The following is a 144,179-nucleotide window of genomic DNA, read 5'->3' on the forward strand; positions in this document are numbered from 1 at the left end:
GGGAAGAAGGTAGTAAGGGCCTGGGAATGCAGCAGGGGCAGGGAATCAGGCACGGTTTTTGTTTGGAGAATGGGGAGGGAATATATGGGGATGAGGGGGTTACATATATAAATATATATAAGGGGGGTAAATAAGATATGATATGATATGGTGATAAGGTGGGGGGAAGCACTTGGGACATTGGTTGCGCCTTACTTGTGTGGAATAGGCTATCTTTGGCGCCTTACTTGGGCCAAGTAGCAAGGCCTTGCGCCTTGCTTGGGGAGAGGGAGATACGTGTGTCTTACTTGGGCGAAGGAGTAAGAATTGCGCCTTACTTTGTGCACTCCTCCCTAGCCTGCGCCTTACTTTGTCTAAATAACAAGGCTTGCGCCTTACTTTGTTTAAATAACAAGGCCTGCGCCTTACTTGGTTTAAATAACAAGGCTTGCGCTTTACTTTGTTTAAACAACAAGGCCTGCGCCTTACTTGACCCATCCCAAGAGTACAAGCTTCCATGGTGCCTTACTTGGTTTCCTTTGCGCCTAACTCGCCATATCTCGCGCCTAACTTGAAGATTCTCAAATTAGGCACAGACCCTCCTGAGAGTAATGGTTCTTGATGCGCATCACGGCGCCTAACTTCAAAAATTCTCAAGTTAGGCGCAGGCCTTCTCGAGGCAAATACATCTCTGCGCGTTCTGTATTCTGTTTTAAAAACATGTTCTGTTTCAAAAATCCTGCATAATCCAAACATACATAAAACAAAAAAAAATAGTGAAATTCAATAGAAATCAAACAAATAATAAAAACCACTACTACGAAAAATAACTAAGGATATGAAGTTATCAGGTTGCCTCCCGACAAGCGCTTCTTTAACGTCACTAGCTTGACGGTCAGTTTTGCTAATTCAGCAGAAGAGCGGACCTCTGGCGATCGATCTCGCCTCCAAGATAGTGCTTCAACCTCTGGCCATTTACTATAAATTTTTTGTCAGAATTCTCTTCATGTATTTCCACATGACCATATAGTGAAGCTCTGGTAACCACAAACGGTCCTGATCACTGGGATTTCAGCTTCCCGGGAAAGAGTTTGAGCCTTGAATTATACAGAAGCACTCTCTGTCCTGGCTCAAAGACTCTGATGGCAATCTTCTTGTCGTGCAAAAACTTAGTTCTCTCCTTATAGAGCTTGGCATTCTCATAGGCTGAATATCTGAATTCATCAAGCTCATTCAACTGAAGCATTGACAAACGGATTCTTGTGTGGTCTAGAATTTCACAAATAAGCTCTCATTGCAAGTATAGCTTCTAAACCAACAAAGAATCCTTTCGTACAAAAATTTGGTTGTCACAAGTAACAAACTCTAATAAAATTGATAACCGAAGTATTTAAACCTCGGGTCGTCTTTCAAGGAATTGCAGGGAAGTGTGCTTATAATTGGTTATGGAAAAGTATGTTTTGGGGTTTTAGATAAGAGAATAAGAAAAGGTAAATGGCAAAAGAAATAAACTAACAACTAATAAAGGCTTTTGGCAAGGTATGAGAACTGGAAATCCTATCCTTGTTATCCTTATCAATTGTGATGAGAATTATCCGTTGCTCCCACTTAGTTAACCTCTAACTATGGAGGAAAGTCAAGTGGACTAATCAATTTGATTCCTCAAGTCCTAGTCAACTCCTAAGGAAAGACTAGCTTTAGAAGGATCCAAATCAATCATCAACTTTCGATTACCAATCAACAAAGGAGTTTGATAACTCAAGTGTCACCAATTACTCAACCAAGGCCAAAAGGATAAAAATCTACTCTATGATCCAACCAAGCATTTTATCAATCACTTGGAAGGTACAATATAAAAACATAGAAAACTAGAAAGGAATATTAAATCCAAACAACCAATTACAAACATCAATCAATAACAAATAATAGAAGAAGCAATAAGTCTGAAATACCTCAAATTGTATTAAAAGGAAAATCAAATCTAACATGAGAGTAGAAGAGAAACTAAATTGAAAGAACATTGAACCCGAAATTGGGAAGAAATAAACCTATAATTAAGAGAAATCTTAAATCCTAAAACCTAGAGAGAGGAGAGAGCCTAGAAAACTATATCTAAAACCTAAAATTATGTGTATGAGTAGTGTCTGATGAATGAATCTGATTCCCCCACACTGCAGCTTCTATTCTGTGTTTTCTAGGCTGAAAACTGGGTCAAAAACAGTCCAGAAATCACCCCCAGCAATTTCTGATACATCCAGCACGTGTCTCTGTCACACATACGCATCGTCCACGCATACGCGTGGATTGAACTTTTGCCAGGTCATGTGTACGCGTGATTCATGCGTGCGCATTGCCTAACAGCATGGAAACTATAGAAAATTATATATCATTGTAAAGCTCCGGATGTTAGCTTTCCAACGCAGCTAAAACCTCCTCATTTGGACCTCTGTAGCTCAAGTTATGATCGATTGAGTGCGAAGAGGTCAGGGCTGACAGCTTTACAGTTCCTTCAGCTTCTTGTATTCCTTCCACTTTTGCATGCTTCCTTTCCATCCTCTAAGCCATTCCTGCCCTGTAATCTCTAAAAACACTTAACACACATATCAAGGCATCAAATGGTAATGAGAGAGGATTAAAATTAGCTAAATTAAGACCAAAGAAACATGTTTTCAATCATAGCACAAAATCTGGAAGGAAAATGTAAAACATGCGATTTTTATGAATAAGTGTGAGAATAGTGGATAAAATCCACTCAATTAAGCACAAGATGTACCATGAAATAGTGGTGCATCAAGAATACACTTAATTCCTGTAGCTTCTGAATCAAGATTCAGATACCTGATTGCCCAATAAGCTTTATGCTCCAGCTCGACTGATAAGTGACAGGCTTTGCCATAGACCAACTGATAAGGGGACATGCCAATAGGAGTCTTATAAGCTGTCCGGTATGCCCAGAGTGCATCATCAAGCTTCCCAGACCAGTCCCTTCTTGAAACACTGACGGTCTTATCTAGAATCCTCTTGAGTTTCCTGTTGGAAACTTCTACCTGTCCACTTGTCTGAGGGTGATAAGGGGTTGCCACTTTATGACGGACTCCATATCTCTGCAGGAGAGAGTCCAGCTGTCTGTTACAGAAGTGGCTTCCTCCGTCACTAATGAGTGTCCTTGGAACACCAAACCGGCTAAAGATATGTCTCTGAAGAAAGCTCATTTCCACCTTGGCGTCATTGGTGGGTAGAGCCATAGCTTCCACCCACTTGGACACATAGTCGACTGCCACTAGAATATAGTTGTTTGAATGTGAAGGTGGGAAAGGTCCCATGAAATCAATACCCCACACATCAAACAACTCAACCTCAAGAATCCCCTGCTGTGGCATTTCATGGTTGGCAGGGAGATTCGTGGCTTTTTTACATCTGTCACAGTGCTTCACAAATGCTCTTGAGTCCCTGAAGAGAGTCGGCCAATAAAACCCGCTCTGAAGGACCTTTGTAGTTGTCTTTTCACCACCAAAGTGGCCTCCATAATCAAAACCATGACAGTGCCAAAGAATTTGTTGTGTTTCTTCATCTGGGACACATCTCCGGATGATACCATCTAAACACCTTTTAAAAAGGTATGGTTCCTCCCAAATGTAGTACTTTGCATCAGTCAATAGCTTGTTCACTTGTTGCCTACTGTACTCTCTTGGAATATAATTCATGGCATTATAATTTGCAATGTTTGCAAACCATGGAGCCTGTTGAATGAGGAATAATTGCTCATCAGGAAATATTTCAGTCACAGCTGTGGGTGGTTGTACTCCTACATCAGGCTCAATTCTGGAGAGATGGTCAGCTACTTGATTTTCTGACCCTTTCCTGTCTTTTATCTCAATATCAAACTCCTGAAGGAGCAACACCCATCTGATTAATCTTGGTTTAGAATCCTGTTTGGTTAGAAGGTACTTCAAAGCAGCATGATCAGTATAAATAATAACCTTAGAACCAATTAAATAGGACCTAAACTTATCAACATCATACACAATAGCTAATAATTCTTTTTCTGTAGTTGTGTAATTCTTTTGGGCATTATTTAACACACGACTGACATAATAAATGACATGTATAAGCTTACCATGTCTCTGTCCTAAAATAGCTGCTATAGCAAAGTCACTAGCATCAAACATCAACTCAAATGGTAGATTCCAGTCAGGGGGAGCTATAATGGAAACAGATGTAAGGTTTGCTTTCAGAGTTTCAAAAGCATGCAGGCAATCAGAATCAAAGACAAAAGGAACATCAACAACCAACAGGTTGCTCAATGGTTTATAGAAAAGTCCTTTATAAATCTCCTATAAAATCCTGAATAACCCAAGAAACTCCTGACTGCCTTAACATTAGCTGGTGGTGGTAATTTTTCAATTACCTCCACCTTTGCTCTATCAACCTCAATCCCCTTACTTGAAATCCAGTGTCCAAGAACAATACCTTCTATAACCATAAAATGACATTTTTCTCAATTTAAAACAAGGTTTGATTCTTGACACCGTTTCAAGACAAGAGATAAATGCTTAAGGCAAGATTCAAAAGAATGACCAAAAACAGAAAAATCATCCATAAATACCTCAATAAAATTTTCAACTATATCAGAAAAAATTGAAAGCATACACCTCTAAAAAGTTGCTGGAGCATTACAAAGTCCAAACGGCATTCTCTTATAGACAAATACTCCAAAGGGGCATGTGAATGCTGTCTTCTCTTGATCTTGAGGGTCCACTACATTTGATTATATCCAGAGTATCCATCTAGAAAATAATAAAAAGCATGACCAGCTAACCTCTCAAGCATCTGATCAATGAAAGGCAGGGGAAAATGATCCTTCCTTGTGGCAGTGTTGAGCCTTCTGTAGTCTATACACATTCTCCAGCCTGTGACTGTCCTTGTAGGAATAAGCTCATTCTTTTCATTCTTGATCACTGTCATCCCTCCTTTATTGGGAACTACCTGCACAGGACTTACCCAAGGACTGTCAGAAATAGGGTAAATAATACCTGCTTCCCATAATTTCATTACCTCTTTTTGGACCACCTCTTTCATAGTTGGATTGAGTCTCCTTTGTGGTTGTACAACTGGTTTAGCATCATCTTCAAGGAGGATTTTGTACATACACTTGGTTGGACTAATCCCTTTCAAGTCACTAATGGTCCATCCAAGAGTTGTTTTATGGCTCCTGAGCACTGAAATAAGTGCCTCTTCCTCTTCAGGCTTTAGGGAGGAGCTAATAATCATCGGATATGAATTATTTTCACCCAAGAACACATATTTCAGAGAAGGAGGTAAAGGTTTGAGCTCAAACTTGGGGGCTTCCTCCTCTGCTTTAGGCATGTGAACCATAGCCTTCTGGGGTGGTGAATCATCAACTTCCACTAATTTATACTCAGAAATTGGATCCAGAATGTCATCAAGTACCTTAGCTTTCAGTATCTCTTGAACAAGTGGTTCAATAACATCTATTTTCATACACCCTTCAGTATCATTAGGGTGCGTGAGAGCTTAAAAAACATTGAGAACCACCTATTCTTCATTGACCCTTAGGGTTAATTCACCCTTTTGTACATCAATCAAAGCTCTACCTGTAGCTAAAAAGGGTCTACCAAGAATAATAGTGGATTTTACCTCCTCTTCCATGTCTAATATAACAAAATCAATAGGAAATATAAATGGTCCTACTTTAACAAGTAAATCCTCAATAACACTCACAGATAATTTAATAGAAAGATCAGCAAGTTGAAAAGAAATACGAGTGGATTTTACCTCCTCAATTTGAAGCTTTTTCATCACTGAAAGTGGCATTAGATTGATGCTAGCTCCAAGATCACATAAAGCTCTCTGAATAGTGACATCTCCAATGGTGCAAGGAATTACAAAGCTCCCTGGATCTGGCATCTTCTCAAGAAGGTTGTGTTGAATAATGGCACTGGATTCCTTGGTTAACACCACTATTTCTTGTTCCTTCCAATTCCTCTTGTGGGTCAACAATTCTTTCATAAATTTAGCATAGAGAGGCATTTGCTCAAGAGCCTCTGCAAAAAGAATGTTGATCTGTAGCTTCTTGAAGACATCTAAAAATTTAGAGAACTGCTTTTCTTTGGAAGCCTTCTGAAGCCTCTTAGGATATGGCATTTTTGGCTTGTATTCAGGAGCCTTTGGCAAGGTAGGATAAGTGTCAAGAGAATCAGGGAATGGATTGTCTACACGCTTAGGAGGGGCGCACTCTACTTCTTCCTTCTTCTCCTCTGGAGTTTTTTTTCAACTAACTCTTCATTGACCTTGGTCTCAGAGCCAGCTACTTTATCACTTCTCAATTGAATAACCTTGTAGTCTTCTCTTGGGTTCACCACTGTATCACCTGGAAATGTACTTGCAGATCTCTCAGGTATTTACTTGCTCAGTTGGCCCATTTGCACTTCCAAGTTTCTAATGGAGGCTCTAGTTTCCTGTATAAAACTCCTCATCGTCTCCCAGTTAGAATCTTCTTGGGATTTAGAGTTTGCCTACTGAGGTGATTGTTGTGATTGAAATTGGCTGTTATTGTGATTATTCTGTTGGAAACCGCCCTGAGAATTATTGTTAAAATTCTGAGGTCTCTGAGGTTGGTCTCTCCACCCAAAATTTGGGTGATTTCTCCACCCCCTGATTGTATGTCTTAGAATATGGATCATTATTGGGATTTCTAGGACCACTCTCCATGTAATTGATCTGTTCAGAAGAGGATTGAACGTAATCATAATTATCATTTTGCACAAAATTACCTGTCATGTCATAAGAGACCTCTTGAGGTGGATTATGGGTGTTGATAGCTGAGACTTGCATGCCATATATCTGTTGAGTAAGTAGACTTATTTGCTGAGACATAAGCTTGTTCTGAGTAAGAATAGCATTAAGAGCTTCTACTTCCATAACACCCTTCTTCTGAAGAGCCTCAGAGTTCACAGGATTCCTGTTAAATGAGAATAAATATTGGTTGCTAGCAACCAACTCAATAAGCTCAATAGTTTCCTCCGGTGTCTTCTTCTTGTGCAGTGAACCACCAGCAGAATTATCTAAGCACATCTTGGACATTTCACCTAAACCTTTATAAAAGATATCTAGTTGGGTCCATTTGGAGAACATGTCCGGAGGACATTGCCTAGTCAGTAGCTTGTATCTCTCCCAAGCTTCATAAAGAGTTTTGCCATCCTTCTTCCTGAAGGTCTGAACCTCCACCCTAAGCTTAGTCAGCTTTTTTGGTGGGAAAAATTTAGTAAGAAACTCAGTAACAACCTTGTTCCAAGTATCCAAACTCTCCTTGAGTTGGGAGTCGAGCCATAGCTTTGCTCTATCCCTCAGAGCAAACAGGAAGAGCATGAGTTTGTACACCTCAGGGTTCACTCCATTTGTCTTCACAGTATATAAATCTGCAAAAAATTAGAAATAAATTGATTTGGGTCTTCGTGTGAAAGATCGTGATATTGGCAGTTTTGTTGCACCAGGGTGACCAATTGTGGCTTCAACTCAAAGTTGTTCGCAGCTATAGGAGGCACCACAATGATTTTTCCATAAAGATCTGCAGTAGGAGTAGAGTAAGAGCCAAGTACTCTCCTTTGTTGCTCATTCCCATTCAGATTTACCACATTGGCATTAGCAGTATTATTAGGATCCATAGTGGATTCTGCAGCCTTGTAAAGTCTTGCTTGTTGCAAACGTCACCTAAAAGTCCTTTCAGGTTCATGATCAAAGTCTAAGAGATGTTCTTTGTCTCTGTTCCTGCGCATAAACAAACAGAAGACAAGAAAAGATGGAACTCTCAATGTCAGAGTGCAGAGAATTCCCAATGAGGTAACCTGAGTAAAGAGATAAAAATATTGAATAAAACAAACAAACACTAAATTCGAAAATTACTAGAAAAATCAAGACTAAAAATTTTTGAAACTATTAGGCAAATTAAATAAGAAAAATTAAAATAAAACTAACTAGGAGACACTAAACTTAATTTCAGAAATTAAGAAAAATATTAGTGATAAATTTTATTTATTTATTTATTATTTTATTTTTCTTTTTTTGTTTTTGAAAATAATAAAGTAACAGTTAAATAAAAATTAAAACTATAAAAATTAAAGGCTAAAACAAAATAAAATAAAAAAAGAAGACAGGGGAAAGGGGGGTCTGAGCGAGAAATAAGAAAAAATTAAGAAAAAAACAAATGAAAAATAAAAATTAATAATACTAAAATAAAACTGATCAAAAGAAAAATTATCTAATCTAAGCAATCAAACAACGAATAATTGTCAATCACAATCAATCCCCGGCAACGGCACCAAAAATTTAGTGCAGAATTTCTAACCACAAACTAACCGGCAAGTGCATCAGGTCGTACCAAGTAATACCTCAGGTGAGTGAGGGTCGATCCCACGAGGATTGATGGATCAAGGAACAATAATTGAGTGATTAGCTTAGTCAGACAAACAGAAAATGGTTTTGAAGATTCAAAAGCATTAACAATAAATTCAGAATATTAGAAAGACAGGCAAGTAAATAAGTTGGAAGAACAATACGAAGAAGGCAGTTAAGGTTTCAGAGTTATCTATTTTTCGAATTGACTTTTCTTATTAATTTATTTTAATCATTGATGACAAGTCATCTTAGCCTAGTTTCACTAGTCTTTTTCTTTTGTTTTCACTTGAATTATGCACTTTCTTGAGCTCTAAGCAAGCCAATTTGGGTAGATTTTCATGCTTCCTTTGATTGAATCGACCATAGATGAATTAATGCAATTTCATGAGGTTTTATGCTATATTTGTTACATATTATGAAAGAATGAATATCTCATGATTTTGAGCATAGCGTTGATGTGTTTGGTTGATTAATGATAGGTGAAGAAAGCTTGGAGAAAGGTTGAAGCAAGAAGGAATGGCTAGGAGGAAGAGAGGACAAAAAGTTTGAGCAAAAGTTTGCCTCAAACTTTAGCTCAAACTTTTGGAATAAGTGAAAATGAACCAGGAAGCAAAAAGCTGGACCAAAAGTTAGCCTCAAACTTTTGCACAAACTTTTGGGTGAAAAGTTTGCCCCAACGTTAGCCCCTAACTTTTGGGCTAACGTTGGCACATGAAAATACTCCCTGGGGCACCAAAAGTTTGCGCCAACGTTAGCCTCTAACTTTTAGGCTAACGTTGGCGCATGAGAATTTCTCCCTGGGCACCAAAAGTTTGCGCCAATGTTAGCCTCTAACTTTTAGGCTAACGTTGGCGCATGAAAAACATATAGGGAGGAGCAAAAGTTTGCGCCAACGTTAGCCTCTAACTTTTGGGCTAACGTTGGCGCCATGAGTGCAATTGAAGAGGCCAACGTTGGAGCAAAAGTTAGACCCCTAACTTTTGCACCAACGTTGGTATCAGCAAAATGGGGAAGCTGATATGAAAAGTTGGAGTAAAAGTTAGCCTCAAACTTTTACTCAAACTTATGCAAAACTCCAACCCGGTTCAATTGGTTCACTTTGATTCCTCTCCAAACTCCAAGAGCAATCAACCAAGGCCTCTCTCAACCCAAGTCCACCAAGAGCAAAGGCCCAACTCAAGGCTTGAAGATCATTTGAAGAAAGTGTATAAATAGGATAGAATTCAAGTTATTCGGGGGCTTTTTTTCTTTCGAGCTTTCTCTTTGAGTTTTTAGAATAGTTTTAGGAAAGCTTTTGGGTATAGAGTGATTTTGAGTTTCTTAGTCTCGGGGAAGGAGAATTCACTTCTCTTCCTCTTAGTTTATTTGCTTTCAATTTCAATTACAATTGTCTTGGATCTTGGGTTGGAGAATTGAAGAAATTCTGTTTCAATCTCATCCTTGGACCTCCCTGTTTCAGTTCACTGCATAACTGAATTTCCATTTCTGATTAATTGCTTCCTCTTCTACTTTCTTTGAAACTTACAATTCTTCATTTTCTTTGCAATTGTTCTTGTTGGATCTAGGACATTGAGATTAGACTCTAGTCTCTTGGGTCCTGAGATCTAAATTTCCATATTACATTCTCTGTTTGATGCTCTCATGATCATTTACATTTTTGTTTTAGATCCGGTTAACTCCAAGTCATCTTCTATTTTCTCTGTTTGTTGCAATTTACTTTTCCTTGTTTAATTTCTGCAAATCCAACTCCCAATTCCCTTTACAATTCAAGCCATTTACATTTCTTGCAATTTAAGATTCTGCAATTTACATTTCTTGTGTTCTAAGTTTCTGCCATTTAATTTCTTGTTCTTTAAGATTCAGCACTTTAATTTCTTGCCCTCTTTAATTTCATGCAATTTACACATTCCCTTTACTTTCAATGCAATTTAATTTCTGCAAATCACAAATCACTCAACCAAATCTTGATTTGCTTGACTAAATCAACCACTAAACCAAAATTGCTCAATCCTTCAATCCCTGTGGGATCAACCTCACTCCCGTGAGTTATTATTACTTGATGCGACCCGGTGCACTTGCCGGTGAGTTTTGTGTCGGATCGTTTTCCGCACATCAAGTTTTTGGCGCCGTTGCCGGGTATTGAAATAGATTGACAATGATTAAGTGAAGTGGAGATCTAGATCAAGCATTTTTTCTTTTCTGTTTCTTTAACTTTTGACTAACACGCTAACTGTTTGAATTTTTACCTAAGCTAACTAATATTTTACTTCAGCCATGGATTAAAGTGTTATTGCTTTTCTGATATTATGTGATTCTTGTGTTTTGCTTGTATGTCAGATACAAGAAGAGAGATCCCTACCTTTCATGAAACTGACGAAAGAATCCTCCAAAGGCTAAGAAGAGAAGCAAGAGAAAAAAATGTTGCTGGAGAGGAAGAATCAGATGAAGAATATCATGAATTGGAGGAACACTCAACAAATCAAACAAATCCACCAGTGAGAATGGCCAACAACAATGGTCAACCCCAGAGGAGAGTCTTGGCTTCATATACATTTGCTAATCCAAGGCATTGTGGGAGTAGCATCCTTACCCCAAATGTCGATGCAAATAACTTTGAATTGAAGCCCCAACTCATCACCTTGGTGCAGAACAACTGTTCTTATGGAGGAGGCCCCTTGGAAGATCCAAACCAGCACCTATCCACCTTCCTGAGGATTTGTAACACTGTCAAAACCAATGGTGTGCCTCCTGACAGCTACAAGCTATTGCTATTCCCATTTTCTCTCAGAGACAAGGCCATCAATGGTTGGAATCATTTCCAAGAGACAGCATCAACAATTGGGATGATTTGGTAACCAAGTTCCTTGCCAAATTTTACCCACCTCAAAGGATCATAAGGTTGAAGACTGAGGTACAAACATTTACACAAATAGAGTCTGAACCCATCCATGAGGCTTGGGAGAGATACAAGGCTCTATCAGGAAATGTCCTCCTGAAATGTTCACTGAGTGGGATAAGCTGCAGAATTTCTATGAGGGCTTAACATTGAAATCCCAGGAAGCTTTGGATCATTCAGCTGGAGGTTCTTTGCAACTCATGAAAATGCAGAGGAAGCTCAAAATCTCATCGATATGGTGGTCAACAACCAATACTTCTTCGCTCATCAAAGAAACCGCCAACCATCACAAAGGAGAGGAGTAATGGAGCTAGAAGGAGTTGACACCCTCCTAGCTCAAAACAAGATAATGCAGGAGCAGATTCAACAACAATTTGAGCAGATGGCTAAAAAGATTGATAGCCTGCAAGTTGCAGCAGTGAATACAAGCCAACCATCAACCAAATGGGGGCAAAATGAAGAAAACCAAGAAGATCAGCAGCAGGAACAACCTCAATATGTGCATAACCAAAGCTCCGGCCAAAATGAAGTCTATGGTGACATCTACAATCCATCCTGGAAGAACCATCCAAACATAAGATGGGGAGATAACCACACTCAAAATCAGCAACCATGGCAACGAAATTCAAACCAAAACAACTCAAGAAACAACCAAAATCACAACCAGCAAAACACTAACCCCAATCCATATAGAAAACCCCAAAACAACCACTCAAATTCTAGCTACTGTCCACCCAATAACCAACCACTAACCAAAACACCCACCATCAACCTTCAACACCCACAACCAGCCACAAACATCACAAGACACTCAAAGGATCTCCAACTTGGAGACATTGATAGAAAAGATGATGAAGCACCAAGAGACAATGATGGAGAAACTCATGAAAAATCAAGAGATGGCAAGACAAGATCAAGAAGCAGCAAGAAAAGATCAAGAAGCAGCAAGAAAAGATCAAGCCACAACAAGCAAAAACCAAGAAGTTTCAATCAAAAATCTCGAGAGGCATATGGAACAAATGGCTAAACGAATTACAGATGCATCCCCAAGTGCCACTCAAGACCACCCAAGGGACAAAGGAAAAGCTACAAAGTGGGAGGAGTGTAAAGCAATTATAGTGGAAAGTGAGAAGAAAGCCATCAATCAGGAAGAACACAACAGAGAAGTTCCACAAGAAGAGACAGAAGAGAGAAGTGAAGAGGATCAGAAAATCAAGAATGCAAAAAGCTCAAAGAGAGATAAGGACATTCTTGAAACACAACTACAAGAGAAGAAGGAAAGGGTGAAGCCACATATCCCCAAACTTCCATACCCTCAGAGGTTCAAAAAAGAGAATGAGGATAAGCAATACTCAAAGTTCCTGGACATATTCAAGACCCTCAGCATCAATATTCCTTTCTTAGAAGCACTTGAACAGATGCCAGTGTATGCCAAATTTATGAAGGAAGTGCTGACAAAGAAAAAGTCCCTAAAAGAAGGACAAATTGTTGAGATGACAAAGGAATGTAGTGCTATTCTCCAAAGAGAGTTACCAGAGAAGAAAGATGATCCTGGGAGTTTTTATATACCTTGCACTATAGGAGACATAACAATTGAAAAGTCATTCTGTGACCTTGGTGCAAGCATAAACTTGATGCCTTTGTCTCTAATGAGGAAACTTCGAATTTGTGAGCTGAAATCCACACGAATACTCCTTCAAATGGCTGACAAATCCATCCAGCAAGCAGTTGGAGTTGTAGAGAATGTGCTGGTAAAAGTGGGAAAATTTCTTCTCCCAGCTGATTTTGTCATTCTGGATATGGAGGAGGACCCTAACACCCCCATCATCCTAGGGAGGCCTTTTTTTGCTACGGGCAGAGCACTGATAGATGTTGAAAAAGGCGAATTGTTGCTGAGAGTGCATGATGAGCACCTAGCATTCCATGTGTTTAAAACCCCACATGAGCCCACTCAAGAAGAAGAGTGTACGGAGGATAAGGCCAGAGATCAAAGTTTAAAGGAGGTTGATGAGCGGATAATTTATACGCTTTTTGGCATTGTTTTTAGTATGTTTTTAGTATGATTTAGTTAGTTCTTAGTATATTTTTATTAGTTTTTAGTTAAAATTCACTTTTCTGGACTTTACTATGAGTTTGTGTGTTTTTCTGTGATTTCAGGTATTTTCTGGCTGAAATTGAGGGACCTGAGCAAAAATCTGATTCAGAGACTGAAAAGGACTGCAGATGCTGTTGGATTCTGACCTCCCTGCACTCAAAGTGGATTTTCTGGAGCTACAGAAGCCCAATTGGCGCGCTCTTAACGGCGTTGGAAAGTAGACATCCTGGGCTTTCCAGAAATATATGATAGTCCATACTTTGCCCAAGATTTGATGGCACAAACCGGCGTTCAAAGTCACCCTCAGAATTCCCAGCGTTAAACGCCGGAACTGGCACCAAAATGGGAGTTAAACGCCCAAACTGGCACAAAAGCTGGCGTTTAACTCCAAGAGGAGTCTCTACACGAAAAATGCTTCATTGCTCAGCCCAAGCACACACCAAGTGGGCCCGAAAGTGGATTTTTATGTCATTTACTCATCTCTGTACACCCTAGGCTACTAGTTCTCTATATATAGGACCTTTTACTATTGTATTTTCATCTTCGGACATCTAGTTCTTAGATCATCTGGGAGGCTGGCCTCACGGCCATGCCTAGACCTTGTTCTTATGTATTTTCAACGATGGAGTTTCTACACACCATAGATTAAGGTGTGGAGCTCTGCTGTACCTCGAGTATTAATGCAATTACTATTGTTCTTCTATTCAATTCCGCTTGTTCTTTGTCCAAGATATCACTTGTTCTTCAACTTGATGAAAGTGATGATCCGTGACACTCATCATCATTCTCACTCATGAACAAAGTGACTGACAACCACTCTTGTTCTACAAGCATACGAGGCTCTAGTGAATATCTCTTGGATTCTTTAACCGGAATCTTCGTGGTATAGGCGAGAAATGATGGCGGCATCAAGAGAATCCGGAAGGTCTAACCTTGTCTGTGGTATTCTGAGTAGGATTCAATGATTGAATGACTGTGACGTGCTTCAAACTCCTAGCAGGCGGGGCGTTAGTGACAGACGCAAAAGAATCACTGGATCTATTCCGGCCTGACCGAGAACCGACAGATGATTAGCCATATGTTGTGACAGAGCATAGGAACGTTTTCACTGAGAGGATGGGAGGTAGCCACTGACAACGGTGAAACCCTTGCATAAGCTTGCCATGGAAAGGAGTAAGAAGGATTGGATGAAGACAGTAGGAAAGCAGAGAGACGGAAGGGAAGGCATCTTCATACGCTTATCTGAAGCTCTCACCAATGATATACATAAGTATCTCTATCTTTATCTTTATGTTTTATTCATCATCTATACCCATTTGAATCTGCCTGACTGAGATCTACAAGGTGACCATAGCTTGCTTCATACCAACAATCTCCGTGGGATCGACCCTTACTCACGTAAGGTATTACTTGGACGACCCAGTGCACTTGCTGGTTAGTTGTGCAAAGTTGTGTAGTGATCACAATTTCGCGCACCAAGTTTTTGGCGCCATTGCCGGGGATTGTTTTGTGTATGGACAACTGACGGTTCATCTTGTTGCTTAGATTAGGTATTATTTTTCTTCAGAGTTCTTAAGAATGAATTCTAGTGTTTCAAGGTGATGTTCTTATCATCACCAAAGCTGATTGATTATCATCAATTTAGCTCTTGAATGCAATGTCCTGCTGAAGCTTGGCTAGCTATGTCTAATTCCTTTAGACTAAAGCTTTAGACTAACATTGCATGATTCCTGGAATTCTCATTAAGAATTTTGATACCTTTATTTTCTTCTTCCACTTAATTTTCAAAAAATCCAAAAAAATTACAAAATCATAAAAACCAAAAATATTTCTTGTCTAAGTCTAGTGTCCCATTCTAAGTTTGGTGTCAATTGCATGTTTCTGTTCTTCTTGCATTCTTCGAATTTATGCATGTGTCTTCATTAATCTTCAAGTTGTTCTTGATGATTTTATTACTATGATTTTTAATTCTCTTGACTTGAGTGTTTATGTGTCTCATATGCATTCACATTTTATTAGTGTCAATAGTATACAAACTGCTAAGTTTGGTGTCTTGCATGCATTGTTATTTGATTTTAGTTGCATCTTGATTATTCCTTATTATTAAAATTCCAAAAATATTTTTAATTTGTGTCTTTTCAAGTCAATAGTACAGAGAATTGAAGATTCAGAACATACAGCAGAGGAATTACACAGAAAAGCTGGGCGTTCAAAACGCCCAGTGAAGAAGGACAGACTGGCGTTTAAACGCCAGCCAGAGTGCCTGGCTGGGCGTTTAACGCCCAAAAGGGTAGTGCTTTGGGCGTTAAACGCCAGAATGTGCACCATTCTGGGCGTTTAACGCCAGGATGGCACAAGAGGGAAGATTCTGTTTTCAAATCATTTTTTTTTCAAGTTTTCAAAGTTTTTCAAAATCAAATCTTTTCCAAATCATATCTTCTCAATCAAATCTTTTTCAAAATCAATTTCTTTCCTTTTTCAAAGATACTTGCTAACAATTAATGATTTGATTGAACATTTCAAGTATGTTGCCTTTTCTGTTGAGAAAGGTTTAATGTTTGAATCATATCTTTTCTTGTTAGGCAAGTCATTAATTTTTAAAATCAAATCTTTTTAAAATTATTTTCAAATCATATCTTTTCAATCATATCTTTTTAAAACCATAACTTTTCAATCAAATCTTTTTAATCATATCTTTTTCAAAATAATTTTCAATCAAATCTTTTTAATTTCTAATTTCAAAATCTTTTTCAAAAATCACTTTACTTCTTTCCCACTTTTGTTTTCGAAAATCAATTAGTGTTTTTCAAAATGTTTTCAAAATCTTTTACTTAATTTTCGAAAATTACTTCCCTTCTTCTCACATCCTTCTATTTATGGAGTAACACTCCTCCTCAATGCACAATTCGAACTCTATCTCACTAAGTTCAAATTCTCTACTTCTTCCTTCTATTTTTCTGTTCCTCTGACACCTCAAGGAATCTCTATACTGTGACATAGAGGATTCCATATTTTCTTGTTCTCTTCTCTTTCATATGAGCAGGAACAAAGACAAAGGCATTCTTGTTGAAGCTGACCCTGAACCTGAAAGGACCTTGAAGCGAAAGCTAAGAGAAGCTAAGGCACAACTCTCTGTAGAGGACCTAACAGAGATCCTCAAAGAAGAAGAAACCATGGCAGCCGAAAACAACAACAATGCCAACAATGCAAGGAAGGTGCTTGGTGACTTTACTGCACCTACTCCCGACTTCTATGGGAGAAGCATCTCTATCCCTGCCATTGGAGCAACAACTTTGAGCTTAAGCCTCAATTAGTTCTCTAATGTAACAGAATTGCAAGTTCCATGGACTTCCATTGGAAGATCCTCATCAGTTCTTAGCTGAATTCTTGCAAATCTGTGACACTGTCAAGACTAATGGGGTTGACCCTGAGGTCTACAGACTTATGCTATTCCCTTTTGCTATAAGAGACAGAGCTAGGACATGGTTGGACTCACAACCTAAAGAAAGCCTGGACTCATGGGAAAAAGCTAGTCAATGCCTTCTGGCAAAGTTCTTTCCACCTCAAAAATTGAGTAAGCTTAGAGTGGAAGTCCAAACCTTCAGACAGAAGGATGGAGAATCCCTCTATGAAGCTTGGGAAAGATACAAACAATTGATCAGAAAATGTCCCTCTGACATGCTTTCTGAATGGAGCATCATAGGTATTTTCTATGATGGTCTCTCTGAACTATCCAAGATGTCTTTGGATAGCTCTGCTGGAGAATCTCTTCATCTGAAGAAGACGCCTGCAGAAGCTCAAGAGCTAATTGAAATGGTTGCAAATAACCAATTCATGTACACTTCTGAAAGGAATCCTGTGAACAATGGGACAAGTCAAAAGAAAGGCGTTCTTGAGATTGATACTCTGAATGCCATTCTGGCTCAGAATAAGATATTGACTCAACAAGTCAATTTGATTTCTCAAAGTCTGTCTGGAATGCAAAATGCACCAAGCAGTACTAAGGATGCTTCATCTGAAGAAGAAGCTTATGATCCTGAGAACCCTTCAATGGAAGAGGTGAATTACCTAGGAGAACCCTATGGAAACACCTATAATTCTTCATGGAGAAATCACTCAAATTTCTCATGGAAAGATCAACAGAGACCTCATCAAGGTTTCAATAACAATAATGGTGGAAGAAACAGGTTTAGCAATGGCAAGCCTTTTCCATCATCTTCTCAGCAACAGACAGAGAGTTCTAAGCAGAACACCTCTGACTTAGCAACCATGGTCTCTGATCTAATCAAAACCACTCAAAGTTTCATGACTGAAACAAGGTCCTCCATTAGCAATTTGGAGGCACAAGTGGGACAGCTGAGCAAGAAAGTTACTGAACTCCCTCCAAGTACTCTTCCAAGCAATACAGAAGAAAATCCAAAAGGAGAGTGCAAGGCCATCAACATGGCCAAATTTGGAGAGGAAGGAGAGGAAGTGAACGCCACTGAGGAAGACCTCAATGGGCGTGCACTGACCTCCACTGAGTTCCCCAATGAGGAACCATGGGAATCTGAGGCTCAAAATGAGACCATAGAGATTCCATTGGACTTACTTCTGCCCTTCATGAGCTCTGATGAGTATTCTTCCTCTGAAGAGGATGAGTATGTCACTGAAGAGCAAGTTGCTAAATACCTTGGAGCAATCATGAAGCTAAATGACAAGTTATTTGGAAATGAGACTTGGGAGGATGAACCCCCTTTGCTCACCAAAGAACTGGATGACTTGTCTAGGCAGGAATTACCTCAAAAGAGACAAAGATCCTGGGAAGTTTTCAATACCTTGTACCATAGGCACCATGACCTTCAAGAAGGCTCTGTGTGACTTAGGGTCAAGTGTAAACCTCATGCCTCTCTCTGTAATGAAGAAGCTAGGGATTTTTGAGGTGCAAGCTGCAAGAATCTCACTAGAGATGGCAGACAACTCAAGAAAACAAGCTTATGGACTTGTAGAGGATGTTCTAGTAAGAGTTGAAGACCATTACATCCCTACTGATTTCATAGTCCTAGAGACTGGGAAGTGCATGGATGAAACCATCATCCTTGGCAGACCCTTCCTAGCCACAGCTAAGGCTGTGATTGATGTTGATGGAGGTGAACTGATCATTCAAGTGAATAAAGAATCCTTTGTGTTTAAGGCTCAAGGATATCCCTCTGTCACCATGGAGAGGAAGCATGAAGAGCTTCTCTCAATTCAGAGTCAAACAGAGCCCCCACAGTCTAACTCTAAGTTTGGTGTTGGGAGGCCACAACCAAACTCTAAGTTTGGTGTTGAACCCCCACATTCAAACTCTAAGTTTGGTGTTGGGAGGTTCCAACATTGCTCTGAGCATCTGTGAGGCTCCATGAGAGCCCTCTGTCAAGCTACTGACATTAAAGAAGCGCTTGTTGGGAGGCAACCCAATGTTATATTTTATCTATTTTCTTTTGTTATTTTATGTTTTTTGTAGGTTGATGATCATGAGAAGTCACAAAATCAATTGAAAAAGCAAAAACTGAATGAAAAACAGGAAGAAAAACAGCACACCCTGGAGGAAGAACCTACTGGCGTTTAAACGCCAGTAAGGTTAGCAGTTGGGCGTTTAACGCCCAGTCTGGCACCATTTTGGGCGTTTAACGCCAGAAAGGGGCACCAGACTGGCGTTAAACGCCAGGGAAGGGCAAGAACCTGGCGTTAAACGCCAGAAATGGGCACCAGCCCGGCGTTTAACGCCAGAATTGGCTCAAAACGTGATTTTGCATGCCAATTGGTGCAGGGATGGCTTTTCCTTGACACCTCAGGATCTGTGGACCCCACAGGATCCCCACCTACCCCACCACCCTCTCTTTTCTTCTTCACCCATTCACCAATCACCTCAAACCACTTTCCCTCCCAAACCCACCCATAATGGCCGAACCCTACCCCTCCCTTCACCCCTATATAAACCCATCTTCACTCCTTCATTTTCTCACACCCTAAACACTACTTCTTCCCCTTTTTGGCCGAACCACAAAGCCATCTCCCTCTCCTCCATTTCTTCTTCTTCTACGCTCTTCTTTCTTCTTTTGCTCGAGGACGAGCAAACCTTTTAAGTTTGGTGTGGTAAAAGCATTGATTTTTGTTTTTCCATAACCATTTATGGCATCCAAGGCCGGAGAAACCTCTAGAAAGAGGAAAGGGAAGGCAAAAGCTTTCACCTCCGAGTCATGGGAGATGGAGAGATTCATCTCAAGGGTGCATCAAGACCACTTCTATGAAGTTGTGGCCATGAAGAAGGGTCAACTTTGATCAAAGGTTGGACCAAGTCCTCATAAACATTTGTGAAGAGGGCGCTCAATGGAAGAGAAACTCAAGAGGGAAGCCGGTTCAACTGAGAAGGCATGACCTCAAGCTCATCACTAAGAAAAGGATGGAGCAAACAAGAGACCCCACTCATCATGAAATCCTTGAGATACCTCAAGGGATGCACTTTCCTCCACAAGACTATTGGGAGCAACTGAACACCTCCCTAGGAGAATTGAGTTACAACATGGGACAACTAAGGGTGGAGCACCAAGAACATTCCATCCTCCTCCATGAAATTAGAGAAGATCAAAGAAATCATGAGAGAGGAGCAACAAAGACAAGGAAGGGACATTGAGGAGCTCAAGCACTCCATAGGATCTTTAAGAGGAAGAACAAGCCGCCATCATTAAGGTGGACCCGTTCTTTAATTTCCTTGTTCTTTATTTTTCTGTTTTTCGAAATTTTCATGCTTATGTTTGTCTATGTTTGTGTCTTATGATCATTAGTGTCTTAGTGTCTATGCCTTAAAGCTATGAATGTCCTATGAATCCATCACCTTTCTTAAATGAAAACTGTTTTTAATCACAAAAGAACAAGAAGTACAGGATTTCGAATTCATCTTTAAAACTAGCTTAATTAGTTTGATGTGGTGGCAATATTTTTGTTTTCTGAATGTATGCTTGAACAGTGCATATGTCTTTTGAATTTGTTGTTCATGAATGTTAAAATTGTTGGCTCTTGAAAGAATGATGAAAAATGAGACATGTTACTGAGGATCTGAAAAATCATAAAAATGATTCTTGAAGCAAGAAAAAGCAGTGAATACAAAAAAAAAAAAGAGAAGGAGAAAAACGAAAAAAAAGGAAGAAAAAGAAAAAAAAAGAAAGAAAAAGAAAGAAATAAAGTTGTGATCCAAGGCAAAAAGAGTGTGCTTAAGAACCCTGGACACCTCTAATTGGGGACTCTAGCAAAGCTGAGTCACAATCTGAAAAGGTTCACCCAATTATGTGTCTGTGGCATGTATGTATCCGGTGGTAATACTGGAAGACAGAGTGCTTTGGGCCACGGCCAAGACTCAATAAGTAGCTGTGTTCAAGAATCATCATACTTAACTAGGAGAATCAATAACACTATCTGGATTCTGAGTTCCTAAAGAAGCCAATCATTCTGAATTTCAAAGGATAAAGTGAGATGCCAAAACTGTTTGGAGGCAAAAAGCTACTAGTCCCGCTCATCTAATTTGGAGCTAAGTTTCATTGATAATTTGGAGTCTATAGTATATTCTCTTCTTTTTATCTTATTTGATTTTCAGTTGCTTGAGGACAAGCAACAATTTAAGTTTGGTGTTGTGATGAGCGGATAATTTATACGCTTTTTGGCATTGTTTTTAGTATGTTTTTAGTATGATTTAGTTAGTTCTTAGTATATTTTTATTAGTTTTTAGTTAAAATTCACTTTTCTGGACTTTACTATGAGTTTGTGTGTTTTTCTGTGATTTCAGGTATTTTCTGGCTGAAATTGAGGGACCTGAGCAAAAATCTGATTCAGAGACTGAAAAGGACTGCAGATGCTGTTGGATTTTGACCTCCCTGCACTCGAAGTGGATTTTCTAGAGCTGCCGAAGCCCAATTGGCGCGCTCTCAACGGCGTTGGAAAGTAGACATCCTGGGCTTTCCAGCAATATATGATAGTCCATACTTTGCCCAAGATTTGATGGCCCAAACTGGCGTTCAAAGTCACCCTCAGAATTCCCAGCGTTAAACGCCGGAACTGGCACCAAAATGGGAGTTAAACGCCCAAACTGGCACAAAAGCTAGCGTTTAACTCCAATAGGAGTCTCTACACGAAAAATGCTTCATTGCTCAGCCCAAGCACACACCAAGTGGGCCCGGAAGTGGATTTTTATGTCATTTACTCATCTCTGTACACCCTAGGCTACTAGTTCTCTATATATAGGACCTTTTACTATTGTATTTTCATCTTCGGACATCTAGTTCTTAGATCATCTGGGAGGCTGGCCTCACGGCCATGCCTAGACCTTGTTCTTATGTATTTTCAACGGTGGAGTTTCTACACACCATAGATTAAGGTGTGGAGCTCTGCTGTACCTCGAGTATTAATGCAATTACTATTGTTCTTCTATTCAATTCCGCTTGTTCTTTGTCCAAGATATCACTTGTTCTTCAACTTGATGAAAGTGATGATCCGTGACACTCATCATCATTCTCACTCATGAACAAAGTGACTGACAACCACTCTTGTTCTACAAGCATACGAGGCTCTAGTGAATATCTCTTGGATTCTTTAACCGGAATCTTCGTGGTATAGGCGAGAACTGATGGCGGCATTCAAGAGAATCCGGAAGGTCTAACCTTGTCTGTGGTATTCTGAGTAGGATTCAATGATTGAATGACTGTGACGTGCTTCAAACTCCTAGCAGGCGGGGCGTTAGTGACAGACGCAAAAGAATCACTGGATTCTATTCCGGCCTGACCGAGAACTGACAGATGATTAGCCATATGTTGTGACAGAGCATAGGAACGTTTTCACTGAGAGGATGGGAGGTAGCCACTGACAACGGTGAAACCCTTGCATAAGCTTGCCATGGAAAGGAGTAAGAAGGATTGGATGAAGACAGTAGGAAAGCAGAGAGACGGAAGGGAAGGCATCTTCATACGCTTATCTGAAGCTCTCACCAATGATATACATAAGTATCTCTATCTTTATCTTTATGTTTTATTCATCATCTATACCCATTTGAATCTGCCTGACTGAGATCTACAAGGTGACCATAGCTTGCTTCATACCAACAATCTCCGTGGGATCGACCCTTACTCACGTAAGGTATTACTTGGACGACCCAGTGTACTTGCTGGTTAGTTGTGCAAAGTTGTGTAGTGATCACAATTTCGCACACCAGAGGTAGTCAATGAGTTAGCTCCAAGACTTCCAAATCCATGCTTGAAAGAAGTAGAGATGGTGCAACAGACCAAAGAAATCAAGGAGGAACTAGATCCAAAACTTCCAGATGAGAAATTCAACATCTCAGATAAGGAACCACCAAGGCAGGGAGTATCTTTTGAAAAAGAAAAGAAGAAGAGGCCAAGAGGGTGGAGAAACAAGAAGATCCCTACTGAAGGCTTTTCACCAGGGGATAAAGTAGTGTTAAACACCCAACCAATGAAGGTGTCCCCACAATCATCCGAATACTACACTGTAAACCGGGTCCTTTCACTTGAACACCTAGAGATCATCAAAAAGGAGACCGGAAGGAAGTTCACAGTAAGAGGAGAAAAGCTGAGGCACTATGATCTTCAACCCCCATGATCTAAGTGGATTGATGTCAAGCTAATGACAATAAAGAAGCGCTTGTTGGGAGGCAACCCAACCTGAGGTAGTTCATTTTTTCATAGCTATTTCAATAAAAGGGTTAATTAGACTTATCTATATTGCAAGGAGCTAAGTTTGGTGTTGCACACCAAAATAAATTAAGAGAGAATGAAAGATTCTAAGTTTGGTGTTTCACCAAATTCTCATTTAAAAGCACATTCTCACCTTCTGCATACATGGATGCTAGCTCCGAGTAATCAGATAAACTAATTAACCAATTGTTTACTTTTTAGTTTTTCTAGTTTTTATTGTCTTTAACAAAGATAGGAGGATTTCACATATAGTTATTTTGATGCATGAGGAAGGTGGCAAGGAACTAAGTTTGGTGTTCACACACCAAAGTAAGTTCAAAAGCCTACAAGAAAATTCTGCACACTAACAAGTTACCTAAGGGCTTGAGAAACAAGCAACTTCCATGAACTTTATAGGAATTCAATCACTCTCTTGGAAGGGTTACATACCATCAGCTGAGAGTAAGAAGAAGAAGCCACCAAGAGGTTGTATTGTCACTTAATTTTATCAGCATTTAACTGTTCTAATTTGGAAGTTTGAGTGTTACCATTGCAACAGTAACTGTTAGTTCAGTCATTTTGCATCTTGAGTGTTCTAGTTGAAATAAGTATGCTAGTTTAAGTATGTGCTTGTGTGTTTATTTTCACTTAACAAAAAGCATGCTTTGTCCCCTGCATTTTCAATTCAATAAAAGAAATGTTTGAATGTGAAGTGAGATAGTCCTCTGTTAGACAGAAGTACAATAAAAGTAAGTGGTGGTATGTATGTGCGATTGTATGATAGCTCACTTTTAGTGAATAAGAGAACTAGGATGTCTCCTTCTAAGTAGAAAGTGGCCTACTGTCTATGAATCTCAATCAAATAAAAGTCCTTGGTTGGAAAGAAAAACAAAAAGAAAGAAAAAAAAAAGGAGAAAAAGAAATAGCCAAAGAGTGGCAGTAGAACAAAAGAAAACAAAAAGAAATAAAGCTGGACACCAATAGCTTGAACCTTAAAATATATGCCTGTGGTGTCTTTGTACTAGGATCTGCTTGGATTAGTAAGCTCTTCGGAGTGCATCAACACTTGGTGACTTGGATTAACTAATCCGGGATCATCAGCTGAAAGTCCACCATCAAGAGCAACCTAACTACAAGGCATTTAGTAACCCAAAGAGGTGATGGGCATCAATGTTTTAAGAAGGAATGTGAGCCAAGTGTCTGTGGTGAATAATGTGTCAAGTTTAAAGAAAATAAAAAGAACTTGCTACACATGACACTCAAATAAAGCTTTTGAACAAAGTAATAGCCAAGGATAAAGGAATAATGAAAGGTCATAGCAGTATGGTACTTGAAGCTTGAAGGAGACTTTCTAGGCCTAAGAATCAATAAGAAGTGAGTGTTTGCATATCCATACAAAATCCCATGAACTACCAATAATGCTCTGCTAGCATGAACATCTTCTTCCATTTCATTCTTTCTTTTTAATAATCATTTCTTGCTTGGGGACAAGCAAGCTTTAAGTTTGGTGTTGTGATGACAAGTCATCTTAGCCTAGTTTCACTAGTCTTTTTCTTTTGTTTTCACTTGAATTATGCACTTTCTTGAGCTCTAAGCAAGCCAATTTGGGTAGATTTTCATGCTTCCTTTGATTGAATCGACCAAAGATGAATTAATGCAATTTCATGAGGTTTTATGCTATATTTGTTACATATTGTGAAAGAATGAATATCTCATAATTTTGAGCATAGCTTTGATGTGTTTGGTTGATTAATGATAGGTGAAGAAAGCTTAGAGAAAGGTTGAAGCAAGAAGGAATGGCTAGGAGGAAGAGAGGACAAAAAGTTTGAGCAAAAGTTTGCCTCAAACTTCAGCTCAAACTTTTGGAATAAGTGAAAATGAACCAGGAAGCAAAAAGCTGGACCAAAAGTTAGCCTCAAACTTTTGCACAAACTTTTGGGTGAAAAGTTTGCCCCAACGTTAGCCCCTAACTTTTGGGCTAACGTTGGCACATGAAAATACTCCCTGGGGCACCAAAAGTTTGCACCAACATTAGCCTCTAACTTTTAGGCTAACGTTGGCGCATGAGAATTTCTCCCTGGGCACCAAAAGTTTGCGCCAACGTTAGCCTCTAACTTTTAGGCTAACGTTGGCGCATGAAAAACATATAGGGAGGAGCAAAAGTTTGCGCCAACGTTAGCCTCTAACTTTTGGGCTAACGTTGGCGCCATGAGTGCAATTGAAGAGGCCAACGTTGGAGCAAAAGTTAGACCCCTAACTTTTGCACCAACGTTGGTATCAGCAAAATGGGGAAGCTGATATGAAAAGTTGGAGTAAAAGTTAGCCTCAAACTTTTACTCAAACTTTTACTCAAACTTTTGCAAAACTCCAACCCGGTTCAATTGGTTCACTTTGATTCCTCTCCAAACTCCAAGAGCAATCAACCAAGGCCTCTCTCAACCCAAGTCCACCAAGAGCAAAGGCCCAACTCAAGGCTTGAAGATCATTTGAAGAAAGTGTATAAATAGGATAGAATTCAAGTTATTCGGGGGATTTTTTTCTTTCGAGCTTTCTCTTTGAGTTTTCAGAATAGTTTTAGGAAAGCTTTTGGGTATAGAGTGATTTTGAGTTTCTTAGTCTCGGGGAAGGAGAATTCACTTCTCTTCCTCTTAGTTTATTTGCTTTCAATTTCAATTACAATTGTCTTGGATCTTGGGTTGGAGAATTGAAGAAATTCTGTTTCAATCTCATCCTTGGATCTCCCTGTTTCAGTTCACTGCATAACTGAATTTCCATTTCTGATTAATTGCTTCCTCTTCTACTTTCTTTGAAACTTACAATTCTTCATTTTCTTTGCAATTGTTCTTGTTGGATCTAGGAAGGCATTGAGATCTAGACTTGGTTATCTAGTCTCTTGGGTCCTGAGATCTAAATTTCCATATTACATTCTCTGTTTGATGCTCTTCATGATCATTTACATTTTTGTTTTAGATCCGGTTAACTCCAAGTCATCTTCTATTTTCTCTGTTTGTTGCAATTTACTTTTCCTTGTTTAATTTCTGCAAATCCAACTCCCAATTCCCTTTACAATTCAAGCCATTTACATTTCTTGCAATTTAAGATTCTGCAATTTACATTTCTTGTGTTCTAAGTTTCTGCCATTTAATTTCTTGTTCTTTAAGATTCAGCACTTTAATTTCTTGCCCTCTTTAATTTCATGCAATTTACACATTCCCTTTACTTTCAATGCAATTTAATTTCTGCAAATCACAAATCACTCAACCAAATCTTGATTCGCTTGACTAAATCAACCACTAAACCAAAATTGCTCAATCCTTCAATCCCTGTGGGATCGACCTCACTCCCGTGAGTTATTATTACTTGATGCGACCCGGTGCACTTGCCGGTGAGTTTTGTGTCGGATCGTTTTCCGCACATCAATCATGCGAGATTTAATTCATGGCGAACTATATGTGACTAGACCCTAATTCCTTAGACCTTTCTAGTCTCCTCTAAAATTCATCAACCACCAATTCCTTGGTCAATTAATTCCAATTAGAGGGTGAAGTTTAATTCTAGTTATTATGCCACAAAAATCCTAATTACCCAAATATAAGAGGATTATATGTCATGTATCCCGTTAAATTCAGATAATTAGAAATTTAGGAGAATATGTTTTCAAGTTGTTGTTCAAGTAAAGAGCTTTTCCAAGTTATACAAGAACTCAATTAGAAAGATGGTCATACTTCCATTCCACCCAATTTCATAAAATAAAGAGCAAAAATAATTCTTGAATTATAAATCAAAACATAAATTAAAAGACAAGAATAATAGAATCAATTCATACAAATAGACAGAGCTCCTAACCTTAACAGTGGAGGTTTAGTTGCTCATGGCTCAGAGAAAAAACTAGGATTCAGGTAAACTGTAATTTACAGAATGAAAATGGAATTCTCTGAAGAAAAGTTTCTTTTCTCATTTATATCTAATCCTGATTAATTTAAAATCTAATTTCTAAAATTAAAATAATATCTTTTCCTATTTTAAAACAAAATTTAAATTTAAATCAGAATTAATTAAATAATTTGCGCTGTGGGGACCACTTGGGGGACGTTAGGCGCGCCTTACTTGGTGCTAAATGGCGCCGTACTTGGGCCAATGAGTAAGGCTTGCGCCTTACTTGAGTGATGAGGTAAGGATGGCGCCTTACTTAGGCCCTCTCGAGAGGAGAGGCAGTTTCTGCGCCTAACTTAGAATACCATGCGCCTAACTTGTTCCTTGGCCTTCAAACCTTGCGTGTTGTTGTTGTGTCTTGCGCCTAACTTGAGATTTCTCAAGTTAGGCGCAGCCTTGGCAGAGTTGATGGAAAAGAAGTATGGACTATTATATATCATTGGAAAGCTCTGTAAGTTAGCTTTCCAACACCACTAAAATCACATCCATTGGACCTCTGTAACTCGAGTTATTCAGGTTTGAGTGCAGAGAGGTCAGGGTTTACAACATCATTTGCCTTCTTCTCTTTTTCTGCGGAAACTCCGTCAAATCCAGCCAAATGCTACCTAAAATAAACAGAATCATACAAGAGTCAAAGAAGTATCCATAGTGGCTAAAATATAATTAATTCTTGATTAAACTCAACAAGTTAAATGCAAATTCATTAGGAAAGGATAGGAAAGATGCTCGCGCATCACACGCACACCCCTGTGCGGACGCACACGACCTGTTTCATAATTTAAAATTTGTTTTCAACTATTTCACCTTCCCAACAAGGTTGTAAGCTTTTATAACACCATTTTAAGGCTTTTGGGGCTTATTTTGGGTAATAAATATGGGGATGATCCTAGGAGAGTTTGAGTTGGAATTATTTAAAAGGGTTAGAGGATGAAGGCTTTGGTTTCTGGTGTACTGAGGATGGGTTTGGTAGAGTGTGAAGGGAGAAAGGTGTATGAATCCGAGATTCTGACGAACTAGTGAGTTCGAAATAGAAAGTCATGGATGGATGACGGTTGTAATGAGTTGGAAAGTTTGGAAATGAATGATTACGATTGATAGAATGAGAATGAGTGGAAGTGTGCTATGAGAAGTGGCCTCTGAGTTTGATTATGTAATTATGATAAGTGTTGTTATCCGTCGTGGGGGCTGTGGCAGTATCCCGCCTACCCTCGGATGTGAGGCTTGATGAAGAGCTTCTCACTCATTCTTAGTTGCTCCAGAGGAAGGTGGTAGGGCACGCTCCTTCGGAATATTCCCCTCTGAAAAGAGAAGGTGGTAGGGCACTCTCCCTCGAAATTTTCCTCCTGAGCATGGGTTTCTCTCTGATTGCAAGGTGGTAGGGCACTAACCCACGGAATCATGCAACAACAAGAGGAAGGTGGTCGGGCACGCTCCCTCGGAATATTCCCCTCTGAAAGGAGAAGGTGGTAGGGCACTCTCCCTCGGAATTTTCCTCCTTATGCGCAATAGAGAGACTAATCCAGAAGTTGTCGGCCGAATTTGCTGTCGGGTTTGGCACAATAACCGACATGTGATATCAGAGCCAATAGGACAGACATTCATCATATGCATCTTATATATGTTTACTTGCTTTGACTACTTGAGTTTGTCTACCTGTATAATATGCCTACTTGCTTCTTTAATTACTTGGTGCATACTTGAAAATTGTCTGTGTTTTCCTTGCTTGTATTATTTGTATTTGTTTGGTTTTGAGGAGGTTAGGTAGGTGATGGCGATGGGTTCGCATGGAGGATAGGTTGGTGAAGGCTGTAGGACAGCGGTGTATGGTTAGAGTAGAAAATCCTTTAAGAATATATTACCCTTTTGATACACTAAGGTTTCAAGTTTGGTTAAGGTTTTACATATTATGCTTTATTGTTTAGACTGCTTTAAGCTTGAACTCTTGCGATGGATATGGAGTCTAGGATTGCCTTTGACGTCCCGGGGTCTTATATCCTATATCACTGGGCACTGTTACCATACTGAGAATCTCCGGTTCTCATACCATATTTCTGTTGTGTTTTTCATATGCAGGTCGCGACCTACTTCGGTGAGTTGTCTGATTGGTGACAGAAGCAGAGGATCCGGGCACTTCTTTTGAGTCTTTTGATTTATTTTGAACATGTCTCTCACTTTCGCATTTTATTTTGCCTAGAGGCTTGTATTTGAGAGAACAAAACATGTATAAGCTGTTTTAAATGTTTGGTTTCATATATGATTTGTATATGACTGGCCGGCTTAAACTTCGCAAGCTGTGGCTAGATTCTTATGATATTATCTTACTATATTTTATTATATCACATCTGTTTCCGACCTTTAAGTTAGTAGCTTCGTTAGCACATTTTGCACTTTTCAATTCCTTTTTCGAGCTATATCCTTTATCGGCCTTCTAGATTATACTATTCTTTCTATATATATATATATATATATATTATATGTATAAGTTTAGAACTGTCGTAACCTTTGATTAACCTTTGCTTTACAACGCGAGGTAAGGTTTAGGCTAATTGGGGTGTTACATCGTTTGTGTCATTATCGTGGCAGGCTGGATACTCCTGACCCTATGCATGTCCACGAGCACGGCCGGTCAAATAGTGCGAACTATGGGTGACGATCATGATTGATCTAATCCAGTTGATCTCTCCATGATCAATGTGACAATCCATAACGGCTTTTGTTGATTGGTAATCATCGGTCACGTGAGGTTTGAGCATATGAATTTGTTACTTAAATAATATTGCTACAATGGATAAACAAAGGAAACGTAAGAATCAAGGTCCATACACATAAGTATCAGGTACACTTACACTATTGCTTCAGACATACATATAAATTAAGCATCAGTGGCACATAAATCAAGTATAATTGAGTACCACATACAGATAACTTAAGCATCAGAAAAAATAGTATAAACTAAGCATTAATAGTAACACCATCGATAGTATTCATGGATAGAAGACAGTAGAATATGGTGTGGAGTCATAGCTAGCAGAGGCAAATTTGTTTGAATCACTGTCATACATGTTCTACTCGTCATCCTTGTCATCGTCCTTAGGGTTTAATAGGTAGTCTTCATTGCCAATAAATTTGTCTTCATCATTTTCTATTAGTTCTACTTGGTTCGCCTTTGCCCACTGCATGCAGGCTTCCCTGATGGCTAATCTACTTATACGCATAACTATTTTATTGGTGAAATCTGATCTAACTATGATTAAATAAATAACTGATTGAAAATGAGAAAGAAGGGTTGAAAAATTAAGCAATCATAATTTGAAATTTTAACGATGATATTTGGACTCAGAGAATTTTTTCGAGTGGAAAAACATAATTTTCTACATAAAAGCACACACTAAAAATTTGACTAGTAGTACTAGATTAGATCTGTCTGGTACTTCGATTGAGAAAATTAATTATGAGTGAAAAAAATTAAGAAATAATAATTCATGATTTGGAAATATAAAAATGTTCAAAACGTAAATTAAAATGCGAATCTTAAAGGTTTTGGCTCAAGGTTGGACCAAACAGGCCATATAAGTGAACCGGGTCCAAGCCCAATATATATAAGCCCTTAACTAAGGCTATTCAGCAACTAAAGTCCCATTCATTTATGTTTCATGCTGAATTGAGAGGAAAGGGAAGATGAGAGTGAAACCCTAACCCTCCAAGCATTCAAACCATCATAACTTTCTCTCCAAAGTTCCAATTGCCGCACCATTTGTGGCCACACGTCACCCATCTCATCCTCTAAGATTCTATCTAAATAGATTGGTAAGAATTTTGAATTTTCTTACCCCATTTTTGTAGTACATTCTAAATTTTAATTTAATCTTTGGGTATTGAAAAATCTTATGATTTTGATACTTTAGGAGTACTCTAAAATGAGTTCTAGCTGAGTTTCATCATATATTTTAATGGGTAAAAGGTAAGAACCACTTTTCTTGTGTTTTTGATTTTTTATGAAACCCTAGTATTGTGTATATTATGTGAAAATAGTGTAGAGTGGTGTTAGAGGCATTAGATTGATCATTGGTAAGACTTGCAGTTGAGGCTTGGCGGAGATTCACAAGTACAAGGCTAAATTTTTACTTCCAAGAAGTACAATTAAGTTTTATTTAAATACCATATATTGTAATATGAAAGCCTAGACTAGATGCTCCTAGGAATAAACTTGAATTGTGTGTTTGGTTGGGATTGATGTGTGTAGTTGATGTGTTGTTAAAATTATTGATTTGGATGGTGAATTGGCATATTTATGAGTTATTGTATTAAATTGATAAATGTTGGGCCAGAGGCCGTGAATTTGGGCCGAAAGCCAAAAAAGGTAAGAATGGTAAGTTGGTGAATGTATTTTATGATGATGCATGAGTTTGAACGGAAAATTTGGTATTGAGTGTGTAAGAATTGATAATGATTGTTAGAGTAGTGGAATTAAGAAATTGAGATGTAAACTAGATAAATTTTGAATTAAAATGTGTGAATGGAGTAGGTTTGAGTTTGGTTGATTGTGAATGTATGTGAATTGAAGTGGCTGGAGTTATTTTGTTGAGTTAAAACTATTTTCCCTTGTGAACTTTTGAAAATGTTGGTAAATTCTATTTTTGGTTAAAACTGATTTTTGACCAACTTCTGTAGGTTGTAACTCGGTCTTCGGAGTTGAAAATTTTATGAAACTAGATTTTTATGAAAATTTATTTATCGATCTTTCCAATGGTTCAAGAATGTTGAAAATGAATTTTGTGGAAAAAGATATAAATGTTTGAAATTTGGGCTGAAAAACTGGTTTCTGCAGTATATCAGTAATTTTCAAGTTCTAATATGCCATGCGTACGCGAACATGGGTTGCGTATGCGACTTTGTCACACTGATGCTCATACATATGCGATGCATGTCATGCGTATGCAAGCATGCCCCATTGCCCAAATTTCTCGCGTATGCGAGGGTGGTTTGCATACGCGACTATGCCCCTTTTTGCACTCAAGTGTTGCATGACCATCCAGTTTTACAAAACTTGAATTTTTGAGTTTTTAACCATTCTTTTAACCTTCTAAACTTCTATAAACCCTGATAAGAGTATAGAACCAGTGTAATTAAGAATAGAGGAGTTAGAGACGAGACATAAAGAGTTGAGTTAGCGGATTGAGGAAAAATAAACAAGATGTGAAGCGATGCATGATGAGGATGAATGTGATGATGAGTGATAATTAATTATGATGATGAAGGATGATGGTGAATGAGTTTAATTACTATTGAATATAAATTGAAATGAGATTGAAGGAAAGCATGTTAATGAGATTGATAATGAGATTGATAATGAAATTAATAATGGGATTGATATTGAAACTGATTTTGATTGAGATATACCTGCTTGGATAGATACAGTGGCGTTGTTCTACTTACTCTAGGTTATGGTTTGAGTCTCCCAGGATAGATGTAATAGTTCGCCCCCACTTGCTCTTGGTTGAGAATGATATATGATTTAAAACTTTATCCGAGTCACGAATTTTTCTGGATAGATACAGTGGGTCAACTCCACTTGCTCTAGGTTGAGATTTGAGATTCTATTGACCCTTCGTCGCAAGTTGTGACTGAACACTTTAAATTTTTGGATTCTCCCAATGAGATGAAAATAGATTGATGAATGATTATGAATATATGCATAGACTCTTGGGGATGTGAACTTAGGGACTGTCCTGGGTTCGCTATTGGACATGTCGGGTTTGGCATGATAATCGATAGATGAGACTCATCAACCATATGTATGCATATGTTTGATTAACTTGGGTTTGCTTAATTGTAACTAGTTTGCCTAATTGTATATGTTACATTATTATATGCTAATAATTACTTTATTGAATCTACTTGTGTATTACTTGATTACATCGCTTATGTTTGCTCACCTGAGAGGTCCTTCATGCTGGTGTTGATTGACGCTGAGGCTGGTTCTGGTTTTATTCTATTTAGAGAGTTGTGAAAAGACGGAAAATGTTGAATTAGATTTAGAATCCCCTTATTATAGTTGCCAAATTATGGATTAGAGAGAACTTAGGATGGATATGATGATTTATGGAGTATAGGATTGCTTAGTAAAGTCCTGTTGTCTTATGCAGTATCTATTTGGCATTTTTACCGTACTTAGAACCCATAAATCGGGGGGTTCTCATTCCGTATATATCTCTTAATTTTTAGATGCAGATTCTGGTGCTTAGCATAGCTGTGATTCATCTGGGAGATGATTGAAGTTTACCGGACTCCTGTTTTATATTTTGTTTAGGATCTCTCCTTTTTTATTTTGAAAAACTTATATATATGTAATTTCATTTTGAAAACTCATCTATAAAGGTCTTGATGTATATTTTCGGAGAGTTAGGAAATACTGTTGTCAACTGATTTTCATTACTGTAATCCTAGCCAACCTAAACTTCGCAGATTGCGATTAGTGGCTATTATATTCATGCTTACACACACACACACACACACACACACACACACACACACACACACACACACACACACACACACACACACACACACACACACACACACACACACACACACACACACACACACACACACACACACACACACACATTATTTTTTTTCATCGATACGTGTGTGTTTTCGATCGTAATTTTATTTTACTCCTTTTAAGGCTTCTCGTTTAATAATTTCTTTTAATTATATATATATATATATATATATATATATATCCACCTTGAGTCGTACCACCTTATTTTCATTGTCTTATGACTCGAGCATAAGAATCTGAATATTAGAGTGTTACATTATGGTATCAGAGTAGTTCATCTTTGTGAGTCTGAGGGATGGACTGCTTATGGTTCAATGCATACTCTGAATTGTGCCTATGCTATTTAGGATATCTAATTGATATGTTTAGCATGAAGTTCATGAGTATACTTTTGGGATAGTAAGACTGATCACCTTGATATCACTTGTTTTGTATGGATAGGACCCGAATGGCAACTCATAGACAGGGTCAAGGACGGAGAGAAAATGAGGATCCCACTTCTTCTGGCAGTCAAGCCGAATTCTTGGCGGTTATGACCCAACTCGTTAACACGATGCAAGCGAGCACGGGGGCTACAAACCAAGCTATGGAAAGAATGAACGAGAATGGTAATAGGCTCAGAGGAAACTTGGCTATAGGAGGTCCGATGACCTTGGCAACCTTTCTGAAAGTCAATCCCCCTATCTTTAGAGGATCAACTAATCCGACAAAAGCCGACAACTGGTTTAGAGCGATAGAAAGAGCACTGCAAGCGCAGCATATACTTGAGGATCAATTGGTGGAACTTGCCGCTTATCTGCTAGCTAGAGAAGCACAACACAGGTGACAAGAAACTTACCATTTTTTGCAGCAAGGAAATGGGAATAAGGCGATCACCTAGGAGGTTTTTAGAGAAGAATTCTATAAGAAGTACTTCCCGAATTCTATGAGATAAGCTAAGGAATTGGAGCTACTTCAATTGATTTGACTTTGATGCTCAACTTCCCTTCCATCCTTTGTCCTTCCTCCCTTTCCTGCTATCCTCTGTTGCCACGTCCTCCACCACCATCGACCTCTAGAACCCTCGCATATTCTCCAGTTCCTCCAGATCTACACCGGGACCCAAATTCATTTGATCTGATATGTTCGATCCTTTTATGTTTCTCCAGAACTACCTCCAATCTGCAATACTATCACCATTCACTTGTTGATTTTCATGTTATACTCTCTCTCTCTCTCTCTCTCTCTCTCTCTCTCTCTCTCTCTCTCTCTCTCTCTCTATATATATATATATATATATATATATATATATATATACAAGATTCCCGCCAACATTACCAATGTCGACATGGCTGACGCTCTCTCGACTCTTCCCTATGTAACAATTCTACTCTTTTCTTCATACTCCATTCTTTCATTTTCCTTAGATCATCTCAATTTTGTGTCATTGCAAAATTTTATTATTATTCTGTTCAATTTTATTTTTTTTATTCCGAAATACCCTTTTGTAAATATGTAAAGAAGGAACAATCAACCAAAATTTTATTTGATTGTTTTTTGTTAAATGAATTTCTTTTTTCCGATTTGGTTCAAGTTGAAGGATTGTATGAGTTTTTGAATCCAATTGAAGCTAAAAAAGGAGCTGAAACACCGAATTATGCGTGGTGCGACTTCTAAAATCGCAACTCGAAAGAAACCTGTTCAAGAAGAACCACAAAGCTCAAAGGTGGTATCTTCGCAAAGACCTCAGTGTGGGACTAGAAGAGTAGAAAATGGTGACAGAGTGATTGCGTCTGAGCAAGAGAATAAAGATGCCAATGTTTTAGTCATTCCTACTTTGAGGAAAAGGACTTTTGCAGTTTCTTTGAGTAAAAAGAAGGAAATTGAGGCAGTTGAAGATGATAAAAATAAAAACAAAGACAATGAAAAGATCATTGATTTGACCAAGACTACTGCTATTGTTTGCCCTGTTTGACGGTATGAATTGCTTATTGATGACCTTAAGTATGAGAATTGGAGTCGGCAGGGGACTGGCAACGATGGTCCGAGGTTTGGCAATGGCAACATGTCTGGGGGTAGACCTTTTTCAAAGACTTTTATTAAAATGACGCAATTTTAGATTTTTATACCAGAGACTCTTTTGTTTTTTTCGCACATGTGGACACTTAACTGTTATGTATGCGAATTTATGTACCTACTCAGTACTTTTTGTTAGTCAATTATGTTAAAAAATCAACTAAAAACTGTTATATCTACCCAAAAAAAAGTTAAAAATTAATTTAGATATTAATTTTTTTAAATATAAAAATATTCACTTTTAAAATTTTTAAAAATGAATTTGGGTAATTATTTTTATTTTATTTTAAAAGAAGCCTATGGAAGTATGGATATTTTGCTCAAAAAATTAGCTCACGCGAACAGCAGCATAAGCTGTAAACCTTTTTGAAGAGTTGCTTGTGATACCAAACCAAGCCTTAAGTCACGTTCATTTCAAAGTTCAAACTAAGTAGAAGGATACCTGCTATGGCTTCTAATCTTCTAACTATCGCTGCCGCAACGGCAAGGTCCGCTGCCACGACGACGTCGTTTCAGGAAAAACATCACCGTTCGGTCTTCGAGCTCTCACCTAGCGTCTTCGACTCTTGCTACTTTCTACCTTCTACTCACTCTTCGATTTACGAGCCCAACGACAATGATCGTCGCAACGCAGGCCTTGAAACGCCCTCAAACAACGTCGTCGCCGATGGTCTCCATGACACCGTCGTTTCAGCGCCTAGGTGGACGTGCAATACCTGTAAGGCCCAATTCGATTCCCTCCAAGACCAGCGTTCGCATTTCAAATCTGATATTCATCGATTCAATGTGAGATTCAATAATTTCTTTAGAATTTTCAGTTTCAAAATTCACTCACAATTTTATCTTCGCACTAAATATGGGTCAAATTTACCATACGCATGTTGTTTGTTGCTATAACGAAAAAAGTGATGTTCAAACATTTTTTGATTGGGGTACCTGAAATTGCAATTGTGTTATATTCTTGTTGTACTGTTCGGAATTTGTTCTCTTGTCAGTGAAAGAACTAAACTATTTAATAATTAAATATGAGGTCCTGGAAATGCAATTGTATTTATGCATGTAGCGTTTTTTCTTTTTTCTGGTGTAATGGAAATTTAATATGTTCTTTTGTAAGTTCACCATTCTAAGGTGAAGGATGTTTTATTTATTTATTCTTATGGATAGCCAAGTGAATGTTTGATGACAGGTGAAGCTGACAGTTGCGGGAAAGAATATTGTTAAGGAAGAGGATTTTGAGGTGTTGACATCTGAATTTGTCAAAGACTATGATGTTTCAAGCATATCAGGATCAGAGAGTGACAGCGACAGTGAAAATGAGTCTCAAAATCGCAATGAAGTGCGTGACAAATCAAGAGAAATTCTTAAACAAAAGCTATTTGTTGGTCTTCAATCAGGTCAAAGTGTTTCTCTCTGGAAGTGCTTGATTATGAATATGAGTGATGAGAATGGAAGTGCAGAGAACGAAGTGTGTGAGAGGTTGAAATCTCTGACTCTTGAGCCCAGGGATAATAGTCATTTGCGAATCGTACTGCTTGCATCTGGTGGACACTTTGCTGGTTGTGTCTTTGATGGTGATGCAGTTGTGGCTCACAAGACCTTTCACAGGTTAGGAAACAATTAATTCGGCTAAAATTTGAAGTAATAGTTTTTGCTTGACATGTTTGGCGGAGAGAATCTATTGCAACAGACATGCACAATGCACATGCCATTCTAACTGTTCCCATAAGCAATGTTGTACTTGGTTTTTATTTTTCCTGGATGTTGTGAATGAGTTATGCTTGAGTTAACTATCAGAAACCTAATGCTTCTTGCTGACCTGTGATGTTGGAAGCCAATATTGTTAAGCTTGCATTACCTTTCGTTTGTAGCACCCTCATTTATCACTCTTGGGAGACTTGATGCAATCTTAATTCCTTACCAAACACTGGTGTTCATTCTGTGTTTTCAACTTCTGATGCATCAGTTATCAAATTGGAGTTTTCCAGATTTAATGCTCAATTATTGATTTATGATGTTGGCTTCTTGAAATTAGAATCTTTTAGAAGGGTTTAGATGCATCATCCATTCTGTATTTCCTTCTTGAGAACAAGGAAAATGTTTAAAGCTTTCCTTTAGGCATTGCGTTTCTCCAGTGCAATGCATGGGAATGAATTCTTGTTTGGCTTAATTAGATGGAGGGTAACCGAAGATTTAGAGTTAAATTGAGTCCAAGAGAAAACTATTGGCAAACATTTAAAAAGATTTAGATTTTAATAGTTTGACTTTGACATGATTTTCTATGGGCTCTTCAGAGTCATTTGATCTGTGTTCAATTCTTCCTAGTGGGACAGGGTGTAGTTGTCATTGTTATTTTAGTTGTTATTCATGTTTTAGCTTTTCTGTTAACCATTAGATAAGTTATTATTGAATAGGTACAGTAATTTATGTAAAAATGAAAATAAGTATTTTCAACCTCACCAATTCTTTCTAATATCACTAGTTCTTTTCATTGAATGAGAATTTTTGAATTATTTATTTTTTTGTTATTAATTTCTCATCATTCTTATGCAGATATGTTGTGAGGGCCAAGGCTGGAAAGAAACAATCATCAAAAGATGCTTCTGGAAGGGCTGCACATTCTGCTGGTGCTTCACTTCGTCGTCATAATGAACTTGCATTAAAAAAGGTATTATTGCATTCCTCACTTTATGCTATTAGGTGTTGTTTTGCAGTTTAATGTGGTTATTCTGAAATAGAACGAGAAAAATTGAATTTAATTAAGTCAATTTATACGACTTTGGAACAATTAGAAAATTACAAAAATGAAACTATTCGTTTTGAACAACAAAGAACGATTAATCAAGTCCGACAACGGGTTTTCCAACAAGCCTTACAAGGAGCTCTGGGAACGCTGAATAGTTGCTTGAACAACAAGTTACATTTACGTACCATCAGTGCTAATATTGGCATGTTTGGGGAAATGAAAGATATAAAATAACGCATTAGTCCTTCTTCTTTAGTAAATTTAGAATACATGCATCATTTTTCTCTTCTAGAATTAAATTAAGAAATACTCATGGTAACCATTCGTGCAGATGAAATTAGTAAAATTATCCGCGAACGTATTGAACAATATAATACCGAGGTAAAGATTATAAATACTGGTACTGTACTTCAAGTAGGTGACGGTATTGCTCGTATTTATGGTCTTGATGAAGTAATGGCGGGGGAGTTGGTGGAATTTGAGGAGGGTACCATAGGGATTGCTTTAAATTTGGAATCAAATAATGTTGGTGTTGTATTAATGGGTGATGGTTTGATGATACAAGAGGGAAGCTCGGTAAAAGCAACAGGAAGAATTGCTCAGATACCAGTAAGTGAGGCTTATTTGGGTCGTGTTATAAATGCCTTGGCTAAACCAATTGACGGTCAAGGAGAAACTTCATCTTCCGAATCTCGATTAATCGAATCTCCAGCTCCCGGAATTATTTCGAGACGTTCCATATATGAGCCTCTTCAAACAGGACTTATTGCTAATGATTCAATGATCCCTATAGGGCATGGTTAGTGAGAATTAATTATTGGGAACAGACAAACAGGTAAGACAGCTGTAGCTACAGATACGATTCTCAATCAATAAGGACAAAATGTAATATATGTTTATGTAGCTATTTGGTCAAAAAGCATCCTCTGTGGCTCAAGTGGTGACCATTTTACAAGAAAGGGGAGCAACGGAATACACTCTTATAATAGCTGAGAGTAGATCTATTTATAGTTTATCAATTTTGAGGTTGTTGTCTGATGATTGCTGTAACCAGTGACTTAATGCTGTTTAATTCATTTTGGGATATGGGAAGCTTGTGTTAATGGACCTCTAATGATTTCAAATTAGTTCAGTGAAGTATTCGTAAAATTTACTGGATTGATTTCATTTTAATTGAATGGGTAAAGAGTGCAAGTGTTGTCTGGCATTTTCGTATATTGAAAGATTATATATCACGTAATAAAGTTTAAGAGCACGAAGAAGATTTTAACATTGTTATGATTCAAGGTTATTTGGCAGAACTATTGGAGTAACTAGACAACAGACAGAAAGATAATATATTACTTGTGTGTAGATTGTTGTGTTACAATAGAAAAGACGAATAGAGAGTAGAGTAATAAATATAAGGCATCTATCAACTATTCTCCATTAATGCATCATCTAAACTAATAGCCACTATCTAACAACAATATCTCTTCTCATAACAAACATAAAGTATATGTATAGAATGGGTACAGACTAGGTTCTTGTAATTGTAGAATGTAGAATTAAGAATTCTGAATGTCATGTTTGATTCTGTGTAGATTTATAAATTGTTATATAATGAAGTAATGTACTCAACAAATTGTTATTCCAAATATGATACTGATAATTGGCCCTAGCAGTTGTGTTTGTATGTGAAAAATGGGATTTGATTTGACTTTTAAATTAAAGCTTGTTTTGGATTGTTAAAAAATAGGAAATGAATTAGGTTTTAAAATTTCTTGGGTTTTAGTGTTTCAAAAGTCTGGTCAAATATGATGCCATTTCTCCCAATTTAACTTCAAATAGATGGACTATTTCATCCTTACTTTTGGTTTCTATCTCTCATAGAGCTCATGCCTAACAGACTGGATTGCGGGCTATTTGAGGGTAAAACGTATTTTAAAGTGATAAAATAAATAAATTAATTTCACCTTAAATGCATATTCCAAATATAAGAATTGATTCTAAAATCAATTCAACTGAAAATTTGTATGAAGAATCCTAACGTAAGATGATAAGATTTTATTTCTAACTGTTCTGTTCAAACCAAATAAAATCATTTCCAGTTTTTAGTGATTCCATTTATGGGTCATGAATTTAACAAATTAACTCTTATTCTTCTTCCTCCAATTTGACTTTGCAATCATTCCTGTTAAAACTAAATGCAGAAAAATGCATGCTTATTTCTTATCTCATTCATGCCATACTGATATTTATTCTGGATGGGCATTCCAATATTTTAGGAAGTTCAAGAACTGCTTACTTCTTGGCGACCTTATTTTGATGCTTCCAAATGCATTTTTATAAATGCACCTTCAAGTAGTCGTCAATTGTTCTATAATGGAGAAAAATCACTCTTTTCCAATCCGCATTGTGCTATCAGAAATATTCCTTTCACTGTTCGGAGGCCTACTTTTAGGGAAGCAAAACGTGTATATAGCCAGTTGACTCAAGTATCCTTTGAAACGGATGAGAAGGAAACATTACAAAGCAACCAAGAGGGCTTAATATCAATTCCAACTGCTGTAAGAAATACAGACCTACTCTCCAGCAAAGGCGACATGATTGAGTTGGATAACAAAGATAAGGCTAAAGCTAGTTCAAGCAAAAAGGATGCACAACCTGTTTTGAGTGATGAAGAGAGTGAGAATGAGCTACCTGGCATATCAACTCCATTACATCAAGCAGCAAAATCTGGAGATGCTCACAATGTCATGGAACTCCTGGAACAGGGCTTGGATCCTTGCATTAAAGATGAAAGGGGGCGGACTCCATATATGTTGGCTAATGAGAAGGAAGTCAGAAATATTTTTAGAAGGTTCATGGCATCAAACCCTGACAAATGGGATTGGCATGCTGCAAAAGTTCCTAGTGCATTGACCAAAGAAATGGAAGAATCACAAGCTGCTAAACAGGTGATTCTGATGCTTCTAGAAAGGGTTTTAAATTTTTTTACCCCCTAAATTCAAAGGTGATTAACATGTTGTGTTTCCCATTTTGTTCTCTTTTAGTCTTTACTTTTGGTGGCTTGCTGATAAAGATTACTTGTAGTAAAATAGAGACAGAATAAGTGTATGCAATTTTGTGTGTGTGCGCTTTGTTTTTTTTTTTTTTTTTTTCTTTTTGGGGGGTATGGCAATAAATATGTGCAATTATCTGGACATAGGTTTGATTTCAGATCACATCAGCGAGAAGAATTTGATGCCTTTGTACTGTGCCCAACTTGATGCCAACAATGGCTTGTTTAGATGGTTGGAAAGATTATGATACTTGTTTAGATGGGAGAGTAGGGCTGCTTTAGTGCCTTGTTTCCGATTGCTTGTTGGTAATTCTCATCATCAGTGTGAATGATACAATTGTAATACTATTTATATTGTGTGTGTGGTTTCTTACATATATACAATGTTAATATGCTTCATGATCCAGATTTGATGCTTAAAATCTTAATGACTTACATGCTTAAAACCCCCCAACATAACCTACGGTTTTTTGTAACCTGGCCTTTTATTGGCTAGATACCTTTCTTATTGAAACATTTTATCTGTAAAGGAGGTACCTTTGGTTGACTACTTCTGGTGTGCAGTGTGCAATGTTCTTTACTTTATCTAAAATTTTGGTTTTGATTATCATCTAGCAATAACCACCATGCCAGATTAATACTGTTGTCCCTTTGTGCTTCAACAGGCAGAAAAAGAAGCCAAGAGAAAAGCCAGAGCAAAAGAGTTAAAGAAACTAAAGAAAGCCAAAGAAAAGAGGGCACAGGTAAATCTCAACTTGTTTTGGTTACCAAACAATTCAAATGTTATGGGTCTGATTCTATTTTACAATGGTTAAGAAAATTAAAACCATTGATTTTATTTTTTTATTTATATTTATATTTTTTATTTTTTTGGTATAATCTTAAATCTAAATAACTTCAGTTTTGCTAGGATCTACCTGGATTGTCTTGAAATTGTTGACTGGAATATGGAAATAATACCTGTTTCTTTCTACCTCTGCCTTGAATCGTTAACAGTTACACAATAAGTTTGTAATTAAGTCTTGAGCAAGTTTGCAGGAACAAATGAGCTTTCATGATAATTGTGAAAGGAAATATACTAATATATTGCTTACAGTTACAAGTTGTTTTCTGTTTGTCTTGTTGCTGATGGCCCATTCAGGCCAATACCTCAGCCAGCTACAGAGTTTCAACAGAAATTTTGTTGAGAAGATTTTGATTTTTCAATTAATCTGCGATCCTAACTCCCATAACTAGCAATCTAGCATACGGCATATATACTGTTTTACTCAATTAATCTTCATTCTTCTTTTGTCGAAAAACATTGTCTTGACAAATTTTTAACAACTTATTCAGGCAGAAGCTGTGTTGCTTAAGAATGACTCGAAGGCTGCGGAGAAGCAAATGACTGCCCCAGCTTCTTCTAAGGGACAATCACAATCCAAAAGTGGTGTGAAATTATCTAAAGAGGTTAGAACGTGTTATTTGTTTATTTATTTTTAAAGCTGAAGATCTAGTCCAAGTTTATTAGCAATGTGGCTAACCATGCTACATGTTTCTGCGATAAAATGACAGTTCCATCTGAGTATTTTATTAATTATTTCGCTATAAAATGCTGATCATGAATAAACAGACATTTACTTTTTTTTATTATTTCAATTCTCTTTCTATTTTAAAAGGAGGAAATAAGAAGAGCGCAGGCTGAAGAAAGGGAAAAGAGAGCAGCTGCCGCAGAGAGAAGAATAGCTGCCCTCAAAATTCAAGAGAACTGTTCAACCTCCACACATGCCATTTCAGAACCTAAAGGAGGATTAGCTGGTGAAATTTACTGTTCCTGTTGTAATTCATCACTTGCTGGTAAAGTTCCCTTCCACCGCTATAATTATAATTACTGCAGCACATCATGCATGCACGTACACAGGGAGTTCCTAGAAGATGGATGACCGTGTTTTGATATTATTTTATAATTTTATGTGCAAATTTAGATTATATCCATTTTTTTCTTGAATAATGGGAAGAGAAGAAATTATTTACCTATAAATTTTCCCATAGATTATGGGCATTTGTGAGGTGTTGCTGCTTACAAACATCGATTTATGATTAGTTTTCTTATGTTATGACGCTACTTTTGGTAGCTATATAAAATTTTACGCAAAATTGCACTACATTAGTTATTAAATTTAAATGAGATTTTATACTTTGAAATCAACCACATCATAGCTAATGAATAGAACAAGCAGGAGAAACACGAGGATCCTGAAGGTTCCAAGTGAGTTAAAAGGGAGGTTGAATCAAGAATCTATCTTTGAAAACAAGTTATGCTGAATTGTGGTTTCAGGAGATTATTTTTGGTTTTGTCTTGTAAGTGCATAACTAATGTGATCTGTGTCCAGTCTACAACAATGCTGAAATTTTCACTATGATCAATTTGATTACAAATACCAATACAAAAAGACTCACACTCTTGTACCTTCACCTAAGCTATCTCAAGCTTAGTCACTCACCTAGGTGCTAACTCAACCTAGTTAAGGGGAACCAAGTACACTCCAAACCAGCACACTCTTCGAAAGACAAAGCGCTCAACAACTCAGAAATTTTGGCTTTTGTATGCACTATTCTCTTTTGCCCATTTTATTTCCCTAAGAAAGCTTAGTTCTAGAATAAAGAGAAGTATGAACACACACACTAAAAACAGGAAAGAAGACAAGGTGTTTCATATCAGATATAATTCAAATGGTTGCCTCCTACTTTGAAACAAATTTCTTTTATAGAGCTTGATGTCATTTCTTCTATTTGGAGAAGTTTCTTTTTTCATCGACTACCCATTACACTCTTTCAAAGCTCTTAATCGCTGGCTATCAATGAGAAAACTTTCCTTTGTTCTCTAAAATTTCGAACGGCAGCTCTCCAATCAATTTGAAAGCTAATTTCCAATATGTTAATATTGAAGAGAGGAAAACTTTCCTTCTTGAGTTGAATGTGCAGCAGCTATCCAATCTTTTATTCTTGGAATGAATATATTGCTGCCTTGATGTGTAACATCTTTTCTAATGTTGGCTTGAGATCCTCTTAATGGTATTTTCATTAATGTGATAGATATGCACATTTTCAGCTTCCTTGATTATCCTACATTGCATATCATAACAATTAGATATAATAGAAAATAGTTAATTGTGTTTGTCATCGTAAGGTATCAAATCAAATTTTGACTCAACAATCTCTCTTTTGATGACAAACATGATTAAACTTCAAATAAAGGAGAGAATGGAATGACTTTCCTTATTTCTAGCAAGCTCCCTATGTTTATGAGCTTTCATCAATCAAGAGCAATAGCAGAGAGTTGTAGGACCTGAGAAAAAACTTAAGCAGCAAATATAGAACAAAGAAAAGCTAGACAAAACTTAGTGCACAAGACAAGAAAATTGAGAGCTAGAGGAATTATTGATTAGCACCTGTAAATCAAATCAAAATAAAAAAATATCATAGATAAAAAGCATAAACCAAAACCAAGGTGCATAAAAAAACCAAAAAAAGATTTAATATCTTTACTTTCTCCTTTTTTTTGTCATCAAGGAGGGAGATTAAAGGTACCTGCAGCAAGGAAAGAGTTTTAGCAGTTTATAAAAGGACTGGTTATAAGTCAACACAATCATCCAAAAAAATGTTCAGAACAGGAGATAAAATTGAAAATCTCATAAAGAAACAACAGCCGAGAGATATCTTCTAGGCATCAGAATCGGACCCCCCAGCTAAACTTCTCACTTCTTCGTCTTTCCAGAGGTAGGAAAAGTCGCTTAACTCTTTGAAGTATTGTTCCACGATGCCGATATGTTGCTTTGACTTTCTACGCTCCAACTTGAGGTCAGCTTCATCTCCGCGTTGCATCTTAGTGCGCATGATCATCAAAATAGCTAGGTTAGAGACCTCATGGAGCACATCGTTAATAATGCGAGAGACGACTTTAATCTTTTTCCCTATGGACTTCCTTTTTGGATCTATGGGTGAGTCGGGGTTCCGGAAGTCTTTTGGAAGTCTAGTGGGTTGGCTGTCAAAGTTCTTTTTCACTGTACCACCTCCTTTCAAGAATGAATTATGGACTTCCACATTTTCAGTAGAGAGATCAACATTATGAAATGCAAAAATTTTTGTAAGAAATAGTGCATATGGTAGTCCATCATTCTTCTTAATTTTCACACATTCATGTGTGTCTCATCATAAGGTATGCAAAAGATATTGGAATCCCTTGAATGAGAGCATACAGAACTAGAGTGTCACACAAGGTTACCCATTTTGAGGGAGAATGAATTGGGTAATAATACGATCGAGTTGGGCATTTATGGGACCAAGAGCTTTGTGTGTTGGTGTAAATTCGGTACAGAGAAAGACTTGGCCACAAATAAAGCGAAGGGCTGTGTTTAGGCTAACGGTCAAATTAGAATCCCATTTATCAGAAGTGAAAACGTTGTTTCCAGTGTCTTGATAACCTAAAGCTTCCCTAATACGGTTTTTATCTAAAACTAGAATGAGACCCGCGCAATGTGCAGACGGTAAATTAATACAACAACAACAACAACAACAACAACAAAACCTTGTCCCACTAAGTGGGGTCGGCTACATGAATCAAACGACGCCATTGTGCTCTGTCATGTATCATGTCTACAGAGAGACCGTTTACATGTAGATCTCGTTTGACCACCTCACGGATGGTCTTCTTAGGTCTTCCTCTGCCTTTCGCTCTTTGTCCATCTTCCATCTCATCCACCCTTCTGACTGAATGTTCTATCGGTCTTCTTCCCACATGTCCAAACCACCTGAGACGCGATTCAACCATCTTTTCCACAATGGGTGCTACTCCAACTCTCTCCCTTATATCTTCATTCCTTATTTTATCCAATCGCGTATGACCACTCATCCATCTCAACATCTTCATCTCTGCCACACTCATCTTATGTTTGTGCTCCCCTTTAGCCGTCCAACACTCCGTACCATACAGCATAGCCGGTCTTATAGCGGTGCGATAGAATTTACCTTTAAGTTTTAAAGGCATTTTTTTGTCGCATATAAAACCAGATGCACTCCGCCATTTTGACCAACCTGCTTGGATCCTATGATTTACATCCTGTTCAATCTCTCCATTATCCTGTATGATGCACCCAAGATACTTAAAACTTTTAACTTTTCGTAGGATGTTTTCTCCAATCTTCACCTCTATATTGGAGTTTTCCCTTCTCAGACTGAACTTACATTCCATATATTCCGTCTTGTTACGGTTTATGCACAGACCATACACTTCTAGAGCTTCTTTCCATAACTCCAACTTCTTATTTAGGTCTTCCCTTGACTCTCCCATAAGGACGATATCATCGGCAAAAAGCATGCACCATGGCACAGGCTCTTGGATGTGCTCTGTGAGTATTTCCAAGACTAATGTGAAAAGGTATGGACTTAAGGATGATCCCTGGTGTAATCCTATACCAATAGGGAATTCCTCTGTCACACCACCTTGAGTCTTCACACTAGTTGTGGCCCCATCATACATGTCTTTAATTGCCCGAATATATGCGATCCTTACTCTCCTCTTTTCTAAAACCTTCCATAAGACCTCCCTTGGTACCCTATCATACGCTTTTTCCAAATCAATAAACACCATGTGCAGATCCCTTTTATTACTACGATACCTTTCCATCATCCTTCTTAATAGGTATATCGCTTCAGTGGTAGATCTGCCTGGCATAAATCCAAATTGGTTCTCTGTTACTTGTGTCTCTTTTCTCAACCTCCGTTCTATCACCCTTTCCCATAACTTCATAGTATGACTCATAAGCTTAATCCCTCTATAGTTTCCGCAACTTTGTATATCCCCCTTATTCTTGTAGATAGGTACCAAGGTGCTCTTTCTCCACTCATCATGCATCTTCTTTGACCTTAAAATCTCATTAAAAAGCTTGGTTAACCAGTTGATGCCTTTTCCTCCAAGACCTTTCCAAACCTCAATCGGGATATTATCAGGTCCTACTGTCCTACCATTTTTCATCTGCTTTAGAGCCTCTTTTACCTCGAAGTCTCGAATCCTTCGATAGTAGTCAAAGTTTTGATCTTCTTCCCTTGTGCATAATCGACCAAGGCTCGGAAGAGTCTTCTGTCCCTCATTAAATAACTCGTAGAAGTAGCTCTTCCACCTTTCATTAATCTTCTCCTCTTGAGCCAACACCTCTCCATCCTTATCCTTTATGCACTTAACCTGATCCAAATCTCTCGTTCTTCTTTCCCGACTCTTTGCGATTCTATATATACATTTTTCTCCTTCTTTCGTGCCCAAAGACTGGTAGAAACCCTCATATACTCTTGTCCTTGCTTCACTTACAGCCACTTTTGTCTCTTTCTTAGCCGCCTTATATTTTTCCCAGTTATCTGCATTGCGGCATAAAGACCACTCTTTAAAGCATTCCTTTTTTATCTTTATCTTTTCTTGTATACTCGTATTCCACCACCAGGACTCCTTGTCTCTTGGTCCTATTCTTTTAGATTCACCAAAACTTTCTTTTGCTATTTTTCTAATAACTTCTGCCATCTCCTTCCACATCTCTTCCGCGCTTCCATTCCCATCCCACTTTGCCTTTTCTCCTACCCGTCTTAGGAAGCTTCTTTGTTCCTCACTTTTCATCCGCCACCACCTCGTCCTTGGGTTCTTCGTATGATGTCTTTTCCTCAACTTTTGCTCAACGCGAAAATCCATGACGAGCACCCTATGTTGTGTTGTCAAACTCTCTCCCGGGATAATTTTACAGTTAATGCAAAATTTCCGGTCGACTCTCCTCAACAAGAAGAAGTCGATTTGAGAGCTTGTCATGCCACTCTTATAGGTTATAAGATGTTCGTCTCTCTTTTTAAAACATGTATTTGCGATGAGAAGATCAAAAGTTGAGGAAAAGTCCAAAATAGTTTTACCATCGGCATTGATCACCCCGAAACCATGGCCTCCGTGAATACTCCCATATCTAGTCACTTCTCTCCCAACATGACCATTTAAATCTCCTCCTAAGAAAATCTTATCTCCCAAAGGTATGCCTTGAACCAAACTCTCTAGATCCTCCCAAAACCTTATCTTATGTTGTTCGTCCGAACCCACTTGCGGTGCATAGGCGCTAATCACATGGAAAGCACCTCCCTCCACCACAAGTTTGATAGAGATGATCTGATCTCCCACCCTCTTGACATCCACTACGTCCTTCTTCCATTGCTTATCCACAATTATTCCAACCCCATTCCTATTCTTCACCTTTCCTGTATACCAAAGTTTGAAACCAGAAGTATCCAACTCCCTAGCCTTTGTACCAACCCATTTCGTTTCTTGTAGGCACATAATGTTAATCTTCCTCCTTGTCATGGTGTCCACCACCTCCATGGACTTTCCTTTTAGAGTGCCTATGTTCCATGTCCCAAATCTCAACCTTCTGTCGCTTCGACCTTTACCTTTTCCTTTGTGAACTAGCTTATTTACCCTCGTCCGTTCACGAAAACGCGAGAACCCTTGCTCATTTAACACTACATCCGGGCATCGATGCAGCGGCTCTTGCTTCGACACCGTACTCGAGCCATACGGCGCGTTGCTTCCGGGCAACGACCTAGCTTTAGCGCAATAATGTCTTTAATTCATGTCATGGGGGTTCGGCTATAATTTTATGTTGGTTGCCGAAGACCTAACACAACCCTCCTCCTTTATCCGGACTTGGGACCGGCTATGTACCGCAAGTGTAACATAGGCGGAGTTGCAGACGGTAAATTAATAATAGTATATAATAAATATTAAAAATTGTTATGTTTTATAGAATTAAATTAAATATGTGTAAATTAAAGTTAAATTTAAAAGGTGCTTTGTTTAAAATAATTTGTAGTACAAAAGATTTGGATGTTGGAGTTGTACAAAGTGACATTTTTATTTGGTGATTTGATTTTTGCATTTGTTTTAGTTGATGGACTTAGTCTTCTTATGTGGCGCTCGTCCTCCTTTTTCTTTATTGGTTATTGTTAGAATTGTTGCTTTCTTCTTTCTATCGTAGGTTCTTGTGAAGGCATATTATTTATGAATTGTTGAGTTGTATGCACTTTCTATTATATTATTTGTTCTATCTTTACATGTATGTTTTTCTTCCAAAGATTTGTCTTGAATTTGTATGGTTTTCTTTTTTCTTAATCTTTTGATGTAGTTTTTCAATGACATCTACAATAAAAAGAACAAAAATGTGTAGATTTTTTTGAATAAATTATTTTTAATAAAAATAATTAAAATAGTAAAAATGAAATTACCTGTTAATATTTTTTTGACCCACTCTGTCAGACAATGTCTCAAGTGATACAAATTTAAAATAGTCTTGGAAAATGTTCAAAATTGGATCTTTAATTTCTTTCACAGTTGTGAGTAAAAAATTTGCTTTTATTGTATCTTTAATTGGTCTATACAGATCATTTACATTTTTTATTTTTAAATTTTTTATAATATAGACTTTTTCTTCTTGTAACAAATGTTTGAATTTGTTCATCATATTTCTCTTCACAATTATATGAAGATATGTTTCCTGCAGTTTTAGTAAATCATAGTTAATAATTAGTTAAAAAGGAACAATGAATAGCATATTAAAAGAAGTATGATTTTAACGATATTAAAATACAATTATATATAAAGTATTATAAAATAATATAAAAAGTATAAAAAGCAAAAATAATTAAAGTATTTTTTGTAAATTCAATTTAAAAATATAATAAATATGTTTGCTTTGTACTTTTTCATCTAATATAATCATTTCTAAGCAGAGACTCTTCTTCATTTATGGGTGTTAATGTTTTTCATAGATGAACTACGCGAACTTTGATAAACTAATTGTCTTTTTATTTGGTGATATTGTCCAATGAATGATGCTTCATTGTGTAAGTTTGAGATGATATGTAGTTCGAAAATAAATTTTTCGTGCTAAATTTGATGTCATTTGAAGGAATAGTTATTAGAAACTTATATAAGTAGTTCAAATAATATGGAATTTGAATATTTGTAACGTAAAATTTATTATGATTATTAATATTATTATTACATTTGTAATATGAATGTTTATTATATTTAATGAGTTATTTATAGAAATTAGCAAATTAATTATTGGAGTTATAAATTTATTGTATTGTTTATAATTGTGAGATATAATAAATATATGGATATGGATTAAATGTCTTTGTAGGTTACAAATTTTATTACAAATTTTTGTATATATTTTTTTGTTGATTTGGAAATAAGAGTTGATTTGGCAAAAATTGAGTGGTTGATTCTAATATTTTGCCAAGTAAGCGATGTTGCTGACATGACATATTTCTTTTCACAATTATATGAAGATGTATTTCCTGCAGTGTTAGTAAATCGTAGTTAATAATTAGTTAAAAAGGAACAATAAATAGCATATTAAAAGAAGTATAATTTTAACGATATTAAAATACAATTATATATAAAGTATTATAAAATAATATAAAAAATATAAAAAGCAAAAATAATTAAAGTATTTTTTTTGTAAATTCAATTTAAAAATATAATAAATATGTTTGTTTTATACATTTTCATCTAATATAATCATTTCTAAATAAAGAGACTCTTCTTCATTTGTGGATGTTAATGTTTCTCATAGATGAAACACGCGAACTTTGATAAACTAATTGTCTTTGTTTGGTGATATTGTCCAAAGAATGATGCTCCATTGAGTAAATTTGAAATGTTGTGTAGTTCGGAATAAATTTTCCGTGCTAAATTTGATGTCATTTGAAAGAATAGTGATTAGAAACTTATATAAGTAGTTCAAATAGTATGGAATTTGAATATTTGTAACGTAAAATTTATTATGATTATTAATATTATTATTACATTTGTAATATGAATGTTTATTATATTTAATGAGTTATTTATAGAAATTAACAAATTAATTATTGGAGTTATAAATCTATTGTATTGTTTATAACGGTGAGATATAATAAATATATGGATATGATTGAATGTCTTTGTAGGTTATAAATTTTATTACAAATTTTTGTATATTTTTTTGTTGATTTGAAAATAATAGTTGATTTGGCAAAAATTGAGTGGTTGATTCTAATATTTTGCCAAGTAAGCGATGTTGCTGACATGACATTAGTAGAAAAAAAATGTTTTAAAAGTAATGTGGGTAAACTTATGTATCTACTTTTATATATTAAGAATAGATAATCACTTGATTTTTGACATATGAAACAATTCTAGCATCTTGGTATGTCATATTCACATGAAATTGCCTCACCAAATCAGGGTATACCTTGTCACGAATATCAAAGAGGTACCCATCCTTGGCGCTAAAAGATATGAACAAAATCCAAGCCCTTTTCAGCCAGTGTTTCAAGTGAAATCAGTTTGGGGTGACAATGGGTTGTGCAACTGTATTACTTTGAAAGAAATGTCAGTTTGTCATGTTTAAAAATCGAGTGGAATTAAAGTTTATTTTTAGAAACTCGCCATACTTGGATTTGAAGGAAATTGGATCATACAAAATAGGTTTAGAAATGGGATGATTAGAGAATCGAGATTCTATACCATGGGATTTAGGAGGAGGAGGTGGAGAGATTGTACGAGTGTCCTCTCCCTCAATGAGTGGCTGCTTTCCTTGCGACAAACTAGGGCAGCGTGAATAGCTGGGTTCAGGGGAGGCAGCAGCAGAACTACGTGCGGAGGTCTTGGTGTGCGCTAGAGGTAGCAGGAGAGGTTTGTTGAGGTGGTGAAGGAGGTGTGGTATCAATGAAGATGGCGGTGTTGGTAGCTCGGGAGTTTTGAGGGTGAGATTAATAACCTCCTCTCTTAGTAATAATCTTTCTTTTAGGTATTGTGAGGCAGCACAAGGGTATAAGAATGTGTGCGTGAGAACTAGAGTGATCAATGTTGAGTAAAGAGTAGTTATGAGAATGCTTGTGGGAGGCAAAGGGTTTTTATGTTTTTTAAAACTGATGCAATACATATGAATATCTTTTTTAAATATGGAAAGATTTTGAAATGAATTTGAAAAAGAAATTTTAGGAAGAATTTTGAAATAAATGGAATGATATTTGCAAAAAATAATAAAATCAGTTTTAAAGCAATAGCAATTAATTTTGAAATAAATGTAGAAATCACATAATCATTTTAGCAGGAATTAAAGGTCGCAGCTTGAAAACTTGAATTTGTTCATCATCTACCCAGAGTATCTCGTCTCGACAAAAACTCAAAAAATCTCGTTAGTTTAGTCAACATAAATCTGCAGCACTTAAAATATCCAAAGCAGTTCTTAATTTACAAAATCTATCTTCAGCTAAGGGTTTAATGAAAATATAAACTAATTGACCATCTGTCTCTCTCATACGTTCTTATACCCACTAATGCTGTCTCACAATGCCTAGAAGAAAGATTATCACTAGGAGAGGAGGTTATTACTCTCATTGTCACCCACAGACTTCTCGAGCTGCCAACACCACTAATATAAACTAATTGACCATCTGTCTCTCTCATATGTTCTTATACCCACTAATGCTGTCTCACAATGCCTAGAAGAAAGATTATCACTAGGAGAGGAGGTTATTACTCTCATTGTCACCCACAGACTTCTCGAGCTGCCAACACCACTATTTTCATTGATACCTCACCACCTTCACCACCTTAAAACTCTTCTCAACCTACTACTGCTCAAATGGTGGGTACCAAAATTTCGCCATGTTCTGCTGCTGCCACCCTTGAACCAAGTTCTTTGCACCCTAGCGCTTCACGAGAAAAGAGACCGCTTGCTGAGGAAAGAGTAGGAAGAGGACACTCGTGCAACCTCTCCACCTCCTCCTACATCCCGTGGTATGGAATCGTTTTTCTCTTCATCCCATATCTGAACCCATTTTGCATGACCTAATTTCTTTCAAATCCAAATATGCCTAATTTCCAGAAGTGATTCCAATAGGTTTTAAAATGTGACAAATTGTCATTTCTTTCAACGTGATATTGTTGCACGACCTATTGTTTCTCCCAAACAGATTTCACTTGAAAACCTAGTTGAAAAGGGCTTGAATTTTGTTCATATTTTTTAGCGCCAAGGATGGGGACCTTTGTTTGAGATTAGCAACAAAGTTTACCTTGACTAATTGAGGCAATTCTATGCCAATATGACATACCAAGATTCCCGAATCGTTTCCTATGTCAAAGTCCAAGTGATTATTTTAGATCAAAACCGTATTGGGGAAGCTTTGGGTTATCAAGACATTGGAATCCCTGTTTTCACTTCTGGAAAATGGGACTCAAACTTACATGTTAGCCTAAACACAGCCTTCCACATTATTTGTGACCAAGTTTCCCTTTGCATCGGCCTTACATCAACGCACAAAGCCCTTGGTCCCATCAATGCTCAACTCCATCGCATAATCACCCATTTCATTCTCCCTCAAAAGTGGGTCTTTCCAACGAGTAACTTTGTGTGGCACTCTAGATCTATATACTCTCATTCAAGAGACTTCAATGTCCTTTGCATACTTTATGATGAGACACATGCATAAATGTGTGAAAAGTGAGAAGAATGCTGGACTATCATATGCTCTATTTTTTACAAAAACTTTTGTATTTTATAATGTTGATCTCTCTGTGAAAATGTAGAAGTCCATAATTCATTCTTGAAAGGAGGTGGTACGATGAAAATGAACTTTGGCAGCTACCCACTGAACTTTCAAAAGACTTTCGGATGTCCGACTCATCCACAGATCCAAAAAGGAAGTCCAAAGAGAACAAGATTAAAGTCCTTTCTCGCATTGTTAAGGATGTGCTCCATGAAGTCTCTAACCTAGCTGACATGATGATCAAGCGCACTAAGATGCAACGCCGAGATGAAGCCGACCTCGAGTTGGAGGTTAGAAAGTCAAAGCAACGCATCGGCATTGTAGAACAGTACTTAAAGGATCTAAATGACTTTTCCTACCTCTCGGAGGACAAAGAATTAGAAGTGGGAGGTTCAACTGGGGGTCAAATTCTGATGCCAAGAGCATATCTTTCGCTGTTGCTGTTGTTTACTTTATGAGACATTTTTCAGTTTTATCTCCTATTCTAAAATTTATTTTGGATCACTGTAGTGTCTTATGACTGATCCTTTAAACTACTAAGACTTTTTCTTCCTACTGGAGACAAATGTCCAGAGACAAATATATTCGGGAGGTAGATAAAAATACGAAATACTTTCATACTGTGGCAACCATTATAAACAGAAGAAAATTGGTTTCTGAACTTAGAATTGGAAACAGAGCTATAAAGAACCCCAGGAGAATAAAGCAAGAGGCCAGGAGATTCTATAGAAACATATATTCACAAGAGGAAGCTCCAGAAATTACCATTCAAGAAGGGTTGTTGAATAAGATATCATGGGAGCAAGCACAAGAAATAGAGAAAATGCCAAGTCTTGATGAAATTAAAGAAGCAGTGTGGAGTTGTGGATCCACTAAAGCTCCTGGTCCTGATGGATTTAATATGTTCTTCATCAAGAACACGTGGAATATTATCGGGGTCGAGTTTAGTGAATCCGTGCTGAAATTTTTCAGAACAAGCTACCTCCCAAAGAATCTCAACATGACGTGGGTAACCTTGGCTTCAAAAGTGGATGTGCCTTCAGAGATGAAAGACTACAGGCCAATTAATATGATTGGAAGTATCTACAAAGTCATATCAAAATTCTGGTCAAGAGAATAAAGGGAGTTATGAATTGTTTGGTGGGGGAGGTTCAATCAGCATTTATTCGGGACAGGAAAATGTTGGATGGTGCTCTCATCGCATGTGAAACAGTAGCATGGCTGAAAAAAGAAAAGAAAAATGGAGTAATTGTGAAGCTAGACTTCAAGAAAGCATATGACATGGTAAGGTGGTCGTTTCTAGATCACATCTCAGAAAAAATGGGGTTTGGAGTAGTTTGGAGAGGATGGATACAAGGACTTCTCAAAACTGCTGCTATGTCAATTATCATCAATGGTTCACCGTCAGATCCTTTTCCGATGAAAAGAGGACTCAGACAAGGTGACCCGATATCACCTTTTCTTTTTATATTAGTGGCTGAAGTGTTAAATTGGATGAGAGAGTTGGCAAAGGAAAAATGTTTCATCAAGGGATTGGAGGTTGGTAAAGATAAAAGACCGCTTTTCCATCTCCAATTTGCTGATGATACTATCCTACTTTTTGCGCCGGACAAGGGAACCTTGAGGAACCACAGGAGAATTCTGGCGTGTTTTGGTATCATGTCAGGATTAGTAATCAATTATCAGAAGTCAGTGCTTATTCCAATAAATATTTCAGACTCGGAAGCAAGATGTCTATCCCAAGAATTGAAATGTCCAATAAGTTATCTACCAATGAAGTATTTGGGGATTCAACTAGGGGATAATCCGAGAAGAATTGAAAGATGGAAACCAGTATTAGACAAAATTGAGAAGAAATTAAGTAAGTGGAAATCAGGCTTATTATCAAGGGCAGAGAGGATAACTATGATAAGAGCAGTGGTCAATTACCTACTGCTTTATTATCTGAGTTTGTTCAAACTACCAAAAACGGTGGCGAAAAAGATCATCTCTCTTCAATCAGACTTTTTTTTGGGGTTCCAAATATAGAAGGAAGAAGATGCCAACAACAAAGTGGTGTGACATTCAAAAACCAAAGGAGTTTGGTGGTTTGGGGTGGGTGATATCACAATCAAGAATGCGGCGTTATTGTTCAAATGGTGGTGGAGGTTTGCAAAGGAAGATAAACCACTATGGAAAAAGATTGTTATCTCTTGTAATGAGGGACATCTAAATAACCATGTGTTGGAAAGTGATTTGCCAAAATCGAATGGACCGTGGAGAGATATTGTACAAGTGGTAAATGAAGATAATTTTTTTAAAGAAATAGCAATGAAAGGCTTCAGAATGTGTGTGGAAAATGGAGGCAAGACAAAATTTTGGGAAGATGTTTGGGTGGGCAAACTGTGTTTGAAAAATAAGTTTCCAAGGTTGTATTCTATTTCTTTGCAAAAATCCGAGCTGATCTCAAATTGTGGCTTCTGGGATGGTCTCTGTTGGAACTGGAACCTTTTATGGAGAAAGCGTTTCTTTGAGTGGGAGAGTAAACACTGTGAGAAATTACACACTATTTTACATAATGTTATCCTTAATGCAGGTACCGAAGATCATACTATATGGTCTCTTTCTGAGGATGGGTGCTTTTCAGTGAAATCACTGATTAGTACCACCTTGGGAGAAAAGCTAGGGGTGGCAGAATCAAGACATTTTTTGGCAACATTTGGAGAGGAATGGTACCACCTAGAGTGGAGATGATGGGATGGTTTGCTTTACTAGGTAAACTAAATACCAAAGGAAGGCTAGCTAGGATTAATATTATAAGTAGAGATGAATCTAAATATATGCTGTATAATGCGGATAAAGAGGTTGAGGATCACTTGCTTGTGCATTGTAAATTCATTTACAAGTTGTGGTGTTTAGCTTTAATGTTGGGGGTGTGGTGTGGGTAAGTCCGAGTAGTATTAGAGAGTTTTTTGAAGTTCGGTGTGCGCAAAAAGGTATGGCCATGCGGTTTAGAAAATGGGTTAATCTCTTCTTTGCAATTATATGGGTGACATGAAGAATTAGAAATCATAGAGTCTTTGAGTTGAAAGAAACGAAGGAAGAGGAGGCATGGGAGGAGATAATGAGTCATTGGAAGGAGTGGAAAAAGATTCAAAATAAGAGGTTTGTGTGTACAAAAAATCAAGTGAGTCCAACTCTTTCTCTTTGTATACCACAATCGGCTCATAAACTACGTTGGTGGTTATGTATTGAATTTATTCTAGAAAAACAGAGATATGCAATAGGCAAATATGTTTTTTGTACTAATAACAAGTTGCTGGCCATTGTAAGTGAACTAATATGTGCAAGTAACAGGTTAATGGCAGTTGTCTTTGGTGTTAAAGTTGTTGTACAATTTGTTATTGAAGAATCATTAGGACAACTTGAGGAACTTGTAATAAGAACTGTAGAAGAAAGTATCATCAAATAGCAAAGGGAGGATACTAAGAGTTGCTGGACACAAAACTTTGAAAGAAACAGGCTAAGGAATTTGCTGCAAGAAGTCAGAAACATTGAGTTTATATTGACAAAGTTCAAGGAATTTTCTTTGATTGAGAATTGGAGATAAATAGCAAAAGATAGTGATGAATTCTGTGTGATCTGGTATAACTAGTAATGTGTGTTGTATATGATTTAGCAGTTATAATTTTACATATATAATTAGTCTTCTAGTGTCTTGATGGCAATGCCGAAGAGACACTACGGAGATTAATGAAATGGTTATGTGGATTGTTCGAGGAAAATGTTTCTTTAGGTGATTAAATATAATAGATGTTTAGGAGATGGTCTTTTTGAGATTATGAATCGTTTGTAATTTGTCTAAACAGTCCTCCCCTTTGTGTCGAGATTCCTAACAATAATCGGAAAAAAAAAGACTTTTTCTTCCTGCAAGTACTTTTACTCTCCCTCCTTAATGACAAAAAGAAGAGAAAATAAAGATATTAAACTTCTTTTGGTTTTTATGCACTTTGGTTTATGCTTTTTGTCTATTGGTATCTATATGTGATATCCTTTTTTATTTTGATCTGATTTATGTTCTCTGGTTATTTTCCCTGGGTGATTATCAATAATTCCTCTAGCTCGGAATTTTCTTGTCTTGTGCACTAAGTTTTGTCTAGCTTTTCTTTGTTTTATATTTGCTACTTAAGTTTTTCTTAGGCCCTACAACTTTGTGCTATTGCTTAAGTCTTAAAGTATATCAGAATATCATTAATAAACACCACGACAAACTTGTCCAAGAAAGGTCGAAATATTCATGTAATCCATAAACACGGCAGGTGCATTATTCAATCCAAAAGACATTACAGTGTGCTCGTAATGACCATAACGAATTCTAAAAGCCATCTTAGGAATATCTTCCTCTCTCATTCTTATCTGATGATATCCGGACCTCAAGTCGATCTTGGAGAAAACTCCGGATCCTTGCAACTGATCTATTAAGTCATCAATCCTCGGCCATTGATACTTATTCTTCACCGTCACCTTATTTAACTGGTTGTAGTTCACATACAGTTGCATGATACCATCTTTCTTCTTCACTAATAACACAAGTGCTCCTCACGAAAAAACACTTGGTCGGATAAAGCTCTTATCCATCAGTTCCTCCAACTGAACTTTGAGTTTTTCCAGCTCCAACAACGACATCCTATACGACGCAATTAAAATTAGCCCTACCCTTGGCACCAATTCTATCGCGAATTGTATCTCTCGAGGAAGGAAATATTCGGTATATCCTCGGGAAATACCTCAGGGAATTCGTTTACTATTGGAATTTGTTTTAAATTATGTTCGTCTACCGATGAGCTAGTGGCTAACAGCATATACTCCTGACATGCACTTCCACTACAATTCACTATTACCGAATTCAAGTAATAACCCCAGACTACTATCGGTCCTTCTAACCCTTCGAACATAAACTGAACCGAACGCTCAAAACAATCTAGCAACACATAATGCTTCGACAACTAATCCAAACCCAAAATCAAATCAAGTACAGTTAAAGACAAGCATATTAAGTCATGAATAAATTGTTTGTTCTTTATCCGAAAAGGTACAACCTAGCCTAGTTATCACAACTTTAGAGGCTGGAGTATGCACATGCAAATCATAAGTAAATTCGGATACTTTCAACCCTAATTCCTCAACTTTGTCAAATGAGATGAATGAATGTGATACCTTAGTATCATACGAAGCAATTAGGGTTTGTTACCAATTTCACAGTTACCTCGGATCAAAGTATCGGACTTAGTAGCATCATTCACCATCATAGCAAAGACCCGGCCCTGTTGGTGAGCTCTACTGGCATTCTGAGCCTCTTGGCGTGGGAAAAACTTAGAGAATTGTCTTGGAAATCCACACTTGAAACATAGACCCAACTCAGCCCTGCTTGGCTTGTCTGAGTGGTAACCCCTGCATCTCTGACACCTCAAATGATCGGGTGGTAACCCCCTGTTTGTCATTTCTTTGGTAGTCATTTCGGCCTTAGATGTATTGGGGCACATAGCCACCTCTCTTAAAGCCTTGACCCTTAGGCGCATATCTCCTGTCTTGGTCCTTCTTGTAGAACTCTAGGCGGTCACTCTTTGCCATAGCAGGCTTCCTCGAGCTTTCTTCCACTACCTTGCTCTTGTTCACCAACTCATAAAAGACTCGGATCTCCATAGGCACAACGGCACTCATGATATCATTCTGAAGTCCACCCTCGTACTTGAGGCACTTCCATTCCTCATAATCTTCTGGAGCACCTTGACAAACTTTCGAGAATTAACACAGCTCCTTAAACTTATTAGTGTATTCAGTCATAGTGTAACTATTCATTTTAGTACTTGTAATTAAAAACATTTATAACTTTGTTATTCAACTTATATTCGAACTTGTTAGGCTTGCTAAGGGATCATTTCCCTGAGCGTCAGTTATGACTAGTGAGACAAAATTTCTAGTTGCTCAAAAAATTTCAATAAGTATCAACTGCCATTTTCCTATTCCCAATACAACCTATCAGATTGAGGCAACTAACAGATGACTTGAAACAAAGTGCAATTCATTGGAAGTGAGCAAAAATATCATGAATTCGATTATCAAGAAGTTGAAAGGCAAAATGAAGAAACAATAACCACCAAATTAACAATGAAACTGAGCTCCAACCACAAAATCCTGTCACATTCAAATTCTAAAAAAATTTGAAAATCCATCACCAAAAACGTAAACAAATTATAAAACAGAAGATACGCATTGTAACTTTTCTCCAGAAAAATATTTGTCCTCATCTTCATTTTGGTTATGATGAACATACAAGACCAACCTACAATAGAGGATAAGCCAAGGAATACTCAAATCCAGTTAGAGAACCCCCACTAACCAGGTGCTGAAGGCAGGCTGTCGTCGAATCTTTTGGCGGTTGTGTCTACAGTTAAGAGCTGAATCTTGGATTATTCTATTGAATTATTGACCCATGAGTTCGATTTGATCGAAAATCCATCAAAATCGATTTTTTTGAGGCATTAATAGCAAGGGAACATGTGATTGAGTTGCTGTATTCAGAGTGAGCGAGCAAATGATTTTGCCGGCCGGCCGCCAATCGGCCCCTCAGATGGAAGGTCGTTGTTTGATGGGTCAATGATGTGTTTGTCATCTGGTTGTGATTTGTGAACTTTTACCAATACGAGGTTGTTAACAAATTATTAAAAATTTTGTTGTCAATAAATAAATATAAAATTATAAATTGGGACAAATTTATAAATATTTTGGACAGCTTCATTCAATGGAACTTTGTATAACATATTCATCAAATATTTACTTTGCCATGATTCTTATGAACTCTTCTCGTTCCCTATTATTTGTACAATAGTGATTAATCTTAAACAAGCCGATGCACCAGTAGCAAGTTGCATAGTTCAAGCTCTGACATCGACATTTTCATATAACCAATCCGCGATGATAAATTACATAGAAAAAAACCCGATCATGGAGCCAGGTAAGGATAACCCACAGCTCTTCACTTTGCTCAAAAAATACCGCTCAAAAAACCCCTACAAAACAGAGCGACACTTCAATATACAAGGCTAATTATAGTGGACTGAAGATAATAGCTTTAGAGAAAACGGTTAATGGGTGTAACAAACCAAATCCCCGAGCCCTTCCTTGTTTCGTTTCTGCAAAAATTTGGGACAAACAATAAAGTCATTACAAAAAGGAATGGTTTCATAACATTCAGCTTATAGGGAAAAAAAAAAAAACATTCAGCTTATAGAAAAAAAGACACATATGTTGTTGTTACCTTGGTTTTCCTTCAAAGGCGTCGTTTATTTCGTCGGTTGTAGGCCTTTCAAGAAACGTCGACAAAATGACATACTTCTCCTTCCCAGATGGGTCATCAACTCTCTTGTACAACTCATAACGGTATGGATAAGACATCCTAAATCATAAGTGCATTGCAGCACTATAGTTAGATGTCATACTTCTGCATTCCTTATTCTAATTCCAACAATCGGTTAAAATTTCCAGATAAGCAAGAGAATATATTAATGTTTACTAATAATAGTAACCAGATGACGAGAGTTAAGTCGAAATTTTTTCTTATGGAAAATGTTAAATCTGATTTTATTTATATCAAGTAAGGCATTTAATAATATCTTCTAGATATAGTTTCAGTAGAACCATCTTACTAATTATACAATCTAATGAGAAGTTCAGTGAAGAAGAATGATGGGAAGCAAGCCGAAACATGTATAAAAGCACAATCATGAAAATATATGCTGCCTGCTAACCTGATAGCTCCCATGATGGGATACTGGGTTCCCGCATAATAAAGAAGCCGGAAAAAGTAGCAACTTTCAAAAGATGCTGCATACTTGAGTCTCTGGTCTCGTCCCATTGTCTAGCAAGATTAAGATGATAGATATATAACCTTACATTTTGTATAATAAATGGTTACCACTTACCACCAAACTGCTGGGCGCTAAGTACTTACTTGCATAATACCACTAGAACCAGGTAAATCCTGAACTCACAGAAACCCAGAAGTGTGTCAGTTTAAGATTAGAATAACTAAATGTGTAAATAATGTTCAGAGAGAGGCTGTTAGTTGCAATACAAATGATAAAGCTATTATGGTCTTGGGGAAGATTTTGAAAGCAAAATATATTCTGTAATGAATTAAGAAACTATATCTAGTTTGTAACAAATAACTCCCTCGGTATCTTCAATCATAAAATCTCATTTGCAATGTGTAATTGGTGGTTTCGCCACTTAAAAGCATGGGAATATCAAACAGCTCAACAGAAAAGTGTGGCAAGAACTAATTTACTCAGTTTTGCAAAAATAGATGCAATCTAATACAAAGAGCTCCAACAATCGCAACAGATGCTCCAAAAATAATGAAAAGTTTCACATCTACCACCACCATAGTCACCATAATCATAGCCATCATAAAATGCATCTCATATATAAAGGATAGGCTTAGCAATTAGTTAGTAGTTACTATGTTGGTCATATTTTACATATCTCAGCACTTAGTATACTGGTTTTCATTTTCATCATTTTCATACCAGTCTCTTTTTCCCAGGTTTTTCATTTTTTTTTTTGTGTGTAAACCACCAGGATTTGGTCATCATCATCATCATTATTATACCATTTACATGAGTTGGAATGAGATCTTGCTTTAAGGTGGAAAATGCAAGTGCCAAACCACTTGAACCAACCAATCATTCAATAGGTAAAAGGTATAACAAAAATAACAGATAACTAGTAAATTGTATAAAATTTCATTGAACAAATTTGAAACTATAGCAAAAGAAACTGAAAGCAAAACCTTAAGCCTGGCATTGATTAGGATAACTGGTCTGTGTTCAGCAGCATTTGTCATTGCTCTCAGATCCTGAACATCCCGTCTCAAAGATATCAGAGTGGAAAATTTGTAAACAGGAGGAAAACATGTACTTCATCCTATTCATAATGAGAGTCATTTTTCCTTTCCAAATACATTAAAAAAATTCAATAGGAAAAGGACAAAAAGGAAAAAAGACGCTCATCAGATGTGGTATAATCTATAAAAACACAGGTACACACACAGGCTTGGCAGATGATATCACTAGAACATGTCTGTAAGACTCCGACTCTAGCATCTTACATCAATGATACAATTCCCTACAGCATTTTGAGGAGCAACCAAGATATACAAGTCATCTTGCTCTTCAACCTCTGCAGCACCTGTGTTTGAAAATACAGGAGGAAATTCTATGCTTAGGCATGTATCACAAGAAAAAAGGAAGAGTATATCTGGTATACTAATAATCTTTTTCTTCCCACATCATGGCATCCAAACAAGCATCAAGTAAAAGTGTAAAACACAACGAATCTAATAAAAAAAGCAGTGTCACAGAGGTTACGACACAAATATTTACCTATAGAACCAATATTAATGAAGGTTCCTTTTGCACCATAATCACCCCAATCCATGAACTCCAGAATTTTTCTACTTCCGGCAAGCTGCAAAGGCATTCCAGCAAGAGCACCTTCTCCCATTGATCCTTGTACACAGACCTGCATGATGATGTAAGAGATAGTTTAAACTTTAAACAACACTATGTATAACATTTTATTCTCTAGAAACAAAAGTGTTATATGTTAGAAATACAAAACAAGTCGTTTACCTTAACACGTTTTCCATCATCAGCAAATGAAAGGGCAAGACCTCGAACAAGTTCCATCAAGGTACCTATTCGATAAACGTCCTATACGCCAAAAATGTATGATCAAATCAAGACATTTAAAGGAAATAAAAGGAGAAAAAAGTTCACATACCATTTCTGGGTTCAATTCAGGAATGTTTATGTCCACCTGTTTGATGGAGTAACAAATAAGCAGACATCAGCTGTGGCAGTAGGATATAAAGAAATACCAGCTTTGGCCAAGTTATAACATAGTCTCTCTATGCTTGCTAAAATAATTCAAAATTAATTCCTTTTAGGGTGTGTTTGGAATCCCTAGGAATTGGAAATGATTTGATTTGTAAATCAAATCTTATGTTTGGAATAGATAAAAATTAAGAATTGATTTGATTTTTAAATCCATGGAATTTACAATATAGCTAAAATCAAATCTCTTTATTTTTTAGAGGATTGATTGGAGTTGAAATGATTTGGTGTGCTAAAAATGTAAAAAGCTATTTTTACCCTTTAGATATTAGTATAAAAGAAAAGGAATTTGGAGAAGGGAAGAGGTTGTGGTTGTGGGATGTCCAGTGGCGGTCAGCAGTGGTCCAGTGGTGGTCTGGCAGTTGTACAGCAGCAGTCCGGCGGTAATTATTGGTAGTGATGAAAAATCGTATGGTAAATAAAGGATAAAAATGTAAAATCAAATTATTATATCAATTTTTAAATCAAATCAATTCCTATTTTACATAATTACTTCAAAATACAATAATTCATTTCCAATTCAATTCATTTCAAATCAAATCAATATCAAAATTATTTTGTTCTAAACACACCCTTACATTTGAATATCAGCTAAACAGAGCAGAACTAAGAATGACAAAGTTAAAGTTACTAAACTGGTTACTCATTCAAATAATAGGAAGCACTATATACGCTACAAGTATTTCTGATAAAGTGCCCTTACCTTCAACCTAGTTTTTCCATCATTGACAGCCCGTTGTGTAGCTTTTATCACATCATCGTAAAAATATTGTCTGATTTCTCTTGAGTGGGGAATGTTATTTAGTCTAGTAGGAATCCCTCTCCACTTATCCTATAACAAGCTAAAGCAAAATAAGAAATAACATACAGGGGAGGGTTTCACAGGACATGAAGGAGTACTAATGAAGCCAATGTCTTTTAAAATGTACAACCATCTCTACCTGGCTCGAAGACCCTGATCCCTTCTTTGTATCAAGAATCGATTTTTCTGAACAAAAAGAAGTTAGCAAATCTTAATTTGTATGAATTTTTCAGACTTAATTCTCATCAACATTACCAAGTTTCAAATTAATGTATATCCACATTTTCATAAGAAAACTGAAAAACAGAGAGATGGTATCAGCTAGATATAAGTTGATGAATGATATGCAAGCAAACTATAATTTTATGAATTCCCTACAAATATACAGCAGGGTAAAGTTCGACATATGCAACCTAATGTTCTTTGAATCTCCGTGCCTCCAGATTTCAATATTTTCCCTTTACTCTGTTGCAGTTGTGATAGTGAAGATTCGACTTCTTTGAAAACTTCCTCCTTTGAACGGCTGCCATCAATCTGAGCATATGACAATAGATTGTAAGCGACAAAAAATCCCACTGGTTCACATTGAGAAATGGAAGCAAACACAGCAAAGAATGTTAATATCAAAAGACCTTCTTTGTTATGTTTGAGTAGGAGGAAGATGCGGCTTCTGCATTTTGTTTATATATTTCTAGGCGTGATATGACCTGAAAAGAATCAGATTAGTATACATAAGATATTTCAGAAGGATACCACATTGGCTTAACAGCAAAATCCTTAAACTACACGCAACAAGAAGCTCAAACAATTCTCTTTCAGAATGATTAACTTTATTACTATGTTCTCTTCATCTAAAATAAGCATAGAAAATGGAAAAAGGTAATTCAATAATAAGCTATCATTCGCAAATGACTTAAATGAAATTATACAAGGAAAGGTGATCCCCGGAAAAAATTTGGAAGAGTCATAACTCATAACATTAAATACTCAGACAGATACCTATGTTATTAAGAAACTACAAGTGTTGTTCCTTTAGAACTCATTCCTTCTCTAATTTTAGTAATGATTTTCATGTTTGTATAACTAAACATTGGTACAAATTCAATATTTGGTGAAAGTTATTGAATGTGTGCAATATCTAACATAGTTTAGAGATAACTTATTATCTTCCTGACTACGCCTACTTTGCCAAAGATGCAGTAGAAAGATATGTCTAGTGATTGATATTTAATTGATATTTAATTCCAGGAAGCCAGCTAGATTACTATAATGTGATAAAGTAGGACAAAGGTTTCCAAGTAGTAGCAAACTATGTAGCAGATACAGTGACACGGAGGGTACACACACATGAACACAAAATTAAAAATTGTAGGTCATAGGCACAACATATTTTAAATAATTATTTTCTTTTTCAAGTAAAAAAGCCTTTTTATTCATAAGATCATATAGAAAATCTCCAAACTCTAACTGTCATTCGCTGTAACAGGTATGGATCATTTCATTTTGAATCAATTGTTCACGATTGCATTTGAGTACCCAAAACAGATAAATTTTGAGCTGGTTCATCTTGGTAAGCTACCTAAAAACACCATTAAAAAGAAAAATAAAAGGGTAAAAGTCATACTTTTTCCTCAGTGTCATCAGGACGCGTGACCAGCCTGGCTTTGATTTCTTCAGATTCCGGTGGAAAAAATTTTAGATGATATATTTTCCCTGTCACTGGGTCTAACCTTCTACCAACACATCTGTCGATCAGAATTTCATCAGGAACCTGAGTATTAGAAAACTTACTAACTCAGCGAGGATGACAAAAATATTTACTTTTGCTTAATACACATGCATGTCATACATATTGATGATAAATAGTATGGCAGGCTCATTTTTTGTTCAATAAGTAAATAACACAGTAGTATCATAATATGGTTATGCATGCAGGTAACATAAAAATTTGAGAAAGGAAGGGAGGACTAAAGAACTTAATGTACTTGCCAAAATAAATAAATAAATAAATGAATATTAACTATACATTTTGCAGAAGGAATCTTGGCTTAAATTGAGAAGATTGTGTAAATTAATAAGAAGCATAGGAAATTAATTCTGGAACAATGTCAGTAGTAAAGTTGGCATACATCTAATACAATATACAAATCAGGTCGTATCTGCATTTTCTCCAGACTCTCAGCTTGGGAAAAAGTCCGAGGGTAGCCATCAAGAAGCCAACCCCTTTGTTTTGCATCTTCACGAGATAATCGTGCTGCCACCATCTGCAATGAATAAACAGATAAATAAAGCATGCATTTTCAGCATATAAATGTAGGGTACAAAATGAAATTGAAAGGGGAAAGGATTTTGAAAATACAGCTGTCACAATTTCATCGGGAACCAAACGACCAGAATTCATGAACTCCTTTGCTTTGTTTCCAATTTCCGTCCCAGCTGCAACTTCTGCTCTTAGGAGATCCCCGGTTGATATGTGCACCAATCCAAACTGCAGAATAACACAACTTGAGCAACACTACAGCATATATTTCCATTATTACATAAATTAGTAAATAAGGACTTTTTTTATTTAAATAAAAAAACGCAACTACTTGATTTAAAATGTAAAATTGTTTTTAACCTAAATTAAACAAATTCATGAAATTCAGCTAGTACATGTTCAACAACTTACCTGCACACCAATGTTCATGAAAACAAAAAGGTAATGAGTGCCTTAAGAACAAGATCAGTGATCATAAAATATTTCTTATTTAAATAATATACTGAGAAAAACTATTAAATTTTTATACCAGGCAAAAAAAAATGAAGCAGTGTAATCCTCCCTAACTTTACGCCGATGATAGAGAAGAATAACAAATGTGAAACATGGTGAAGTAAAGGACCTTTTGGACAATCAATTCACATTGAGTTCCCTTTCCTGAAGCAGGTGCACCAGATATCATAATTTTCAATGGCTCGCTGGTGGAACAGTTCACTTTCAGCGCCTTATCAAAAGAAGAAATAAGAAGAAAAGAGAATGCTTACGGGTCAGTGAAATAGAAGAAAGCGTGGAATAAAGAGAACTGAAAGAGGAAAAAAAATGTTAACCTTGGGTGATGTTAGTGCAAAATGGTTATGAGTGCGGAGAGGTGGAGTTTGGAAGGAGAAGTGGCGGAGTGGCAGCCATGCGGGACGGGATGAAGAAGGTGAAGAAGCAGAGAGAAGAGAAGGAGAGGGAGAAGGGTGGAGAGTGGTGGTGTGGTGGAAGGAGGAGGAGGGTGCAGAGTGCAGCATCCTTGTGTTGAGTGTTGAGAGAAGGAAGAAGAGATTTTGTAGAGACTTGGCATTTAGTTTAGTTCAGTTGAGTGGCTGAGGCTCACACTTGACCTGCACCAGCAAGAAGCAACAACGGCCACCAACTTCATAAATCTCTAATTTCTGACATTTTTTTTTCTTTTTACTTATATGACATTATATTCATTTTAATACTTAACTAATAATAATTTATATTTATATTTACATAAATTTATACATATAAAATACATAGTTTGTATTTATATTTATCGGAGTAAAATTTATTTATTAAGACAGTTTAGTATTTATGTTAGCTAATTATTGATTAAAATTACTAAAAACTGCTAATTCCTAAAATTTTTTATTATTTCGGTTGCTACTCTTTGCCATGGCCGACAATTTATTTGAGTAAATCCTCATAATAGTGTTTAAGATTATTCAATATGGTCATTGAAATTTTAATTTCATCATTATAATCCTCCAAATAGAGCTCCAGACAGACAGACACTATAATGGTCTGTAAACATTTTTTTGATTATGAGTCAGTTATTGCTGTACTGACTTAGCATTACTGTGCCACGATAAAGGGTGTCAAAACATTGTCATTTTAGTTTCGCTCCCAAATTTAGAGAAAATGATGCCGTTTGGATTAAACAGAAACACTCCACTCGGTTTCTCCACTTTCGAACTTCCTCTCCTTCTTCTTTTTTCAGCAATGGCATTACCGTAGGATTATGTGGATGAAGTCAAAAATTTTGAGACAAAAAAAAATATCCGACTTAAAGACTGAGTTAGTCGTTCATTGGTTCGGTATTTTACGACCCACAAATTAACCGGCAAGTGTACCGGGTCGTACTAAGTAATACCTTACGTGAGTAAGGGTCGATCCCACGAGGATTGATGGATCAAGCAACAATGATTGATTGATTGGCTTAGTTAGGCAAGCAAAAAAAGGTTTTGAGATGTTCAAAAGGTTTAAGTTCGAACTCAAAATATCAAAAGGATAGACAAATAAATAAGTTGGGAATAAAATATGGAGAAAACAGTTAATGCTTCAAAATTATCTATTTTTTCGGATTAACTTTTCTTACTAACTATTTTAATCATGTAGGATTTAATTCATGGTAAACTATATGTGACTAGACCCTAATTCTTTAGACATTTCTAGTCTTCTCTAAAATTCATCAACAGCCAATTCCTTGGTCAATTAATTCCAATTAGAAGTTACATGATCAAATTCCAGTTTATATGCCACAAAAATTCTAATTATCCAAAAATAAGAGGATTATATGTCACGTATCCTGTTAAATACAAACAATTAAAATTTAGGAGAAATTGTTTTCAAGCTGTTGTTCAAGTAAAAAGCTTTTCCAAGTTTTACAAGAACTCAAATAGAAAGATGGTCATACTTTCGTTCCACCCAAATTCATAAAATAAAGAGCGAAAACAATTCTTAAATTATAAATCCATACATAAATTAAAATAGAAAAAGTAATAAAATCAATCCATACAAATAGACAGAGCTCCTAACCTTAACAATGGAGGATTAGTTGCTCATGGAATGCGGAATGTAAATTTGTATAGAATTCCCTAATAGAATCCCCTTTCATGGAATCTCCTAATAGAAGAGAAGTCTCTCCTTTTTATAACTAATCCTAATTAATTTAAAATTTAATATCTAAAATTAAGATAATATCTTTTCCTATTTTCAAATTCAAATTTGAATTTAAATCAGAATTAATTAACTACTCCGCGTCTTGTAACGTGGGGACCACTTGACTTCACTGGATCCGCGCCTAATTTGGGTGCTAAAATGGGGCCCAGAAATCACCCCTAAGCGTTTTCTGCGTTTTCTGCACGTGACTGACGCGTACGCGTCGATGGTCTTTTCTGCGAGTCACACAGACACGTCGGTCACGCAGACGCGTCGCTGAGCAAATCTTCAAATCACGCGTACGCGTCGCCATGGATACTTCCAAATCACGCGCACGCGTCAGTCACGCGTGCGCGTTGCTCCTCGCTGCCATTTCCTTAGTTTCTTCTCTTTCTTTGTAGAAACTTCATCAAATCCATCCGAATGCTACCTAAAATAAATAAAATTGTACAAAACTCAAAGTAGCATCCATATTGGCTAAAAGATAATTAATTCTTTATTAAACTCAACAATTTTAGATGCAAATTCACTAGGAAAAGATGCTCACGCATCATTTATCTCCTCCATTTTTTACACGAATCAATAAATCAGATCCTATCCCGGCGCCTCGAAAACACAGACCTCAAAGATTGTCACTTGAAATTCGCCGCCACGATTTTCTCCAGTGACGATGACGAGACCGTCAGAGATTGCGTAACAAGCCGTGGTCAGTCGTAGTCGAGAGAATCTCCGATGCCGTGATCGGGATTGACTCGAAGAACGAGCATCGAGCATATGTGATTGAGAAAGGATTTGAAGCCAGGGGCGACAAGGTAAAGGTCTCTGACAATAGCGATGATGACAAAATAGAAGAAATTGTGGACGAAATTGTGATTGGAGAATAAACTAAAATGAAAAAAGGTGAAGAAGAACCTTGGTTTTTTGATGAATTGTAAAGTTTGAAAATTGAAAAATCCTGATTTTTTGTTTTCATTATGACTAGTTTTTTTCTTAATCTGTTATTAAGAAACCGTACTTATTTGTTTTGTACTAATAAAGTATTTTGCAAATTTATGTTAGAGATTAGAAACAATAGTTAGAAGATTGAGTTCAGCCCTTACAATTATGCATTTGTGATGGAGAGAAGTGATGGTGGAGAAGAGAGGAGAGAGATGAGAGAGTGTAGGAGAGGGATGAAAGAGTATAGAAGGAAAGACCAATTTAAGTCCAACTTGACATATAATAGCCACATCAGCATTAAAATAGCTAGTCACTATCGAAAATGAGTTTAGAGATCACTATGGTATCTAAAACTGTATCTGAGAGACTACAATAGTAAAATTAAAATATGAAAAATGAAATTAGATAATTTCGTAAATCTCAAATACTATTAAAAAAATTTACTCCATCTTATTTTCGTTTTAACGTTGCTGTCTCAGAGGCACAAAACCAATGTGACTCATGTCTCCCAAAAAAAGCGTTGTGTGTTTAGGAGGCATGGACCAATTTGACTTCCCTAGACTAAAATTGATTTGCGCTTTAGTTCTCTTATCCCACATTCAATAAGTCAAGTAGACCTCTCTTTCTCCTCTTATTCCATATTTTTGCTTCTCTCTACGAAAATTCAGTTTCTTTTTCTAAAATTTTTCTCTCAACATTCTCTTAAATCACATTAAGGTTAGTAATTCCTTCATTTACTGTTTTATTTTTAGTTATAATTGCATACATCTATTATGATTATTTTTATGTGTATATTAGTTTAGGTAGTTTAGACAATTTTAGAATTATGAATGATTTTGTATGACATTTAAGATAGTTGAAATTAAATATTTTACATAGATTAAATTAGGAAATCAAAAAGTATGTTATTGTTTGAATGTGTTATTAATTTTAGATTATATTTTTGTTTGGACGAATTTGCATGTTGTCATATAGTTTTTAAGTTTGTTATTTAGATTTTATTTTTTATTAGATTAGGTTAATTTAGGATATCATTGTGTTAGGATCGATCTACATGTTATTTTATTATTACTAGCGTTTGACTCATACAAATGCAAAGGACCACAAAAATTTATTTATTCGTGAATTTTCTAACTTTTTATCATAAGAAGGTTCTATAAAAAGATATTCGAGAACAAATTTCTATCATTTGTTCATACAAAAAATTCGGCAATAACAGAAATTCAAATATTTATTTTTTAATAATATTATTAAAAAAGAATATTAAGTCATCACATGGATAATATTCAGTTATATTCTACAAAATATTAGTCCCCTAAATGAAGTCAATAATAGAAACACATATATCTTCCACAACAAAAGAAGTAGCTAGTAGATATGGTAGAAATTAAACCTAAACACAAAAAAACAAAGGAGCCAAATTACAATGCATGCTAATAATAAACAAAGTGTGATTTGTCCCACATCCACAAACACTTCACCATAAGTCCTGGTTGAGAGATGCAATCTTTTTGAAGTAAAGAAGAACATAATTTTCAATTTAGTTTGAAGGATACAGATACATTTATTATTGAACAAGGATAAAGGAAGTTGTTTTAAGACTTGCAATGGCATGTAAGACATAACCAGTTGAACTCTTAATTAATAACATCACCAAAGTACTTTTTTTTTTGTTTTTTATGATAACATTCAAATTTCACCACGCAATAAAAGTGCCCACAATCTTGTGAAGAAGAACTGCACCTTCCAATATATATATGAACCATATGGAGATGCCAAGGAACCACAATTGAGTTTAGAAAGAAATAATGAAACCGAGGTTGCAACATTAATAGTGTCCCCTCCTTCTTCATCAATTTTAACTTTTAACATTAGTGTCTTCCATTCAAGTAAGTCCTTAAATGAGATTGGTTGTCAACAACCCATGACCTTGGCTCCGGTTTCACCTCTGACAAAAATTGCTATCCACAAAGTGAAATCAAAAGCCTCTGAGAATAACCACTCAATCTCACTCAGTACAGTATCATTTGACTCAATCCCCTATTGAAACTTTAATTCTATTTTCCGAATTTCTTTTATTTTTTCCCAAATCGAAATTTCAATGTTCTAATCTGGTCCTCCACTATTATTACCATACTTTTACTGTCATTAACTGTAAGTATAATACCCACAACTAATTGGCCCTAGGATCACTCACTCATATAAATGACACTATCATATTTTTCATCTCTCAAACTCACTAACACTCATAAAACAAGGGAGAGAATTTTCACATTTCAAAACATACACATTTCATTATGAACACACATCAATTTTGTAATGACTACCATTTTATGACTTGGCTTCATGAATCTTCTTTCAACTTGCATTGTAGCTTCTATAATCTTCTAATTTCAATTCAATTTGATTTTGAATTCTTCAATGTTGTAGAATGTTGTAGTTATACTACTCTCTTGAATGTTCTTAAAAAATCTTCAAGCTTCCAACATTAGCTTCTAGCAATATCTAGCCAATTGATGATTATTGTATTCAACTCAAACTTTGCTTCTTCAATTCTTTAACCATGCTTCATGAAAATTCTAATTTATGCAAGTTGATAGATTGCACAAGAAGTTTGTAGAATCTTGGTGATGAACCATGAACTTGTAACCACTTTGAATTCAAATTGAATTTTGCCTTTGACTTTTTTAAACTTTTGTTACTTGCATACCTCTTGATTTAATTTTCTAACATTGCCTCCCTTAAATCAAGCTTGTAGAGTTTATCATTCCAAGCATCTTCTTCAACTTGTAAAATAATTCAGTCTTCAATGGTTTTGTAAATATATCTGCAACTTGTTCTTCAGTTGGACAGTACTCGATCACAACTTCTTTTTCATTCACCAACTCTCTGATTTTATGAATCCGAATATCAATATGCTTCGATCTTCCATGGAATACTGGATTTTTGCAAAGTGCAATAGCTGACTTGTTATCGCAAAATATTGTTGTTGGAGTATTTTGTTTCTCGTTCAATTCCTCAAGAATTCTTCTTAGCCAAACTGCTTGTGTTGCACAACTTGCTGCTGCTATATATTCTGCTTCTGCTGTAGATAGTGCTACTACTGGTTGTTTCTTTGACGACCATGAAATTGCACCAGAACCAAGATGAAATACAAACCCTGAAGTACTTTTTCTTGTTTCTATATCTCCGGCCCAATCACTATCAGTGTAGCCAACAAGGTTTACTTCATTAGTATTCTCATAATAAATTCCATCATTTAAAGTACCTTTGATATATCGAAGAATTCTTTTTGCCGCTTGTAAATGGTTGGTACAAGGCTCCTCCATAAATCTGCTAAGCAAACCAACTCCAAATACAATATCTGGTCTAGTCGCAGTTAAGTATCTTAGACTTCCAATCAAGCTTTTGTAATATGTAGGATTCACTGTTCTTCCTTTATCTTCTCTCAGCAACTTGAACTTCTCTTCGACTGGAGTAGAAACTGGCTTTGAATGCTTCATCTGAAATTTCTTCAAAATATCATTTGCATATTTCTTCTGAGAAATGAAAATTTCATCATCTTTTTGAACTACTTCAATGCCAAGAAAGTAAGACATCAAGCCCATATCCGTCATTTCAAAGTGCTTTATCATAGCCTCCCTGAATTCTGTAATTATCTTCAAATTGTTCCCAGTAAAGATCAAATCATCAATATAAAGACACACGATCAAGATATCTCTAGGTTCAACGAACTTGATATAAAGAGTATGCTCAAACGGACATCTTCTAAAACCATTCTCAATGAAATAAGAATCAATCTTCTTGTACCATGCTCTTGGTGCTTGCTTTAAGCCGTATAAAGCTTTCTTCAATTTATAAACTTTATCTTCTTTTCCAAGAACTTCATATCCTGCAGGTTGCTCGACATACACTTCTTCTTCTAAAGTGCCATTTAGAAATGCAGACTTAACATCCATTTGATGTATCTTCCACTTAGTTTGAGCCGAGAGTGAAATAATCATACGAATAGTGTCTAATCTAGCAACAGGAGCAAATACTTCAAAGTAGTCGATACCTGGTTTTTGTTTGTATCCCTTTGCAACAAATCTTGCTTTGAAACGATCAACTTCACCATTGGGTTTGTACTTAGTCTTGTAAACCCACTTTACTCCAATCGGCTTCTTATCTGTTGGTAAATCTGTCAGCTCCCATGTGTCATTCTTCTCAATGGCATGAATCTCCTCATCCATTGCTTTCTTCCAATTGTTGTCTAAAAATGCTTCTTCAAAGTTCAACGGCTCACAATCTGAAAATAGAGCAAAATTTATGATTTCTTCATCGGACGGATCGTTGTCATTGCCAACTTCATAATCTGCTAATCTAGCAGGTAGTCTCCGCTCTCTTTGAGGTCTTCTAGATGATTCAGGTTGTTCGGTTGCATCTGGTTGTCTTTCTTCTTCATCATCATATGTATTTGAAATTACAATCGGATGTTTTTCTGTCTTTCTGTCCCAGTCCCATATGTCTTTCTCGTCAAACGTCACGTCTCTGCTGATGATCACTTTCTTTGATACTGGATTGTACAACTTGTATGCTTTTGAGTCTGTGCTATAACTAATAAAGATACACTTCTCGCCTTTGTCATCTAACTTCTTCCTTAATTGATCTGGTACGTGGGCATAAGCAATACACCCAAAGACTCTGAAATGATGAATGGAAGGCCGCTTTCCACTCCAAGCTTCCTCTGGAGTTTTATCACGAACACTTTTTGTTGGACACCTGTTTAAAATATGAACTGCTGTTGCGACTGCTTCTGCCCAAAACTCTTTAGGCATTTGTTTTGACTTGAGCATGCATCTGACCATATCCATGATGGTTCTATTCTTTCTTTCAGCAACTCCATTTTGTTGAGGAGTGTATCTAGTTGTTAGTTGGTGTTGAATTCCGTGTTGCTTAAAGTATTCTGAACACGTAAGATATTCTGTTCCTCTGTCTGTTCTGAGAATTTTGATTTTACAGCCACTTTGTTTTTCGACAAACGCCTTGAATGTCTTAAAGACATCACATGCTTCTGATTTCTGCTTCAGAAAGTATACCCATGTATATCTACTAAAATCATCAATAAATGTGATAAAGTACCTGCTACCACCATTACTTGGAACTTCTACAGAACAAAGATCTGAATGCACAATTTCAAGTAATCTTCTAGCTCTCCAAGACTTTCCTGTAGGGAATGGATCTCTGTGCTTCTTTTCCAGTTGACAAATCTCACAAATACAATTGAGAATATGAATCCGTGGTAGACCAGAAACAAGTCCTTTTCTTGACAGGTAGTTTAGGCCAGAAAAATGAAAGTGCCCAAACCGCATATGCCACAACCAGTTATCATCAAGTATCACAGAACTCATGCAAGAGGGATTAACATGTTGAATTTTTAACGGAAACATTCTGTTTGAGGTCATCTTTGCTTTATCTATGAACCTTCCGTTGTTGTCAAATACAGTACAATATCCATGATAAGTTATCATCTTATATCCCTTCTCAGATAATTGCCCCATACTTAGTAAATTGTAATCAAGTTCAGGAGCATAGAAAACATCAGAAATATAACTCAAAGAACCATCTTTCAATCTAATTGGTATGTGCCCTTTTCCTTCAATAGGGATCTTTGTACTATTACCAAACTTCAATAATAGTTTAACTGAATCATCTATTGAAGAAAATAACTCCTTTCTACCAGACATGATTACTGCAAGCATTATCCAAGTACCATATATTTTCATCTTCAGCACATGAATTACTTGTAAAAAATAAAGTCTGAGTACCCGGATTATCATCAGTGTTTTGATGCTGATTTTCTGCAACGTGTGCTTGATTGTTATTCACCATTTTGAATCTGCAATCTGCTACTTTGTGTCCATACTTTCCACAATGAAAGCAGTTGAAATTGGTTCTTTCTTGATGAAAATTTCCTCGACCTCTTCCTCGGTTGACAGGCCTGAAATTCGTTCCACCTCTTCCTTGATTAGGTGGTGTAAAATTATTGTAACTTCCTTGGTTGTAATTGCCACGACCTCTACCTCTAAAACTTCCTCTGCCTCTACTTTGAAAATTAAAACCACGACCTCGTCCTTCTTGTGTACGGTTTGATTCTGCAACGTTATTGAAATTCACTCAGCTTTTCAGGGCTTCCTCGGTTGATTTTTCAGACTTCTCTAGTATTCTAGTGATGTGGCTTTCCATGGTTCCTTGCAACTCTGCAATCGTCATGGTGTCCATATCGTGTGACTCTAGTATCGTAGTTACCACATGGTCATACTTCATCGGCATGGTGCGAAGAATTTTCTCCACCACTTTGCTATCGGGCATATCTTCTCCATAGACTCTCATCTTATTGACAAGATCTGTAACACGAGTAAAATATTGCTCAACGGTTTCTGAGCTAGACATCTCGTACCTTTCATATTCTCTTCTTAAAGACTGTAGCTTTGCTTTCTGAGCTTTATCTACGCCTTTGTATGACAGCTTCAACGTGTTCCATGCTTCCTTTGCACTTTTGGCATTTGCTATTTTGCCAAACACCATATAATCTACTCCTTGATGAATTTGAGATAGCGCCAATTGATCTCTCCTTTGTTGGGCAGCATCTGCTCCTTCTTGCAAACCTGGTTCAATGAAATTCCACAGGTTCTGGGCCTTCAAATGGGTGGACATCAAAGTCTCCCAATAACTATAATCAAGTTTCCCATCTAACTTGGGACCGGACCACACAATATTGAAAGTGTTTGCCATACTGACTCTATGAATAAACAACTATGTGAGAACTCTCTCACACCTCACAAACTCTCAAACACCAGGCGCTGGATTAACCAGCTCTGATACCAGATGTAAGTATAATACCCACAACTAATTGGCCCTAGGATCACTCACTCATATAAATGACACTATCATATTTTTCATCTCTCAAACTCACTAACACTCATAAAACAAGGGAGAGAATTTTCACATTTCAAAACATACACATTTCATTATGAACACACATCAATTTTGTAATGACTACCATTTTATGACTTGGCTTCATGAATCTTCTTTCAACTTGCATTGTAGCTTCTATAATCTTCTAATTTCAATTCAATTTGATTTTGAATTCTTCAATGTTGTAGAATGTTGTAGTTATACTACTCTCTTGAATGTTCTTAAAAAATCTTCAAGCTTCCAACATTAGCTTCTAGCAATATCTAGCCAATTGATGATTATTGTATTCAACTCAAACTTTGCTTCTTCAATTCTTTAACCATGCTTCATGAAAATTCTAATCTATGCAAGTTGATAGATTGCACAAAAAGTTTGTAAAATCTTAGTGATGAACCATGAACTTGTAACCACTTTGAATTCAAATTGAATTTTGTCTTTGACTTTTTTAAACTTTTGTTACTTGCATACCTCTTGATTTAATTTTTTAACATTAACAAATTCACTGCGTCTTAATAGTTTATACAGATCAACTACATCTCATTCCACGTGTCCATAACTCATGTAAGACACATGATATGATTGCCTTAGCCACCTTAAGTCCTTGGTCATTACAGACGTATACCCATATGATTATATGCTTCAGTAAATAGCAAAATATTTTATAAAAACAAGATAAATCTCATACTTTTTGTTTAATAACTGGCTATTGTAAGTGTAATTATTTATTTAAACCTTCAATTTAAATTTGAACACTCAAAGAACAAAGTATATACTTGATACGTCAATAATTGAAAGAAAAAATTATCATTCATCTCTATTTTGTAAGTGCTAAGCACAGTACCTTAGTCAAAATAAAGGACAGTTTTTAGACTCATCTAATGAGAATGTTGTTAACCATTCGATTTTCGAGAGTATAAAAATTCACATTCATAATATCCATAATTTTATACTCATAACATCTATAATTACATATATATTAATGTTCATAATTATCAAATTTTTTCAATTAATATTATCCAATTTTAAATTATGTCTTATTCTATATTTAAAATTATCTCACATATATATTAATTAGCCATGATTTTATACTATTTTAATATTTTTTATTTGATATTCATATCTATTTTTTTATTATTTTAATATGATCAGTTAATAATTACATTTAAATATTTGTTTCATAATTTTCTTCTATAGTTCATTTTTTTATTTGTTATTTTCATAAAAGTCTATATATAAAAATATGAATTGTACCGTAAAAATTGTTAAAATATCTTTAATTTAATATTCATAATATTATACCTATAACATTTGTAATTTTTCTAATTTTAAATATATAACATCCATAATAAAAAAAATTGAGACAAATTTATTATTATTTATTGTTTATTTTTAGGTACAAATCAATATTTTTTGGATGATTTTAATTTTTAATAAATTGAGACTAATCAAATTTGAGATGTTTGAATTTTAAATAAAATGTGTTGTGATGATTTAGAAATATTTTTTAGGGTTAATGATATAATGATTTAAGATTTTCATTTGGAAAAAGCTTGCATATTGTGTATATAATAATGAGGAAGAGTTTTTGGGTTTTGATTCTAATAAAATTTGGGACTGATTTTTAATGTAATTAAATAAAAGAAAACAGTTGTAAAAAAGTTATGCTTTCTTATAAACAAGAGTATTATTTTTAATATATATTTATTTATCATTTATAATATTTTAGCTACGGTATAAAAAATTAAATTTCGAATATATTTATTTTGTATTTATTAAAAAAAGCCTTTTTATTAATGATATTTTTATTATATATTTTTAAAATATATGTTAACTAAACTACATATATATAATTATATATATATATAATTTAAAAATTAATAAAATTTATTATTTTTAACTAATATTTTTAATTACCAATCTAACTCTTTTAATTTAATAATCTAATAATATATTTTTACCTCCATCTTAAACGCTACTAGCTATTAATGGTTAGAAAAAAAAATAATAAATTCTTTCTAGTGACTCTGTATCATTCCCAAGAACTGATGATGACCACAGATTTCCCATGAAGAGCATTTAATTTATTTTGAACGGTGAGCCATATTAGAATTCAACTCAAACAGAAATGGCATTAACTTCAACTCAAACAGCTATGACATTAAAGTCCAATCTTGCAAACAATTTATCCAGCGGTGGACCTCATATGAAGCTTGCGAACCCAACATCCAAAACATGGACATAGGTAGGGAGGTAGAAAACTAAAACACACTCCTGCATCTCATCTTCATTCTCTGAGTGAGTTCGGTTGGTTATACAAAAGTAGAAAAATCAAGCTACTATTCTTGATGGATGCTTTGTGGGACGTGGAAGACAAATTGAAGGTTTCAACACGAGGTGCTATCCTCCTACTAGCGTGTGCAAGCTTTGCAGTTTTGAGTATTTGCGCTGTCATTATTATGCTTAAACTGATGATGGCATGCAAGAATAACAAGATTGTTCACGAAGAGAGTGCTGTACATGAAAATGTGACTGAGCTGAAGACTACAACAACTATAAGATGGACAGAGTCACAGCATTGTGGGTGGATTTCGGTGAAGAGAGTGCTGATGGGGTCAGTGGTGTGGAGCAGAGCAAGCAAATGGGAGGAGAGGCAGAGGGGATCTGCACTACTGCTTGGTGTTGATGAAAGTGGATGGCAAAGTCATAACTCAGCATCAGCAGTGTGGCAAAGACCGATCCTAAAAGGGGAGAAGTGTGAGCTACCAAGTTTCAGTGGACTCATTCTCTATGATGAGAAGGGAAGACTGCTTCGTGATTCTCATGAGATCCAAAACAATGGCAACCAGACTCCCATACAGGTAAACTTTAAACACATTACTTGTCAGTCTTATAAATAAATAGGACATTATTATTACTCTCGCTGGGCCATTGATAACTGTAGCCGGAAAAGTGGCCCGTGGCAGCGGTCCGGATAGCGTCTTAAAAACAGAAATCGAGTAATTTTTCTAATGAAATGGAGGAATTTTTTAATATACAAAAGTACACGTAAATAAGTGGTATTTTATTTTTGGTGGAAACTAGGTGAAGTCGACTTCATTAGAAGTTGATTTCTGAGATTCATTAGATGATTTAATTTATTTAACTAAATTTTCATCAAACAGCTCACGTGAAATCGACTTCATCTAAGTTTTTACCTTTATTTTTGGGAAATAATTTTTTTAATTTATAATTAAAAAAATTCTTATTAAATTTGACTTATTCCAGTGTAATAGTGTATTTTTGGAGACGATAATAATAATTGTCATTATTAAATATAATTTATTTTTTTAATTTATAATTAAAAAAATCCTTAAAGAAGTTATGGTTATTATCTGTGTATTTTTGTGTACTTTTATTTATTATTTGTAGATCTATATACTTTTTTGAAGACGATAACATAGATTAAAAACGTGTATTTTAAAATTTTTAGAAAGGAGTTCGAAAGAGGGCACGGCAAACTCTATAATTTTTATAAAGTTTGCTAGAAGATACGGTAAACTTGCTAGTTTTTACAGAATTCGCCGTGAAGTACGACGAACTTGTCTAAATAACAACAAAAAAAAACGTGTATTTTAATAAATAAAATTTAAAAATAAATTTTAAAAAATAAATATTTTCATAATTTATATTAGAAAAATATCCTTTATCACAAAAAGAACAATGCATTTCTTAAAAGTTTTACGTTAAAGTTGAAACAAAACCTAATAACTTATCATTTTATGATGAATTCGCAATCAAGAGTAGCTGACAAGAACAAAGACAAAAATGACGGCGGATTTGGGATCTGTCAACAGAGGAGTGAATCTTAGCCCTATGCTTATAAACAATGCGTATGTCAATCAAAAGGAAAGAATTTTAAATTTAACGATAACTAAAAGCAAGCATAGAAAAAACAAAACCAAAACCACAATTCCTCTCGGGTGTGTTTGTTTGAGGAGAAAGTGGGAGAAGGGAGAGGAAGAAAAAAATTAGAGAAAAATAACTATATTTTTTATTATTTGATTCAAGAAAAAAATTAATAATGTAAAAAAGTAAGTAGAATCTACTAAAATTTTATTTTTTCTAACATTGAATAAAAAATGAGAAAAAAATATATCACCAATTAATATTCCAATAATATTATCATCTCATTTTTTAATATATATTTTATAATATAAGAATAAAATTATTCTTTTATAATATTGTATCTTATTATTATTTTTTTTTATTTAAATATACTTTAAAAAAAATAAAAATTTATTCAATTTTTTTTGCTTTTTTTTTCTTTTTGCTTCCTTCCTTTTAACCAAATGAAGCCTTAGTTACCCGCACCCCTTTAAAATTCTCGAGCTCTACCACTGTCATTATTCTATCTTTGTAAAATAAACTACAAATGATGCTGTTTAATAATTCCACGCCCCATAACATAGAAAAAAGAGATTGTTAAGCTAAACATCCTTTAAAATTGAATGTCTTGTTGTCAAAGTAGAACACTATTATTGATGAGATTAGTTTAGGGATGGCAATATCATTCGAATTTGCGGTATTTACCCGTTCTTATTTGCTTAGAGCAGATAATTACCCGTTTCGTACCGAGGCAGCTTTTTAGCAGAGCGAATTCTTGAAAGGGGCGGGACGGAGTCGAGTTTAGGTAATACCCGCCCCTATCCGTCCTGCTATATATATAATATATATAATTTTAATATATAATATGTATAATAATTTGTAAATAATTAATAATATTGTATTATATTTAAATTTTTACTTTAATTTATATTATGTATGTGATGATGGTTATATAAATTTTAAAATTTTATTTTATTTATTGAATTTTAATAATTATAGGGATAGGTAGGGACGGGACAGGTACCCGTAGAGACGGGTTAGGGTTCAACGTTTTACTACCCGCAGGTAAAAGCGAAGCGGATTCTATGCGGACTGTTATACGATGGGGCGGGGTCGAGTAGAGCAAAAACTCGCCCCTAACCGCTCCGTTGCCACCCCTAGATTAGCTAGACCCACTTAGCATAGAGAACATAAAAAGTAGAGAGAATTACAGACCTAACTCAGCTTCTATTCATTTTCTTGAATGATAAGGGAGAAAATAGAGTCGGGATATTTCGGCCGCTAATAATATTATTTTGGAACAATACAAATTCTCTCTTATAAAACACATTAAATAGTAACGGAAAATTAATTTTATGGGAGGAGGTCTATTTGTAACTTGTGTATGTGGTTTTAACACTGAAAATGATTAAGTGGAGAATGATTATTATTGAAAGTAATGTCATAACAAGGAAAAGTAATTGCAATACAAAGACTTTTTAAAATAAAATATAGGATAGGCACAAAAAATAAGAGAAGAGAATGATGATGTTTATATTGATGGTGTTGGTGTTAGTATTGATAGTAGTAAAGGAGACAATAATAATTACAAGATATGAAGTAATAGAGGTAAAAATTATAACAATGATGATAATGATGGATGTGGTAATAGCAGAGATAACTGGTTTAATTATTGAAAAGAATTTTGTAAATTTAAAATTTTTATAAATTACAAATAAAATTTTGACAACATTAATTTCTATTAATATTTAACAAATTCTTTAATAGATGAATTTGTATTATCCCAAAATAATATTGTTGGAGCCGAAGCATTTTTTTTAAATTATCTTGACTTTCGAAAAAATAGATGAGTCAAATGGAATCTTTACTCGAATAAAGAGCAACTTAACTGCAAGAAAAGAAAAACTTAAGTCTCCACCAGATTTGAGTAGTGTTTGATTTTGAAATGCTAACCCTAAAATTGGTTTAAGTGAGTGGTCTTCACAATGTTTATATTTTGGTTCTAGGACTTCAATTGTGCGTTTTAGTTTAAATTTAATATTTAATAGTTGAGTCTATTATAATATTTTATATCTTTAATTAGAATTTTTTTTGTCTCTATTTTCATGTACTACATTCAATTTAATTTGATTCACATAATTAATTATGATTTTTTTATTATTTTCATGTAGTATATTTAATTTATGTAATTTAAAATTTACATTGAAATAAATTTTTATTTTATATATTTATTTATAATTTTATATATTATTTTATTATATTTTGATTATTTTAGTTAAATTATAGTTAAACTGATTAAATATTTAAATCGATCCACTAATAGTTAGAATGGTTTAATGACTTCAATTTTTAAAAATTTGACATATGTAGAATGCAGAAATTCCATATCTTTCCACTTGAAATTTAAATCATGTTCTTGTCTTATTTTCATCCAAAATATTCTCGCAAACCTCACAAACGTAATTTGTTGACTACTTTTCTTCCTAGTACTATTTAGAAATGTGCAACACATTTCAACAATTTCTAACTTCGATTCCGCTCAAATTTCTTGCAGGAAAAAATAAATTCTACAGGGAGCAAGACCCTTAAAGATTTGCTATCGTAGTAATTGTGTTATTCGATGTAAGAGTTTTTTGTAAGATACGAGGACGGACAAAATTACAGAAATTAAGGCAGTAATAATAAGTTGATTTAGCTAGTTTAACTTTGTTCCATAATACGTGCTGATGTAATTTTCTTCTCGCGTGTATATATATAGATATAAATGCCATCACTCATTAAAGACAACAAAAACAACATTTTTCAATGTAAGTTGTTTATTTAAACAAAGTTTAAAAAATACTTTAAAAAACATGGGTTAATAATAAAAGGTAAATTGTGAATAAAATTGAATTAACTAGTAAATTAGAAGATTTAAGAAAAAAAAAATAGACTTCTCTTCTGTTTGTGTTTTACTTTTGTTCTTCTTAGGGGCTTCATGGAAAATAGAAATTTGTGTCATGTATTTCGAGCCCAAAGCTTGATATTTTGTATTTTTGATATTCTACTCTTTATGTACATATATTTTTACTTTTTTTCTGTTTAAGTTTCTATTACATGAGCATTGTGCTTTTCTTTCGTAATTTTTCTTAAACCTTCCTTCAAGGATCCTCATTAGTTATAAATTATTTTCAACTATTACTATATATGTATATTTAATTTTAGAGATCGTAGTACCTGTAACATCCTTACTATCAGAATGTCACGCTTCCGGGTGTGCTACTTTGATAGCAAGAAGTATTACAACGACTTCATATACTTAATAATAAAATATGAGCCTTTGACTCGAAACTGTATTACTGTTTTCTTTTTAATAAAAACGGAAATACTTTTTAACTAAAATTAAACAAGCATATACATACATACAAAATGTCTTACATAAGTAGCTTATGAATATAATATACTAACAAAACATACAATTTCTTTCCCTCTTACAAAATATAATATTGATGGCGAGGGATAAATAAATAATAGCTAAAACAACATCGAATAAGCAAAATGTAATAAAACTCTTCGTGAGTCTCGTCATCCGTCTCCTCGAATAGTCGAAACTCGAAAGCTACACAGCGCGTCAAAACCCCTTCTTCTCGGCCTGTAACCTTGGCAGCCACAACCTTAACCCCAAACCACTTCCACATCAACTCGCATAAAGAAAGGAACGAAGAACGAAGTGGCGGTAGCTCCGACAGTGATTCTGGCTACACCCATGCAACACCCAGTGACTAGATGGCGGACCTGGCGGCGGCAGAAGCTTGACGCCGTGGTTGGCCCTTAGCAGCGGTGGTGACAGCGGCAATCCCAGTTCCTCCTCTTCGGGTTTCTCTCTCTCTCTCTCTCTCTCTCTCTCTCTCTCTCTCTCTCTCTCTCTCTCTCTCTCTCTCTCTCTCTCTCTCTCTCTCTCTCTCTCTCTCTCTCTCTCTCTCTCTCTCTCTCTCTCTCTCTTCGAAGCTTGTCGACGGCAGCTAGGGAAGCTCGGCAACGGTGATCCAGCGACAACGGCTTCCTCTCTCGCGTCCTTCCCTTCCATCTCCAGCAACAGCACATACGAGTTCCACCACAGAATGGTGAGCTCGTGGCAGGCGCGATGCTTCTCTCCCTCCTCGGCCCTTGCTCGGCAACGCTCTCTCCTCTGGTGAGGGTGGCTGGCGCGACGGCAAGCTAGGCGGCGGGGAGGCACAACGGTACGACGGCTCGGTCTCACTCCCTTTCCTCTCCTCTTCTTCTTCCTTGGGTCTGAGTTCTTCGTGGGTGTGGGTTAGTGTTTGTGTCTGTTGAGGGGGTAAAGGGAAATGGGGAAAAGGGGGTGGGTTGTACAGCTGGGGGTTCCGTGTGTGTGTGTATTGGGAAAGGGATGGCGGTGAGGCGGTTCAAGGTTTAGGGTAGGGTTAGTGGGTTCTAATTTAGGAATTTGTGGTTAAAATTAAGATTTAGATAGAGTATCAATTAAAAACCAAATTTAATCTAATAATAATATTTATAAAAATATTATTTGATTATCAACTTAAAATTTATTTTTAAATAAATATTCCACTTCAATAATTAGAGATAATAAAAATTAATTTCCTTTATAATCATAAAGTAAAGTTAAAAATCTAATTATTCAATTTAAAGCATATAAAATTCTTATTATTATTCAATTACTAAAGTTTTAAATCATAAATAAGAAATTGCTTAATTTATATATGAAATCTCTTAAAATATAATCTTAATTAAATATAATAAACATAAACAAATTCATTATTTAGTTTTTAAAAAATTCGGGGTCTTACAGTACCACACCACCTCTATTTTATGGTTTAAACGTAAAATTCTGTGTGATAAAGTGTTACGCTACTTAGGACACACATACATCATATTGGCTGCACATTATGTATTTTCTCTCTGTGTGTACCCTGTGCATATTCTTTGCAATTGTATTTTTTGATTTATCTCTACTTCCTATATCTTTGAGTTTGATCTGTGCTTGTTTAGTATTCTGCTACTCGATTACTATGAGAGAATAGGGCTTAGTTAATAAGAGATTGAGACTATAATAGATACGCGAATGCTAATACTGAAACCTAGAAATTATAGAAAATATGTACAACGATCTAAAATGTTAGAGTTGTACTTAAGGACTGATACATGATTCTTCTCTTGTTAGTACCCTGCTAGAAACTGTAGGTTCTCATCCCATCCCTCCACTTTTTCTATAGGTGGAGCTAACGGCAACAGAGGTTAAATGTTGAGATTGTTACTCACTACAACCAGGACTCTTAAGAATATTTAATATCTTAGAAAGTATTTATTATTAGATACGGATTTAAAGATTAGAGTGTTTTTCCTCTACTTGAATTAGCCTTTTATGGAGGGATAGAATTTTAGTGTTATTACTAGGTTTTAGACTAGGAGCTTTTTGAATGAGCCAGAATCTAGATTGGGTTGGTTACAACTGTTTGTAATATATGTGTGTGTGGTTCAGAATTTAGGGTTTAGAATCTATATCTGTGTTGAGATATGGTATGGTCTATATGGGATAATGCTACCCCTTATGTGTTTACTTGGCTCTCTATCAACATTTTGTGATGTATTTTTTTGTCTGAAATTATGATCACTTTATTTTATCTATCTTAACAACTCACATTAACATAAAGCGGTGTGTAAAATATGATTATAACTACTGCGATATGCTCAATATTATATAAATAAATAACAGAGTCTACTCCTAATAGTCAACTAAATGGTAACGCCTGATGATTGACAATTGTCCTGACATGTTGAAAGTTGGGTCATTACAAATTTAGTAAAAGGTTAACATTAATGAAAATAAGATCAATTAACAACTCAAATTACCAATCGAAATTGGATATTAATGACTCAAGGTCACCCAAATTTTCAACCCCAAACCTAGAAAGAAAAAATGTACTCCATAACTAATGTAAATATTTCATCAAACATTTGGTGTGTATAAAAATAAAACATCATAAATGGTAAGAAATTAACAAAAACTACAACTAATCAGTACAAAAATTCAACTAACAACTCAAATAAACATAAGCGAAACATAAAACGTTAAATTTCTTCATAAGAAACCAATAATTCACATTGTTCATAAAAATAGCAAAATGAAAGAAAGTAAACTAACAAGAAAATTTTAAGAAGTGTAGAGGAACAAGAAAATAAGAACCAAACTACAATTAAACTAGATTAAAATTCAAAACTAGAGGCAAAATTGAAATAAAATCCTAGAAAACTTAGAGAGAAGTTGAAGATTATCTCACTAAAAGTTATGAACTAAAACCCAAAGAAATGTAAAAAATGAGTGTATGTGAAGTTGTCTCTTTATCCTTTCCTTCATGTAGGGGTGTAGGGGTAGGTTTTTGCTCTACCTGACCTGCTCCACCGTATAACAACCCGCATAAAACCCGCCACACTTCTACTCGCAGATAGTAAAACGTTGAACTCTAACCCACCCCTGTGGGTACCCGCCCCGCCCTTACCCATCTCTATAATTATTAAAATCCAATAAATAAAATTAAATTTCAAAATTTATATAACCACCATCATATACATAATATAAATTAAAGTAAAAATTTAAATATGATACAATATTATTAATCATTTACTAATTATTTTACATATATTATACATATTATATATTAAAATTATATATATTATATATATACTAGGGCGGGTATTACCTAAACCTGTCTCGCTCCGCGCCTCCCAAGAACCCGCGTAGATACGGGCGGGGTAGGTACCTGCGGGTTCGGGTGGTGTTGCCATCTCTACCTTCATGTTTCCTTCAAATGCAGTAAAAATGGACTGAATTAGGCTAAAAAATGCTTCAAAATCGTGAGTCACATACTTTTTTTTTAATAAAAACAAGATGGATATGATGCGTACGCATACATGATGTGTATGTATCTCATGCATATATATGCATGATGTATACATCTTGTAGCTTCACCAATTTTTCGTTTCTTTATGAAATTACTATTTTTGTATGCTTTTCTTCCATCTTTTCAAGCCATATATCTTTGTCTCATAAACCTTAAACAACTTGAACAAGTATATCAAGACATTAAATGGAATAAGAGTATAATCAATTTGAACATTTTCAAAGCCTAAAAAGCATGTTTCAATCAATTAATCACAATTTGAAGATAATTCACAAAACATGCATTTACAACATGAGCAAGTTAAGTTGATAAATTTCATTCTTTTCAATTAAAAAAATAATCATTAAATATGGATTTATCAACTTTCACTTTTACCATTTTAACCTCATAATGTATCCAAATAATCTTTTTATCCCTAAGACTCCATATTTACTTATTTTATCCTTGTCTTTTATCAAAATAATAATTTTACCCTTTATATCTTTTAAGTTGCCAATTTACCTTCAATCTTTTTCTTAGTGATCATTTACCCTTTATTAGTCCTAATTATATTTTTACCCTAAATCTTAACATGATTACAATTTTATCTTATTTATAATTTTACCTCTATACTTTACTAAAATTATTATTTACGTCAAAAACTTTATTTTAATTATATTTTGGCCGAAATCTTTTATATATTTACGTTTTTACCCTTAAACTTTCTATATTCATATTTTTAGCCCAAATATTTTATTGTTCACACTTTACCCACTTTTTACCCTAGGTTATCGAATACTCTATTTTAAATGCATTATACAAAATCCATATTCATCCATTTATCTTTTATGACACTTTTAAATTCTTTTAAGCTCTTTTCTTACAATATTTCATTCTTTTACTCACATAGCAATTATGATAATCATCACACAACTTTCTTCACTTGTTCTTCACTTTTATAAAATTTTATTTTAGTCGCAAGAGCATCATAGTCAATTTGGCCATCATCATACAACTTTTGATTTCAATTAAAATTATTTCAATCATTCATCATCAAAAACATATATATGTATCCAATTTCATCAAGTCATCATCACCAAAGCATCAATTAGGATTGAGTTATCTAATCCAATTATAACCTTTACCTCACTTGTGAAGCTTTCCAAATCACTTCTTTAAGCTTTATAACTACCAAATCCTCTTAAATCAAAATTAAAACAATTTTTATCATTTTAAAGACTTTATGGCCGAAGTAATACTGAAGGAAAAGGGAGAGATTTCTCTCCCTTTGAAGCTTGAAATTTGGTGTGTGACTCCTTAAGATTCCTAAGACATTTTCATGAATAAAACATCTTCAAAAGAATTATTCTTTGTTTTCCAGGAAATTAAGGCCAAAACTCATAAGGAAGAGGAGGAAAATTTTTCTCACCTTTGAGCTTGAGATTAATATTCTCCTTTACTCTTTTATAAGCTTTAAAAATGACTTCCTATACAAGAAAAAATGAAAACATGATTCCTCCTTGAAGGACCATAAATGGCTGAACCAATAGTGAAGAAGAGGGAGAGAATTTTCTTTGCAAAACTTACAAAAAATTGTATGAAAGTGAAGATGAGCATGAGAGAAATTGTTTGGTTGGATTAGTTTATATTATTGAAATGGGGTGGTCTTGGTCTCTTAAGAATTGAAGATGAAGATTGTTGAATACAAGAACACCTTTTTTTCTTTGTCTCACTTCAGTTATTTTTCTATTTTTTTAAGCCCTTTCTTTCTTTTTCTTTAAGTTAAATTAGTAACTATTTTAATGAGAGAGAGAGAGAGAGAGAGAGAGAGGATAAATTTTGAATTTTATTAAGCTTTATTTTATGTCATACGCATCTATATCCTTACGTTAGTTCACCATGTTTTGAATTAACTTTGGAGAATTATAGTGTACAGATAAATGAGCATACAGAGATCCGTATATTCCCTCTGCTTTAGTTCGTGAGCGACACGTGGTTTTGGTGTCGAGGCTGGGGGAGGCGGCTTGACAAATTTGTCGCATTAGGGGCCCTTGATGGTTGATGGCTGGCTTGAGGCAGCTCTTACGGGGCCACATAAAATGCCCATGCAACGTAACGGTGGGTTGCTGTGGACCTTGTATTCCCCAAAGAAAGGGCCCAATGATACGCTTTGCTGACAGTGTTTGGTCCATGTTAGTAGTGGACCGAAATATGATTTATTAAGGTCAAAAGTAAGGAAGTGGTGGAAAAAAAAAAGGGAGTGAAAAAAACGCAAGGAAATGGATCAAAGGGGAAAGTGTCCTTACAGTGAAATTGCTAACCGGATGGGGTAAACATAAGGTTATTCCAAGACCACAAAAAAAAAAAACCAAAAAAAGATAAGGTTATTAGATGCAGCTGGGTTTGTTGGTTTTGGCTATAGTATTGAGGTGAGTTTTGGGTGTTATTAATGAGAAATAGTCAATGTAAAATTAAAAATTAAAGAGGGATCAGGGTTTTGGGTCGTTGCAATCAATCGTTGAGGCTGAACCAAAAATTCAAGAGGGAATACGTTAAATGAAAAAAAAAAGACGAAGAGAAATGAACATATACCATGTTGTCATGCTTTCTTTTTTTACCTTTTAAGCATAGTTGTCAGAGTCGAACCGGTGATCGAACCAGTCAAGTTATTGAGTTACTGAGTTATTGGTTCAATCGAAGGATTACTGATTTAACCGTTTGACCTGTTCCTATGAAAATAAAAAAAAATAGTCAAAAGTTTAAAATTAAAATTTAAAATACATATTTTTACTAATATTTTAAAAATATTAAGTTATTTTAAAATAATATGAAACATGAACAATAAATATTTTGTTATTTTTACTCTATCATAAATATTTTTATTTTGTTTTTATTAAAATAACTAATATTTTTAAATTTTAATAATTTATTAATTAATTTATATCTATTATACTATTATATACTATAAGTATTTATTAAAAAATAATATTAATAGATATTATATAATTATAAAAAATAAGTGAGTTTATAATTATTATTAAATAAAAATATAATTAATTTAAAAATGAGTGAGTTTATAATTAAAATTATAATATATTAAATAAAAGTAAATTATTTGATAAAAGATATCTATATGTATTATAATTTGCATGAATTTTAATAAAAAACATAGTAGTCTGGTGATTGTGGAGTCTTTTAGTTTCGTTGAGGGTAGGAATTTGAACCGTACCTCAAACATTTTTAAAATATTTTTACTCCCGAGCGGTTCGGTCGGACTGATTTCACGGAATTTGACTGATTCACACTGATTTCACTTAGCTGATGTAATATCATACCCTCAAATCTGTATACATAAATTAATTTTTATATCATAATATCAAATTTTATTAAAAGAATTAAATTGTTTTTTAATGTTAATATACCTAAGATTTATATTATTAAATTCATAATGAGTAATGTAGTTATATCTCGATAATCGTATCATGTACTTAAATATTCTTTTTTTTTTGTTAAAAATACTCATTTTATTTATAGATTTATGTTCTCAATAGAAAATTTTTTTATAAAAATATGTTATACTTTGTATTTTATAAAAAAAAATGTGTCTTTCAAATAATTAATTACGTATAATTTATTTCCTAAAATATTAAAATTTTTGAAACAATTAAGTTTAATTAATAAGACGTGTGATAATTTGTAACTAAATATGCCATAAATTACTGTTATTTTATATTTTTCTAACATGTTACTTATACTGTCATATTTCTTTTGTGCAAGTATGTATCATATTAATAATAAAGTGGTGACAAAAGAATTTATAATCACATATATGATAAATTTTTCGAAAAACTAACTCCGATGACTTCATGTGAATTATTTTTGTGGAAGGCAAAAAAAATTTAAAATTCAGTCCCCCTTATATTAAAATTTTGAGAAAATTTAACTTTTTTTGTGAGATGTTAAAATAACACAATTTTTTTAATTTATAAAATGTATATTTGTCTCCCATATAACTTTAAGATAATCTTCTTTCTAGTCTATTTTAGGTTCTTGATGTTAACTAATGCTAATTTTATCCATTTTTTTCAAAAAAAATAATTTTTGTTACAAAAATATCCTTTATGCAATGACCTGGCCAGGTTGAGTGTCCGGACGTTGATGATAACTATGGGGTCTGAGGATTGTTCGGTGAAGAAGATGGGCGTTAGTTCTAGCGGTGTTATCGATTCGGTTTGCGTCAATTTTGAACCTATGAAAAATTGAGCCGGCATGTACAGGAATGAGCTAATGGCAACCATTTGGGTTGTTGCTTTACGGACAACCGAACCGAACAGAATCGACAGCGGATCGGCTCGGTCAGTTTTCTCGCTTATTTAAAGGCGGATAATCGTAACGCACACCCGACCCAAAATATAGACTGGGCTTATTTTTTAGTCCCTAACCCGATCCTAAACCTGATGAAACTTATGCACCATCGGGCCGGGTGAAAATCGGGTCTTTCGCATGTAAAATTAACGTTATCTCGAACCATTATTTCACAATTCACGTAGTAAAATTCACTTAAGAAAATATCACAAGAAGCAACACGTCTCTTAAATTAAAGCATAACCATAATCAAGACTAATATTGTCTAGGAACACGTAATATATAAACTAATACAAATAAGGCAATATTATGTATCGGTCAAACCACCGGGTCAATGGGTTATTGGTTCAACAGGTGGGTAACTGGTTGAACCGATTTACCCTGCACTATAGGAAAAAAGAATACAAAATACTAAAAAATTTAAAATAACATTTTAAAATACCTAATTTCACTAATATTTTATAAATATGTAGCTATTTTAAAATAACACAGAGCATGAACAATAAGTGTTTTGTGAAGTTTATTCCATCGTAAATTTTTTAAATTTGTTTTTACATATAAAAAATTATTATTTTAAAATTTTAATCATTTGTTAATTGATTATATATGTTATAATATTATATATTATAGGTATTTACTTAAAAAATAATGTTAATGAATATTTTATTATTATGAAAAGATAAAATAACTGACTTTGTTAGCATTGGTAAATAAAAGTATAATTAATTTAAGAATGAGTGACTTTACGAAAAAGATTAAAATAAGTTAAATCGAAGTAAACTATTTGATGAAACATACCTAGATGTATTATAATTTGTATATATGTTAGTAAGGTGCATGATAACTCCGTGGTTATAAAGATGTTATTTTTCCATTATGACAGGGGGTGGAATCCCACCGTACCGCAAACACTCTTACCGACACATGGCAAAATAAATCAATGACCAACAGCAATTCTCTTTTGGTTATAATTTTTTTCTGATTATTTTTATTAAAATCATTTGTTATAATTATTTTAAACATTATAGAGAAATATCAAAAAATTAAATATCACGAACATAAATTTGTTGATTATATTTATAATAATGAAACCATTATTATTTTAATTTTGAAGGAATAATTTATCATGTTTATTTTGTTTTTATATTTATTTTTATTTTTTATTAATTTCTATCATTATTGTTTTGCATATTTTCAACAAAAAAACGGAACTTATTTTATAACAATTGATGTTACTATTCTGAGGAAAATGATTGCGTTTTTTAGAGTTATGTTATATAATTATAAACATTATTATATAAAATTATTTCGATAAAAGTAATCGTAACAAATTATAAGAGAGAGAAAAAAATCATTTTAGGTTGAAAAATGGATTTCTTTTTTTTACAGATACCATTTTTGGTTACTACCTTTCTTAAATTTTTGTTGTCAATAAATTTATTGAGACAGGATGTAGGTTTTGACCCTTGTAACAATCGTAACTTTACTAGTTGAGAAAAAGTAAAAAAATTTAACTTTATAATATAGTAATTAGAGAGGTTTTATTGTGCCATAAAATTTCAGGCTTGAAAAATTTTAAAATTTAACCTATGAATAAAATTTTAATACAGAAGAAAAACTTCTATTTCAAATAAAGACAAATTTTCTTTTTTATAATTTTTTATATAAGATTATTTTTATTAAAAATTTTTTTAATAATTAAGTTTTTAATTCTAAATATTAATTGTTAAAAATTACAGAAAGATAATGTTTTAACTGTTTTTACAGCTAGTGTTTTATTTTTTTTATTTATAGAAAATAACTGTTTGCCTTTTTTTAAAGAAAAACGGCCCTTTAAAATTATTTTATTATTATTATCTTTAATAATGTCTTAAAACAACAGGAAAAGTATTTAAGCCGTTTCTAACACTGGGTGGAAAATTTTTTTCCTGGGCCCCATTTTTGTTATTAATCCATTTTTTGGATGATAGGAGAGGACTGACCCACAGCAACAACTTTCATGGTTTACCCCACTCTTTCTGGGAACAAACCTGAAGGCCCAACAAGCGCTAATGGGACCTCCTAAAATCAGAACTCCGTTCTAAATTGCTCTTTCCAGCCGGCTCACCCAGCCCTTTGATCAGCCTCCTCAGCTCCTGAGATCTACCTGCTTTCAGCCTTAAAAAAACAACACGTGTCCACAGCATAATCAATAAAGACAAAAATCTGTAAATCTGTATACATATGCATCTTTACACTAGATGAACCCATTAACTTTTGGATGATGAGATAATTAATAGGAAAGGGTAGATGGATAGGTACCAGAGACGTGAGAAAAAATTTTTGGCTACAAATTAATCGTAGAGAATAAGAATTTTTTATTTTAATAAATAAAATAAATATAATAATTATCGAATTAAATAATTTAAAAAAATTACTGAAATTCGTATTTCTTATTTATAGTGTAAACGAAATAATTTTTTACATATCTCGTTTATAGTATAAACGAGATATAAGAAGATGAATTTTCAGCAGTTATAAAAGGATGTGTAATTCTTGACATTCTCCACATATATTTCATATCTTTTTCTGTCTCGTTTTTCTCACAAAAATAAGGCAACAATGGCTAGTAACAGCATATACATAGTTGTGTGTGTTTATCCCACTTGTCGTATAAGAAATGGCGACAACGGAGTGACATTTGAGTGTGAGAATCCGATACTGTTGCACACTCAATGTGTAAGTACATTGTCGGAGTTGAAGAGTTTGATATTAAACACCCTCGGTGGTACATAAACAAGGGAAGTCGGAAGGGTGGAGTATAAGTTGCTAGCACCCATGGATAATAAAATTTTTCGATTTCGACTATTTCAGCTTCTAGGGACGAACATGTGCGACTCATGTTCGACATCCATGGGAGGATCATGGCAGAACAGGTGATGGAGCTTTTCGCCGAGGTTGGAGATATTGGTCATGGTGGTTCTGTACACTCAACCTATGTACAGGACGACCGACCTCTTGTACCACCACCCATCCAAGCAGCTGCTCCACCGATGCCCACGTCTCCGTGTGTACTGGGGCCCTGCGTGCGCATAGGCCTAAGTGGTATGCCACATCCTGCAGGGTAATAGTGACCTCACCCCACGGGAGATGAAATGCGTGCGTCTCCAAACGCCATCGTTCCACGAATGCCGAAATCAGAAAATTGTCAAAAGTGAAATTAAGGGGCATCGTGTCGCTGAATCTAGCCTCAACCAGATACAGAACAATGGCGTCAGGTGGAAAAAAGGTATAACTCACTTGTCCGGACAGTAGAAGGCAAGGCCTCTGAAGAATAAAAAAAATAATTTAGCCTTATAAAAAAATAATTTTAAATTTTTTTTCGTATTGAATTCTTACACTTTTTATCAGTTTCATAATTAGAACAATTTAATATGATATACAAAATATTAAAGTTAAATAAATATTTCTTTCTAACTCACAACTACTTCTATTTAAGAACATTCTATGTTTCTAACTTACACATATTTCTAAATTACACATTACATACTAAACAAACTTAACTAGAATATTATAAGTAGTAACAACCTAACACAAGTAAAACATAATTCCAAACTAATAATTATGTCGTAACAACCTACCACAAGCAAATAGAGTTCTAAATTTCTATTAGACACCTACTGCTAAAGCTACAAAGTACAAACTATGCTCTAGTTCTTTGCAACTACCTTAACCATGGCTACATACAAAAAATACTTCTATATGGGATTGAACAGAATTAAACACAACAGAACTAAACTTAAAGTCGACCGTCTCGGCATAATGGGACGTCTCGTTCAACCTGTTGATATCTCCGTCGTTTTTCGCCTAACGCGCCATCGCAGTATCAGTCAATAATATGGTCAAAGAGGGATAATAGAGAGGAGAAAGCTGGTGAAAAGTGTAGAATGGAGCCCAGTCAACGTCTACAAACGACATCTATTTAAAGACGTCACCCAACCTTATCTTATTTACGGTGTAAACGAGATACGTGCAAAATTATCTCGTTGACACTGTAAACGAGATAAGCAAGGGACACGGATTTCGGTAATTTTTTTAAAATTATTTAATTCGATAATTATTATATTTATTTTATTTATTAAAATAAAAAATTCTAGAGAATAATGATCAAAAGTGATAATTATATGATCACTTATTTTTATTATGTTACCAAATCGAATAAATAACTATACTAATATAAATGATATTAGTATCATGTCTTATCTCAACCCTAAAATATTTCTAAAATATTTTGGTAAAGTTAAATAAATCAAAGAATATCGATAAAATTTTTTTAGTGGTTGAATTTGGATTCAAAAATAAATATCATCAGTAAAAAATATATTTTGTCTTATATAAAAATAATATTTTCATGAAATATTTTTTAATTTAGATATGGACCCGCCTCTCTAAAGTGAAGCGAACCATAATTTAGATATTTCACAAATTTCAATTATAGAAAGTTCAAAAACTCACTCTACGAAAAAATTGGATTCTTACGCTCTAAGTTTTTATGTACATCTTTTGAATAGTTATTCAAATGTCTCCACAAAAATTCGGATCAAATAATAGATAAGTACGTAGTTTGTTAGATAAAAGAGTTTTTTCGTCATGTATAAAAAATAATATTTATTGATTATTTGTATCGCATTTTCAAATTATTCGAGGACTTAGTTGTTGTTCATATCGTGAAGAATTATTTTATTAACGATATAAACTTTTAGATACTATTTTAATATATTTTTTATTTTCTTGCTCCAAAGTAGCGCTGGAAGTGAGCCGAGTTGAGTCGAGCTAGATCAAGCTCAAGCTCGACTCACAAAAATTGAACTTGGCTCACGACTCGTCTTGTTAACAATCGAGCTTATTTCTTAAACTCAAACTCGACTCACCGAAAACTCACAAGCTGGCTCAAATATTTATATCAATAAATTATAGCTTATATATTTTAAAAATATTTAAATGATCAATTTTATATATTGTTTATCTATAAAAAATTTTAAATTTTTTTATTTATGTCCTACATCAAAATTATATATAAAAGATAAATATAAAATTTTAAATAATTAAGATCATTAATATATATAGTTTATATATATAAAATTATATATATAGCTTATATATGGGAAGATTTTTTCGGTGGCTTTAGTTTTGGTGACTAAAGATGGCATGAATTTGACTTACAAGTAAAACATTGACACATAGTAAGAAAATCAAATCTAACACCAAAATAATTCTCCCTTTCTCTTATAATTTCTTATAATTTTTTTTATCAAAATAATTTTAAAAAAATAACACCAAAATAAAATTTTTAATTATATTTATAATTATTATTTTATTATTTTTATCTTTAAAAAAATGCTTATAATTATTTTTATTTTTAATTATTTTTTAATTATTATTATTTTTAATAATTTCTAAAAATAAAATCAAATTTATTTTTTAATTATTTTTATTTAAAAAAATAATTTTTTAATTATTTTTATTTAAAAAAATAATTTTTATTATTATTTTTACCAAAATAATTTTTTCTAACTATCTTTTTATAATTTTAAAAAACTAACACCAAAATGATTCTCTCTTATAATTTCTTATGATTATTTTTATCAAAATAATTTTTTATAATTATTTTTACAAAATAATTTCAAAAAACTAACATAAACTAATTCTCTCTCTTCTAATTTTTTATAATTATTTTTATCAAAATAATTTCTTATGCTTCTCATTTGTCTAGTCTTGATGAAAGTTATAATTTCATAAATTTGTCTAAATTTCCAATCTTATACTCAAAATGAAAAATTATGAAAACAAATTTGTGAAATCACAACTTTCGTTAAGATTGGATAAGTGAGAAGCATAAAAAACTATTTTGATAAAAATAATTATAAAAAATTATGAGAGAGAATCATTTTGGTGTTAATTTTTTAAAATTATTTTATAAAAATAATTATAAAAAATTATTTTGATAAAAATAATCATAACTCATAAGAAATTATTTTGATAAAAATAATCATAAGAAATTATGAGAGAGAAAATATCATTTTAGTGTTAGTTTCTCAAAATTACAAAAAAATAATTATAAAAAATTATTTTGGTAAAAATAATTATAAAATATAAGTTTTTTAAAAATAAAAATAATTAAAAAAATTTTGATTTTATTTTTAGAAATTATTAAAAATAATAATAATAAAAAATTATTTTAATAAAAATAATCATGAAAATAATTATAAAAAATTAATTTTAAAAATAAAAATAACAATAAAATAATAATTATAAATATATTTAAAAAAATATTTTGGTGTTATTTTTTTGAAATTATTTTGATAAAAATAATTATAAATAATTATAAAAGAAAAAGAGAATCATTTTAGTGTTAGATTTGATTTTCTTGTCAAGTGTCAATATTTTACTTGTAAAGTTGTAAGTCAAATTCATGCCACCCTTAATCACCAAAATTAAAGCTACCAAAAAATTCTTCTATATATAATATTTAAAATATAGATTAAAGCCACCAAAAAACTCTTCTATATATATATATTCGAGTAAGTTCACGAGCTAATGAATTGAGCTTATCCAAATTTAAGTTCGACTCATTTAATTTATGAGCTCAATTTGATCAAGATCAAGCTTAGTTCATCAGCTCACGAGTTTAACTTACCGAACTATTAACAAATCGAATTCGAACTGACTTATGAACTAGCTTAACTCACTTCGAGTCCTACTCCAACCTCCAAGTTAAGTGCCAACTACAACACTCATTACTACCTAAACGTTCATTACTAGTATAATTAATCATAAAAATTTATTTTAATAATTTAAAAATTAATTAAAAGGATAAATTTGCATTGTTAAAAATAAATTAAAAATTTTTGGTGAAAAATTTTAAAAAAATATTTTAGGTTCGTAAAATTAGTCAAAAGGGTTGTCATTTCATAATTAATAACAAGTACATTTTAGTATAAATTATTATAAAATATATGTTTTAAAAACTAAATAATATATGGTAATGCAAATAATATGATCCATATATGCCTTTTTTTTTTTATCGTACCTGTATATATTAATTAGCTATAATATCCAAAAAAACACCTTATAAATATCATTATCTAACTTTATTATGTTTCTTGAATTTAAATAAAATATAAGAAATATAGTACACTAGTAATTTCTTTCGTTGTTATTAATGATTTTATTTTTTAGGGATGTCGCGTGGCATGAATACTGGTACATTCATTATACAATTTCTTAGGAACTAAATATCAATAAAGATAAAAAAATATAATGTGTATAATAAAATTAATCATTAAAATTAATTACTATATTTATTATAAATACATATATTATTTAATTTATTTTTAATATATATTTTATATTTTAACATATATGATACTAGTCGATATATGATACTAGTGGACTAGCAACGGATTTTTGTGTATATACCTCATTCGATCGTAAAAGTTGAACTAGTAAAATATTAGTCTGTACATTATAGGCTCTTGGTTTCTCCTAGTAACGTTATTGTATGTGTTGAATATGGATGGTTATTTGTGTCATTTGCTTGATCCCCTGGCTCCCCTTAACTTTCTCGGTTCATTCTTGCAAATACATACACATAAACGTATTTCTTGCTCTATCATTTTCCTCTTGATGCAATCAATTCACAAAATAGGGAAAAGAATCACTCCAAACGCTCTACCTTTTCTTTTCTTCAATTGTTGTCTGAAAGTACTGTTATATTCTTCACTCTAGATTTGTTGGCATTGTAAGTTTTTGTTTTTGTTTCTTTTCTTTTGTGTGTGATGTGTGTTAATAGTAATGTTTTTATTTCTTTTCTTTGGGCAAATGGGTGTTTGTGGTTTGGAATGTTGCTCTTTCTTCTATTGTTTCAATAATTCTGGTGATAGTCTTTTTTTTCTCCACATGACAATTGAACTAATTGTAGGGACTAAACTAAAATAGATCTGTGTCAGATTTGTAATTATTTGGCGTTAGATTAAGCTGATTATGTTGAATGTGCCTGGTTAGGTAATCAGATAATCAACTTTTTTAAACTAACATTAAAGTTAATTTTATTCTTCTCTTTCCTCATCCATCTTTTTACTTCTGCCTTTTTTTTTGTTAGCAGAAAAAGAATTGATGTTTAAATTTTTTGTTGTCAAATTTATAAATGAAAAAAAAAAGATTTAAAATTGGTTCTGTATTTAAAAAGTTTTAAACTGTGTTTTTTATTCGACGCAAGAAACTTTTCTTTCTTTTTATTTTATTTCATTTTCAGGCATTCAATTTTTACTATGTGCTTTCATGGTTTTTTTTATTTAATTAAATATGTAAAATATATTACTTCTCCCAATGTGCATAAGTGCACCACTATTTTGCCGATGAATCTCTCTGTTCATGTTAAAGTTATTATTTTTAATATTTTTATTTTTAGAATTTTATGAAAAAATTAAATCTTATTTTGTTAAATTTTAATTTTTTATCTATAAAATTTTGGAAAAATAAAACTACAAATCAAAGATGCCCTAATTTTCTGGTGGATTGTCTTTTCTAAAATATTACCTAGCTCACACTAATAAATATGTATTGTACAGAGGTGATTAATTTTTGTACTATATTTCAAAATAATTTTTTGGTGTCATAATTTTTTTCAATGCAATTAAGTATTTTTTAAAAATTGTCCATCATTTTATTTTTAGAAGAGAAAAAAACTAAAAAACAAAATAACTTTTCATAAAAAATAAGTATCTTTTTATAAAAGTAGATATTTAAATTAAATAAATAATATTATTTAAATTAGAAGACTGACTAAAGACTAAAATTTTAAACAAAAATATTATTTGGGTACTAAAATCAATCATTAAAATCAGTCACCAATATATTTATATATAAATATATATGTGATTTAATTTATTTTTAATGTATATTTGCATTTTAACATGTATTTTATATTAATAGTTGATTTTAGTGACTGATTTTTGTGTATACGTAGCATAGTACAAATTTAAAAGACAAGTAATATTTCTCAATTTTTTTATGCTGCATGCCTCGTTATGTGTTCTTTCCTCTAGTGCCAAAACTTTTACCACTAGACTTGTTAATTAACATGCTTCCTTTTTTTGTTTTTTAATCTGGAAGTAATTTCTGTTTGTATGGCCATACTATGCTATTATTTTAGTTGTAAATTACATTTTTTGGTTCTGATTGATGTATTGTGATTGTAGGAGTTGCTTGACATGGGTTCATATACCCCAAAAAACATCCTCATTACTGGGGCAGCGGGATTTATTGCATCTCATGTTGCCAACCGCCTTATCAGGAGCTACCCTGACTACAAAATTGTTGTGCTTGACAAGCTTGATTACTGTTCTAATCTCAAGAACCTTCTTCCTTCAAAATCATGTCGCAATTTCAAGTTTGTCAAGGGAGACATTGGAAGTGCCGATCTTGTGAACTACCTTCTCATTACCGAGTCCATCGACACAATAATGCACTTCGCTGCTCAAACACACGTTGACAACTCCTTCGGTAACAGCTTTGAGTTCACCAAGAACAACATATACGGTACTCATGTCCTTCTAGAAGCCTGCAAAGTAACCGGTCAGATCAGGAGATTCATTCATGTTAGCACCGACGAGGTGTATGGAGAGACAGAAGAGGATGCCATAGTCGGGAACCACGAAGCATCTCAATTGCTTCCGACGAACCCTTACTCTGCAACGAAAGCCGGGGCAGAGATGCTTGTCATGGCGTACGGAAGGTCGTACGGGTTACCGGTAATCACCACACGTGGAAACAATGTTTACGGTCCAAATCAGTTCCCTGAGAAGTTGATTCCAAAATTCATCCTTCTAGCTATGCAGGGAAAGAATCTTCCCATTCACGGCGACGGTTCGAACGTGAGGAGTTATCTTTATTGTGAAGATGTTGCAGAGGCCTTTGAAGTTGTTCTTCACAAGGGAGAGGTTGGCCATGTTTACAACATTGGGACCAAGAAGGAAAGAAGAGTTATTGACGTGGCCAAAGATATTTGTAAACTTTTCAATATTGACCCAGACACTAGCATAAAGCTTGTAGAGAACAGACCGTTTAATGACCAGAGGTACTTTCTTGATGACCAGAAGCTTAAGAACATAGGTTGGTCTGAGAGGACCACGTGGGAAGAAGGCTTGAAGAAAACCATGGAATGGTACACCAAGAATCCTGATTGGTGGGGTGACGTCAGCGGGGCATTACTTCCTCATCCAAGAATGCTGATGATGCCTGGGGGGATGGAAAGACATCTTGAGGGCTCAGAAGGTGAGAAGCCTGCATCGGTTGGATCATCGAATACTCGAATGGTGGTTCCGTCACCGAAGAATAGTAGCACTGCTCAACAGAAGCATCCTTTTAAGTTCTTGATTTACGGTAGAACTGGGTGGATTGGGGGATTATTGGGGAAACTGTGTGAAAAGCAAGGGATTCCGTATGAATATGGAAAAGGGCGTTTGGAAGATCGGTCCTCACTGGTGGGTGATATTCAGAGCGTAAAGCCAACGCATGTATTTAATGCTGCAGGAGTGACTGGGAGACCTAATGTTGATTGGTGTGAATCTCATAAAACGGAAACCATTAGAACGAATGTTGCTGGTACTTTAACGTTGGCTGACGTCTGTAGGGAACAAGGCATTTTAATGATAAATTACGCCACGGGATGCATATTTGAGTATGATGCAGCTCATCCACAAGGCTCTGGTATTGGTTTCAAGGAGGAAGACAAACCCAATTTCATTGGTTCTTTCTATTCCAAAACCAAGGCTATGGTATGTTACATTCTTATTGCACCTACCTCTTTCATTTTGAAGCATCGGAAGCAATAATTTCTTTTCTAACTTGAATTTTGATCAGGTTGAGGAGCTGTTGAGAGAATATGAGAATGTATGCACCCTTAGAGTTCGAATGCCAATTTCATCCGATCTAAGCAACCCTCGCAACTTCATTACAAAAATTTCTCGTTACAACAAAGTAGTTAACATCCCTAATAGCATGACTATTTTGGATGAACTTCTTCCCATCTCAATTGAGATGGCAAAGAGGAACTTGAAGGGAATCTGGAACTTCACAAATCCTGGGGTTGTGAGCCACAACGAAATCCTTGAGATGTATAGGAATTACATTGACCCCAAATACAAGTGGACTAACTTCACACTAGAAGAACAAGCTAAGGTTATAGTTGCTCCTCGGAGCAACAATGAGATGGATGCATCCAAATTGAAGAAAGAGTTCCCAGAATTGCTTCCCATTAAGGAATCATTGATCAAGTATGTCTTTGAACCAAACAAGAAAAATTAACTAGTTCCTTCTTTTTTATTTTTATTCCCCTCTAGAAGGGGAAGAAGGGTCGTAAGAGAATTAAATATCTTACTGTTGTTTGTTACGAGCGATTATTATTTTTTAGGGTGTGGTTATTTATCACTACGATTGCGTTAGGAAATGTGAACTACGTATTAATTTTTGCAGTATTATTCAAGTTTCTTGCAACACTCCACTACTAGTTGTAGTAGATTAAAAGAATGCGATGGTGGGTAACTTTCACTTATTTTGGCGTGGGAAGAGGATTCACCGTAAAAAAATGTGATCCAAAAATGGATTTAGCGTAGGTATATATACCCACCTGGCCACCGAATAGTGAAACATTAAAAGAAAAAACCAAGTATTATATATATTGGCATTTCTAGAACCAAATAAAAAATGAGTGTTTTTATGTTTTGACATCGTTGTGATCTTTTTTTTTTTAAATTAAAGATAGAGAGACTCAAAACCAGTGTTGTAAAAATCGGATTAGACCGATCGATTCGATCGAAAAATTGGTGAACCGATAGTTTAGTTGGTTCGATTGAAGTTTTGGACCGAAAAAGAATTTAAACCGTTTAAAATTGGGCGATTCGTTACAAACTAGATAAAATCGGTCAAAATTGGCCGATTCAATACAATTCGCGAATTGTCCTATGGTCATCCCAACAAATGCAGGTCCTGGTGTGTTTATTTGTAAATTTATGTGTTAATTATTCTATATATTATATACATACACAACTGAATTATTTTATATTAATTTAATTTAATTTTAGTTTTATACTCAATTTTTTTTAATTCTTTAGAATTTATAGAATTATTAAAATAAGTATTAAATATTTTAATATTTATATTTACATATTAAAATGTTAGTAAAGATATTTATTTTAAATATTTTAGAGTGTTGAGTTAGTAGGTTTTCGAAGATTTCGACTTAGGACTAATTAGTAGGGACATATAAGCATCACCACTAAATTTCACATGATAAATTAATGGAGGGACATAATGTGTTCATCGTTTACTATCTTGAAGGACCAAATTGGTACTTTATTTTTTTTAAGGGCTAATTAATCTGAAGTCGAAAATTTTAAGGACCTAATTGTCACTTTATTCAAATTTTTAATATTTTTTATTTTTTATTTACGTATGACCGGTTCTATCGATTCAATCAGTGATCTAATAACTTGACCGGTTTAATCACCGATTCAGTTCTGATAATTATGCTCAAAACCGTGACTTCTTAAGTGAATATAGAAAGACTATACGATTTGAATTATAACTTATTGGCGGCACTGGATCCTCTCCGGTGGAAAAAAAAACTGGATGGTGTCAAGTGTTTAATCTTATTCTTTATTACTCTCTCTCTTTCCTATTTATTTTTAGTTCCACTTATAAAATTAAAAATAAAAAATTACACTTTATTCTCTCAAGTATTAAAAAAATAAAAAGAATCTATTTCCCTCGTTAAGATCTACTTGGATACATATTATAACCATATTATATTACATTTCTACTGCAGATTAACAATCAATCAACCAGTCATCTTATAAAGATAAATGTTTTACATTTATAAAAAAGTTTTATAATATATGTTACTATAAAAATATTTTATTATTATAACACGATAAATCTAATTATTCTATTATGATATATTTGAGTATTTTAGTAGATATTTATTTTTTTTTAAAATGTGTAAGATAATATGTATAAATATAAAAAAAATGTAACACCTTACTACGCAGAGCTTTACATCTAGAATGTAAAACAGAGGTGGCGAGGCGCTACGACCTCTAAAATAAAATATATAATAATACATAACAAAGAATAAAATATACTAGGAGCCTTGAAAAATGGGTAAAACAAAATTCGTAAAATAAAAAAAATGTAACATTTAGAGAACGGAGTTACCTACGTGCTAAGAAACCTAAAAGTTCAAGATATAAATAAACGAGAGAGAGAAAAGAGGGCCAAGAATGCAGCATAACTAGCTCTTGACTCAACCTGCAAAGGCAAAGCTGGCCGGAGAATATATATACATACATATACAAGTATCCCAAAAACCAAAGTACAAAAATAAAACCCTAACTCTCCTGTAGCCTTTAAGAGGAGTAAAATAAACAAGTTTCTTGGAGAGCAAGCTAATACGTATATACATATATACAAACAGAAATCCAAAATACACCCAGGAACTACTTCGCTTCAAAGATCCAGATGCCTAGCGAGGAGCCTCTCGACCTGCATCTGAAAAACAACAACACAGTATGAGGTGAGAACCGGAGGATCTCAGCATGGTAAAGGTGCCATGCGTATAATAAATAAGGTCCTGGGAATGCCAGAGGCAATCCTAGAACTCCGTCATACAATTGTAAAACTTAATTTCTAAACAGAAGCTATAAATAGGGGTAGGTATACTAAACCTGCCTAAACTCACTCAATCTTAAACCTAACCTAACATCAAACCATTTCACCCTTCCTCCATTCCTCTGTCATCCATAATTCAGCAAAGACAAGCAACCAGACAAATTCACGCACAAGTAATAAGCAGATAGTGCAAGTAGCAAGTATAGCAGGTAGAAGGATGTATACACACAGCTAGGCAAACTCAGGAAATGCATAGCAATCAAAACAAATAAATGCACATGATGCATGCCTGTCCTATGGCTGATGGGGCCCATCTGTCGGTTATCCAGCCAACCCAACAAGTCCGAAAATCTTTGACTGTCTCCCGTCGTGCATCCCCAAGAGTCTATGCATAGAGTTCACATTCATTCATCATATAATCACTCAATGGGGGTTATCTATACCTGGAAATTTATATGTGCCTGGTCACCCTTACGACGTAGGGTCAACAGAGTATCGAGATTCAACCTGGAACACATGGTGGCAGGCCACAGTTTTTACCCAGAAAAATTCGTATCTCAGATATCATTGTTCATAAGCCATTTCGTTTTCATAAACAACATATAATCTTATATCAAGCCATGGCATTAAACCTTATTTATTTTTCTCATCTCCTTCATATAACTCATCATTTTATCTCTTACTTCATCCCCAAGTTATCTTATTTTCCTAGCTCCAACTAGTTACTGGACTTAGTACTATACTCTAAGTCTAAAAGAAAAGAAAATGGAGGTTTAGAAGTAAAAATTTGGTTTAAAACAGCCAAAATCCAATTTTGCAGCAAACAGGGGCCACGCGTACGCGTGAGCCACGCGCATGCGTGGAACGAACAACAAGTCATGCGTACGCATGGCTACTCGCGCATGCGTCGTAAAAGTGCCATGCCACGCGTACGCGTGGATGGACGTTTTTCCAAAACGGCCAGAATGCCCATAAAGCTGCTGCAACCTTGTTTTTGGTACCTTGTAACACAGATTCACATGCCAAATTTCTGTCGTCCATAACTTTCTCTACAAAATTCTGTTTTTCACAAAATTGGTATCATTCAAAAGCTTGTAAAATCATTTTTCATTTGAAACAAACCACAATTCCATCCAAAATTTGGAGAGCAAGTTATGTACCTCCAAAATTCACCAAAATCCACTTTGTATTAATTGGCTTCCAAACCTCATTTTCATCAATCTCATGTTCCTTACCATCAAAACTTGCATGTCATTAACATATCATCCCATTTCATTAACAACCATTACCAAAATTGCCTTTAACCAATTCAACAATCCTTAACCCCCAATATATATCAACATATATCAATACTTTATTACACATATCAACATCTTCATCAATCCCTCACTAATGATCTCAAGCACACATGTACAACAATAACAACTCTTGCTCATAACTCCCAATACTAGCTCAATCTCAAGAATACATACTCTTTACTTCAACAACTCACAAACACATATCAATATATATCACTTATATAAACAACCTTTCATTATTATATATCAGCACTTCACATTTGTTATCCCTCCAACACATAAATCAACCCTTTATTACTCATTCAATTCCAATACAAGTTCAACCATAAATTTATCCAACAATTTCACAAGGCTAATCATTTAATACACATAATCAATTCAACTTATCCTATGGTTCTTCTAGCCTAATTATTTACCCATTTTAGTGGAGTTTACAAAAAACATTTAGGGAATCTTTTGCATTTAATTATTTATTTATAGAGCATATTTTATTACTGAACAAAATCTTTGCAAAAGAAAAAATGGTCTTCACTTTTCCTGATAAAATGTACATTAATGCTAATTTCACAAATACAGAGCAATTCGTTGTTAATTTTATTTCAAGTTTCTATTGTTTGTTCGTGCACCAAATTTTTCTTTTTCTGGACCAGTGGACCCGTAAAATTCATTTGGATAAGCGGTATTATTAAACCAGACAAAGCAACAAGTAATAAAGCCAAAAACAGATAAAGCACCTAAACTATAAGACAAATAAGCTTCTCCAGACTATACAAGTGCACGCCGAGCCCACGCAAAAGGTTTCGTCAATTCCATCTCAAAAAAGTGATTGTTGCTGGGAGTTTAATATCCATATAGATATAGAATAGAATAAAATTGAAATTATTGATCATTACATAGAATTCAATTAAAATATTGTATGAAAGTCTCATTTCCTCTTTTTTTTTTCAGACTGAAAGGATTTTGAACTAGATAAGTTCAAATAAAATTTACAGTCCGTCCCCATTAACCACTCGGGCATCGACCCAGTAAGAATCAATTTGATTCTTTTTAGATGTTCCATGATCAACTTCCTTTCGTAGTACCCTAATTGGTTACTTCCAATTACGTAAATTAATAGTTCAAACCGCACTCATGTGGATTGGTGGATTTCTCATAGTCGGTGCTGCTGTGCACGCAGCCATTTTTATGGTAAGAGACTATGATCCAACTACTCGATACAACGATCTATTAGATCGTCCGTTTGAATTGGAATTTTCTCCATCATGATTATGATTCTAAATATTGTGAAAAAACGATTACAATAATTAGCCTGGGACAATTTATTTGTGAAAATGTATGTCTATCTCAAACAAAAAATGGACTAGAACTAACAAGGAGATTTTACCCGTTGGTGTCAATTAGGTGGTCTGTGGACTTTTGTTGCTCTCCACGGCGCTTTCGCATTAATAGGTTTCATATGATCAGATTTATAAGTAAGCATCTCTTGCAAAATATGAGCAACACCAAATCCCTCGAGAGCCCAAACCTCCATCGGATATGTTCTTGATAGAATTTTATTTCTTATAATTATCATAATTAAATCCATAATTAACTCGATAAGGACATTGGATATTTAATTTATTGGGTTACTAATTTAATCGAAATATATAAAACTATTTTAAGAAAATTTAAATTAAAATAACTAACAATATAATATGCCTTCTGCAATAATCATTTTCTTGAAAATAAATAAATAACAAATGCGCTCTTTTTGGTTCTTTTCTCTTTTTTCTTTCAATAATTAACACACTTTATAATTAAGTTTTTTTTCCCTTGCAAACTAATTTTTTTTTTTGGGGGGATATTTTTATTATTGGCTAAAATCCAGATAGACACTTGATCTAATATGTATTTTTTGGTTGCGTTTATTCTCTGGGATTGGAACTGAAACCGAGGATTAAGAATGAATACATTGTATTTAGTAATCCGTTTCAGTTTTGAGATAAAAAATTTCATTTCTTTTAGTATCTCCTAGAAAATAAAATTACTCAGAAAATTAAAATTTTAATAATATTTTTTTTAACTTTTTAAATTTTAAATTTACTTCTCAATCTCCATATTTATTTTAAACCAAATATGATATTGAAATATAACTCAATCAAATATATTTTATACACAAATACAATCTCTGTCTCCCAATTTTTATCTTTCAATTTTTGTCTCTTATCTTAGTCTTCTTTTCAAATGCATCCTTTAGCCTACTTTCAGAACATAAATAAAATCTAGCCAACTCAACTCAATTCCTAAGACCCTAGCAAATAGCAATGGGACACATATTGAAGGTTGTGGCTTGGCATCCAAGATTCTGGTTAGGCATCTAAGATTCTGGTTAGGCAGTGTTTATTTTTGGTATACATATCCACCAAAATATAGATACGGGAGCACATGAGAATATATATATATATATATATATATATATATATAGTGTTTGTTTATTAAGACAAAAATGATGAAAGACACCGTCATACATAAACACCTATTAAAAACATGTATTTTGTGTCTTTCTAAAATACTGAGACACAGATTTCTAACTTGAGATATTAATTTTTTATAATTTTATCCTTCTACTTTTACTGTCTTCTACTGCTGCTGGTTTGGAGCTTGGACGGTACTGTCCCAACTTTTCATTGGCAATTTGTCTTCTCCAAAGAGAACGTCCCCTCTGCCTCACCCTCCCTCGTATGCCTTTGTTTTTGTTTCTCTTTAAGATTCTCGTAGATGGAGAACAACCACATATCTATAGTTCTACTACTTCTCCCCTCTCTACATCTTCGTTGTCTCCTCCTTTCTTCACCTCATTGTCTTACTTGCATCTCATCACTTGTTGTCTCAGCCTGTAGTCTCTGAGTTTGAATTTTTTTTATTTTTATCTTTTATTAAAAAAACAGAATCTGTGTATTTTTTTCTATTTGAGTTGAAATTGAAATTTTGTTAATTTTATATCTGTTGAATTTAATTTGAATCACTCCCAATATCACATTGCTATGAATTTAATTTTATTATTATACATATTGAATTTTAGTTTGAATAAAGAGTTTTATAGTTTCTGGATTTGGTTTAAAGGTGGTGGTTGTTTTCGATAATTCTAAAAGAAGAATGAGAAAGGTAGAAGCGATGATGGTGATGCTAAAATAATAAGGGTAAAATTAAAATTTTAGTATAATAATAAATTGTGTGTTCTGTCCTATCTAACTTACCAAACACAACATAAAATTAGTGTATTCTTATTTCTATGTACTCTTGTGTATCTATGTCTATGTCTCATTTATGTTAAGACAACAACCAAACACAGCCTTAAAGAGACATGGACATTGAGACATAGACATGTTGGTACGCATTCACTGTTTGTTTCATAAGACACATATTTTGATGGACACACTAACACACAAAATATATGTATTCAGTGTCTCTCTCGTAAAAGTTGAGACACTAAGACACAATCTATGAGACACAAATATTTACACTTTACCCTCAATTGTTTTTTAAAATACCAAGTTTATCTTAACCATAACCCCTTTTTTTATCCATTTCCATCACTACTTCCATCATTGCCGCCAGAGCTGCCCCCACCAATGCATCCTCCTCAATCCTCTTTCCGTCCTTTCCTTTTTCTACTCTTTGTTCTGCCCTTTATCCCTCCACCAATGCCAATGATGTTGCCGCCGACGATTCTACGCCTGCCTTGTCTTCATTCGCCATCTTTGGCTTGCAACACTATCGAGGATGTACTCCACCTTGTAGATATGCTCTTTTTTCTTCCCTGTCCATCATTTTCTCTTTTTATTTTTCCCATTCTCCCTCCATCAATGCTAGTGATGCTAGCTGCCGCCGGCGACTTTGTCACCAGCGACTCTGCCACCTGCTCTGTCTTCATTCGCCGCCTCTGATTTGTAACACTATCAATGATGTACTCCACTTTGTAGATCTGCTCTTTTTTCTTCTCTGTTCATTTTTTCTTTTTTTTTTTAATTTTTTTCCTTCCAAAAAAGTGTGTGTAATCTTATTTTGTTGGATGAATTCGTATTAGATTATGATTTTGTAAATTTTTTTATTTTTTTTTGGAAAAAATAATTTGGTTGAAGGAAAAAGATAAAAGGAATTGAGATGTGAGTGTGTGTGTGCAATCTTGTTTTGTTGGATGAATTTGTATTCATTTATGATTCTGTAAATTCTTTTTTACTTTTTCCTAGAAAAAATAATTTGGTGGAAGGAAAAAGATGAAAGGAATTGAGATGAAGAAGATGAAAGATTGAGAAGGATAAAATAGACTTTTTAATGTAATTTATTTTCTGTCTATCACAATTTTCAAACACAAATATGTTTATGTATAATATACATGTCTTGTTGTCCATGTCTTTGTGTCGCTATTTTAATCTTTGAGACATAGGAACTAAACGCAGCCTAAGAGCTAGATTTTTCTGTCCAATCCTTAGACGAGATTGCATACATAAAATTAGGCATTGTGATTATTATGAGCATCATGCCAATATAATCCATTTTCCTGCCGAGCTATCCCATGTATTCGAGATAAGTTGGTTCTTTTGTAAGTTAGGGCTAGATATTATTGGACTTTTTTCTTCTACTTTAGGACAGGTAAAATTTATCAATATTGCCATTGATTATTTTTCAAAATAAATAAAAGCTTAACATTTGGCTAGAATAACATTTGAAAGAGTGATCACTTATGTCTAGAAACAATATTATCCGCAGGTTTGGTATACCTAATCATATAGTTACGGATAATGGTCATCAATTTATTGGTAATCACTTTAGTTTTTTTCTATAGAAGTTCAAAGTTCACTATCATTTTTCTTTAGTTGAACATCCTTAAACTAATAATGGTTTAGTTGAGATAGAAAACAATAGTTTATTAAATTCATTAAAACAAAGTTAGATGATGCTAAGGGACACTAGGCTGATCTTATTACAAAAATGTTATGGGGTTATAACACGACTTTTCATTCAACAACTAAGGAAACTGCATTCCAACTTGAGTATAAGGTTGATGTAACAATTCCAGTTAAAGTTTCTCAAGGGTTTTTAAAAACGAGTTAATCTTGGCAATGTAATAATGATGAATTTAGAGCATTTGAGTTGGATACCATTAAAGAACTTCGAGATGATGCAATATATACGACCGAGCTATGCAACAATACATAGCTTGAAAATACAATCGACATGTCAAGGAGAGATCTTTTAAAATTGGGGACTTAAATCCTAGAAGAACTAAGAAAGTTAGAAATCCTCTTGGACATGGCAAGTTTGCTGCATCTTGGGATGGACCCTACATAATTGCTAAAGTTGGAAAAGGAGCTTATGTTCTTCAAACTTTGGATGGTAAGGATTTGCCTAGTACATACAATATTGCTTCTTTAATGTTGTATTATAATTAAAAAATTAAATTATGCTTAGAATTATACTCTTTTTCTTATTTACAAATTTTTTTCTCCCGAAGTTTTACTTGGAGAGGTTTTAACAAGGCAATTTTTTCTGGACCTTCTTTTTTTAAAGGTTTCACTATCAATAATATTTTATCACATTTATTATTTTCTTGAATTATTTCATACAAGTCGATCATATAAATTGGCCAATTATATTATCAATCATTCAAATAATCAAACTAACATTTTAAAGTTATAAATATAAACGAATCATAATTTAGTGTCAACTCATATTAACTATTTGAGTTAAAGTCAAAATTGAATATATTCAATCCAAATGTTTCATGATCAAATTATAACTAAAAAAATTAAACAGTTGATCATTTCTTCTAATAACAAAAGACAAACACTACATATACCATATGCAAGAGGTATATTTTAATCTTCTCTTTCTACAACTACATCATCATCTACTAGCTTGCCTTTATAAACAACTTTTGTTGGATTCATTGTAGAAAAGTCTAAGTTCAAAGCCAGAAATTTAACTTGTAACATAACTCTTTCAAACCCCTCAGTGAACGAGTAAATACCCATAGTCGTCCCTGAGATTTGGGGAAATACTCAATGTAATCCTCAAGATCCCGATTTTTTTATTGTAGTTCTCCAGATAGAGCTTCGAGCACTCAAAGTGGTCCATGGGCATATTTCTGGTGATTAGTCATCACCGGAGTGCTGACGTGGCTTCTGTTTGCCACACTGGAGGGGTCCAATGACTATCTGAGCTGGCCAATTCCAATTTACACCCACGTTGGTCCCTCCCTTTATATCTAACTCTAAATCCCCAAATTTTCGTAAACTTTATCTCTTCTTGTTGTTTATCGCTCTCTCCTCATTCTTTCATCTGGGGCTATTACTCATGTCGATGATGGGTGGTGGTAGCAATGCAGGTGGAAGCCTTGTTCGTTCCCCATCTAGCTGGAACCGGACGAGAATACCAACCAAGAGTAGAAGATCGGCGGACGCCAGAATGGTGCGGTTGTGGCTGTCGGCCGGTTCTCAGATGGTCTGACATAGATTCGAATTTGAACAAACCGTTTTATGGTTGCCTCAATTATAATTTGGGTTAGAATAATTACTTGTGTTGTTATGATTCTCCTTACCTCACTGTTCTTCTGTTGTTCTTCTCTGAACTTTGATCGCTTCTTGGTTACAGACAAGTGGGAAGAGATGGTACAAGCTTTTTGTGTGGGCAGGTTCTGGAAATGAGGAACAGGTCGATAAGTCTGAATCTTGTGGTGATGATTATGAAGTGAAGATGAACTTTGATTGGAGGCTTCGAAGGTTGGAAGAGGATGTCCATATGCAAAAAGTGATTACCAGTTGTTAGTATTAGTTGTGTCTATATTGATAGTGTTGATGGTTATCCTGTATTATAAATGATGAATGAGTTGGTGGTTTAGGGTTCCTTGTAAGCAACAGATGTAAAAAACTGCTTATTGATGGAATGAAAATGTTGTTAACTATGAAACTATTGTTATTTATGTTTTTGCATGAAATGAACCATAATCAGTAAAGGTTGAATAAGGCAATAAAAGTGATTGGTAAACCACAAAGCATAATGTATTAAGATAAATTCCATTGTTTATCAAAAAACAACAAAAGAAAAAGATAAAAGATAGCCAAGGAACATGAAGCTGCTATCAGTAGTTTCCTCAAAAGCAAGACATCTCAAAAAACCCTAAAGGATCACAATTCACCATCTAGTCATTGTCATTAGAAAAGACTAGTTACACAAAACAGAAACCCCTAAATAGATTTATCTAAAGTCTTCAGTTCTTCTTTCTTGGTGGCTTAAATCCTAGCGTTGGGGAACTTCATCAAGTTGGCGAACTTTATTGCTGTTGCTGAAGATGCACCCTGCAAGGGGTTCACTGTTGGTGAGGTTGCCGGCAAAGAGGATCTTCTTCTTGGTGACAGCTTCGAAGGCCTTTTCATACCAGGATCCCATAAGAGAAAAAGTTGGCATTAAGGATAATTGATCCAATTAAATCATAAAGGCATGAATATATAAAATTTTAGTTACCTTTTGAGAATCCTCTTCCTCAAAAGTAATAGGCTGAGATATCTCGATCTCTACGGGATTGCTTTCCACATCAGCATGGCCACCATCGTCTTGGGGCTGCTCAACTTGCTGCTCAGGCGCAGGATGTCCTTTATCTTTCTTCTTCTTCTCAGCCACCTCGACAGCAGCAATAGCAGCATTAACATCCCTCTTCTTTTTGCAGTCTCTCTTTGTATGTCCCTTTTTACCACAGAAACTGCAGGTAAAGGTCCCCAACTGCCTTTTTAGATGTACACCGTCTCCAGTGTTACTCAACAGTTTTGGATCAACTTTAGGCTTCTTAGTTCCAAAACAACTCTTCTCATCCGCATCCATCCTCCTCTTCATCTTTAGTTTTCCATGTTTTGTCTTGATTTTAGGGGCATATGGCCTGTTACAGTCCTCTGCTTGCTCCCATAGTGGTTGCCCGTGAATTAGATTAATGCGGTGATTATAAGTTTCTCTGTATGATTCCATGGTTAGCCATCTGTGATAGAAGTCTTTTGGCTACTTATTCACATGAAAGAGGGCAGCACAAGCGTGCACACACAGAGTAGCTGCAGGTGCACAAACAATGACATGAACCATGATAATTATTATGCATAAAGTAATTGCTATTCATAAAGACAAGTGTTATACATAAGTAATTGTTTCATTCCGAACTTCATGCCAACCTCAAGATGCAGCTCTCTAAACCTTGCACCGTCCCTAAACAGCAGACATGCCTCCTCAGAATAATTTCTTTGATCCAGCTCATCTTCTGAGTTTTGAGGTGTCTTCATCTCCTCTGAGTGCCAAGAATTGGTGGCATCTGAGTCAACACATGGGTCAAGTCCATCCTCTGCACCTTCATCAACACAACCCATAAACCCAAGATAAACTTCATCGTCGCTCACCTCCTGCACCAAACCGTCGGCTTCATGCAATATCTTCTCCTTCCCTTTACATAGTGGATTCATATTTCTGGATCCCACCTCTGTTTTTACCTTGTTTCTCCTAATCCTACTCCCAATTTTAGGATCATTCCCTGCAGCCTCAAAATTAGAGGAACTACCCTCATTCGGACCTAGCTTAAACAGGCTATCCTCTTCACTGTCAGAAGAGTCAGAAGACACATCAAAGAAAATTTCATTGTTAAACACTTTGCTTCTGAATTCTCTAGCAGCAGACAGTGTATAGGGTCTCCTAAAAATACTTGATCTCTTGGACAGTTTCTGCTTGTTGTTCTTCTCTGATTTAGTGCTCTGGCTGGGCTTTGTGGGCTAGCTGGTTCTGGTGGTTTTGGTGGGCTTGGTGGGTTGGATGAATCTACTGGGCTTCGTTGACTTAGGGGGGTTGGTTGTCTTGGGAGGGTTAGTTGTCTTGGGAGGATTGGTGTTTTTTGTAGGCGTCTTAGGCTGGGTTGGAGTCCTTGACACTGGTGGTGACTTTGTGACCTTAGATGTAGTGTGAACTTTGGTTTTGGAGTGTGATGGTGGTGTTTGCTGCGGAGATGTCTTGTTTTTTTTTTTTTGGGACTGGATTTGTAAGAACTATTGGGTACAACCTTTGAGGTGGGCACAACTATGAGTGCATGAGTCTCATTGAGTGGGGGACTCACATCAACATCTGTAGTAGCGTTACACCCCTCTCCACCATCGTTATCCAAGTACACAATTGTGTTATCTTCCTCTAACACCTCCGGCACTGACACTCCATGCTCAAAATATACATCAATCGCTCCCTCATTTGTCCTAGCACAATTCACTATCTCTCTTATCTCTTTGTCACCGTTAATATTTTTCAACCCATTATCCAAGCCTTTTCCAGAAACATGCCACCAGCAATTCTTTATGTCATTGTACCCAAGTTCTTTATGGTAGTTTCGTATGAAGAAGACATCTAGTGTATCAGTGTCTAGATCACCTAAACAGACCTTGTTGTCCGGAGAATATGCCATAATCCCTTCTGCATTCTTTTTGAAGTCACTCCCATGATGAAACATGATGTCCAATCTCTCTTCCATCTACAAGAAATTTAAAATTTTCACTTAATATAGGCAGAATTTGAAAGCCTACTAATGCATTATAAAAAAAACACCAGGACCACAAGAACACATTTTATTTCCAATCCTGCATACATTCTTTATCATATCCCTGTTTCATCTCTGTTTCATTCGGGTTAAATAGAGCAACCCCCAAACCCCAGCCAATCTTCAAACCCTAGACACTACAATGACACCAAAACTCCCGAACCTCAACCACACTAACAACTTGCATATCATCAACCAACACTGTATTGAAAATGCAAAGTAAAAAGGAGGAAGGTTACCTTGAGTCCGATCACAAAGTTGGAACCTCGTGCTTTTGTTGAAGGAGGGGAAGAATAAAAACAACTTTCGGTCAGATTACTTCTTCTCTAAACTTTTTCAACCCAGCGAATAAAACCTTATGGTTACGCCATTGATGAGGAGATGAAGATGAAGTCAGAGGGTGGAAGAAGAAGAGACGAGTGAAGTGTTTGTATTGGAGAGAAAACTATTTTTCATGCTAAATAACATCTAAATGGCATCGTCTTTGGCTATCAAGGGCGCCAAACCAAAATGATGACGTTTTGGACCTTCCAGCGTGGCAAACAGAGGCCACGTCAGTGCTCCGGTAATGACTCATCACCAGAAATATGCTCAGGGACCACTTTGAGTGCTCGGAGCTCTATCTGGAGGACTACAATGGAAAAATCAGGATCTTGAGGATTACTTTGAGTATTTATGCGAATCTTAGGGACAACTATGGGTATTTACTCCTCAGTGAACATATCAAATCAATCTTTTTCTTTAGTTTTCCCCAACTCTTTTATCTTAATGGTAAACTTCAATTACTCCATATTCCAAACTTGTTTTTTCAACTTTACTCTTTTTCAGTTTTACTTCTAAATCTTTATTAATATTCTTCATCTCCACTATTTCTTGCTCTTTCTGACTTAGTTTCTCCAAGTCCTCTTTCGATTCTTTTTCTTTAAAAGCATGCGCATTGACTATTGGTGCACGAAATTGTGATCACTACTTTTCACAACTCAAATAATCCCCGGTAATGAGTCCAAAAACTTGGTGCTCAATACCATGGCATAAACACAACTTCGCACAACTAACCAGCAAGTGCACTGGGTCGTCCAAGTAATAAACCTTACGCGAGTAAGGGTCGATCCCACGGAGATTGTTGGTATGAAGCAAGCTATGGTCATCTTGTAAATCTCAGTCAGGCAGATTCAAATGGTTATGGATGATATATGAATAAAGCATAAAGTAAAGCTAGAGATACTTATGTAATTCATTGGTGAGAACTTCAGATAAGCGAATGGAGATGCTTTGTCCCTTCCGTCTCTCTGCTTTCCTACTGTCTTCATCCATTCCTTCTTACTCCTTTCCATGGCAAACTGTATGTTGGGCATCACCGTTGTCAGTGGCTACAGTCCCGTCCTCTCAGTGAAAATGTTCAACACACCCTGTCACGGCACGGCTATTCATTTGTCGGTCCTCAATCAGGTTGGAGTAGAATCCATTGATTCTTTTGCGTCTGTCACTAACGCCCAGCCTTCAGGAGTTTGAAGCTCGTCACAGTCATTCAATCATTGAATCCTACTCAGAATACCACAGACAAGATTTAGACCTTCCGGATTCTCTTGAATGCCGCCATCAATTCTAGCTTATACCACGAAGATTCTGGTTAAAGAATCCAAGAAATAAACATTCAAGCCTTGTTTGCTTGTAGAACGGGAGTGGTTGTCAGGCACGCGTTCATAAGTGAGAATGATGATGAGCGTCACATAATCATCACATTCATCAAGTTCTTGAGTGCGAATGAATATCTTGGAATAAGAACAAGCTGAATTGAATAGAAGAACAATAGTAATTGCATTAATACTCGAGGTACAGCAGAGCTCCACACCTTAATCTATGGTGTGTAGAAACTCCACCGTTGAAAATACATAAGAACAAAAGTGATCATTGGCTTCAGCCCCAAAGAGGGAACCAGAAGAACCAAGATGAAAATACAATAGCAAAAGGTCTTATTTATAAAGAACTAGTAGCCTAAGGTTTACAAAGATGAGTAAATGACAGAAAAATCCACTTCCGGGCCCACTTGGTGTGTGCTTGGGCTGAGCATTGAAGCATTTTCATGTAGAGACTCTTCTTGGAGTGAAACGCCGGCTTTTGTGCCAGTTTGGGCGTTTAACTCCCATTCTTGTGCCAATTCCGGCGTTTAACGCCGGGCAGTTTTGAGCTGATTTGGAACGCCGGTTTGGGCCATCAAATCTCGGGCAAAGTATGGACTATTATACATTGCTGGAAATCCCAGGATGTCTACTTTCCAACGCCGTTGAGAGCGCGCTAATTGGGCTTCTGTAGCTCCAGAAAATCCACTTCGAGTGCAGGGAGGTCAGAATCCAACAGCATCTGCAGTCCTTTTCAGTCTCTGAATCAGATTTTTGCTCAGGTCCCTCAATTTCAGCCAGAAAATACCTGAAATCAGAAAAACACACAAACTCATAGTAAAGTCCAGAAAAGTAAATTTTAACTAAAAACTAATAAAAATATAATAAAAACTAACTAAAACATACTAAAAACATACTAAAAATAATGCCAAAAAGCGTACAAATTATCCGCTCATCAACTATTTTGTTAAAAAAAAATTTATCCTCTTTTTCCTTCTTATGTGCTACTTCTCGGGTTCGACCAATGCTCATCAACCGAGCACCCATCGCCTGCATATTTCTTATTAATAAGTTAATCTTATTTAAATAGTCCTAATATTCAAATTATAATAAATTGATTGTTACCAAAGATATTAATTAGTACCTATATCACCCACGCTATTTCCTAGTCCCACATCCACTGAAGATTGAGCAAAATTCTCGGCTACCACCACGAATGGGAAATGTTCACCCCACAATAAAGTTAATTCCTCTTTTCCAATATAACCATGCAATTTATTTTGGTTTTCAGTAAATACAGTTATTTCTTCCAAACCAATCTCATCTCATCTCTGTTTGATTTCTGGAGTCATATCTTCTCTTGTAGTCTCCAGAATATTCTCTGTTTTCCTCTTCTTAATAATCACTGCTTCTTCCGAGTCGCAGGTTACTTAACCTAGGTGCCTGCTTTTCTTTTCTTAGGTTGATTCCTCTTTTTCAGTATTCTTTTTTGTTATGTGATCTCTAATACTTGCAGTAGTAATATCTAGAAACCTCCACCTAAAAAATCACCAATATGATTAAGTTAACATTGTGTTCTATCTCTTATACAATTATTTCAAACAGTAAACGTATCATACCTAAATATTTTCTCACTACTCCTTTATTATCATCCCAAAGTAGCATCAGAGATACAGATATAAGTTTCACTTCAATTAATCTCTTTCTCTCATCTTCCCCTTCATCCTCATATAAATTTCTTCAAAGTTTATCAATAAGATCCTGTCTTTTCCTCTCCTCTTAGGCTTTGCCATAAAAATTCATGAAGGACACTTCATTTTCTTATTTTTCTTGTTTGGAAAATCATGTTTTAGAACCTCAAGAATTAAGAAAACATCATTTTCAAACTCAAAAGGTGAGAAGATTTTATTCTCTCCCATCTCTTGAATTCAGCCATATAATGCATCAAAAGTAAAGATCATGTTTGATTTTATTCTATGGAAAAATATAGGGTACCAAAAATTGTATCTGCCAACTATTACCAACACTAATTAAAATTAATTAAAGAATTTAATAAAAAATCAGAATTAGAATAATCCCATTCAAATTTTACCCTAATTCTATTTTGCTTCCACTACCCACACGTTACTCTCTCTGCTCTGTGCCTCCTTCTCCTTCCCTCATTGGCGCCGACGTTGCCTCTTTCTCCCTCGTCTCGCCGGTCTCCATCGCGCCCCTCGCGTCACTCTCCTCAACCGTGTCTCAGTGGCGCGCCCTCCATATGTCGTCCTCCACTATGCTGGATTTCTTAAAGGTTAACTTTCCTTTAGTAATTTACTTGCATTCTTTGATCATGCTAGTTACGTTGAGTTACATCTATTTCAAGAACCTCTATGTGTTACACGTCTCATCACATGGACATTGATGTGTCTTCTTTTGGATGCATCTTTTGTTTAAAACTTGTTTTGATGTGTCTTTAATTGATGAGTCTTCTAATCATCCCAATCTTTCGATTCATCAGTAATTATTTTTTTATTCTACCATATTCCCATTTTAGAATGTGTGTACTAATTCTTGCTGATAATTAGTCAATGGCATATCAATCTTCTCATAAAGCTTTCCTGCTCCTCCATCTGTTATTTTCTATGAAAACCAAACATTAAAGTTTGATTGAACTGCTTGCAGCAGCCACTTTGTACCAGCTTTTATTTTTATTTTTTTTAATAGGTGGTGATCCTTTCAATGCTGAAACAAACTATGCCCTTAATTCCGAAGCAAGAGGAAAAACAAAAATCATGAAAAAAAATCAGAATTATTATTTAATTTTAATCTTTTTTTTAACTGAATAAAATTCACAGACCAAATGACAGAAATATGGTGATTTAATTTTCAATTTTTTTTAGCTCTAAAAATTCAAGTATGGAAGAATAGAATACATATAACCATGTATTTCACAAAAGTCCTGGTATCAACCATATAAAGAATGACATCAGTTAGGTGATTTGTTTTGGTTCTGACTAGCCATTTCAAGCTGAAAGCTAGCTGCTTACTTTTCTAGTTTATGATGATTTAATTTCTCCTAAATAACCTTGATAAATCATAAACATTACAATTATATATCTCTAATGTTTTTGTGTGGAAGATGCTAATTTTGTAAATACAATGATAGATTAAAGAATAATATATAACTATTGAAAAATTGTAACAATTCATATTAGTTTGATTGTGGCCAATGCACACAAGAATTTTTATTTTTTCCAGCTCAAGTACCTTCATAGCATATTTAATTAAGCCTGTTAAATATCCATGTTCCTTTGGATTTATGAATTATTGGTAACTATGTTGTCTTCTTGGAACTATAATTATTCTTTTGCTCAAAGGGAAGAGTCTTCAATCTTCTACTCTTTCCAGAGGTTATAGACAAATTGTTACAATCCAGTGGAACATCAAGTCATGTTCCTATTGTGATAGCAATTGCCTGTTTCTATATATGTTTCTACGTAGAAGATAACCACAGGAAGAAGAATATATTGGTCACAGTCTCATTTGCATTGTCTTTAAGGCTTATATGTATATGTATATATATATATATATATGTATATATATATATATATATATACATATATATATATATATATATATATATATCGATAGCTCTTTTTAAATCAAGTTCTGGACCAAGAAAAAGAAATGGAATGATAAGGAAAATGGATCAGGATGTGTTTAACTATGGATGTGTTTTTTAATAGAGGCGTCTTTTTTGGTTGTGTCTTTTATGCATGTGTCTTTTTGTCTTGGATGTGTCTACTAATGGAACTGTGTTCCAATGGACATGTCTTCCGTTTTCTTAATGGATATGTCTTTTATGGATATATCTTATATTTAAAATTTACTTGGATGTGTCTTTAATAGATGTGTCTCCTGTTAAATGTGTGTTTATTGGATATGCCTTCTGTTAAAAATTTTTTCGAATGTGTCTTTAATAGATGTGTCTTTTGTTATAAAGGAGGGAAATTGTGGCTGCTCGCGTTAAGTATGAGAAGTTAGAAAAGCAAACCAAGAAAGCTACAACTAACTTGGTCTCTCAAGCAAGTCAGATAGACGAACCGAAGTTCCATCCCAGGGAGTGTGATCAAGAGGTTGCTAACATGAAGAGTGCTCTGATCGAATAGTTTCTTGTTGGATTCTCAAGTTTTTATAGATTAAGTGATTTATACTCTTAAGGATTTGTTAGATTCTTATTTGTAACATCAAGAAACATAGTTTATTCATCAATGTAGACATATTCTCAAAAGTTTATATGAATGTATGTGTACATAATTTTTTCAAGCTTCTCAATTTTCCTTTAGACATATTTACATCAATGTAGGTTTAGTTGTTTGTTACATCTATTTGGTTATAGTGATCCTTTTACTATAAATTTATCACTATAAATTTGTCATCATTCATTCAACTTATCCATACAATTTGCATTATTGTAGAATTAGGAATTCATCATGACCAAACATAATGCAAAAACTTTCTATTTTGTTAGAGGGGTAAAGCTCCATCGTTTAGAAAATTATTATATCAATACAATCCAACTTGCTAAACAAAGAACAACTTTCTATTTGCTACACTTGGATCACGTCTTTTCTACTTTATCCGATTCATCAATTGTTTCAAATTCCTCTTCCATTAGTTCAAATTCATCAATCATCTTAAAGTAGATTTTTTGCCTTTTCAATGTGGTCTTGCAGCTCGGAATCCTTGAGCGTATCTTCTGTTGAAGTGGTACATTGCTTTTGCAAAAAGCAAAAATGAAGAATAAATAGAGCAGTTGTGATTTATTAGCAACCCAACTTCTTTAATTTGTTGATCTTCCTCTTATCAGCCTGCAGAATATTAAATAGTAGCTAAGAGCAACTTAAATTGTAAAAATCATCTCTACTAGTGGAGATTTAGTAAAATAGAAGTATAGACTATATTCAGAAACTTTACAAACCGTGTTAAAGTTTTATCTTGCATAAAGAGGCAGCAATCTTAAAACAAACTTGAAAATGAATGTAATTAACCAAATTGCCTACTTATTATAACACATACAAGGCACCAAAGACATACTTAAGGGACCAGGAGTAATACCAATCAAGAACAACCACTTTTCTATATAAGAAATCCAACAATACAGATAGAAACAGAAACAGAAACAGTACCATAGAATAATTTGTTCAAATTATCAACTCCCACAGGCCTCAATAAGGAACTTTGATTTAGTGAAACGAAAGACATGTCTATTACACAGCTTCATTAGTAGACACGTCCAAGAAAAAAAGACACGTGCATAGAAGACACGAGCAGAAAATACACTTTAATTAGAAAACACATCCATAGTTAAGACACATCCTGAAAAAACACCTCCCAAATGGCACAACATTTATTCCCTAGACTATCTTAATGCTTGAAGTTTACTTTGACCATATTATAAGACCAAAATATGGGAGAAGGGGAATAAAAAGTTTGCGAACGGCAACAATATTATATAGCAGGGAACCACAAATATGTTCCAAATTTCACATCACAGTCAAAATTCGTCCAAAAAAAAACATATCAGCATAACTATTCATAACTATTAGGACAACATCATTTTTTTCATATTGATATATTTTATTGACGCAAGGAACCATATCAGCAATAACCATATTAATTGATATATTTCTATTTTTCTAAATAGAACATTCAATAGACACAGCACCATTGTTGACTAAATCTCAACTCCAATATAATGTTCACAAATGAACCCAAGAACCAGCAATTAGCGAAAACCTTGAAGACCCACATACCTGTTGTTGTTGCGCTGGTGTCGGAGGGAATAGACACTGCAAGGGGGCTCGAACTCGAGACAGGGCACTGGGAGGGCGATGCAGCGGCAGGAAGAAACCATGTCCTGTGGCGGAGCTACTGCAGGGTGTCCCGATGAAGGTTTCAGTTGTGGATGCGTCTCCATGACGGCAACATACAGCCGTGCCGGGTGTCACTTTGGCGGATGAGAGCTCGTGCTTGTTAGTGGCGGCAACTGGTTTCCCGGCGGCGTTGACTCCGTTGACGAAAGCAACTGGCGGAGACGGCAATCCGACGTGCTATGCGGCGCTGCAAGTAGAGATGGGGAGTTGGAGGTGTGTCTCCACGGTAAGAACAAGTGAAAAAGGGTTAAAGTAGGATTAGAGGGGTAAACAAGTGGTATTAGGATTAACTAGATTAATTTAAGATGTGTTTTTTTAAATAAATAGGCTTTGTCTAGCAGCCCAATAACCTTTTGACAGATATTGGCAGATTTTTTCTTGGTAACGTAGCACGGTTGTTATTCTATTCATACGTTATGTTCTAGGTGCTTTAAGGATTCCATAACTACAAGTTTCAAGTTTCAAGGGTGAGTAAATCTATCTCTTCTTCTCTCATTATTGGCCATAATGGCCTCTATATCCTAAAATATTATTTTGATTAAAATATAGAAAGTAATTAGTGCTAAAGGGCTTCTAGAAAGTGTTTAACAAGCTTGAAATTGAAGTAAGGATTAAGTTAGCTTAATTGGCTTCATATATGTCATAAAGCTTAAATGATTTTTCTGATTAAAACTTGAGAAATTTGAATGTTTGAATGTGTAATTAGTGATATTTGAATATTTAGAATGAATTTGAATGTTTGATGGTCGAATTCATATGCTATTAAAAGGAGATCGAAAGTCTAAGGTCACCACTTTTATTAAAATTTGACTAGCATTTAACCAATAAAAGAAAAATGAAAAATTTTATATTATTAGATAGAATCTCACACCATCAAAAATACTAATAATCATTAAATAATGACTATAAATCACAAAATTTACTGACTTTTAGCACTTTTCCTATTAAAAGTAGTATGTTATGCTTAAGCTAATGAGGATTTAATGGTAAAAATGAAAAAATTGAATGCAAAGGAATGTAAATCTTAAATGTTATAAGAGAGACCCTTAAGAACGTGTCGATGAAGTGAAAGATGAAAGAGAATAAAATATATCAAAGAGAAGGTCTAAAAAATACAAGAATGATAAAGAGGATAAAAAACATCATTATAAAAAATTTAGGAACAGAAAGAATGCACCCAAATTAAAAAAGAGCTAGAAAATAAAAGTGAGAAAAGAGTAAAGGCCAAACAGATAATAAAATTTGGGGTGACAATATAAACAACGAAGGTCTAAAAAAAACATAATTTTATAAAGTTTTGGGATAAAAATATAATTAAAATAAAATGCATAGGTAAAATAATCATTTAGTAAAAGTTTGAGAATAAAAAGATAATTTGGAGTTATAAGGGTTAAAATGATTTCTTTGCAAAAGATTAGGATTAAAATAATAACCTGTAGTCCTAAGGAATAAAACAATTATTTTCTAAAAGATTAGTATTAAAATGGTAATTTGGAGGGTTAAAATGGTAAATTACAAAAGTTTGGGAGATAAAATAGTAATTTAAAGTCATCAGGGATAATGTAATCATTTTGTAAAAGATTAAGAGCAAAATAGTAATTTGAAGCAATAAGAAGTATAATTGTCATTTTGTAAAAGTTTAGAGACAAAGTAGTAATTTTGAGTCACGAGAGATACAATGTTCATTTAATAAAAGTCTAGGGGTAACATGATAATTTGGTGAGACAGGGTGTCCAAAAGTCATTTTAATAAAAGAATAAGGTTAATATGGTAATTAAGGAACCTAAGGACACGAAGGTTATTTCATAAAATTAATAAGGGTAAAAATGTAATTTTAAAAGAAATTATTTAAAGATCATTTCATAAAAGATTGATATTAAAATGGTTATTTAAGAGACTAAATGACTTAAATACAATTTGTATAAAAGATCAAAGATAAAAAAGTAATTGGAAGCCTAAGGGTATAATTGTTATTTTGATTAAAGATTAAAGATAGACTGATGATTTTAGAAAATATAAGGATGTGAATGTCAATTAGTAAAAGATTGAGGGATAAATATCATTTTATTAAAAGATTAAAGGATAATATAGTAATTTAAGATAAAAAATAAGGACAAAGGATATCTCTAACAGAATAAAATGGAATAAGACAAATCAAAATAGAATAAGACAGATTAAATCAGAAAGAGATAGAATGCTTAATAAAGAAATGCCTTAAAAATTATATAGCAAAGTGATAAAAGATGACTAAAATAAGAAAAGATGGTTGTAAATGATGAATAAATAACAAAGAATGTATTTAACCGAATGATTTAGGGTAAAAGTCCTATACTGAGAATGAAAGAATCCCTGATAAGCATAAAGCAATAATTTTAAAAGCTTTATGCGACGAGAGAAAAGGGATAGAAATACTAGAATTTTAGAATAAATACCCTTTTTAGATTGTGTACTTGGAAAGGATAGCGGTTTCTTCCCACTTATCTAGTGCTTTGATTGAGACTGTAAGTAAGAACGCCACAAAATGTATACTATTTTCTAATTGCTAGCACATTAACTTTACGGCAATTGCCGAGTGTTAGAATATTTATGGCTTAGGCCATTAGACACGTATGCAAAACATATGCAATTGGAAAGTCATATGTGGGACTTGTTCCTAGAAAATGTCGAGTTGAAGGTAATCAACCAATGTGTAACTCTTGGCCTATGTAGGACATACATACATCATGATTATTTACCACATATTTTTTGTGATTTTTTGTTGTGCTTGATTCTCTGCTGTTGTGTTTTGTGATTTTCTATTGTTACTAATTGACTATTATAAGGATAACCATAGAGTTAAACTTAAATAGAAATTGTAAGAAAAGGTAATGAATGTTATAAAACGAGACTAAGACTGTAAAGAATGGAAGAAACCTAAAACTATAAACCTAGGGCCAACAACGATTATATGTACAACAGTCCCAATACTAAAGACTTGTCCTAGGACCAATATATTACGTTAGTGCCTTGCTAGGAACCATAGGTTCTCACCCCTCTTCCTTCACTATTCCTATAGGTGATACAAGTGGTGACGTACGTATAGAGGTCGTTGAAACCATTTTCCTTATGATAACACGAGTTGCTGAAGTACACCCATTTACAACAAGATTCGTGTTTGTGTGCACATCCCACGTGGTGGATCATTCTTCTTTGAATTCGATTCTTCATACAAACCTTCTTTTGCTAAGGGTAATATAGTGAAGGCATGGTAAGATCGGATAATGAATGACAGTAACTTTTTGGTAATTTGATAGCACCCAGAAAGGTACAACATTAGAAGCTTCCAGTATTTTTTATTTTCTTTTTTTTTTTTGCTCTCCTTGTTAGCATTTTCTTAAGGGGTAGAATTTTATTATTGAGTTAGCATGACGAATCGGATTTTCTATCGGTAAAGAAATATAAAAATATAATCGCGTTGTAAGTATAGCTTCTAAACCAACAGAAAATTCTTTCGTACAAACATTTGGTTGTCACAAGTAACAAACCCAATAAAATTTATAAACCGAAGTATTCAAACCTCGAGTCATCTTCTCAAGGAATTGTAGGAAAGTATGATTTATTATTAGTTATGGAAAACAGTATTTTGGGTTTTGAACAGGAGAAAGAGATTGTAGGAATTAATAAATTAATAACTAATAAAACTCTTGACAAGGTATGAAAACTGGAAGTGCTATCCTAGTTATCCTTATCAATGGTGATGTGAATTATATTTTTGCTACCACTAAGTCAACTTCTAACTATGAAGGTAAGTTAAGTGGACAAATCAATTTAACACCTAAAGTTAGTCAACTCCTAGGGAAAGACTAGAGTTATAGGAATCTAAATTAATCAGCAAAGATAACAATTATCAATCACGATGAGTTTGACGACTCAAGAGTTACCAATTAATCAACCAAAGCCAAAAGGGAAAAATCTAAATTATTTATATAATAAATAGAAGAAAGCAATCATGAGTCTGAAATACCTTAAATTGAATTAATAAAGATATCAAATGTAACATGGGAGTTCATAAATTAAGTTGGAAAATAAATAAAAGAAACATTGAACCTGAGATAAAGAAGATGAAAATATTCCTAAATCCAAACAAAAATCCTAATCCTAATCCTAAGAGAGAGGAGAGAGCCTCTCTCTCTAAAAACTACATCTAAATCCTAAAACTATGTATGAATGTATGTTGTATGATGTATCCAGTGTCTAGTCTCTTGATGAATGGATGGATTCCTCCATTTATAGCCCTTTAATCTGTGTTCTCTGGACTTGGATCTGGACTAAAAAGGGCCCAGAAGTCGCTGGGGCCGACTTCTGCAAATTCTGCAGATCGCGCATGTCATGCGTCCACATGGGTCACGCGGTCATGTCATCTGGAGTGTTGCTCTTCCACGCGGTCGCGTCAGTCATGCGTCCGCGTTAGTTGTGTTTCGCGAGTCACGCGTTCGCGTCATTTATGCGCTCGCGTCGATGCCAATTTACGCAAAGCACGCGTTCGCGTCGTCCATGCAGACGCATCGCTGCCAGTTTCTCCAAAAACTCCAATTTGTGTTTTCTTTCCATTTTTGTATGTTTTCTTTCTATCTTTTAAATCATTCCTACCCTATAAAACCTGAAAGTACTTAACACACAAATCACGGCATCGAATGGTAATAAAGGATAATTAAATTTAATAATTTTAAAGCATAGGAAACATGTTTTCTCATATGTCATATCATAAGGAAGGAATTGTAAAACCATGCAAATTCATATGAATAAGTGGGTGAAGAGTTGATAAAATCATTCAATTTAAGCACAAGATATATCATAAAATAGTGGTTTATCAACCTCCCCACACTTAAACAATAGCCTGTCATGGTGGAATCATATACAATCCAATCTATTCTAAATGCAACTACCTAAATGAGTCATGAAATTCTAGTTATTATTCTCCTATATATAAAGCATATATGTAGTTAAATTAATTAATATCTTCAAGGAATCATGTATGTACAATTAGGGTCAAATCATTGATGAGCGGATAATTTATACGTTTTTTGGCATTGTTTTCAGTATGTTTTTAGTATATTTTAGTTAGTTTTTATTATATTTTTATTAGTTTTTAGTTAAAATTTACTTTTCTGGGCTTTACTATGAGTTTGTGTGTTTTTCTGTGATTTCAAGTATTTTCTGGCTGAAATTGAGGGTCCTGAGCAAAAATCTGATCCAGAGGCTGAAAAGGACTGCAGATGCTGTTGGATTCTGACCTCCCTGCACTCGAAGTAGATTTTCTGGAGCTACAGAAGCCCAATTGGCGCGCTCTCAACTGCGTTGGAAAGTAGACATCCTGGGCTTTCCAGCAATGTATAATAGTCCATACTTTGCCCGAGATTTGATGGCCCAAACTGGAATTGCAAATCAGCTTCAGAATTCCCAGCGTTTAACGCTGGAACTGGCATAAAAATTGGAGTTAAACGCCCAAACTGGCATAAAAGCTGGCGTTTAACTCCAGAAAAAGTCTCTACACATGAAAGCTTCAATGCTCAGCCCAAGCACACACTAAGTGGACCCAGAAGTGGATTTTTTACGTCATTTACTCATTTCTGTATAACCTAGGTTACTAGTTCACTATTAATAGGATCTTTTGACATTGTATCTACACCTCATGACACTTTACTCGTTTCTCATTGTATCTTCTACAACATGAGTCTCTAAACCCCATGGTTGGGGGTGAGGAGCTCTGCTGTGTCTTGATGGATTAATGCAATTACTACTATTTTTCATTCAATCACGCTTGCTTCTATTCTAAGATATCACTTGTTCCTAAACCTGATGAATGTGATGATCTGTGACACTCATCATCATTCTCACCTATGAACGTGTGCCTGAAAACCACCTCCGTTCTACCTTAGATTGAGTAGATATCTCTTGGATTCCTTAATCAGAATCTTCGTGGTATAAGCTAGAATTGATGGCGGCATTCAAGAGAATCCGGAAGGTCTAAACCTTGTCTGTGGTATTCTGAGTAGGATTCAAGGATTGAATGACTGTAACGAGCTTCAAACTCCTGAAGGCTGGGCATTAGTGACAGACGCAAAAGAATCACTGGATTCTATTCCGACCCGATTGAGAACCGACAGATGATTAGCCGTGCTGTGACAGAGCGCGTTGAACATTTTCACTGAGAGGATGGGAGGTAGCCATTGACAACGGTGAAACCCTACATACAGCTTGCCATGGAAGGATCCTTGCGTGTTTGAAGAAGAAGACAGTAGGAAAGCAGAGGTTCAGAAGACAGAGCATCTCCAAAACCTCAACCTATTCTCCATTACTGCAAAACAAGTACTTATTTTATGTTCTTTTGCTTTTCACAATCAATCCTGATAATTTTTGATATCCTGACTAAGAGTTACAAGATAACCATAGCTTACTTCAAGCCGACAATCTCCGTGGGATCGACCCTTACTCACGTAAGGTATTACTTGGACGACCCAGTGCACTTGCTGGTTAGTTGTGCGGGATTGCAAAAGTGTGATTGCAATTTCGTGCACCAATCATATTAAAGCACAATTACAATTGAGTTGAGTTAAGATAGTTCACAACTTGCAAGACAATTAATAATTAAGCATGGACACATGAGAATGAGCTATTGAGCCCTCACTGGATTGTGTGTTTACTTTCTAGTCACTCAGTGTTTGGGTTTAATCACTCTCTTCTTTTCTAGTCATGCTTTCTAAAACTTTGTTTTTCCTCTAATTAATCAACAATCATTGAATATAGACATACAAAGATCATGAGGTCTTTTCTTAGGTTGTAATGGGGTTGAGGTAATGGTAAGGATGTATATATAAGGCTAAGTGAGCTAACAAAGTGAATCCGTGACTAGTCTAAGATCTCACCTAACATATACATATTTTAGATAATTTCATAATTCTCCACCTAGCTACCCAAACCTTTCCACTTTTGTGTTACATGCTCATGCATTTTATTTTTTACTTTTGTCCCATGTGCAGTGATTCTTTGTAATTGCATTCGGGATAATTTTTTTGCATCCCCTTATTTAAATACTAAAATTATTATTTTATATTATTATTTTTTTTCAATGCACATGGTGATTTAATTGTTTTGATTTCACATAAGCATGCTTCCCAAATTTTTGAAACATCTTGTTTAGTGTAAATCCCTACTTTTTCCTATCATCCCATATTCCCATAAAGTTTCCTACACTTAAATTATACACAATATCTATCTTAAGCTAACAAAGGATTCAACTTGGGGCTTTTATTTTGTTTTTCTGCTTAAGGCTAGTAATGTGGTTATAAAATGAAGGAGGATTAAAAAGCTCAAGGGGGCTAACAAGGATGGCATAAAAGGTAGGTTTATTTGGGACAAGTGGGCACAAATATAAATAATGGCCTCAATCATATCATGGTATGCATCTATATTCTATAATTGGACATATAGATTAAAACAAGATAAAGATTGCAAGCATAGAAAAGAAGTGTGAAACACACAGGAATGAAATTTACGGTTTGATGTAACCATACAATTAAGCTTAAAACTCATGGGTTGTGTGTTCTTAAGCTCATAAATTACATATCAGTTATCTATGTCATGCAAGTAGAAATTAAGAGTTTCCTATTCAACTCAATGTAAATCTTTAAGGTGCCCCTTAAAATCTTAGTGTTTCTCCTTGAAGAAATATTGTTAACTAACTAACATGTAATGCTATATATACAAGGTGTGTGGATTGTTTTAATATACTACGGTTCCTAGCTTACTCTTTTTATTTTTCAATTAAACCAAACTATCATATGCTAAAAAGGGTAAATTAAACTAATTAATCCACTTAATATATAACTAGTAAACTAAGGTGCAAATTAAGCTAAAATATCCAAGATATATACAACCCAAAGTGCAGAATGCAAAAGTACAGCAAAAGCAAAAAGGAGAAAAATGTGCAAATAAAATACAGAAAATAGACAAAATAAGATAAGAGTCTGTAGTGGTTCACCAAAAGAAATATATGCCAGAGATGGCAACCTCCCCACACTTAAATAATAGCATCGTCCTCGATGCTCACTCAAACTGGGTGTGAAGAAGTGTCATCTCCGGAAGGATGGGCTGCCAGTGTCTCAGTGGTAGTTTGAAGATCTGCAGTCTCTGTGAGTGTAGGAGGAGTGGTCTGCTGAAGCGGAGGCTTTGTCTGTAGATGAATGTCCGAATCAGCTGCCTGTAGCTGGTGGTGCTCCTCATGATGTGGTGTAGTGTGCTCGGGTCCTCCCTGCTCAGCCTGGGAACGTGCCTCCTCCTCATGATCGCTCGCCTCCTCCTCAGATGTGTCGGATGGTGTGTCGGGCTTAGAGGGGATGTCGCCACCGGATCGAATCATCGGCTTGAGGTGCTCATAGCATCGCTTGTGGCGATGCTCAGACCTCTCATAACATCGCCTGTTGCGATGTTCGGACCTCTCAAAGTGCTGCTGGTGGCGGTGCTCCATCTGGTCTAAACGGTCAAAGATTCGGTGCACCAGAAGATAGACGGGTTCAGGAGCAGGTGGGGGTGCAGAGGATGGAGCTGGGGCAGTGGATGCTAAAGGAGAAGCTGAAGACGTAGCTGCCTCAGCGGAGTCAGTCAGAAAAGGAGGTCGGTAGCCTAAAGCCTGAAACTTCCGACTGTGAGGGATGATCTTCCGGCAGTCCGCAGCGGATGGCTTTTCATCAGAAACTTTCCAAGGTACCTCAGCTCGGCGACCCAATTGAGTAATCAGGAATGGAAAAGGGAGGGTGCCTCTGACATGGACCCTGGTCATGTAATGCCGGATGAAGCGGGGCAGATATAAGTCCTTACCCATCATCACACACCAGATGAGGGTAATCATAGCAGCTGGCACCTCCGTCTCATGAGTGCTCAGCATCACGTAGTTACTCAGAATCTGTTGCCATAGCCGAGCCTCATCATTAAGATATATGAGTCTGATTCCCTTTGGTACCACTGTGCTCTTTCCCATGACCCATGAAACAGTAAGATCAAGAGTGATAGCCCGTTTCACTGCATCCCAGTCAAATCTCATGAATCTCATATCCTCCTCAGCTTTCTGGTAACCGTCTGGCTGATCAGATTTAGGTGGGAGCTGGAAGATGTCTTCAATTGCCTCTTCAGTAACTAGAATTTGCTTGCCTCTGAGCTGTACTGCATACAGGGATGTCTTAAAGTAGTTACAGTAGAATTCTCTGACCCAGGATGAGTTTATCTCAGTCAAGTTTCTCTCCAGGAAGAACTAGCCTCTCTGTTTGATTTGATCTGAAGTAAACTGCCTGAGTTCCTCTGGAATTTTGAGTGTCCTTTCCAGGTACAGGTTCCTGGATGTGGCAAAAACTTGGTACTTTAGCTCACAGTATTTGTTTGCAAATTTCACTGGGTCAGCCGCAGGTACCAACTGATAAACTTTTTCCTGCGGGGTGAAGTTCTTCTCCCGCCAGGAATCATCATGCAAGATGCCAAGGATGGACATAGAGGATTCGCCTCTTTTCCTTTTGCCAATGGTTGCTTTGCCCTTTCCTTTGCTTTGAGGGTCAGACATTCTGAAAAGCAGAAATTCCATGATATAATTGAAGAATAAAAGCTGGAAAACAAGCAGGCAAATAGCAAAAGAAGCACAGAGTGGCAAAAGAACAAGAGAAACATGAATTGAGTCAAACATATGTGCATTTTGGATTGTGTTCAAGTGGAAAAGTCTGAAAATAGAAATCGCAATCCAAAATATGTGATAAGTGGAAGTTATGTTTAAGTTGGAAAAACAGTGATCATGTCCTGAGTTAAGAGTTAAAGCAGTTAGGTAAAAAGAGAAGTCAGAAGTTAAGATGGTTGAAAGGTGAAAAAAAAGAAGTTAGAAAGTGAAAATAGTGAGTTAGTAAAAAGACAGTTGAAGTAAGTGGCATGATGATGGGTTTCCTAGTTAACAAGAAATCCACAAAATGAAAGAATAATCAACTCATATTCAAGCAAGGTTTGCAGTTAATTGATGATAACACATATAGATAAGGGAAGTGGACAAGGAGAATGAAATCATCAATAATGTAAAGTATTAACCAGGGAATCAAATGGAATAAGAATGCTAGCCCGTGCATTTATGAATTGGTTTGGGTGTAGCCGAGTAGTGTGAAAATTAAGATTGCCAAAACCACTACATGAATGGAAAAAAAAGTTAAATAATTTGCAAAAAATTGGGCAGCATTCCGGCTAAAATTGGATGTTCCCGGGAAATACATAGCAGGATAAGTTAGTTCATATAAAATTTAAATAATGCTGCAAAGAGACATAATAATATGAACATGAAATACAGTGTAACAGCAGCATGCAATAGGAAGAACAGTAGATGAACAGACTTAATATCACAGCAAGGTCAAAATTGCAAAATAGATAAAACAGGTAATCAAGAATGGCGCAATTATCAGGCTTACATCCACTAACCACATCCTAGCTACCTAACCACCTAGAATCCACTATGAACATGCATCTCTAACTATCCTAAATTGAACAAATTCTGATAAATATGCAACTAACTAGGAATGATAAAGAAATCGGTGTACGGCGGAATCTGGTATGTGTATGAACAAGGGATAGGACAGAGGAAAGGTGGTAGTGATGCGGCGGCGCTGGGAGGAAGCACGGCGGCGCGGCGGTGGAGCAGAGGCGGGCTAGGGTAACGGAAGGAAGGGAGGGGGGAAAAGGGGGCTAGTGTTTGGGGCTGTTGTGGGTAGCGGCGCTGGAAGGGGTGCTCGGCGGCGGATCACGGCGGCGCGGTGGTTGGTGGTCGCGGGTAGGGGCAGTGGTGGAGAGGGTGGTTGAGAGGGAAGGGAGGGGAAGAAGAAGAGAAGGGAGAGAGACGAGGTGTTGCGGTGGTGGTGCGGTGGTCTGGGCAGCTGGGGGTGGTGGTTGTTGGTGGCTGGGGGGAAAGAGTTGCAGAGGGGGAAGGAGAGGGGGTGGCTGGGGTTTGGGACGCGATGGGTTAGGGTTCACATGGTTTGGGGTTAGTGATCGCAAATCCACGCGAACGCGTGGAGCACGCGATCGCGTGATTAGGGGGAAAGATGGGTAACGCGGACGCGTGAAGCACGCGAATGCGTCGCTGGAATTTATGCTAGACGCATAGTTCCAGCGTCGTTTTGGCGCAACTCTCTGTTTCTATTTAGGGGGCCATAGAATCCACGCGACGTGAACGCGTCGCTCACGCTTTCGCGTGGGATGAGTGTGATGCAAGTGACGCGTTCGCGTCAGGGGCGCGAACGCGTTGGCCATTTTGTGCTAAACGCACAACAGCCGCACGATTCCCGCCAACTTTCTGGGCGTTGGATCCTTACGCCGATTTCCATTCCACGCCCACGCGTGGCCTATGCTCTCGCGTGGATTTTTTTTTTTTTGATGCAGCATGCAGAATGCAAAATGCAATGAATGTCATGCAAAAATTCCAGGTTCAATCAAAATTCAAAAACAGACTAAAATAGAAAAGGAACAATCATACCATGGTGGGTTGTCTCCCACCTAGCACTTTTAGTTAAAGTCCTTAAGTTGGACATTTGATGAGCTTCCTATTATGGTGGCTTGTGCTTGAATTCGTCCAAAAATCTCCACCAATGTTTGGAATGCCAACAGCCTCCGGGGTCCCAAACAAGGTACGTAAAGCCCTTAAGTGAGTTCAAACAGGCGTCAAGGCTCCCGAGGTGTTGAATGTCAGAATAGATTCCGGGATCCCAAACCTTGCTGTTACACCCATTTTTGTCTTGATCTGTAATTTTCCAGCCGGGTGATAAGTAATTTGAATTCTCAATGTAGTGACCAAACAGCTTCCGAGATCCTTTCAATTGAGCTTGACACCAATCCTTACACCTCAAATTGAAGTGTGAAACCTCATTGAATCTCGCGTACCAGCTCTGAGTGCGAGTCATTTTCCTTTTCTCTTAAAGCCGCAAAGAGCTCTAAGCTGGCCATCTGTTTCAAGTAAACCATATTCAAGTGAAAAAGTAATGATAAAAGCTAAGGATTTTACCCACTTGAAGTTTGTATTGGGTGGCAATGATCTTGGGATAGGTGTTTCCAGTGCTTTTGCAAGCTCTACTCCCTTATGTTCTTCTTTGAATTCCTTCACTTCTTTGCAAACTTCTTTAATGTCAACCATGTCCTGATCAAAGCCTTTGATATCTTCCTCATCACTTGAGTCATAATGGAGGGGTTGAGAAAAGTCTACCTCAGCATTATCTTCGTATTCACTCGGGGAAGATTCTTTTGTCTCAAAGAGTTCACTTGCGGATGCAAGTTCATTACTAAGAGAAATTGACTTGTGATTATCATTATCAAGGAAACTTGTGTCTTGGGTTATTCCGTCCAGTTCTTCATAAAATACCTGCTTCGGGGGTTGTGCATTACCCTCCTTGGCATCAACTATAACGTCCTTGACAGAATTCTCCACAACTCTAGATTCTCGTGGAGGTTCAGCGTCTCCTAAATCTTCAACCAGTACTTCTTCTTCTTGGATAATTTGGGCTTCCTCCAATTGTTCCAGAACAAAGTCATGCTACTTAATGTTCACTGGAGTTTCTAGTGTCTCCTTTATACTACGTTCTTCATTAGATTCTCCACATGAAGTCATGGGAGTTCCTTGAGTGTCTGAACGTCTGGAAGATAATTGGTTTATTACTTGCTCCAGTTGATGAAGGATTGCCTGAAATTGATCTACTGATTCTTCGAAGCGAGCCTGTGATTCTTGAGGCGATGGATATGGACATGGTACATAGGGAAGTGGTGGTTCTTGGGAGTAATTGGATTGGAATTGGGGCGGATAAGGATCATATGGTGGTGAATGGTGAAAAGGAGGTGGTTCGAAGCTATGTTGAGAGGATGGTCTCTGAGCACAGGGTGGGGCTTGTTGGTAACTACAAGGGGGTCCACCATATCTATCAGTTTGGTATGCATTGTAGAAGGGTCTTTGTCCATGATATCTAGGAAGGTGTTGTTGCCTAAAGGGTTGATCATTTCCTCTCGGCTCCATCCATCTTTGATTGCTTAGACCTTGATGCATATTCCTGTTATAGCTCCCATTCCTATCAACAAAATTAGAACCAAACTCAAAGCGAGAGGGGTGAGAACTCATAGTAGTTGTTAGAATTAAGAAGGGAAAACAAAAACAAATAAACAAGTAAAAGAAAAATATTTACAATAACCAATAATAAGGCACACGTTTCCAATTCTCCGGCAACGGTGCCATTTTGATGAATCGGATTTCCTATCGGTAAAGAAATATAAAAATATAATCACGATGTAAGTATAGCTTCTAAACCAACAGAAAATCCTTTCGTACAAACGTTTGGTTGTCACAAGTAACAAACCCAATAAAATTTATAAACCGAAGTATTCAAACCTCGGGTCATCTTCTCAAGGAATTGCAAGGAAGTATGATTTATTATTGGTTATGGAAAACAGTATTTTGGGTTTTGAAAGGATTTTGAACAGGAGAAAGAGATTGCAGGAATTAATAAATTAATAACTAATAAAACTCTTGGCAAGGTATGAAAATTGGAAGTCCTATCCTATTTATCCTTATCAATGGTGATGTGAATTATATTTTTGCTACCACTAAGTCAACCTCTAACTATGAAGGTAAGTTAAGTGGACAAATCAATTTAACACCTAAAGTCCTAGTCAACTCCTAGGGAAAGACTAGAGTTATAGGAATCTAAATTAATCAGCAAAGCTAACAATTATCAATCACGATGAGTTTGACGACTCAAGAGTTACCAATTAATCAACCAAAGCCAAAAGGAAAAAATCTAAATTATTTATATAATAAATAGAAGAAAGCAATCATGAGTCTGAAATACCACAAATTGAATTAATAAAGATATCAAATGTAACATGGGAGTTCATAAATTAAGTTAAAAAAAAATAAAAGAAACATTGAACCTGAGATAAAGAAGATGAAAATATTCTTAAATCCTAACAAAAATCCTAATCCTAATCCTAAGAGAGAGGATAGAGCCTCTCTCTCTAAAAACTACATCTAAATCCTAAAACTATGTATGAATGTATGTTGTATGATGTATCCAGTGTCTAGTCTCTTGATGAATGGATGGATTCCTCCATTTATAGCCCTTTAATCTATGTTCTCTGGGCTTGCATCTGGACTAAAAAGGGCCCAGAAGTCGCTGGGGCCGACTTCTGTAAATTCTGCAGATCGCGCATGTCATGCGTCCACATGGGTCACGCGGTCACGTCATCTGGAGTGTTGCTCTTCCACGCGGTCACGTCAGTCATGCGTCCGCGTTAGTTGTGTTTCGCGAGACACGCGTTCGCGTCATTTATGCGCTCGCGTCGATGCCAATTTACGCAAAGCACGCGTTCGCGTCGTCCATGCGGACGCATCGCTGCCAGTTTCTCCAAAAACTCCAATTTGCGTTTTCTTTTCATTTTTGTATGTTTCCTTTCCATCCTTTAAGTCATTCCTGCCCTATAAAACCTAAAAGTACTTAACATACAAATCACGGCATCGAATGGTAATAAAGGATAATTAAATTTAATAATTTTAAAGCATATGAAACATGTTTTCTCATATGTCATATCATAAGGAAGGAATTGTAAAACCATGCAAATTCATATGAATAAGTGGATGAAGAGTTGATAAAATCATTCAATTTAAGCACAAGATATATCATAAAATAGTGGTTTATCATAGCCAAAGTACCAAATTAGAGGAGCTAGCATTGGCCTGGACTCAGGATATCATATGTACTTATATGTACTATATGTATAACAATTCACTAGTAATGTATGATATGTGATTTCTTGACATCATGTTAAATAAAGAGCAACTGCTTACAAAATTCACATGTATGTAAATGTCATGATTGTCATATATAAATTAACTATTTATTCTTCTATTTGCCTTATGATGTATGATGGTAATCCCCCTCAATTAATTAACTGTTCACATTCAGCGGTATAGGCTTATATTATAAACAAACTATGTAGATATTTAATGAGTCCCTTCGGTTGACCGGTTAGTAACTACTGGTGATTAGCACTGTTATGGTTGCTAAGAGCTGGGATGTTATAATTGGACTGTACTATGCTTCACAGCATGCTCTATATGTTTGTTTTATGATGCTAGGGTACCCTTGAGATACATTTAGTATGAATGCCTAAGAGCTCTTATTTTGGAAATGTTCGTACTTAACATGAGATATTAAGATTGATCATCATAATGTTAATTGTTTGGTGTGCATTGTACCTCAATTGCTAGGAATAGATTTGGAATCGGTGAAAAAATTCCGAAATGACGAGTTAGTACAAAACACCGCTCCCTTATAGTTATGACTACCATGGCTATGGCTATGCATGTTACGGTTAATGCAACTAATTGTGTAATAGACTATATTATATGACTGTATTGTATGACTCAAGTATTTTGTATTCTTTCCTTATCTAAAGATTGTGTTCCATTGATATTCAGAATAAGTCATTTGTATGTACTTTGATCATCCTGCATCTTGTGTGACCATAATATCATAGACTAATTTTTTTATGTATTATGTCCTCCTTATTTATTTTGGATTTTTATTTATTTTTGTTCACAGAAAATAAAAGGAGACAGCACTAGCATCATTGGGAATCATATTATGAAACTAGGAAAAGGAGCTTGTGAGATGCGAATTTGGGGTAAGGGAAGTGAAATTTCTGAACTACTTATAGTGTATGTTTTGTGAAGGATTGTAATTATATAAGGTGAACTATCCAATATATGACTCAAAGTCAGTAGCAGTTGAATTTTTTTTTCTTAGGTTATGGAGACATTGTTGTGGTATGGGAAACCAAAATTTTTCCAGATCATGAGCCCGAGGTACATCCTTAAATTGAAGGAGCTTGGCATGAGACAGCAGAGATGGATGAGACTCTTAACAAATTATGATTTTAAGTTGAATCACTCTCTAGTAAAAGCAAAAATGGCAGTAGATACCTTGAATAGTAAGAACCTAAGTGTCCCCTAGGTAGTGACTAAAGATGCAAGATTGGTAGTAATGTTTGAAGGTTTTTAGATTGGATTGAAGGAAACTCGGATGGAATTGGCAAGGTGGAGTTGCACGAATTACCTGATTTTGGAATAATACGCCAACAGGCACAAACCCAAGATTCATAATTTCTCGAATTGTTGTCATGCATGGGTATAAAGAATGCAAGGAAATGTACAACAAGAGAAAGAAGGATTGTAGTGAAATGAGAATAAGATAGGCATATTTATTATGGAGATTAATGCAAGAGATCTTAGAAGAACGATACTGCTATCGTGTATGAATGTCTCACGTATCAAAGTAGAAAGATCAAGCAATAAAGAACATCAATATTTTGTAACTCATTGAAGTGCCCTAGTGGAAGTAAGACCAATATTATAATAGGAATTGTAGCGGTATTATTGAGAATCTTTCTAAGTTATGTTGCAATATGGGCGATATAGAATGAAGGGACTGCTAGAGACATACTCTGCTATTTGTGTCCGCCTAATATTCGAGTTTCATTTCACGATTTTGGAGAGTTCCTCAAAGAGTATTGGGAACAAACCTGCCAGTTAATACAACATGGCATTTTCAAACTAAAGGCAAAATCAGAACGAACTATCCAGATATGGGAAGGCATGCTGAGGTTGTTTGCTTTAGACAAAGAGGGTAACTAAAACAAATCTCTAGCATTGATAAGGAAATGATGACACAAAGAAAGAATGTGTAACATTCTAAGACAGGAGTGAGATAGAGTTATATACTCTCCAAGAACATGTAACATACGAGACTCTATACTAAATATTTAGTTATATAATAATAAGCCTATTGCACGTGTCGTAAGCGGTTTTATATAATGTTATGCATTTTCGTGAATTATTAAGTAGATAAATATATAATAAATATACATAAGCATAGAAATAAATATAGTATATCACATAGTTAGGGCTTCATATGAAGAGAGTAACAACAGTTATACAAATCCTTAAGTCATACATACCATATATATATATATAAAACGCTGATAAGCATACGACACCCCAAGTCCAGACCCATTCAGAAAAGTCCCTATCTGGTACCCAAGCTAACAAAAAAAGCCTTACCCCTCAAGAGAATATTAACAAGAGAAAAACACTCTAGACTCTATCGTATCAGTTTGTCTCGGATGTCTTCAATATGAAAACTATTCTTTTAAGATTTGTCACTGTTTCACTCATGGTCATGGATAACCATGGTTGAGGCGAGGCAACAGTAGGGATCACTGGAACACGTATCTCAGAAATTAGAAAGTCATATAGAGCCTCTAAATTGAAGCATGTATAAAGAAGTAAAGAGATATATTGTAGGTGCGTGGAATGTACAGAGTGATCCACAACTCAACCAGTCAAACATATTCCAAAGTATGTGTCGCTATGAAAGGCAACATCAACATTCAATGAATGGCACTGTCGGCTCCATCTGTAGAAATAGTAAAGGGAAGGGGGTATGAATCTATGGTTTTCATTGCCAACAGGGTACTAATGAAGGGAACGAATTGTACGTCGGTCCTAGGGCAAAGCTCTGCCATTTTTGATAGTCGTGCCTTTTATTGTTCTAACCCTAGGTTCAAGTCTTAGATGTCATTAGTTTAGCATAGTCTTAATTTTTCTTTAACTATAACACAATCTATATCAATAAACAAGTAACAGTAATAGGAAAGAATCAAATATTAATAACAGAACACAAAAAATAGAGAACAAGCATACAATACAAGCATAGCAAATATGCACAAAGCACAAATATAGGTGTTAATTGACTACCCACAATCCGAAATTACCTCAGAACAAACCCCAGATATGCCTTTTTAATTGCATGTGTTCTGCATACGTGCCTAATAGACAAAGCCATGTACATTATGACAATTGGCAATTGTCACAAAACTTGACATTATAATATGCTAGCAAGTGAGAAAGAGTATGCATTTAAACAATCAGTGGGTGTCTCCACATTCTATCAAAGCACTGAACAAGTAGAACAAAACCACTATTTTTGCCAAGCATACGATCAGAAAGAGTGTTCATTTTAAAATCTAAAAATTTCTAACCTTTCTCTTTCTTTAAGGACTCAGTTGCCCTTAATATTTATCTTAAATACTAATCTTAACATTTATTGGTCTTAAATTATCATTTCACTCAAAATCTTTTCTAGAATGACTTTTAAATTTTTAATGCTTCAAAATTACCATTTTACCTTCAATATTTTATAAAGTGACTATTTTATCCTTATATGGCATATTTACAAAATGGTACTTTTTGACACCTAATTTCAATCAAAATATTTATTAGACTCCAAGAAGCCATGATGGCCGAATTTTCCATGAAAGAAAAGCGAGACATTTTCTCACATTTGGAGCTTGGGATTCTTGCTTTTTGGAGGTCCTAGAACATGATTCTTAAATAAGTGAAGATAAAAAAATTGATCATGCTTCCTTTGATATATTTGGGCCGAATTTTAGACAGGAAGAAATGAGAGAATTTTCTTTACTAATCTTAAGGAAATTGATTAATCGAAGTGGAATTTAGATTTGAGCCTTCAATTTTTTATGAATCAGGCATGACCTTTGGATGAACATATTTAACGCTTTCTTTTCTCTCGTATTCATGATGACAATAAAAAAATTAATGAAAATAAGAAAAAGATAAAGAGAGAGAGAGAGAGCATGAAATTATAAGGAGAGATAAAGGTGATTATATGGGTCAAAATATCTCTTAAGAGATAATTGTCAAGAGTAGTAATAATTTGAGCACATGTGTTTTACTTTATCTGATCAATTAGCGGTTTTACCAGTGTAAATGACATTGATATGATAAATTATCTCAACTCCATATCTCTCAAATATTTTGGTATAATTTTTTGAGAAAAAAATACCAGTAAAAATTTCATACCGATTGAATTTGAACCCGATAATTATATGATCCAAAAAAAACATTTTTATTGTTCACCAATAAAAATTTAAAAAACTGGTTTACTTAAAATCCAGGTTATTACAAAAAAATATCATTTTTCTAAATATATTTGTAAAAGATTATATGAAAATTCAATGTCTGAAATCTTATAAAAATTTGTCTTTTCATATTTAATCCATTTTACCAAATTAAAAATAATTTTTAAAAAAGTCATAATATAATTTATTTCTCTCATTCAATGGTTATTTTGTAAAAAGAGAAATTTGTTTTCAGCCAAAATGGTGATTTAAATTGATATTTATTAAAAAATGTTACTTATCTTTTAAAATTTAGCC

The 144,179-nt window shown here is 35.0% G+C and overlaps 5 protein-coding genes, 1 long non-coding RNA gene and 1 other non-coding gene across 7 annotated transcripts; 3 read left to right on the top strand and 4 right to left on the bottom strand.

The window, feature by feature from the left end:
- Positions 1-16,961: 16,961 nt before the first annotated feature.
- LOC130971283 (small nucleolar RNA R71) lies at positions 16,962-17,069 on the bottom strand. Its single transcript, XR_009082510.1, has one exon. It is a non-coding gene; the product is annotated as a small nucleolar RNA R71 (small nucleolar RNA).
- An 18,916-nt stretch (positions 17,070-35,985) lies between these two features.
- LOC130969104 (uncharacterized) lies at positions 35,986-43,609 on the top strand. Its single transcript, XM_057894690.1, has 7 exons — positions 35,986-36,425; positions 36,826-37,244; positions 38,190-38,304; positions 40,650-41,321; positions 42,091-42,168; positions 42,761-42,874; positions 43,084-43,609. The coding sequence occupies exons 1-7, from the start codon at positions 36,087-36,089 to the stop codon at positions 43,345-43,347; spliced, it is 2,001 nt and encodes a 666-aa protein (XP_057750673.1). The 5' UTR covers positions 35,986-36,086; the 3' UTR covers positions 43,348-43,609.
- Positions 43,610-60,805: 17,196 nt separating this feature from the next.
- LOC130970350 (adenylate kinase 5, chloroplastic) lies at positions 60,806-68,106 on the bottom strand. The gene is made up of 19 exons (XM_057896416.1): positions 67,853-68,106; positions 67,648-67,749; positions 67,125-67,253; positions 66,895-67,029; positions 66,390-66,536; positions 65,398-65,472; positions 65,179-65,299; positions 64,905-64,951; positions 64,667-64,795; positions 63,851-63,886; positions 63,700-63,780; positions 63,451-63,589; positions 63,177-63,256; positions 62,859-62,924; positions 62,019-62,048; positions 61,816-61,925; positions 61,326-61,463; positions 61,171-61,200; positions 60,806-61,077 (listed from the first exon to the last, which is right to left on the bottom strand). The coding sequence occupies exons 1-19, from the start codon at positions 68,036-68,038 to the stop codon at positions 61,053-61,055; spliced, it is 1,806 nt and encodes a 601-aa protein (XP_057752399.1). The 5' UTR covers positions 68,039-68,106; the 3' UTR covers positions 60,806-61,052.
- Positions 68,107-76,787: 8,681 nt separating this feature from the next.
- Positions 76,788-77,405, bottom strand: LOC130965870 (uncharacterized). Its single transcript, XM_057890630.1, has one exon. The coding sequence runs from the start codon at positions 77,403-77,405 to the stop codon at positions 76,788-76,790; it is 618 nt and encodes a 205-aa protein (XP_057746613.1).
- Positions 77,406-79,774: 2,369 nt separating this feature from the next.
- Positions 79,775-80,588, top strand: LOC130965871 (uncharacterized). The gene is made up of 2 exons (XM_057890631.1): positions 79,775-80,446; positions 80,490-80,588. Exons 1-2 carry the CDS (start codon positions 79,934-79,936, stop codon positions 80,586-80,588), a joined length of 612 nt encoding a protein of 203 aa, XP_057746614.1. The 5' UTR covers positions 79,775-79,933.
- Positions 80,589-88,166: 7,578 nt separating this feature from the next.
- Positions 88,167-90,018, bottom strand: LOC130967433 (uncharacterized). Its single transcript, XR_009081333.1, has 3 exons — positions 89,939-90,018; positions 89,781-89,838; positions 88,167-88,273 (listed from the first exon to the last, which is right to left on the bottom strand). It is a non-coding gene; the product is annotated as an uncharacterized LOC130967433 (long non-coding RNA).
- An 11,946-nt stretch (positions 90,019-101,964) lies between these two features.
- Positions 101,965-104,062, top strand: LOC130965872 (trifunctional UDP-glucose 4,6-dehydratase/UDP-4-keto-6-deoxy-D-glucose 3,5-epimerase/UDP-4-keto-L-rhamnose-reductase RHM1-like). The gene is made up of 2 exons (XM_057890632.1): positions 101,965-103,533; positions 103,619-104,062. The coding sequence occupies exons 1-2, from the start codon at positions 101,968-101,970 to the stop codon at positions 104,060-104,062; spliced, it is 2,010 nt and encodes a 669-aa protein (XP_057746615.1). The 5' UTR covers positions 101,965-101,967.
- Positions 104,063-144,179: the final 40,117 nt, after the last annotated feature.

Source organism: Arachis stenosperma, chromosome 3, assembly GCF_014773155.1.
Source record: "Arachis stenosperma cultivar V10309 chromosome 3, arast.V10309.gnm1.PFL2, whole genome shotgun sequence".
Taxonomy (NCBI): domain Eukaryota; kingdom Viridiplantae; phylum Streptophyta; class Magnoliopsida; order Fabales; family Fabaceae; genus Arachis; species Arachis stenosperma.

Excerpts from the sequence above, each read along its gene's own strand:
- LOC130965872 (XM_057890632.1), top strand. The coding sequence starts at position 101,968 with ATGGGTTCATATACCCCAAAAAACATCCTCATTACTGGGGCAGCGGGA. Across the intron at positions 103,534-103,618 it reads ATTCCAAAACCAAGGCTATG|GTTGAGGAGCTGTTGAGAGA; the intron begins GTATGTTACATT and ends AATTTTGATCAG.
- LOC130965871 (XM_057890631.1), top strand. The coding sequence starts at position 79,934 with ATGGATGCTTTGTGGGACGTGGAAGACAAATTGAAGGTTTCAACACGA. Across the intron at positions 80,447-80,489 it reads GCAACCAGACTCCCATACAG|GACATTATTATTACTCTCGC; the intron begins GTAAACTTTAAA and ends ATAAATAAATAG.
- LOC130965870 (XM_057890630.1), bottom strand. The coding sequence starts at position 77,405 with ATGGCAAACACTTTCAATATTGTGTGGTCCGGTCCCAAGTTAGATGGG.
- LOC130969104 (XM_057894690.1), top strand. The coding sequence starts at position 36,087 with ATGGCTTCTAATCTTCTAACTATCGCTGCCGCAACGGCAAGGTCCGCT. Across the intron at positions 36,426-36,825 it reads CTGATATTCATCGATTCAAT|GTGAAGCTGACAGTTGCGGG; the intron begins GTGAGATTCAAT and ends GTTTGATGACAG. Across the intron at positions 42,169-42,760 it reads CCAAAGAAAAGAGGGCACAG|GCAGAAGCTGTGTTGCTTAA; the intron begins GTAAATCTCAAC and ends CAACTTATTCAG.
- LOC130970350 (XM_057896416.1), bottom strand. The coding sequence starts at position 68,038 with ATGCTGCACTCTGCACCCTCCTCCTCCTTCCACCACACCACCACTCTC. Across the intron at positions 67,030-67,124 it reads CCGATGAAATTGTGACAGCT|ATGGTGGCAGCACGATTATC; the intron begins GTATTTTCAAAA and ends TATTCATTGCAG. Across the intron at positions 64,952-65,178 it reads GGAGATTCAAAGAACATTAG|AAAAATCGATTCTTGATACA; the intron begins GTTGCATATGTC and ends CTTTTTGTTCAG.